The 116,217-nt window shown below is 39.1% G+C and overlaps 1 protein-coding gene and 1 pseudogene across 3 annotated transcripts; one reads left to right on the top strand and one right to left on the bottom strand.

Moving 5' to 3' along the window:
* Positions 1–26,114, bottom strand: part of LOC116640094 — a 164,091-nt pseudogene extending 137,977 nt beyond the window's left edge.
* Positions 26,115–32,779: 6,665 nt separating this feature from the next.
* Positions 32,780–107,061, top strand: IGF1 (insulin like growth factor 1). 3 transcript variants are annotated; one of them, XM_032416599.1, is made up of 4 exons: positions 32,780–33,653; positions 38,152–38,308; positions 87,013–87,194; positions 103,341–107,061. In XM_032416599.1, exons 1-4 carry the CDS (start codon positions 33,591–33,593, stop codon positions 103,398–103,400), a joined length of 462 nt encoding a protein of 153 aa, XP_032272490.1. In that variant the 5' UTR covers positions 32,780–33,590; the 3' UTR covers positions 103,401–107,061. The 3 variants fall into 3 exon arrangements, with proteins under 3 accessions (XP_032272490.1, XP_032272491.1, XP_032272492.1); XM_032416600.1 differs by lacking the exon at positions 32,780–33,653 and adding an exon at positions 35,403–35,458; XM_032416601.1 differs by lacking the exon at positions 32,780–33,653 and adding an exon at positions 37,412–37,487.
* Positions 107,062–116,217: the final 9,156 nt, after the last annotated feature.

Below are 116,217 nucleotides of genomic sequence, written 5' to 3'. Positions count from 1 at the left end.
AGACCAATATCCCTGATGAACATGGATGCAAAAATTCTCACCAAAATACTAGCCAATAGGATCCAACAGTACATTAAAAGGATTATTCACCACGACCAAGTGGGATTTATCCCTGGGCTGCAAGGTTGGTTCAACATCCGCAAATCAATCAACGTGATACAATACATTAACAAAAGAAAGAACAAGAATCATATGATCCTCTCAATAGATGCAGAAAAAGCATTTGACAAAGTACAGCATCCTTTCTTGATCAAAACTCTTCAGAGTATAGGGATAGAGGGTACATACCTCAATATCATAAAAGCCATCTATGAAAAACCTACAGCGAATATCATTCTCAATGGGGAAAAACTGAGAGCTTTCCCCCTAAGGTCAGGAACATGGCAGGGATGTCCACTATCACCACTGCTATTCAACATAGTATTGGAAGTCCTAGCCACAGCAATCAGACAACAAAAAGAAATAAAAGGCATCCAAATCAGCAAAGAAGAAGTCAAACTCTCACTCTTTGCAGATGATATGATACTTTATGTGGAAAACCCAAAAGACTCCACCCCAAAACTGCTAGAACTCATACAGGAATTCAGTAAAGTGGCAGGATATAAAATCAATGCACAGAAGTCAGTGGCATTCCTATACACCAACAACAAGACAGAAGAAAGAGAAATTAAGGAGTCAATCCCATTTACAATTGCACCCAAAACCATAAGATACCTAGGAATAAATCTAACCAAAGAGGCAAAGGATCTGTACTCAGAAAACTATAAAATACTCATGAAAGAAATTGAGGAAGACACAAAGAAATGGAAAAACGTTCCATGCTCATGGATTGGAAGAACAAGTATTGTGAAGATGTCAATGCTACCTAGAGCAATCTACACATTCAATGCAATCCCCATCAAAATACCATCCACTTTCTTCAAAGAAATGGAACAAATCATCCTAAAATTTGTATGGAACCAGAAAAGACCCCGAATAGCCAGAGGAATGTTGAAAAAGGAAAGCAAAGCTGGCGGCATCACAATTCCGGACTTCCAGCTCTATTACAAAGCTGTCATCATCAAGACAGTATGGTACTGGCACAAAAACAGACACATAGATCAATGGAACAAAAGAGAGAGCCCAGAAATGGACCCTCAACTCTATGGTCAACTCATCTTTGACAAAGCAGGAAAGAATGTCCAATGGAAAAAAGACAATCTCTTCAACAAATGGTGTTGGGAAAATTGGACAGCCACATGCAGAAGAATGAAACTGGACCATTTCCTTACACCACACACAAAAATAGACTCCAAATGGTTGAAAGACCTAAATGTGAGACAGGAGTCCATCAAAATCCGAAAGGAGAACACAGGCAGCAACCTCTGTGACCTCAACCGCAGCAACTTCTTCCTAGAAACATTGCCAAAGGCAAGGGAAGCAAGGGCAAAAATGAACTATTGGGACTTCATCAAGATAAAAAGCTTTTGCAAAGCAAAGGAAACAGTCAACAAAACCAAAAGACAACCGACAGAATGGGAGAAGATATTTGCAAATGACATATCAAATAAAAGGCTAGTATCCAAAATCTATAAAGAACTTATCAAACTCAACACCCAAAGAACAAAGAATCCAATCAAGAAATGGGCAGAAGACATGAACAGACATTTTTCCAAAGAAGACATCCAAATGGCCAACAGACACATGAAAAAGTGCTCAAGATCGCTCGGCATCAGGGAAATCCAAATCAAAACCTCAATGAGATACCACCTCACACCAGTCAGAATGGCTAAAATTAACAAGTCAGGAAATGACAGATGTTGGCAGGGATGCAGAGAAAGGGGAACCCTCCTACACTGTTGGTGGGAATGCAAGCTGGTGCAGCCACTCTGGAAAACAGTATGGAGGTTCCTCAAAAAGTTGAAAATAGAGCTACCATACGATCCAGCAATTGCACTACTGGGTATTTACCCCAAAGATACAAAAGTAAGGATCCGAAAGGGTACGTGCACCCCAATGTTTATAGCAGCAATGTCCACAATAGCCAAACTGTGGAAAGAGCCAAGATGTCCATCGACAGATGAATGGATAAAGAAGAGGTGGTATATATATACAATGGAATATTATGCAGCCATCAAAAGGAATGAGATCTTGCCATTTGCAATGACATGGATGGAACTGGAGGGTATTATGCTGAGCGAAATAAGTCAAACAGAGAAAGACATGTATCATATGACCTCACTGATATGAGGAATTCTTAATCTCAGGAAGCAAACTGAGGGTTGCTGGAGTGGGGGGTGGGGTGGGAGGGATGGGGTGACTGGGTGATAGACACTGGGGAGGGTATGTGCTCTGGTAAGCGCTGTGAATTGTGCAAGACTGTTGAATCTCAGATCTGTACCTCTGAAACAAATAATGCAATGTATGTTAAGGAAAAAAAAAAAAGAAGAAGATAGCAGGAGGGGAAGAATGAAGGGGGGGAAATCGGGGGAGAGACGAACCATGAGAGACGATGGACTCTGAAAAACAAACTGAGGGTTCTAGAGTGGAGAGGGGTGGGAGGATGGGTTAGCCTGGTGATGGGTATTGAGGAGGGCACGTTCTGCATGGAGCACTGGGTGCTATGCACAAACAATGAATCATGGAACACTACATCTAAAACTAATGATGTAATGTATGGGGATTAACATAACAATAAAAAAATTAAAAAAAAAATAACCTACACTATACTTTGAAAATGAAATAAGTTGATCCATATGACAAGTGCACTCACTATGAGAAAATTCCCTTCATTTCTTCTTTTTTCATAAGCACTTTATTTATTCTCAAATTTCCTTATGGCAGCCATAGCCTCTGGTTCCAATAGGTTTGTACAGGTTGAAGCAAACACTTATATTAAGTGGGATAAAATCTGGGGTAAGGTTCACAGACACCAGGTTAAGGATCCCTGAGGTATGTTTAGATGCTCTAATACTTAGTGTATGACTCTGACCCCAAATGATCAATGTTGCTGTTTGCTTTCCTGTTCTATTTTTGGATGTTTGATAAACACACTAATATCAAAGAGTAATATCAGAGTTTGGCTGTCACACTGGACTTTGCCACTGCCCAAAGCCCTTGGACAATGTGATCATTAGTCATGACTAATTGTTGGCAAAGCTGCAAGGAAGAGTCACTCTTCTATCCAGCTATGAGAAATATAAATTGAGGATACTTTTTGGAAGACAATTTGACAGTCTATATTAAAAACCCAGAAATGTATATAACTTGTATTCTAGAAATTCACCATTAAGAATATCTGGCGGGAAAATAATACATTAGATGTTTGTTTATAAAACCTTGGAGGGGAACTTCTCAATATCCAACCAGAAACCTAATTAAATCAAGTATAGCTTCCCATAAAATGGAATACAATGAGCCACTAGACTTTTCATGATGAAATGAGAAATTGTAATCTATTGCTAAGTGAATAAAGCTGATTATAAAACAGTACATTACATTGAACACTACATCAAAAACTGATGATGTATTATATGTTGGCTAATTGAACTTAATAAAATAAATAAATAAATAAAACAGTACAGTACAATGAGGTTTTTTGTTTTGTGTTTTGTTTGTTGTTTTTACCAAATACACCAAAAGTTTAATAGTAGTTACATCTGCATGAAGGGATTATTGGTGGCTTTTGTCATCCTCTATGATTTTCTATATTTTCTAAATTTTCTGCAATCTATATAAAGTACTTAAACTGATTTCAAAATTAGGAGGTGGGGTGAAAGATGCATCTTTTTGTTCTTAAGTAGTTGATTTAAAAACAACTCTTTATTTTTTAAAAAAATTTTTTATTGTTATGTTAATCACCATATATTACATCATTAGTTTTTGATGTAGTGTTCCATGATTCATTGTTTGTGTATAACACCCAGTGCTCCATGCAGAACATGCCCTCTTTAACACCCATCACCAGGCTAACCCATCCCCCCACCCCCTCCCCTCTAGAACCCTCAGTTTGTTTCTCAGAGTCCATATCTCTCATGGTTCATCTCCCCCTCCGATTTCCCCCACTTCATTCTTCCCCTCCTGCTATGTTCTTCTTCTTCTTCTTTTTTTTTTTTTAACATATATTTAAAAACAACTCTTTAAATAGCACTCCATCATAAGGGAACAGAGTAGAGAGCAGTGATTTCTGAGATGATGGGACACAAATAGCCATTGATGGTCATGCAAGATTTAAGGATCAACCTTGTTGATACTTTCCTGTTCTATATTGTTACATGTTTAAAGGATGTTATAAGTTTTCCAGGCTACATGTAAAAGATTGCCTTGCCCAGTTGCATTCCACTCCGTGAATAATACAATGGAATTTCAGTGCAGAAAGGAATCTTCAAAATCAATTCGTTTTGTTCCTTTTCTTAGATGAGGCATCTAAGCTGAGAGGAGCCAAGTGACTTGTCCTGGGCTGCAGAATTAGTTATATACTTATATATGACACAATGTAGAAAGTACATTGAGGTCCATATGATGAATGGGGAAAGATTATCACAGATTAGAAAGACCCATCACAAAACTATCCATCTGCAACAAGGTGGGTACAAAAACAGTAACAAGACAAGATGAAAACTGTGCTCGCCAACATTCCACTGGAGGAGAGCACAGTGTTTGTTTCAAGGAATGTTGTGATAAGCTTACTTGGACTGGAAGTTGAGGCCTTGGGGCCATGAAATGGTTTGGTGCCAAGGCTTCAAGAAGGGGGGCAGAACCCCCTTCTGCAAGAGGGGAGAATTGTATTTTTTCCTTTAAAAGGGAAGGATGAAGAAAGAGGAAAGAGAGAAATGTTGGTCATGAAATGTTGGTGAGTAGTTGGTTTTTTGAGAGGTCCATGAAATAGCTGTGTTCTGTACCCAAGTTGGGGCAACCAGTAGGTCCCAAATCATCCCAGTTTACCTAGGACTTTCCCAGTTTAGCGACCATAGTCCCGTGTCCCAGGAGCCCTCAGTCCTGGACAAACTAGGATAGTTAATCACTCCAGGGCAACATGAATATATATGGGAGTTGGAGACCTTATTTAACATCTAGTTTACAAAAATAACATTTTAAAAATCCAAAAGACTGTCAAATTGTGCAAAACACTGTCAAGTTTTGCAACAGGTTAAATGAGCAAAAGGGGAAAGAAAATGTATTTCCCACATCCAAAGAATGTATAATTTTTCAAAAGCCACTTCCCAGGATAATAGTAATGCTTTAAATTATTTATGAATGTGAGAATCTTAATTAGAAAGCTTCTGTCTTGTCAGTCTTGTGCATGATGAGCAAAGATTAAATTCCCACCCTCCCAATGGTGTAGCACACCAAACTTAGGTGATGCATGTAGAAATCACATCTCCTAAAAATAGAACAAAACTTCCATATGTAAAAAGGAGATGCAATTGTTGTACTATTTCAAAGTTCCAAGGTTTAAATGAGCTCATGAGTGTAGTGATGACTTAAAAAGTTGTTAGTTTCTTTGGCTTTTACTGCTTAGAGCTGTTGTTGGCATTTCTATTCCATTTTTAGATACTCTGCAAATGTGCTTAAGATTGAAGGCAGAAGAAAGCTGAATGTAAAAAGCTCCACATCACAATGCTGGGTCAGAAGCTGCTCCCCAGCCCATAGAAGCTGCCACATTTTCCCCTCCTAATTTTTCCCACTTTTCCTTTCCTACTCTAATTCTCCACAGCTCCAGAGTGAGGATTTGGGTGGCCATTACCCATGCTCTTCCTGCTTTAAAGGAGAACTTGCCTTAGGAAGAAAAGTCAGGCCAGGTGGGAAAAGATGTGCCTTCCTTCTGGTCACTGCATTAAAATCCCCCAGTGTTGGGCACAGGGGTCATAACTGCCTTCCCTTCTCATCATCTCTTTGTGGCCATAATGGAAGATGGAGTAAGGAGGAGGTGATGGAAAGATGGGAGTTGAACAAAAATACTGTCCACTGAACTCCTAAACAAGAGTTAGGAGGACCTTTTTCTAATGGGTAGAAAATAATGGTTCTCAACCCTGACTGAGCATCAGAATCACCAAAGAAATTTGTTAAAAATAGAGATGGCTCAGGATCCATTATAGATTTCCTCAATCTGTAGGTCGGCCATGGCCTGAATGTTTGTGTCTCCTCAGAATCCATACAATGAAATCCTAACACCGCAGGTGATAGTATTAGGAAGTGGGGCCTTTAGGAGGTGATTAGGTCATGAGGGCAGTGCTCTTGTGAATGGGATTAGTGCCCTTATAAAAGATGTCCCAGAGAGATCTCTTGCCTCTCTCACCATGTGAGGATACAATAAAAAGTCAGCAACCTGGAAAAGGTCCCTCACCCAACCATTCTGGGACCCTGATGTTGGACTTACAGCCTCCAGAGCTGTGAAGAATAAATTTTCATTGTTTAAAAGCCAGCTAGTCTGTTGTTATACCAACCCAAATGGAGTAAGACAAGTTTTATATTTTTAGCAGGCATGTGTATATTTAACCACTTCTTCAACTAATTCCAGTGTAAAGCCAGGGTTGAGAACTGTGAGTATGGCATATATGTGGTGCAGTGGGTCTCAGACTGGGGGTTCTGAGGCAAGTAGAATGAAAACTGCACTTTAAGAAAAGCAACGCCAGTGGTTAAGAGCACAGGTCCTGAAGTCAGGAAGACCTGGGTTGGAATTCCAGCTCTGTCCCTATGTGATCAAATTACTTAAGTTCTCACTTTCCTCGGGTATAAATTGGGAATGAAAATAAGACCTTCCTGTTGGATGAAAGGAGAAAATGTTTGTAAAATATTTAGAAACACATTAACAAGGTATACAGCAAATAACAAAAAAATGGTCATACTCTGCTTCTAACTAGTCACTCAGTCCTCTGTGAGTCTCAGCAACCTCATCCACAGAATACAGTGTGCTCAAGGCTCTCTCTATGGTGACTCTCAGTTCCCATTCTCTATGATTGAATAGGATGTAAAGTAGGCATTGGCAAACTTTTTCTCTAAAGGAACAAATTGTGAATATTTTAGTCTTTTCAGACCATATCATCTCTGTTGCAACTGCTAGACTCTGCCATTATAATGTGAAAGGAGCCATAGTTAATACATAAGTGAACAAGTGTGGCTGTGTTGTAATAAAAGTTTATCAATAAAAACAGGCAGTGAGCCAGATTTGACCCTGGGCTATAGTTTGCAGAACCCTGATATAAAGGACAAAAGGAGAAGGGAAGTTCTCGCCACTCTCCAGCAGTGTGTCTTCTCCCAGCTACTACACTGTTAGAATATATTGAGGCACAGAGAGGTTACATAACATGCCTGTAGTTGCTTATATTTTTTAAATATAGTCATAACAACATCTCCCATTACATATGTTATTCATACAATGAGACTTTGACATCCTGTCATCAAGAGGTGGAGTCAACATTTCCTACCTTTAAGTCTGGGCAAAATTATGACTATGGCATGATGGCACTATATGTCTTTTGAGACAAGTTCATAAAAAGTGATACAGCTTCCACCTGGTGCCCTGGTTCTCTGGTTGGGATACTTGCCTTTGTAACCTAGACACTGTGCTGTGAGGAAGCTAAGGTCTCCTTGTGATGAAACCCACATGGAGAGAAATTGTCAGCACCAAATTGTCAGTCCTGTGAATAAGCCATTTGGAAGTGAATCATCCAACAATAGATGGGCCACCCCAACTGGGAAGAGCAGAGATGAAATGCTCCTGCTGAGTGCTGTACAGGTTGAAGTTCATGAGTCAAGTAAATGATTGGTTTTACTCTAATCCATAGGTTTGAAATGGTATGTTATGGAGCAATAGACAGAGTTTGGTACTGAGAATAGAGGGGGAAAGTGAAATATATCACACTGGCTTTGGGATTGAACAGGACAGAAATCTAAAGTGTCTTGAAGAGAGTGTTAGTGACAGCCTAAAGGCCTCAAGAAGGTATCAAAAGGAAAAGTGAATTCAATGTTATCTTGAAGTTGGAGGAAAGGGTATCCATATAATGTAGTGGCAGAAAATTTGACAAGTGAGTCATGTAGGGTAATATGGCCAATAGGAAATGTACCTAATGAATTTAAGGACTTAGCTAAAGGGATCTCCAAGAATATTAGAAAAACTATCTATGATAAAATGTAAGAGAAGACAGATTAGCTAAAGAACAAACTTTTATATACAAATAAGCCAGGATTTGCAGGGTTTGAAAATAAAATTGTGTCTCATTCCTAGTCTCGCCAAGATTTTCAAATCTTTAAATGGCTTCAAGGCAAAGATGATTAAATACAGGATGTGACTATAAGTCCCTTTGTTAAGACTTCAGAAATATTTAAACTGATGCCTCAAAGACTTTGATAAAAGGACCTCTGAGAATATGAGAAGCATAGATCACCAATTTTCTCCATCAAGTAATAGGGCTTCCAAAATCTTAAAGGCAATGTCATTCAGTAGACTCACAGGAGGCCAAATATTAAAAGCCTGTCTCAAATAGGTTTGTTGGTATTACTTTTGTCTAATGGGTAAACATCAATATGATACATAGAAAACCCACAATGTTTTTAAGATTTTTCTGGTGAAAGCCCAACCAATTTGGGTTGAAAGGGACAGAAACTATACAAAATTAAAAGAGAAATTTGACTGAAATGTGGACTAAGAAAATTACTCAGCGGCAAATGTGGTCTACAGTTTATGGAAAATAGAGGATAATTCAGGAGAAGGAGCCAAGTGTCAGAAGAAAGAACCAAGAGCCATGGAGAACCATTCCCAGAGAATAAGATGAGCTCTACTCAAGGAACTAACACATGTGTCTGGCTGGATTCCAAAATTATTATGGCCCCAACAAACAGTTGTGTGTTTCTTATTTTCCCTCTCTCTGAAAGAAAATTTCTTTGTCTGTGAAGTTATTTAATGCCTGTCCCAAATTATATATTGGGTGTGAAGAGAGCAGATAACTTGCCTCTTTAGTCACAGGTCTTCAGAGCAGTATTCAAATGACTGTACCTGATGCCATAATGTGATGAGATTTGGGGATCTAGAGAAGGATATAAGTATATTTTGCATAAAGAACAAATGTTAATTATTATGACCAGAAAGTAGATTACAGAAGACTGTATTTTCTTTTTAAAAAAATGGTAAAACAATAGCTCCAATCTCACATGTTCTTCTTACAATGTAGCCTTGGCACTCTTCTATCAAAATGTCATGCTCTGTGACTTCTGAGGCTAGGTCATAAAAGGTGATACAGCTTTTTCCTAGTTATCTTAAAATGCTCGTCCTTGATATTCAGCCACCATGCTATAAGGAAGCCCAAGCTCTCTTGTGGAGAGGTCCCTGTTGAAATTGCCAGCCATGTAAGTGAGCCATCTTGAAAGTAGATCTTCCAACCTTAAATGTGCCACCCCAGCTGACACCATATAAAACAGAGATGAGTTGTCCCCACTGGACCTTACCCAAATTGCAGATTTATGCTCTAAATAAATGACTGTTGTTTTAAAGCTATTAAGTTTTGGGGTAGTTTGTCACATAGCAATAGATAACTAGAACACTTAGCAAATGGTAGAGCTCACATTTGAATATAGGCATTTTAATTCCAGATTCCACATTTGCAGTTTATACAGAGTGCTGAACTGCCCAGATCCCCCTGCAGGAAAGAAAGTCCTATTCATTCAAGTGCTGGGTGTGTTGCTCACCAACAGCTCTCAGTCCTCAGGCTTCCACAGTAATTGCGCTTGGCTGAAAAGAGACACCTTGCCTAATGTCATCATTCCCTCCAGGGGCAGCTTGCGTCCAACATCTGGTTCATGTAGAGATATGAAAGCTCAGCTTCCTTCCCCCCAGTCTGGGCCAGCTCTGAAGGGCTTCCCCAGCTTCAGAACTCTCTGGGGTCAGATAAGGCCTTGCTGCTGCCATGCCACAGTACATCCTCTCTCCCAGTCTGCTTCTTGCACTTCCTCCACAGGTGCAGATCCCGAGAAACCTCCACCAAAACTTCCTGCACACAAATCTACGTTTCAGAATCTTTTTCTTGGGGAACCCAGCCTGCAACACTATTCTTATCCATCATTAAAATAGAATGAGATGTTTACAAAGGACACAAGGCATTCAAGCACAGGCACTTGATGGGAATAGGGTAGAGGGAAGTTAGTCTATGTAAATAACTTTTATTGATTGCCTACTGCATGGGAATATAAAAATAAGAGACTGACTTTATCTAGAAAAGCTTACCATCTAATAAAGGATATAGACAAACAAACATGAAATTGTAATACAGTATAATAAGTACTATGAGAGAGAAGGATTCTAACGCATCCATGGGAACCCATAGGACAAGGAAATGTGTCTCTGTGCTTTGAAATACAAGAGAACATGAGCAGCATATAGGGATCCACAGGCACTGCTAAAAATACAAACGATGGGAACTGGTAAGTGATATAGCTAGAAAAAGCTTTCATGGTCTGGACCATGAAAGACTTCAGTACCCTGGTTAATGGAATGTATTTTACTTTATAGGAAAATAGGGTTCCACTGAAGGGCTTTAAGAAATGGATCATCAGAGTTATATCCATATTCTAGAAAGATCACTACGGCCACATTTTGGAAAATGATTTTAAAAATGGCAAGACTGGAAACAGGAAGAGCATTTAAGGTTTGTTGTAACAATGATCTGGATGTGATTATGACCTTTTTTATTCTTCAAAGGTGCCAACTAAGAAAAATGGGAATTCTGTACCTCTCCCCCAACTCCCTGCCAAAGATTAAACCATCTACTCTGGGCAGTCTATGCTAAATGTGGCTGCCTGTCTTGATTTAACTGAGCAACTAGCTGATTAATCCTCTCTTCCATGGAGAGGCTGAGAAGGCAGAAGAAATTATAGCAGCTCACCAGTTTCATTAGGGAAAAATAGTTCCTCTAGCCCCCAGTACCCCAGAGAAAGCACCAGTTCCTCAAAATGAAGATCTGTATTAGACACTTCTGTGACATGCCACTGCCCAAGCAAATGTTGAGACATTCTGGGCACCCCTAAGGAGTGGCTGCCCTGCCCCAGAGTGTCACGGCCACTCAGAGGACTTCCCTCAAGGATGAGAACATCTCTGCTGGCAATGTATTATCAAGAACATCTAGTCCAGCTTATGCCAGAACTTATTTGTTGTTTGTGTTTGTCTTAAAAACAGTTTTCAGCCACCATTTCTTTGGTTCACAGGAAAGCAGAGACCTATGAAACAGGCAACAGCAAAAGAAGTCTGGAGGAAGTTTTCATGATTGGCTGGGAATGGAGTAATCTCAGCATTAGGGCATCTAAGAGTTCCAAAAAATTGCTGGAATCCTTTGAGATTCAATTCCCTTGTGATTAGAAGGTGGGAACGGAAGTAGGGAGAAAAGTGTCTATTTTGTTTCATTAACTACAGTCTACACATACATGCACACACAGTACTCCAATTCACTTAACATTTTAATTTCTTAAAAAAGGTCCTATTTGAGCATATTAAAAAATTACACAGTACAACATATTAAAGTAAAAATATAAGTTTTTTCTCTTTCACTTTGTCTGCCTTTCTCTCATTCTCAATTTCCATGTCAGAGGAATTACTGTGTCCAATTTCTTCAATATCCTTCCAGTGATATTCCATGCATATATAAATATATATACATATATTCACATACATATATACACACATTTTTGCACATATGGTGGCATACTATTCAAACCATTATTAATCTTGCTTTTCTATATTAATAATAAATACTGATGATTTTTCCGTATCAATGTATCAATACAGATAGAGTCTTCTTATTTATTTAGCAGCCACATAAGATTCCAATATATGGTGGTGCAATAATTTGTTTAATCAGCCTCTTACACTGATAGACACTGAGACTGTGTCCAAAATGTTGCTACTATAAATAATTATGCAATGAATATCCTTGTATGTATACATGTATGTATTTGTGCAGATGTGAGTCTTTATCAAGTGCATAAATTTATAGAATTAGACTTACGGCATAGAAGGGTATAGGTGTTTAAAATTTTGCCCTGCATGCCCCCACCATACCCCTTCCTCAGTCACTGATGACTTCCTACTGCAAGCACCTGCACCTCTTTGTCTGAGGTTTTTCCCTGGCCATAAAAGTGTGCTTTGTGCACTCACAAGGTAGGCCAGAAAAATTGGGGACTGAGCATACCCAAGAGAAGTACTCAGTCAATGACAAATAAATGCCCCCACTTTCTTCACCCTTTGGCAGGGAACAACTCTATACAGAGGTCCCTAGTGGAACTGAGCCTCAGCTATCCACAGTGATAACTCTCTCATTAACATACCCTTTTATTGACTTCCTTCCTTTTCCTCTCCCTACCAGTGCTACATGGGATCACCTCCTAAGTAAACTACTTGCCCTCAAATCTTTGTCTCAGTGTTTGCTTCTGAGGAAACACAATTTAAAGGTTCCCTCCACAAAGGTTGTGATAATTTGCACTTCCACCAACAATGTCTGTTCCTCATCCCCACCTCAATTCCATCCCCACCCCAACTCACCATCAATTTTATTATTTATTCATTTATTCATTTGTTCATTCATTCAATAGATAATTTTGGGGCATATTCTATGTTTCAGGGACTTAGCTGACCCCTGGATACAATACAAAGCACTAGAAATCAGACATACCTCAATTACCTATATTCTTCCTCCTTTAAGTTGATACCTAAATTTCTTTTAAGAAAGGTAGGTCCAATATTATTCCATAGTCGGAGCAAAAGCATTGAAAATGCATAATCTTGACTAAAGAAACACACAAGTGAGGCATTCCAAAAATATGTTCTCAGCAGCAACAAGACAGATTACCAAATCCTCCCCAGGTTTGTGGAGGGTTGGGGTTGAAGAGACAGGAGATGTCAGACCCCTGAAGTAGGTCAAGGGGACCTGGGACAGAAGATATTCTTCAGTGATTTCACATGGTGATCTAGACTAGGGTCTGGTCCAGGACAAAAAGAAACTGTGTAATGAGCAATTCTGTCATACAGCTACAAATGTTCTGCTTTCATGATTTATGGACATGTTTTTGTTTTTCAGACTGCCTGTTTTCATAGTAAAAAGCTTTATTCCTGGAGTACTAATTAATGGAGGTATTATTGTTCTTAAAAGAACAAGAAGGAAAGTGACCCCTATCCTGGATAAATGCCGCAGTCTGCCTTCTCTGCTCCTAAACCAGGCTGCCAAGCTTTGCTGGGAAGAAGTCCCTCCATTCTATAATCATGGACTCCAATCACAGCTGGGCCCTGGATACTTTGAATATAACTTATACTTGTCCATGTTTAACTTTCCCCCATTTTTCTCAGCAGCTATTTCAAACTTTCTCCTTTTTCTTTAAACCCCTAATCTTCTACTTTTTGCCTTAATCCAAGCACATGAACCTTTTTCCTATTTTAAGGGGAAAAAATGGGCAATCCAAACATGGGCTTCTCCATCCACAAATTTCTCCACATCTGCACCAACTCCTGCTCTCTATTACTGAGAGGACTCAAGAACCTTACCTATTTCTCTGGTCCTCTCCAACTCATTACTCTAGGGCTCACCTCCTGTAGCTCTTGTATCTTCACCTTCTCAAGGCCTTACTACAGCCCTTTATTTTTAACAAATAAACATGCCCAGATCTTTCTCATTTTTAAATAAAAGGCACTTTTTCTGTCATTCCCTCTAACTGGCTCCCTCTCATTTCTTTGATAATTTGATGTCTTGAAATAATTGCCTATCCTCATTGTCTTTACTTCTTTGCCTCCCAATCATTCCTAACTCCCTGCATCTTCATCCATCCACCACAAACACACATACTGTTCTCCTTTTCCACATTTTCAATTCCAATAAACTTTTTTCAAAGCTCACCTTCTTCAAAATCTCTATAGCAGTGATTCTCAAAAGTGGTCCCCAGACCAGCAAAAAAAGCATCACCTGGGAACTCCTTTAGAGACTTAAATTATTGGACTCCACTCAAGACTTACTGAATTAGAACTGCTGGGGTGCAAATCAGAGTAGGAGATGAACCATGAGAGACTATGGGCTCTGAGAAACAAACTGAGGGTTTTAGAGGAGGGGGGGATAGGGGGATGGGTTAGCCCAGTGATGAGTATTAAGGAGGGCACCTATTGAATGGAGCACTGGGTGTTATACGCAAACAATGAATCATGGAACACTACATCAAAAACTAATGATATAATGAATGGTGACTAACATAACATAATAAAATAAAATAAAATAAAATAAAAGAACTGCTGGGGTGGGGCCCAGCAATCTGTGTTTTAGTAAGCCCTCTAGGTGACTCTGAGTTTAAGTTTAATACCTCTAACCTCTTCTCTTCCTTTACAAAATTCTTTCTTCACTTAGTTTCTATGAGCTAGATAGTGATGGTTCTTTTACATTTTAAGCTATTCTTTTTAGTCTCCTTTTTCCATTCATCCATAAATATGGTTTTTCCTGGTGCTCTATTATATCACTATCTGTCCTGCCCATGTGATGTCATCTATTTACAACACTTCAGTTACAACCTGTGTTAGTCACGACTCTTGGTTACAAATGGCAGAAAAGGCAATTCAACCTAAGTGATGTTGAGCTATGTTAAACAAAAGATAGAATTTATTGGTTCATGTAACATGTTTGTCTTTCCCCAGGATCTTAAATAATGTTATCAGGATTTGGCCTCATTCTCTTTGTCTTTTAGTTCTGCTTCCATCCGAGTTGGTTTGGTTTCCAGTTCAGGCCCCCTCTATGTGGTCTCTTGAAGCTCCAAAAGTACATGTTCTCAGTTCCAGAGCCAATTAGTTTATGTGCTCATCATGAATCAACCATTGTCTCCAACAAAGTAGAATATGATTACTTCCTTAAGCCTGAGTCATATCACTATTTCTGGAGGTAGGAGTGAGGTCAACAAACTGACCTTTATTTAACATACATAAAACACTTACTATGTACCCAGTACTGTTCTTGGTTCTAGAAATGCAACAGTGACCAACAGAGTCCAAGTCCCTAGGCTCATGGAGCTTATATTACAGAGGGATATATAGTCAGTAAACAAATAAAACAAACAGATAAATATAAGCATAGGAAGATAAAGGGGTAGAGAGTGATGAGACTGCTCAGGGGGACAGGGGTAACTTCCCAGAGACTATCAGGATGTTAATAGGTATAATGAATTCTAGGTGGGTAAAAACAATAGATACAATTCCCAGATCTATGTCTTTAACAATTATAACCAATTGCCTATTGACCCTGTCACTTAATAGGAAAATTAAAATGTCCCAAACTGAAATTAGCATATTCCTTACTTTTAACTTCCTACTTGGTTTTCTTTGAATGGATTTTTCTTTTTAAATGAATGATTTTTTTAAACTAATAAGGATCAGTATCTTCTCTTCAACCCCTCAAATAAATAGCAAAGGATATAGAACAGAAACCTCACAAACAGGAATGGAGAGAAGCTAAAAAGACTATTTTTGAGACGTCTTAGGTAGGAAACTTGGGGAGGTTGGCCAGAGTGCAAAGACATGAACAACCTATGAACAACAGAAATGAACAACTTCCTATGAACAATAACCTTCCTAAAAGTCCCTTCCAATCATCCAATGAAGTACTCTGGGTAAAATCTTAAATCTAGAATGACTTCATTTGTCCATTGTCTCTAGCTTCTACTTGATGGTTCCTGATATGAGTAAAGCTGATTATCTAATTTCCCAAGTCAAGTTTCACTCATCAAATCATGCCAATTCTGCCCCCTAAATGTTTCTGGAAAATATTCCCTGACCCACATTCCTGTGACCATTTTAGTCCATGGCTCATCATCTCTTTTCTCTCTCTCTCATTTGAATCATAACCAGTCTTCTTCTTGTAGTCTTATCCCCTCCCCCAACATTCCTCACATTATTTCTGGAAAGGTCGTGGATTTCCAAGCAGTACTGCACTGTAGGTTGACTTGGAGTTTCTGGTAAAAAAACAAAAAACAAAAACCTCAGCTGAGGTTGCTCAGCCTGATCGTTTTCTTCAGCAACATTCAGCTGCACCCACGTAGTCAACAGAGATTCAGAATTGGGATTTTGCCTGACAAGTATGATGGAAGGACTGATGGACAAGGTATATATGCACATGGGGATGTATTAAAGTGATGGGTCACAGAATCTAAACTGGGTAGAGAGGGAGGCAAGGGCATAAGGGAATAACAGGGAAATATGGTAGAATCAAAGGATTGGATATCCCAATGGGGTAAAGAATGGTTAGAGGATAAGTACTAAAAGAAATGAGCTGGAAAGATAGAAAATGGTGTGCAGGGAGTGGTATACTTAAAATGAGGATTTTGGAGATGAATATTTTTTTTCCTTTCCTGAAAACATGTTTATCTAGCATATTCTGAAAATAATGAAAAAATGGATTGAATTCAATTTAAAGTGGAAGCATGCTTCAGCAATGTAATTTTAAGTGATAATATTTGGTAACCTAAGTAAGTGTCAAGTGCCACAAATCCCCAAACAGAAATTTGAATCCTGAACCTTCAGATTAAAAGTCTGATGCCCTACCAACTAAGATATCCAAGATAGTGGTAATTGAAATAGCAATGTCTAGGGCATAGTGTGTGTGTGGAGAGGAGGTGATAGCTGAGATAGAGTGGAGAACAGATGACTGGATGCAAGGAGGTCAAGGAGTTCAAAGGCCACGTTGTCTGATGTACTGTTCGTCCTCAAGAATGGTGACAAGAGCAATGGCGGAAGGAAAAGCAATGATCCAGACAACAAATCTTCAATGCATAAAGGGGAATGACCAAGAAGACAATAGGTAATAGCAATAAGGTGGCAGAGAAGGTGGCATATTCTGGTAGCTTGTGCTCCCAAGGAGTTGGAAATGGAGTAGCTTTGGGAAGACAGAGCAAAAATCAGAAAGTAATCATAAGGAATAAAGAGGACACCTATCCATCATCCCCAGACCCTGTTGTTTATGAAATATAACATGAAAAAATAAAACAGTCTCAAGACTGGGAAAAATCGCTGTCCTCCGGAGAGACAGATGGGTTTCAGTTAGAGCAAAAAGGGGAAGCAAAAGAAGATGAAGAAATGGGGGATTTTGCTGATGACATATTATGAGTTCCAGAGAGCATAGCAGAAGAGTTTAGGGAAGGAATACAGAAGACTAAGGCGGATTAAGGAATGTGTAGAGGAGGATAAAGAGTATCTCACGATGAGATATGACCTGGAATGTAAACAGGGATCAAAAACATGATGGGGTTAGTCCATGTGGTCTTTTAGAGGGAAATTAGTAACCAGCTCTAACTGTAGTCTTTTTTTTGAGACTAGTCTCTGAAGCAGTTTTCAGTAGTGAGGTGGGAAGTGTTGGAAAGCAACATGGTCTTGCTAAAAAGCATCAGAAGCTCTGTTAGCCTTATAAGGAACCCCAAAGCAATTCCTATTAATCTCTGCATAAACTCTAACCTTTTCAGGGACTGTTTGTATTTTTAAGTGAGGCTGTTTTCCTTAAGTGTATGAAGGGAAGAGATTTGTGCCTCTACATCTTGCTCCCTCTGTCCCATTTTTATGTATGCTCCCCACTTCGCCTCAGCTATTAATATGGCAGAACAGAGATTACAACTGCTACTCTCCTATCATCAAATCATCAAAATAAAATAAACACTAATATTTAATGTAATGTTTTTCTAAATTAAAGCTAACAAATACGACAGAGAGATCAATATGACTATTTGTAGGTTGAAGAAATTTCAGAATCTGAAATTTTTTGGATAGCTATTAGGTTCATATTTAGATTTGGTGTCCACTGTGGATTAATGACAGGGATGGTACATTTTATGTAGGTGATATTTCCTAAGAGCTCTGCAATCTTTCATGTTAGCTAGCTTATTTATCAAGACTTACATAAATTTGGGCTCCTGGGTGGCTCAGTCAGTTAAGCAGCTGCCTTCAGCTCAGGTCATGATCCCAGAGTCCTGGGATCGAGCCCTGCATCAGGCTCACTGCTCAGCAGGGAGACTGCTTCTCCCTCTCCCACTCCCCCTGCTTGTGTTCCCTCTCTCGCTGTCTCACTCTGTCAAATAAATAAATAAAATCTTTTTTAAAAAAAGGACTTACATAAATTTGGGAATACCCAAATCAGTTTTAAAAAGGTCACCTTGACCTTGACCTTGACCCAACTTTTCTACTAAAGAGAGGCCATCAGGAAACTCTGTATACAGATAACAAAGTAAATTCCAAATTGGAAAACTTTATGTTAGTGGTTTGTACTAAATATATACAAACATTCTCATACTAACAACATCTATTCTACTAGCACTTTTTGTGTGCTCAATCTGTGAGGTAGGTATCCATATCCTAATTTTATAGATAACTAGCCCAAGGTCACACCAACAGTTAATAATGCTGCTGGGATTTAAGTCCCAGTCTGTTTCAACCTGGGATTGTAGATAGAAAAGCTCAGAGAGAATGAGTAACTTGTCCAAGGCCATAGAACTATTTGGCAATACATCTGGGATTTAAACCCAGGTCTTGTATCAACTTCTGTGACACTTATTTTGGGGGACTATAATTTACTTTTTCCAACATGATGCTTCTATGTCCCAACCTGGACCATCGTGAAGCTTGGCTTATCCACCCAAAAATCTATGTCTAAACTTCCTTTCTTTTTGTGTTACCTCTCTTTTCTGAGGCACACAAATCTAGAAGAAATCTTTTTCCCAAGCAAGTGCCCATCAGTGTGTCAAAGAGGTCATCCTTACCATTTGCCTCTTCTACAAAGTGCCACATGAGTGAATATATGTGGCAAAAATACACATTTCTTCCTTCTTGTTCTCTTGCCCAGTTGAGATCACTGTACCTCGTTATTCTGTACATATCCCTCATCAGATCTCCCTTTCTCCATTTCAGTAAGATATTAAATGAATAGGCAGCTGGACTTGAGGTGGTTTCCAACATCCTTTCCAATTCTAAAATGCCATGAATCTCTCAATCTGTACTTCTGATTCTTGTCTTGAAATATGGTACACTAAGCACTGATAGCAGATATGTGCTTTTGTTGCTACAACCCCTTCTTCCCCAACTCCAGCAAAAATATGCATAGTAATTATTTTAAGTGTTGGATTTGCATTTCTGTAGTTTCTTCTGTGATGTGATGTCAAGTAAGGTTTGATCATAAAGATGGAAGGTGGTCATGGTTTTCTGTATTTGCCATCCAAGTTTTTAAATACTAAGTAGTAAGATGAAAAGATGACATTGATTAGCCTCTCTTTGAGGCTGAGAATAGGTATGTATTTATTAAGTGGTTTATGTTCTTCATGTTGATGTCTACAGATTGGCTGTTTTAGAAATTGTCTTGGCAATTTATCAGTTGCAGCTTCTGATTTTTCATGAGTTTTCTCAAATAGCTATCCACCTACACCTAACACAATTTTGGTGCAGTTCTATGAGATAGATTAAATTATTTGCTGCCAATAAACTAAAATCATCATAGTTATAATTCAGTTATATAAGCAGCAGTATCTAATTCACCAATGTGTTCTAAATGTTTTGTGTTCTAAATGTTTATGAACTCCAAGAAATCATAGCTGCATGAAGAAACTGAGGCCTGTGGACATAACCCACTTGCTAGAATATTGGCTATGAAGTCACACTACAATACACAAGCCCTTATTTTTATTGTACCTACTTTTGAGAAGTGCTTTTTTCCTAAAGAAAATACTTCATTTCTATCCAGTTGGAATTGGACCTTTAGAATCTATCCAGTTGGAATCAGACCTTTAGAAATTCTTACCACTGATAAATTATGATTTCCCCTGTTCCACATAACTGTAACTATATAACTATATATAGTTATATGTGTGTGTGTGTGTGTGCGTGCGCGCGCGTGTGTGTGTGTGTGTGTATAGTTCAGTGGGGAAAAGTTCAAAAAAATAATGCTCGTGGTAAAAGGAGGGAGAGAAATGAGGTGGCAGCTGGATGGGAAGGTAGAATCAAGATGGGGGAAAGCCAGCATATTTATGTACAGGTGAGAATGATGCAGGATGGAGGGCTAATACAGGAGAATATAAGAGAGAGGGGAAGAATTTCTGGAGTGAGGTCCTTGAATAGGCAAGAAGGGATGCAAATGGTAGTTAGTGTCAACTAGAGCGTGGATATTTACACCTATTAATGGAAAAGAAAACAATACGTGTAGCAACAAAAAATGCGTGGATAGAAAAGTACTGTGGGAGGAGCTTATAGGAAGTCTCTTGTGAAGTTTCTATCTTTTTGATGAAACAGGAAGTAAGGTCTTCAACTAAGAGTGAGGATGGTGGCAGAGGTGGTAGAGAATTTGGGAGAGAAGAGAAAATGAGAACAGCCATCTATAAGAGGAGGTGAGTGAATAGAAAGGAAAATAAAGTATGATTGCTAACCAAGGTCAAGGGCCTATTCTCCCCTCTCTGCTCACCATAGCAATAAACACATACCAATAATCACATAATCTAGAAATTGTTCACATGCTCAGTTTAATACTTCATGATTATATCATCTCTAATTTTTTTTGTTTGGTGTCTCTTAAGCAAGATAGCAAGCTCCTCAAGGTCATCATAGATCATGTCTTGTATTTCTTTGTGAACCTATAGTGCCTACCAAAAGGAGCTGGACACATAGCAGAGGTTCCATGAATGCTCACTACATTCAATTAGAACCAGAACTGCTACCTCTCTAGAATCAGAAACTGACCTGGTGTGGCAGAGCTCACAAGTCCGATGCCAACACAGAAAGAGATGTGGTTCAGAATGGTTGATTTTGAGCTCCTTGGCCTTTGGGACTTGGGGATTTTGGCTGGGCATAATGGTTAGGAGGGCACCAACTAAGATGCAAATACTGGAGAGTTGTCTGCTCTGTGGAGACTTCAGACCACAGAGATGGCTTTGGAAGACTTACTGTGTTCAAGTAATGCAGGAATGCATGACAAAACCTTATTTGGCCCATGGCAAATACAGTAAAATCTTTATCTGTAGCATTTAGATGAGTTAACTGAGATTTATTCTTAATTTATTTTCTTGCTCATTTTTCAAGAAAATTTGAATATTTGTTTCCTAACTGTGCTTTCAATTTATAGAAACTACAATTTCAAATGAGGAGGACATTTGATTCAACTTATAGTACTAAGCTTATTCTGCCAGCGAAAAGGTTTAAGCAACTTGAGATTTTAGCTTTTATTATTGCTTCTTGACACCATGATTATGATAACAGGTGATTTCTATATGTTCAATTTTTTAAAGAACTACCTCTAGATTCTTATATTTCTTCTTATTTCAAATTTAAATTATCTACCGTCTCTTGAGTCCAACCTATTTCTACCTGCATTAAAAGAAAGTAACTTTGGGTTCATGTTGTTTAGTTAAAGCCCACAGTTAGTGCCCACAGCACACTTTCCCTTTGTGCTTCTAGGCGGCCTTTTTTCAAAGTAGGTCAGTGACACAATCAATTAAACCAGGTACTGGATAGAAGAGTACAGCTTGAAGAATATAGGTTGTATTTCCACTTCTTAGCATGTTGCCTATTATGATAAATGACTACTTTATGAATGAAGGAATAAATATACAAATAAGTGTCTAAATGCATACAAGAGGAGAAGGGCATGAACAAGTGATATAGGAGCTTACAGGTATGAGTCATCACTTATAGCTAGCGCAGGGGTGAGGAGGGCATGGAAGAAATGCCGGGAGGTTTAAGGAAGGATAGGTGGAAAATGTGCCAGAATTTTCAAGCTAAATGTGCTGGGGTTGAGGCAGGGGTGAAGATAATTTAGTAGGAGCTACAGGTACAAATGGGGCAAAGCATGTTTAGAGTATAGCAAGTAGTCTAACTTGGCCCAAGGGACAGATGAAGTTATGTAACAAGAGGTACATTTGTTTGCAAAGATCAATTCAGGCTGAACGGCAAAGGGCTTGGAAGTTGTATTAATTTCATAATAACTTAAAAAAAAAAGTTGGTGTGATTCAAAACATTACCCTCCAGGATAGAGAACATTGTGAAGCAGATATCTACAGTCTAAAAGTCTAAATACTTTTTAAGATGACTCTTTAGAGGTTGCTTAGAACTCCTCCTTTTGGAAGAGATTTTGAAATTTAAGCAACACAACAAATAGAAGCATCTTGCTCTGATCATGCAGGACATTGAAAGGTCTGATTTAACAAAGGTTGGTTATTCAGTGATACAGGCAAGGTGATCTACATCTGCATTTGCATTCCATGCCCCTAGACCTTTCCAGCAAAGGTTCTGTTTGACAGTGGAAATGAGCATGGCACCATGAGGCTAAACTGGAAAAATCTCAGATGGAAAGGTCCTTCAGTATCTCCTTTGCTTGCTCTTTCTTTTCTTTTTCTCTTTCCTCCCACTGCTTTTTACGTGTTTGTTTTGTTTTGCACACATACACTTACTTAACTGGAACTATGGGATTTAGCATTATAATTCCACACATATCATATTTCAAGTGTGTCTCTGTCTCAGTTACTAAAATCAGACTTCCTGGGCAAGGAGAAAGCCTCCATTTTGCTCCCAGCTGATGATTGGGACATAATGAACATCTGGAATGTATACTCGGCTTCTTTACATGATTACTGATAGACCCAATCCTGTTGTGTTCTTCCAAGACTATAAAAACGTGTTAACATGGTTACATCACACACTTCAGCTGGTTTGTATAAGGCATGATTTTGCCACATGATATTTACTTTAAAAAAGTAAATAATAGTCTCATTTTAAAGTGATGTTGTAACTCAGGGCACCCATGTCAGCCCTGCCCTGGCATTTCTAGCCCATTTTCTGGACTGAACCAAATTACTTGACACTGAGCTATGTAAGCATATTTTAGTATTACCTACTAACGAAGGCAGATAGTTTAGTAGTTATAGGAGAATGTTTTCCCCAATTTGGGGTAACTCTGGCTTCAGTGTGGGTGGCTGGAATGCCCCAACTGATGAGTTGCATCTTCTAGTCCTATGTTTCAGAAATGGCTCTCCTTCACAAAGAAAATCCCTCTTGTGTAGGATAACACAGCCCTGGGTTTGGCATGTTTGGGACATGGTTGCTGCTAAAATTTTTCAAAAGGACTCAATGAGGATCCTGTGGAATTGTTATTTATAAACTGCAAAAAATGAAAATTTATCACCCCTGGTACTAGATGCTGATGATTGCTATTGTCTGGTTGTTCCTGGCTACACTTAGCATCTGTTCTTAGTTCTTCTCTCCCACTGAAAAGATTCCCTTCATTTCCCATGAGCATTGGGTTTTATGTTTTGTCTATTTTGTGTTTGGGTCCTAAGAGTTGGTCAGGTTTGGATCACAAGAGTCCCTTGCCCACTGAGGCTGTCCTTGGGGGCAACACCTGGAAAATTGTCTTTGGTTTGGCAACTCGTGCTTTATCTGAAAAATTCACAAAAGTGAGTGGGTAGAAAAAGTTTAAATGTTGGAAAACTTGACCTAGATAGCCTCTTGGGAAAAACAGATGCCTTCACTTAGCAGCCCCAGCCTCTCTCCAAACCCTGCAAATACTACAAATGCCTCTGGATGTCTCTTGCTTTCCAAAGCAGTGGAGTGAGTTTAACAACCTTGGCACCTTGCAGAGAAGCTAGCCATTCCAGGATATGGGATTGCTACCTTGACGGGAACCCAAGCAGGGAAGGAGCCTGCCAGATGGATTGGCAGTGATCTAGCCCCAGCAAGATCCAAATTTGAAGTCACCATCTTCCTTGTGAAGAATCAGGAATGGAAAGCCAGAGAGCAGTTGATTAAAGGGAACTAGTTCAGCTAGTATTCATTAGCCAGGAAAAGAGCGGAAAGAAAGGGGGATGTTGAAACAGACACAAAGAATAACTGGGAGCAAAAGGTCAAAATACTAGTTAGTGAACATACAGTCTGGTCAAACCATCCTACCTTGAATTGAGAAAAGTCTGTAAGACTTTAGGAACTGTCCCTAATCCATCCTGAGCTCCATTTGGGAATTGCCAGACAGGTAAAGACATAGCTTTCTGAGAACCCTCAAGCTGCACTGGTTCTAAGGCAGGTTGAGAGGGATTTGCTATGTTTTCTATCCCAGGACAACCTGTAGATGTTTTCCTAACCTTAAGAAGTACAGAAACCAAAGACTGAGTTTGCCCAAAGACTGAGTTTCCCCTAATCTCTAAGAGTCTAAGAAGTTGAGCATAAATTACCCTTAAATAGGAAATGTTAAGGTGTTTATGTCTCATTGAAACAAAGTTTATATAAATCAGAGTAGGATTCAGTAGATAGATGCTTGACAGTGTGAGTTGCTTTACTACAGCTGCCCCATCTACATCCCAGAAAATCTATACTCTTTTCTTATTGCAATTGGAAGAGTATAAGTGGCTTCCTGTCTGAGGCAAGCTCTGCCTGAGTTTTTGCCTTGGAGTCTTACACCTTTTGCGTCTTGAGGGTAATTGTCTATTTAAGCGACTTTGGTTACTTGTTTTGCTTTATTAGAGGCACCATAGTATAGCGAAAAATCTGTAGGGACTTGTTTTTTTTTCTCTGTATTTCTGAGGCACCTTGCAGAGAAGCTAGCCATTCCAGGATATGGGATTGCTACCTTCCAGCTCAGGCTGGAAGTAAGCATAATCTTTCTTTGTTAGTTTCTCCTAAAATGCTCCAAACATGGCTATAACCAGACTCCACCCTAAGGGTTCTCTGAACTTTTCAGACTAGCTATTTTGGAAATTACTATTACAATTATTCTAAATTCATGTTTAGAATTAATTATCCCTTTATTGAGCAGCAATGAAAGTACAACATTTTACAATGGGGGATGTAGGGGTCATATAACAAAATACTGAAAAGGATCATCCAGCTACTAAAGACGTGTAAATCATGTAGTGTTGTATATTAGACCAGCCTGAATTTGAATCCTGGCTCTGTTGTTTACCAGCTATGCGACATTAGGCAAATCGTTAAATTCTCCTAGCTTAATTTTCTCTTTATTCATCCAACAAATATTTTAGAGAATCTGATTATGTTCCAAGAACTGCACCAGGCACTTTGAAATGAAAGTGGAAATAGAGTATTTCATTGAGGTATGTGAGAATTAAGTGAGACAATTAAAGTAATATGAAATAGGGGCACCTGGGTGGCTCAGTCAGTTAAGCGTCTGCCTTTGGCTCAGGTCATGATCCCAGGGTCCTGGGATCGAGCCCCGCATCGGGCTCCCTGCTCGGCGGGAAGCCTCCTTCTCCCTCTCCCACTCCCCCTGCTGTGTTCCCTCTCTCGCTGTGTCTCTCTCTGTCAAATAAATAAATAAAATCTTAAAAAAAAAGTAATATGAAATAAAGAATTGGATAGAATATATATTCAATAATGCTAGCGGTTATTATCATTATTAATTAACAAATATATCTTGAGAACCTATTTAAAAGCAAGCACTATGGTAGGGCTAGGGATATGCTGATGGACAACAGGTTATGAAGAAGCCATGATGGGCATTAGCAAGAGAGGAGGCTGCTGAAGAAAGGGGTGTTTTGAATGGGACGAGAGAGACTTAGATGTGGCCAAGGGACTCTGAGGAGGTGTGAAATACATGAATATGGCATTTGAGGAGGAAACCAGAATTGGCTAGATTGACATGAGGGAAGACTTTTAAGAAGCCCATGCAGTAATCCAGGAATTCATTAATCCAATCTAGAACAGTGCTGGGCAAATTGAGAGAAGGAGGCTGAACTTTTTTAGACATTACAAGGGAAGGTGGAAGAATGAAGGTGAGGTTTGATGAGCGAGTGCATATACATATCATGTAAGTAAGCCAAGACCAAGATGGTAATCATAGATGTCCAAAAGATTTGCAGAGGTAAACCGAGTTACTAGATACACATCCACTCAAACACACACATATATGTTACGTATTCAGTTAATACTAGAGACAGCACCTATCAATGATGTTTTCAATAATTTTTGAGACTTTTCCTGACTATAAAAGTAATACCTGCTGAATATAGAAAATAATAATAATTGGAAAATGCAGAAAAGTATTAAGAAGAAAGTTGAAATCACTTGTTGTCCAGGTACTGCAAGGGCCATCACTCCCCATAAAGCCAGGCATGGCGTAAGTCTCTGGAGGCAAAAGCATGTAGGAAACTTCTCTCTCCATTTTGCCAAAAGGCAAGACATCACCCTACCCAAATACCACCACAGGCCTGAAACTTCTCTCCAGTGATCTAAACATCTATTTTTAAAATAAGGGAATGAATACATTTCCTATTATCTAGAGAAACTAAGCACAGATGTTTACATGTGCATGTGTTTGAGGTATATGAGTGTGTGTATGTGTGTTATATGCACACTTGTTCCCCTTAGTGATAGGGAAAAAAACCCAGGTTTTTGGGGGGCGCCAATGAGTAACATCTTCATAAAATATAATGACATAGTCAAGGCAAGTGCCCTGTGACTTCCTTTTATCAATAATCAGGGAAGAGTGAGTATAGAAACCAAAGGTTTAAGAAAAAATGTATGGAAGGAAAACTCAGAATTGGGAAATATAATCCGCTAACTTGAGTTTTCTTTTCTGAAACTGGGAAAAGACTATTATTGTTGTTCAATTTTAGTGAGGGAGGACTAGTGATTGTACCTTTAGAGAACCAGTGGTGTGATGTTTAATATATATGTCAACTTGGCTAAGCCACAGTACCCAGATATTTGGTCACATTCTAGATGTTTCTGTGAAGGTAATTTTTAGAAGAGATTAACATTTAAATCAGTAGACTTTGAGTAAAAGCAGATTATCCTCCATAAAGTGGGTGGACCTCATCCAATTAGTTGAACACCTCCCTGGAAGAAGAGGGAATTTTACCAGCAGACCACCTTTGGATTCAAACTGCAACTCTTCCCTGAGTCTCCAGCCTGCTGGTCTATCTGCAGATTTTGGACTTGCTAAGCCTCCACATTCACATGTGCCAATTCCTTAAAATAAATTTAGATAGATAGATGATAGATAGATAGATGGATAGATAGATAGATACATGGATGATAGATAGATGATAGATGATAGATAGATATCGACCTTATTGGCTCTGTTTCCCTGGAGAACTCTGATCAATACAACTGTGTTTAAATATTTATTTTGAGTTCTGTAAGAAGCTGAGGACCGCACCACGTGTTGTGAAAACGAGCAAAGTGTGTTGTAGACATGTCTGAATGCCTGCAAGGTGTCCACAGCTGACTTTCACTCCAGGATCAGGGTTCTGTGCTTGGCAGAGGATAAGTTACAGTCTCCAAGGGTACATGCTTACCAAATGGATCATTACCAAGTGCTCCCCTAGAATCTGTATCTCCTCTTCAATTGATTACTCAAACTGCTATTTATGCAGGGAACCTTAACGGGAAGCAGTCTGAAATGTTCCTTAGCAGCCATCTTTAAGTAAAGAATTAAGGCTGGCAGCTCTGTTCCCTGCTCTCAAAGAACACAACAAAACTTCTCTAACTGACCCACATGAAGAGTGGGATGCTCTGATGAACCAGTTTTTCTTTTTTTAAGATTTTATTTATTCATTTGACACAGAAGAGAGACAGTGGGAGAGGGAACACAAGCAGGGGGAGCAGGAGAGGGAGAAGCAGGCTTCCCGCCGAGCAGGGAGCCCAATGCGGGGCTGGATCCCAGGACCCTGGGATCACGATGGGAGCCGTAGGCAGACACCTAACGACTGAGCCACCCAGGCGCCCCCTGAACCAGGTTTTCTAGCAAGTTTAGGGCTCACCAGAAACAAGACCTTTTTGCATTAACCTTTATTCTGCAAAATCTTTATTAAGTATAATTATTTCATTTTTCTATTAAAATTTACTTACCAAAGTAGAAACACAATTTAGTCTTTCAAAATGGAAGCTCTGGAAAGACCACTAGGTGAGCAAGAGATGCCTCAGTTCTTTTTACCTAGCACTGCTCTCAAATTGACCTATGTCCAGGTCTGTTGTTCCATATGTACCTTGAGGCATGATGCCATTCCCAGAGTTAATCACAGATTCAGCTACATACAAATCTTTTTATACAAGGGGATCATGAGAGAATTAGACTGTCTTCTAGCTAAGCGAGGGCTAACTGATGGGGAAAGGAGAAAACCAAAAGGTCTCCACAGTGCAGGAATCTGAGAGCATGGCTACAGGTCATCCCCCACATTGCCCCTACACTGGGAACCTCCTCATTCTGATACAACTTTGTCCATGCTGTTCCTTCTGCCCAGAACAGCCTTTACCGTTTTCTTGTCATCTTAGATGTGAACTCATACCTCAAGACCTAACTCAAATGCTACTCACTCCTCTAAACATTTTTCAACATCTTTAAGCTCTATGAAAGACTAGAATAAAAATGAGTGTGAGCTTAGAGGATATTTAAATTATCAAGAAACATAATTAATACATTTATATGGTGGTATTTTTTATACACAGGGTCTTTGTTCCCTGCTTTTTCATTGTGACTATGTACTTTTTCCCCCAACACATGGCATGTTCTACAGCAGTGATTCCCAAACACCAGATATTCAAATACCAATTACACCTTTTTTTGGTCATAACTGTTGGCCACCTGTAATAGTATTTACTTGTTTAAAATTTTTTTTCTTAATTGATTTTTTAAGAGTTAGATATTTGCTTCAAAAACAGCATCACTTGCCCTAAATAGAAGTTATCCTTAAAAATAAATACAATGAAAATAAAACAGTACTGTTAAATTCTGGATAAAACCACTGCATTCGAAGACTTTGGGCTTAAGGTCCATAGTTTTTGTTTTTTGGGTGTTTGTTGTTGTAATCAGACAGGAAGATCAGCAAGTTTTAGAGAAAACTGAAGACAGACTAGTACCAAACTGAGCTTTTCTCCCTTGTACACTCAGGGTAGAAAGAACTGACAATGAGACCACTTTCACCCTTGTGTGATTCTTTAATGCCCTTTTACCATCAGTGCAAAAGCCCACATTTTGAATGCTGATGAGCGCAGAGCATATAGGGAGACTGGATTCGAGATCCATTTGCAAGCGCCTAAATCTGTTTCAGTAAACAAGTCACTTTTCTATCTATCGATGCCCCGCCCTTCATTTTTCTTATTCACCCTCAGGAGAGTTTATGATAGTTTTCACGTGAAATAGTTTACTTTTATCATCACTTATTTTCCAGACTTTCATTAAATCAACAAAATGCTTTGAACCCATACCAGAAGCTCACCACTGAGACTGCAGCCCCGGGGAAGACATTCGTGCCCTCGCTGAGAGTTATCTTTCTTTCTCCCCTTAGCTCTTTCCTCCTTTTTAAAATTACAGCGAATCAAATACCCAGTTTATTTATTTCAAACAGATGAAAAAATTAAAGATCGGTGCCGCTTAAAGTATACTTGAATCCAGAGCTTTTCAAAACGCCCCACTCCTCCCAAACACACATTAACCATGAAGATTGCCGTGGCAGTTTCCCCGCAGGCCACTAGGCGGCGCGCACATTTTTCGATTCCGAAAGAAAGTGCCTGTGTGGGTACTACCCCTGAACTTTGGAATTGGTGTCTCCTTTCCCCATTTTCTATTCAACTTGGGGCAATTGTGGAGAGCCGTCAGGTTCTCTCACTCCACTGAGCCATCCTCGACCCATGTAGTGACTCCTTGTCTGCCATTACGAAGAATTCTGCTCCCCAAACGACAACAGTTTTGCTTCTGACTGTTTTCAGCATTTGCTCTTTTGACATTTTAGAAAAAATAAGATCCAAGTTTAATGTTGAAAAGAAAGCACTGATTTATTTAGTGAGAAGATTTCTTCTCCCTATTACTGTTTTCCCTAGCTGTGGGGAAAATGCTCCTCTAAGGATTTAAAGCAGCTCCTTTGAGCTAAAGAGCTTTCTAACAGAGCTCTTTCTGAGCAGATCTTTTGGAGCTGACATTGGTGCCCTTGTCAGCAGCATGTTGTATTTTTGAGGTCCAGCCTTTTTCTCTGAATTTTACATTCTGAATTAACAAGCCCTTGATTTCAAACACTGCAGAATACACTCCCAGACCAACTATCCCTACAAATCAGGATCCAAGACATATATCCAGGAGTTCCCCAAGTTCTTTGCCTGGTGGGTGGCCCTAGAACCTTAGACCTCACCATTTATCTGATCCCAAAGTCCCCTTCCCTCTAAATATCTACTCTGAGCTTTTCTTGGGAGTCAGCAAAGACATTAATGAAATAAATTGTAAATATGCCTTATTGCACATGGATATGATATTGCCTTTTGGATGAGCTCCTCCGAAGTTGACATGGGGAACTCTGGGAACAGGGCTTAAGCAAAAAAAGAGTGAAGACTGGGCCTTGCCCACCCCTTTCTGTGAATCTCAATCAGCCTGTTCTTTAAGGAGATGAGCAACTTTCTTTTTCTTTTTTTTTTAAGGGAGGTGTCAGAAGTCTTCTGAGGCTGCAGCTTTATGCAAATGCACTACTCAAGAAGAAGGCTTTAGGGGAGAGTTATTTATATCCCACAGGCATTACACATGCAAAAGGTGAAACTGTGAATCTCTGCATTTCCAGGAGTGGATGTTCTCATGATGAGCGCATCCTTGCAGTTAGCTGTTTTGGTGGCACACAATTCCCATACCTGTCAGATTGTTCTGGGCAGGAGACTACATAATGATCCAGTAATTTTAGATTGACCCTGTATGTTTCTCTCCCAGGGGGACTGCATGACCTGAACTTTTTCTGGGATTAGATTTACTACCACCTTCATCTATCTAGTAATAGATACATTTCATTTCTTTTTCTCCTAAACAGGTACAGCTCTCAGTTATTAAAAGGTAATGATGTGGCACATTTATTGCCCCTTTCCCTTTCAGATTGACCCCTGGAATTAACAAAGAAAATGGCCATGTCTCTAGGAATTATTGCCCTGCTCTGTCGCCGGCTTACCCTACCCAGAAATACAGACCATTCTCCACATCGAAGTCTACAGTAATCACTTCAGGAAATTGCTTTCCCTATTGGAAACTGAGAGCTCAAATCGGAATGTTTCCACAGCACAGCTGATGATAATTACGACTCACTGAAATTTCAGTTTTCTTTGATTGTGACATAAAAACTGGGACATAAATTAAAACCCAATTATCCTTTAAGGGTAATTGGGGTTATAAAACCAAGAGACTGTGAGTCAGTGTGTCGATATTGCAGAAGCACAGTGTCTGATGGAACAATATGTGTTCTGTATTCCAAACAGCCTTTGACACGAAGTGGTTGGGAATAAGGTGATCTGTGCACAGTGCACACCGAGAGTGTACATCAGACCAGGTGACAGCCTTGGAGAAATGGGCAGTGAGCTTCTAGGACATCTTGGAAAGATTAAAATATGCGAAAACTGTAATGGGAACATCCTGGCCTTCACCTGTGAAGGTGCCCAGTGGTGGAACAAGGCACTCAGCGCCAAGACTCCAGCCAACACCTGAGTGCACACTTGCAAAATGTGGTTCTTTCTACCTGGGCAATAGGTACAGTTCTTTGGTGTAACACAATCTATATCATTATAGTCCACGAAAGGATGGACTTTGTTTTTCACAAAGGGCATGATCCCACAAAGGCTGCAGAAAAGATTTTTGGTAAATCAAGTCATAAATTAACTGCACGAAGGGGAGCTCATTAAAGGAAGATTTGGATTATTCTTTAAGGACAGGAATTGCCCACATACCTGTGGCTCCCTACCAGGCCACTTCTTGATGATGCGTATGTGTATACTCTTCGGGTCAAATCTTATCCACCAAAACTTCCCAACCACGTACCCCAAGCCCTCTTGTGACACATCCCTCATTCTGGATATTCAAAAGAGTTTCACTTCCCTGTCTTTCTAGAGAATTTTTTATTCGCTTCCATTGTGCACCGTTCGTATTTTTAAAAGAGTACATACCCACCACATGACAGTGACATTTTCCTCTCTGGCTCTGCCACTCTGCCCTTTCAGTGCCTTGACTGTGATGCATGTGTTGGGCACATAGCAGACACTCACTAAATGATGCTGAACATAATGTACCATTGAAACAGCATAACTCCAGATTTTTAATTCTTCTTTTTGGAAGGTAAACGCCATAAGTTATTAACTACACAGAAGACTTGACCAAACCCAGCTCCCTTTCAAAACCAAGCAGGTTTTCCTTTGAGGGCACTCACCTCTGCAAACACTTTTCTGGCCGCAGGACAACATAAAGGTCCAGACTAGGGTATCCAGCAGACCTCTGTTTTTAATTGTTGCATCAGTCTCATCAAGTCCCCTGAGAATCACGAGAGAGAAATGCAAGGTCCAGGTTATTTCCACAACCCTGGGAAACCAAGCTTGGATAGACATCTAGGGAAAGTGTTATGTCTGATCTGGGCTTTTGCAACCTTATTTCATAATCCACTTTCTTATCTACATCTCGCAAAACCAAAGAGCAATTGGTACAAACTGTATTGACAAAAGATCAGAACTTGATTCTCAATGGCAAAGGCAAGTATACATTATAAATAGCAAAACAGCTGGCTTGGACCATGTTGCCGGCCACTCATCCAGTTGAGGGATTTAAATGACATCATAACCCTTGAGAGGGTATTGCTAGCCAGCTGGTGTTATTTAGAATACACAAAAATTGGAGAAAGAAAACACACACACACACACACACACACACAGGTTCAAGTTATGCAGAAAAACATGAACAATGGAAAAATAGTTTGCCCCTCAGGTGCCCTTCCCTGGGCGGGGAGGGGAGTTGGGGAGAGGTTGGTAATAGGAAGCCTAGTAGAGAAAGGAAGAAAAAGATTTTATTTTTTCAGTTGGCTTTATAGCTCAGCAAAGTCTTTGCCCTGTTGCGGGCAAAAAGCATGAGACGGTGTCCTAAAAGGAGCCAATTGCAATGCTGCCTGCCCCTTTTCTAGGTTCTAGGAAATGAGATCATTCCCCTTGCTTGGCAACTAGGACAAGGGGTCACCCCAGTGCTGTCTTCCAACCTACTTTATCCCAGTCATTTCAGGGTTAAAATTGTAGGATTTGCTCGAGATGTTTTTTTTTTTTTCTTCATTTCTGCTTTTTTATTTTTGCATTTGCTCTAGAATAGAAAAATGCTCGCCCATCCTCCATTGTATGTTCCTTTAATACCGGTAAGGTGTATTAGCAGATGTGTGTGTCTCCATGCCCAGCAGAAAGTTAATCAGAGGACAGATCCTTATTTTTTATGGCAGCATCAGTATATTAATGTCTGCTAACCCTGTCACTAACACACATTCTTTTAAGGGAAAAAAATGCTTCTGCGCTCTAGTTTTAAAATGCAAAGGTATGATGTTATTTGTCACCATGCCCAAAAAAGTCCTTACTCGATAACTTTGCCAGAAGAGGGAGAGAGAGAGAAGGCAAATGTTCCCCCAGCTGTTTCCTGTCTACAGTGTCTGTGTTTTGTAGATAAATGTGAGGATTTTCTCTAAATCCCTCTTCTGTTTGCTAAATCTCACTGTCACTGCTAAATTCAGAGCAGATAGAGCCTGCGCAATGGAATAAAGTCCTCAAAATTGAAATGTGACATTGCTCTCAACATCTCCCATCTCTCTGGATTTCTTTTTGCCTCATTATTCCTGCTAACCAATTCATTTCCAGACTTTGCACTTCAGAAGCAATGGGAAAAATCAGCAGTCTTCCAACCCAATTATTTAAGTGCTGCTTTTGTGATTTCTTGAAGGTAAATATTTCTTACTCTTTGAAGTCATTGGGGAATTTTCTTTAAATTGTGTACTGTTTGCTTCTGCCTAGAAATGTTATTCACTTTAGAATTTTCATTGTTTCAGAACTGGGAGTTATTTATAAATTGCTGAATATGCAATTCTGTGGGATCTGAAAAACTAGCTCCGGGAGATGGATGCCTTTGCACAGATATCTGTATGAGTAGAAACTATTGCAGGGTACTTATGCTAAATCCTCCACTTGTGCAGGGCTTCAGTGGTATCATTATAGAAGATTCCTTTAAATCCTGTCTATGGTTAAGGGCTATAGAGCATGGATATGAACTTTTAGATTTTTTTTTTTTTTGCAGGTGCAGATGTTTTATTTTTAAGACCATGTTTGTGTGTGTGCACGCGCGTGTGTGTGTGTGTGTGTGTAACTCGTCAGGACTTTTTATTACAAGGCATGCCACATACGAAGTTACCTTTTAGGTGATATTAAAGCTTTTAAATATGATCTTTGGAGCTAAGGTCCCAGAACTCTCTGCACTTATGCCCAGAGAGTCAAAGTTAGAGCGAAGTTTAATTTGCTCTTCTGAAAAAGAACTTGACAACTCTTGCTGACCCTGCATATTCGTATAATTTAAACAAATGCATACTGTATATATGGAAAGCGGAAACTTTCTAGCAACTGCATGTCCAAGTTTTCCCTTTGGAAGAGGACTTTCATGGGTGAAGTTTGGACTTGGGATTTCGTGCTGTAAAACTGATTTTATACTCGGTGTTGTAAAGTCTCTTTAGGTAAATTTGGCTGCCGCTGTTAATGCCAACTTCTCGTTTCCAATCACTGGCCCTAGTTCAAGTTTCCATTCTCAGCAAAATTATATCCTTCAAGACTTGTGTTTTTCCAATTTGCAAGCATTTTTAAGCCACTGTCACTGGCTCCTCAATGCAATTGCCTAAGAGCTCAATTCATAAAACTTCCCTGCCTCTTAGTACAGCATTCATTTGCTGCTCTCAAATACTCCACCACTAGGACTTTTCCTAGTCAAGTAAGTGGCTTAGGAGTTAAGCGTACATCTTTGTCAGGCACCTGATTCTGCTACCTTCCAGGTGCCAAGACTGGCTACCTTGCTTTTAAAAGAAATGAAGTCTCTCTATATACTATATAGAGAGCATATATAATATACTATGTGGTCTGACAGCTAAGGTTTTTGTCTTCCTACTTAGATGATCATAAAAGGGGTTGTTGAGTGTTATCTCTGCATTAATTACAAGTTTGGAAAACTTTCTCCAAATGAACTTTTCAGAAACAGAGCTAGCAAATGTTGTTACTTTTCCTTTTTACCTGGAGCAAGAAGTGGCTTGAGGGAGCTTCGTGGTCCTTCAAATGTAATTCAATAAGTAAAGGTGTCCTGCCTAGAGGCAGAACTCACAAGCTGACTGTACTCTGAGTCTCAAGATATTTGTAAGTGTTTGAGTCAGAGGGAAGGGGGTAAGGCAGAGGACTAGAGCTTGGGGTCCCTGTTCAGAGCAGCTACAATAGGCACACAATGGAAATTGGTGCCTTGATGGGGGTGGGGGGAAGATGGACTCAAATCCCAGCTGTGCAATTTGTTCATTGTTTGATGGACAAAAGGCAGTTTACCCAGGCTAATGGCATACCTGCCTGGGTGTCCAAATGTAACTAGATGCTTTCACAAACCCCACCCACAAAGCAGCACATGTTTTTAAGTCCTCAGTTTTCTATTCACATCAGCCTCATAATACCCACCCTGACCTGCTGTAAAAGATCTGGAACAAACAAAAAATGGTTACACCTACAGTGAGTATTTTCTTATGACTATTGCCCTCAAATTTTGCTGGGCATTTTCATTGTAGCCCAGACATCTGGAATCAATTGATATTCCATTTATTTAAGATAAAAAAGAAAGGTCTTTTAAATTTTGAATTTGTGAATGATTTTTGAGAAACAGTGCTCTGAATTCTTTTTCTTTCTTTTTTTCTCTTCTCTTTCTGGTTCTTCCTTTCTTTCTCTCTGTATCTTTCCTTTCTCTCTCTTTGTTTCTTTTGTGTTTGACAAAATAAAAGACCAAGAAAAGGACGGACATATGGGGCCACTTGTTTCAAACTTTTAACCCCTAAGCAAGTTTGTTATTGTTTTCTTTGGGGGGAACATAATGTGATAAAATTCTCTGGTTCTCTGTGGGTGTACCGGACTATTACCTGAACTAAGGGAAAATGCAGTGGAGGTTCTCTCTTGTCCTAGAACTGTAAGTGCTGATATTTATCTAACAACATAACTCAGCAAAAAAGAAAGAAAAGGAAAACGAAAAGCTATAAAAAAATAAATCTTATATTCTGAAATGCTAGTGATCTATATGTGAGAACTTATATGTGTTATGCCAGAAATAACTATTAAAAATATAGTTTTAACATCTCACAAAGTTCTCAATTCACTAAGGCTACCTCTTCCCATGGATTTTACAAGAACTGAAGAACTTCAAGCCATCTACAGTTGCAGGTGCTTCAGCATTACTATAAACTCAACAAAGAAGGGAGGGATGGAGAAATAAGATTGGTACAGTAGCATGCATTCTAGAACTGGCCCATTGCCAGAGTGTGGGGTATGTTCTGTAAGATCAATTCACAGTTCGCTCTTTTGAAAAAGGCAATGAAGTCCAGACAGGTTGGAACTGTTGAGATTTCCACTGGAAATACTGAAGGGGAAACCCCCCCCCCCAATTATTTTATGACTAAGAAAAATGTAGATTGGATGAGAACCTGTTTCCTGCAGTCCTGGTGGCTTTGGCTATGTGGAGGTGAAGGGTTTCCATGCAGAGGTCCTATTGAGAAAATGGAAGAAGTGTTCAGTTGAGCTTTCACCTTCTCTTCTATTTTATGTCCATTATTTATGATGATTTGCAAATAGAGGGCGCTTTTCATCTTAAACTGTTTTACAAGCATTAACTGAGTATTTACGTTTTGTTAACGAGAGGCAGGGGTTTAAGGTGTTTTTTTTCCCCCCAGTTGCTGAGCTGAAGGTCTGGCCACAAAAATGGAAATCTTAATTAAAATGATGGAGGAAAATCTGCCGCTGATGTAGAGAGCCATTAAGTTGAGAGTTTATGGAGGGCAAGGAAGGCAAATGACTGAGTCTGTTTCTCCAAAAGGGATGGAGTTGAATGGGTCTGCCACTACTGTGAGGTTCAGAAAAGCCTTTTTTTATAATGATCGCTTCCAGCATAACTCCATGACCCTTTTGAGAAGGTCCCTCGCTTACATCCTGCCAGTGACTCTTCCAAGGCCACTGAAAGTAAATACAGCTGAGAGAGGTAAAGCTACTCACCTTGGGAGGCTTCCTGGAAGAAACCACATCTTTGTGCCACAGTAGCAATATGGAAAAGTTAGTGATCACCTTAGCATTGTTTCTACTACTTTGAGAGAGGATAGAGCCCTGAGCCACAGAAATCCTGCTTTTGGCCAGGCTGCCATTTGTCTGTCACCGGGGGTGCCTCAGTATATTCTGCTATAAAATGGATACAGAGACACATAAGCCCCTCCAAGACATGAAGTCAGAATTCCTGTGGCAGAAAAAAAAAACAAAAAACAAAAACAAAAAACAAAAAGAAAACTTTTGCAGGTTTTGAGCCCAATGCCCTGTTCATGGAAGGCAATCTCTCCACACATGTTGATGTGATACTGTACTTGACACAGAGGACTTTAGAATACAGAAGATGTAGGGTCTACTTAGCATGAGCCAATTTCATTCCTAAATCCTATTTTTCCTGTTTCTGTTTTTTTTTTTTTTTTCACTTCCACTTGTGGTTGTGTTAACTGCTGATATTCCCCAGGTAAGAAGTTTCTCTGTCTCTCTGTCTTCCTCTCTGTCTCTGTTTCTCTCTTTCTCTCTCTCATTAAGTGAAAAAAAGCAAAAACAAAAACCCTGTAATGACATATAGTATTTTCACAAATCCGTTTTTATCCACAGTAAATTATCTTTAATCAGTAGCTGGGGAATGATGTTCTAGTTAACTTAATATTCTGGTCCATAATGAATGCATGGGCCATCTGTGGATGGCCAATCTTTGGAGAATTTAAATTAATAAAATGTATTTGGTCCCAAATCTGGACTCAGCATAGTTTAACCTTTGACAGTTCAAAAGGTTTACCAGGATCTCTGAGTGGTGTGGGATTCTACTGCAATAATAGCAGTTTTCATTTACATAGTAAATGTTTCTAGATATTTTATCTCATTGAATTGCAATAGGAATCTGCAAAGAAGGGGTTCAGTGAAGTCCACGGTGGCAAGGGGATTAAACACAGGTTGTTTGATGCCAAGAAGTGCTCAGGCCACAGCACCCTGAGGTCCGTCATGCACTCTGTTGCACTGCTGTGCAGGGTAGTTCTGACTAATGGCAGTAATGCAATGCTAGGAGTGAGGCACATTTGCCTCACCACCCCTGCCCTTGCAAGGACCAAGGAGGAAACATGACCATCCTTCTATTTTTCTGGCAGGTAAAGATGCACATTATGTCCTCCTCTCATCTCTTCTACCTGGCCCTGTGCTTGCTCACCTTCACCAGCTCCGCCACGGCTGGACCAGAGACGCTCTGTGGGGCTGAGCTGGTGGATGCTCTTCAGTTCGTGTGTGGAGACAGGGGTTTTTATTTCAGTAAGTAGCCCTCCCTCTCACTGCTCTGTGGATTTACAACCACAGGGAGTGTGTGAATAACTGAATGACTGCCCGTGGCTGGCAGCCTTCCTCAGCCTCTGAGATCCCTCACCTTAAAGTAAGCCTAGTGTTTCAGCGGGGCTGTGGCAAGTTTTACAGATTTAGGATGGAATTTTCCTCCTTAGCAGTTTGTCTTTTAACTACTTCCTGCTGAGCTTTCCCAAAATTATTGTGCTCTACCCTCGCTATTCCTTTCCTTTCAGTGAAAGGAAGGGACAGAATGAACCTGGGGAATTGAGGTTTTTGTTTTTGAGATCTGTTGGTGCCCATATAAACATATGGAAACATGGAGGCCTGTTTTAAGTGCTAGGTAATTTGGAGTAAAATAGTAAGGTGGACTGGGAAGAAGAATTAAGGGGGCACATCCCAGATGTCTCCGTGCAATGTGAAATCACCAGGGACAGAAGGTGAACTTTGCTCAAAGGCACATTTACAAAAACACAGGCACTCTCTAAATGCAAACTGAAATGCCATATTAATTTGTCCTCTATGAAAATTGACCTTGATGTTTTGTTATTGCCTTCCTTTGACTTAGCTTTTCTCTGGGACTCTCCAGTGATATCTCCATCTGGAAAAGGGTTTCTGACAAGTGTGGGGTTACTTATCCCATAAGTAGGTCTCAGGTGATTAAAAAGCTGACAGTCAATAAAAATAGACAGCCCAGTCAATGTTTGCAAATAATAAACACAAACATAAGTCAATGTTGCCTGGGGGAACTGAGCACTTAGAGAATCTACCTCAGAGACATCTATCTCATTGTATATTATAGGACAGTGAAAGATTTAAAGCCAATTGCTCATTCTATATAATTATTTGGAATTTTAGAGAGTTCCAGGAAACTGATGTTCAGGTCCTCAGTGAGCATGAATCATTCTTGGAGGTTCATTATCACTGGAGTGTAGACAGCTTACCTCAGTTGCCCACTAAGCTTTGAATAGCTCCTCTGATGACTCACACACTTAGGTCTCTCTCATCTTCTTCCCAGGGAAGGTGGTGTGTGCCTGTACGTGCGTGCATGTGTGCGTGTGTGTGCGTGTGTGTGTGCGTGTGAGAGAGAGAGAGAGAAAGAGAGAGTAGGGGAAGGGGCTTGAATATAGCAGTCTGGGATGAGTCAGAGAGATGGCAAGGGAGAGGCTGATGGGGGACTGATGATTTGTATTCACCATAGATTTGGCAACAAATAGTCTTTAAACAACTAGTGACAGAGAATGAGAAGTGCTTTTTACTACTTGAATGGGCAAACACCCCTCTCTGTTTCCAGCTAATGCTTTAATAGAATGAATTCATTTATTTTTCTGGATAAAGCAATTCTATCCAGGTCTCTGTTGTAGGGCAAATGAATAAGTTCATTGGGTGGGTACTTTTCAAATAGCAGACTTGTTTTACTTTTGAAATATACAGTGAAAGGCAAATGTGCTACATCAACATCACCCAATGATGGGTTGTCATTATTCTTTACTTTGCTGCTACTGATCCACATATAAAAAAATGAATAAGTAATTCTCACATATTATGCCCAAGAGGATTTTTTTTTTTTGCCTTGATAATCCATTTGTGCAATTTCCTTTGATCCAAGGATTAAGGTAATTGCCAAGCCCACAATTGTCTTCCGTTATGTGCCAGGATGAATTGCCTTGTTCAACTTGACGTGCTCCAGGATTTCCATGTACAGTACAAGGAAACTGGATCATTCTGTGCTTATGATGTTTGCATTAGATAATGAATATGGGAATGTAAATAATGATTTGGTCTCAAGTAACCATATAATACTGATACATGTGCACACAGACGGTTAAGAGTATTGGACAACTATGATGGAAACCAATTTCAAGGCACCAAAAAGGTTCTTTTATTGAAATCACCTAACCAGGATCTACCCTCTCAATGGGCTCCTTGATGCCAAAGACTATGTTTATTTACCACTGAATCCCAGTATCTAGCTCAATGCCTGGCTGATATAGAAAAGGCTCTATTTGATCATTGAACTGACAAGCTTGAATTAAATTGAACCCAATTGAATGGAATGGAATTACTTATTTGGGATCTCAGTCTTCAGAACCATAAAGAATTAGGCTTGTCAATTACTTTGGATAATTCATATATCTCCTATTTACCCAGCTATTGGATAAAATTGTTTTTCTTTTATTCAACTGAATATGACTGTGAGGCTGACTAGAGGCTGCATTTTGGTCATCATCCCTAAGCTACACTGATGGTCTGTTTTGTGTCTGAGCCAATTATTCTAACAGGCATTAACTGTTGTCAACAAATTGTATTGAGTTTCCTTTTTGTCCCTTGAGATTTAGTGTGTGTGGAGAAGTTAGCTCTAAGCATTTATGGGTCTTTGAGATACTTTTTTAGAGGAAAGCAGTCTTCCTCACCTCTATCCCCTGTCAGTTGACTCTTTTCATTGTTTTTACCCTTACTTTCAAAGTTTTATTGCAGCTGTGCCTTTTATTTAAAGCTGCTTCAAATCCACTTTGAAAGTACAGTTTTGTTGTTGTTTTCTTTTTTTAATAGTGGAAAGCAGTTTCTGATCTTCATTTGAAATTCGAACATCTAAAAGAAAATTGCATCCATATTTATCTTTTTTGTCAGGTCAGAATGTTTAACAAGGAGAGTTTTCTTAACCTATTAGACACAGAACAGTTCTGAATAAAAAAAAATAATGTTTACTTTGTATAGACTGACCCAGTGTGTGAATGAGCTCGTATTTCTCTATAAGCACAAGTTCTACTACAACACAGTGGAAGCAACCTTCTAGATTATCTGTTTTGTGAACAATTTTTCCAGCATAAGTGGAACAGTTCCTCTATAATTAATGCAGCTTCCCCAGACATTTTATAAAATGAAAGTTCCAGTGAAGAGCTAATTACTAATTCTTCCCTATGCATCATAGTAAGAGAAGGTATCAGCCAGTCTTGTGCTCTCACAGTCCTGTGAGGAAAATGGTGGCGTAATGAAGTGGCACATTGGGAAAGAGCTCGCTATTATCTTGCCAGATTGATGGAGCCCTCATAGAGAAGGGCTTGTTATAACCTCATTTTGCATGAAACATAGCAAGAGGAAAAGAGCTTCAAGTGAAAAAGAAGAAGTTAAGCTTGCCATAGATATAATTTTTTGACAGTCATGGTGATTAACCATTTTAACATGTACTTTAAGGGCTTGTGGAATTTCTCTCTTTGGAGATACTTAAAAATTTGAAAGACAACCAACCATCTTGGATGGTTTCAATTAAGAGCAACCAAAAGAAAGCAAGTTTCTGGGGTCCTTTTTAGTTTTAAGAGTCTATAAACAGTCCCTTAAATAAACTGTATATGCTTTACCTCAGCGGTCTGGGAAAAAGGAGAAGTAAATCAAATAGAAAAGAAAGTTGGATACCCTTTCAGCTATTCCAGATTTATAGCTTTTGTAAAACACACTTCCAATTCGTAGTTATTAAGAACAGGTCTGAATAAACTAAGCGCATTCTTCATGCGTTAAAACATACTGCTTTATGGAGTTTAAGCAAAACTTTGCAATGAATTTCACTGTTATTGATTGCAACAAACTTCCTAGATCTAGGTATTATTATTAACTCATGTTTCTTTCATTTGAAATATAGTGCTCAGAAAACTGCTCCCAGACCTGTCACTCATTAGCTGTATGCCTTTGGCAGGCATTTAAACTTCCTGGGTCAAAATGTCCTTGTCCATAAAACAAGGGGATTTTGTTAAAGTAAATGACTTCTTATAACTTTAACAGACTCATAGTCCAGGTTATAATGAACAAGGATTTGGTGCTATTCAAGAAAGGAGAACCTTAGATTTAAGTAGTGACCAAAGAACATTTAGTGTCCTTTAACTTCCCTAAAGAGTTTCTGTTTGCCCCCAAAGATAGAAGATTTCACCTATGTAAAGAAAGAGTAGCTAGCTTCTTTGTTTTGTTTTGTTTTGTTTTAATCTGGGTTTCAACCCCTCAGGAGTGGAATAGAAGCTCAGACATGACCAAATACACGAAAGTCATCTGGCCAAAGGAGCACATGCAAGCAGATTGCCATGTTTCTTTGTGAGGAAGGACCAGCTGACTGTTCTCATCTTTACATTTTCTCACTCTCTTGGATGTGAGAACAAGTGAGTAGGTCAGTTTTTAGTTGCCCTTTATTAAGTCAGATGGGACAAATAAGAATCTATAGGCTTCCAAACCTTGACCAACCGCCTTTTGCTAGCCTATTGATACTGCCTTTCCAATTAAAGAAGGGAGTGTATAGTTCAGGGCATTCAAAGATATACACCATTAGCATTGCTTTGAGTGGGGCTGGGTTTGAGCTGCACCATTTGTATTCCACGGCTTGGTACCCCTTAGACCGCCAGCCATGCATTTGTATGACAGCTGCTCAAAGTTAAGGGTACAGTCTCTGGCTGTGGAAAAGCTTTTCTCTTTGAAATTAATTGGCACATGTGGGGTTTTACCTTATGGCCCTGGGCTCATTAGTACCACTAAGCTAATAGGCCACAGATAGTCTTAAAGAAAAGTAATGTGTTTTTATATTGATGCTAAATGCTTGCATCCCAGAGGACCAGTCTATGCAAACAAAGGACCACTTAAAAAGTGATAGCTTCTGTGAAAAATTAGAAAATAATTTGCATTTTTCTGACATTTTAATATTCTTTAAGACCATCTCCCTGATGGAGAATTATAAGAAGCAGAAGAGTGAAGGGTTCAAGACCAAGAGCATGGTCTCTATTGCCAATAATTCAGAGTTTGAATTCTAGCTTACTTGGTAGGTGGCCTTGAGGAAATTACTTAACCTCTTTGTTCCCCAATTTCCTCATCTGTAAAATGGGGCCTACCTCATAAAACTGGTGTAAGGATTAAATGAGTTAATGTATTAGAACATATTAACTTAGAATACTGCCTGGCACATAGTAAGCACCATACATGTTAGCAATACTTATTTACTCTCTTGTGGGGTCAGTTGCAGAGTATATTGTAAAGGTTGAGGTATCTGAACAGCCCAATTAGTTATACACTCATTTTCTCTCCTTAAGGGTAGCTGATAAAACCTATTATTAGTAGTAATAGGTATATAACAATATCAGTAGCAATAAGAATTCTTGTATTTGACTAGTATATTTACTTGTTCAAAATCCACTTGCATCAGCTCTCTCACTTTGGTTTTACCCCATGGAAGGCAAGAATTATTGCTTCACTGGACAAATGAGAAACATGAGACACTGAGATTTTGTGACTTACCTCACTGGACAGATCTAGAACCAAAGTTAGGGTCTCTTGTCTCCATTTGGCCATTTACATTGTTTAGTGGCCCAAAATGTTATGGCATAGAGAGATGCTTCCAAAAATCCCAGCCCTCTTCTGAGAGAGAGTAACCCAGTTGATTCTGAACACTTCTTTGAAAGGAAGCATGAGGGAGATATTCATGTGATCACCCTACATTTTATCTTCCAGAAAAATTTAGGAAATACTAATTGAATATCTTCAGGGTGCACAAGAAAAGTCTTTGATTAGGGGCTGCTGTTGTTCAAGAGACTGGACCCCACTCAGATTGAACACTGCAGTTCACCTGTGAACACCAGGATATGCAGTATGATCCGGGGGAGATCTTCTTCTGGACAACTTCAAGTTTTCTTCCTTCTCTGCCAGCAAACTTCAAGTGCCTCATGTCTTACAGCTATTAGTTCTGTTGGTTTTTCTCAAAGACCAACTGAAGAAGGGCTGTTTATTTGGACCGGGAATTTTTCTCTGGGTGTTATGGGAGAGAAGCAGTAAAGGAGAGGGGATCACAAGGTGCCATAATCCAGATAAGGTGCCAGGCAGGAAGAGGCTTCTCCAGCTTGGCCATGGAAGGAGTTATGAGAGCAGCCAGCGGTTTGGATGTAAGGCTTCCACCTGTGCAGGTATCACTCAACCAGTTGTTTGACACTATTGGTTTTGGATGTCTCTTATCTTAAGTGGCTGGTAAGTTAGGCATTTTGGATCCAGAAGAGAGTTTTGGCATTCTTCAATTCCCTGGGCCACCATATACCTTTTCCAGACATCATGTACCATGCCAGCCCTCCTCAGGGCCTCTGTTAGGAGCCAACCTCATTCTTCTACCAGCCTTCCTTCCCATTTCACAGCCTATAACAAAGAATCAGACAATGAAAACAGGTACAAGATCTCTCTCAAGTAGATTTCTCATTGTTCTCAATAATGGGCTATAAAGCCTTTGCTGTTTTATGCAGCCAGATCTCTGACAACCATGGTGGCAAAAAATCGTTCTTGCACTGGGCTGCTGCCCTGGCAGAGTTCCATCCTACACCTCCCTGTGAAACATCAGCAAGCCCTTACATCACAAAGAATTACTTTTGATTGCCTGATAAGTTCAAATCCTCGGGCCTTATTAGCTGTTAGACTAAGAAGATGACAACACAGCATTTTGTTTGTCTTTATCTATATGCGAGATCATGTTTAAAACAGCAAAGAGCTGTTATTTGACGTGCAGTTCCTTAACTGCAGTAAGTTGTATGCCTATTTAATGCATTGTTTAGTCTCACATTGGCTAAAGCCACTTAAAGAAGCACTTGGCAAGCTCTGGCTTTTCATTCTTGGCATAGCTGCCCCTCTTACTTTTTCACTGAACCTTAAATACCAAGAAAAACCCTTCACTTACTTTGTATCTGGCATATTGCTTTATGCAATTGGCCAGAACTTTTGCACGTGGCCCTCTGCATTTGTCCTAAGGTAATTAATGGCTTTGCAATATTTGATCATCAGCAGCACGGACACAAAAAGAAATTGTGCAACCAGTAGAGACCACACAGTCTTTTAAATTAAAACCTTTTGCATTTAATGCTCAGGCATACTACAGGATAGGGTTTCCATGCAAAAAAAAAAAAAAAAAAAAAAAAGAAGTCATGCTGAAGCCCTTGGAAAGACACCCAAGAACCTGATTATTGATTAAGTATATATCTCTCTAATATCTCCTTCTTAAAAATACCTGACTATTCAAAGGAAGTAAAATTAAAGATTGCTATAAGTTTGGAAACCCTTGAAAAATAGTCAAACATCAAGAATGAAACTCATAGAGAGGTGATGTGTCCAAGGTCACACTGCTATTTAGTGGCAGAAATAGAAAAAGACACTGTTGATTCTCTTTTCTGATTCTAATATGGTGTTTGGCCTCTGGCAGCAATGAACCATGCCTATGTCAAAGTTACCTGGTAAATTAAAATGGCCTGGGAGAGGCCTCCAATCAAGCTCACCCAAGTGAATATAGATCTTGGTGGCTCTCTCATTCCAATAAACTCACCTGAAACTTAAGTTTAACACTTTCCCTTGCTATAGAAATTTGCACGGACTAAAGTAATTCCTTGCCTGTTTCTTATACATTAGACAAAAACTTCAGATGTGCTTTAAGCATTCCAAGTCCACTTAAGGTCATAATTTAGACTATTATTGTATATTATATTATTCTGACTCTTTGGTCACTCTCTCCAATGTCAACTTGGGTAGAGCTGCTTTGGAATGACTTAGCAAAGCTGTGCTCCTGGAAAATCTGAAACAGTCTGACGAGTTGTTGGATCAGCTTTTTTTCTGGAGATTTCTCTGACGGCCCCTGGCCAAAAGAAATTTACACCTGATTTTTTTGCAGACTTCCAAGCAAATACTCTATGAATCTCTTCAGATTTTCTTCTTTCATCTGTGGTCTTTATGAGGTATTAAAAGGCTATTGGAGGGGTCTTTTTAAACTTTGAAATCTGGTTAGTCATAGAGTCAATTCTGTGAATATTGCTGGGAAGATGGTACTACCTCTGTGCCATTTACCCTGGTGAAAGGGCTCTTTCATCAGAGGCAAGTGATTAAGAAAGTCTGCACTGAGCCAACCTACATGCAGCCAATAACTCCTGATTATCTATGAAACTGGGGAAAGGAGCACCAAGAGTTAGAATTCTGGATTAAACTGATTTGAGGACACTATAGATTTTGGCCTCCTTACTTCTCCTTCCTCACTGCCCCAGCCCCTGACCCTTTGTGAGACCAAGTGGCATGTTTTTAAATCCTACTTCATTCTCATACTCCCCACTAACCTCCCCCAGCAGTGTCATTGGCAACAGTTTCTCAACCTCAGCACTATTGACATTTTGGGCCATATAATTTTTTATTGGGGGAGGGGGCTCTTCTGTGCATTGTGAATGTTTAGCACCATACTAGGCTACTACCCCCTCTGGATGCCAGTATCCTTCCTCCGAGTCATGACAATCAAAAGCATCTCAACATTACCGATGCCCCCAGGGTGGGGGTGTGGAATCACCCCTAGTTGAGAACTACTGGACTAGAGGTCTCCAGAAGAGAAGCGACTAGAGGGATAGGAAAGCCATGAGTGAAAGAAACAGAGATACTAATTATCAGTCACTGGTTAATCAGGAGCCTATGTTCCATTGCCTAGACTAAGCAATGAGAAGATTCACTGTGGTTTTAAAAACTTTTTTCTGAAAATATAAAGCTCTTCCTATAGGCTATCTAGAAGGTATTTGTAGGTACCCCCTTTTGTGTTATAGCTATAGAACTCATTTATTTTAGTAACAACAGTAAAGGAAGGTAGAAATGGTGTAAAGCAAAACTTTGTGCTTAGAAATATGATTATGACCACTTGGAGCAAATGAAAAAGAAGCCCAGTATCTATGACCTCAATATTTATGGCCGTTTCCTTCTTAATCGTATAATAAATAGCTGTCAATGTCCCACAAGTGAAAAGGCCTGGCTCAGATATGGTGGTCACAATTTTTCTCTTGGCTTCTGTGTCTTTCCTATCTAAATATCATCAGAGGCATTTTATTGCCCAGAAACAACCCCAGCAGAAAACAGAAAGATCAATGAAGTATTACATTGGAAACCAGAAGTTCCACATTTGAGCCTCACCCAGTTCCCCTTCTTAATAACACTTCTCCCCCTTGGCGCAGTTAGTTAATATCCTTGGGTCTTACATTCTCCTCATTAGTAAAGTGGGAATTAAAATATTACACCTTGTTTTGAAGCTCAACTATAGAAGGCTTTGAAAACCTAAGGGGCCATCCAAATATGTTACTGTTAATTGATTGAGTTGAATGCTTTGCCTGTCTCTCTTATCATCACCACAAATTATTTCAGTGGTTTGACTTCAGTTATTAATGGCATTGACCCATTAGTTCAATTGTTCTTCAATAATTATAATTTAGAAAAGTTAATTTGGCAGTGTATCATCTCAACCTTATTAATTAGAAAGAAAAGTATATTGGTATCTTCTATTAACATATCACTTTGCATTTAGACGGCCCAAGAGTTAACTAATGGATTTTCAGAATGTTCACCCAGTATTACTGTTCATGTCCTCATTGCGGGAAGTAGCAAAAAGACAGGGCTTATCACTTTACCACACTAAGCTTGCTTAAAGAGTCTGTCTCCTCAAGGTGGTTAGGTAGTCACTGAGGTTTCACATGGAGGCAAAAGATTTCCATTCTCCCAAATCAGCTATTGGTGATTTCTGCTCAGCCTCAAAATGCAGTGTTCAGCAGAAGGAATGTACTCACTAATCAGAAAAGTATCTCTGCACTCTCAGGTTGCCCAGCGTAACTGCTTCCTTATCTCAGCCTGACTTAGGAGAATTGAATTTTTTTTGTTTGGACATGGCTTTGATGAAATCAAAATTGTGAGTTTTATCAACATATGGTCTAGTGACCATGTGGCATGTGGTTCTTCTATCCCAGATGCTTCACATCAAACAGCTCTCAGAGACACAATATTTGACTTAGCAAAGACACTTTTGAACCTCACAATCAAATACTGGTCACTCCTGCTATGAATTTTCATTCTATTTTGAGCTCTTCCAGAAGAATAAAGTTTTTTTTTTTTTATTAAAGATTTTATTTATTTATTTGAGAGAGAGAGAGAGAAAGAGCACAAGAGCGGGGAGCGGGAGAGGGAGAAGCAGACTTCCTGCTGAGCAGGTAGCCCGATGCGGGACTCGAATCCGGGACTCCAGGATCATGACCTGAGCCGAAGGCAGTCGCTTAACCAACTGAGCCACCCAGGCGCCCCAAGAAGAATAAAGTTTTAAGGTTGGGTTTTTTTTTCTGTCCTCCACAACATTCGGTGTTGGGCACTTAGTTAACCTGCTTGACTTGATGTTGACAGAGTCATCCCAATAGTTATTTCCTTCTACCAGTCCCCAGAATATACCTCCATAGCTTTCCATTTGCTACTGCCACCATTAAGGATCTGAGATTTAAGGTATAGAATAAAAAAGCCTATTTGAGATATCATTTCTTGGGACCCCTTCACTATTGCCCCAGTAAAAATTTCTCCTAGCTCAACAGTAAGCTAATTCTAGTCCACAGAGAATTTTTAAGGTCTACCAAAAGAGCCTTCACAAAGAGGTTCCATCTGTGGAAGTGGCTTTGTACACAGAACCTCCACTCAGTTCCTCTCTATTTCATCTGAGATATTCATACTAAAAGGAGGGATGGTAGTCAAGGGGAGGCTCATAACAAATGGTAGATCCCTGACAAATAAGCCCCCAAGGTAGGTATAACAGCTGGAGCATCAGCCCTCAGAGAATAAGTGATTTTTATGTCACAGCATAACTGAAGAATTGGAGATCTAGAAAGAATTGTATAGAGCAATCTGGTTCAGTGTACTCACTTCCCAGATGAAGGAAGCGAGATCCAGAAAATAACATAATAGGCATGAGGTCACAAAGCACACTGGTGGGAAAGCCAGAACTGCAATTCAGTCACCTCACTTAGTCTAGGGCTCTTCGCACAGGAGGACACTTTAAACTTAACCTTGATAAATTCACATAAAGGTAGCACTAGCAACTCAGAACTGCTATGTCAGTCACTTCTGGTGTAATGTATTAGAATAGTGTTTGAAAATCTGAGCCCTTAACCAGTCAGAAAACTTTTTTTTTTCCAACTTCTATCACCCATTGGATAACATCAAGTCTCTTTATTCCAAATCTGATCAACCTGACTGTAGGACTATGGATCTTCATAGATTGTAGTAGTTTGATGGATTAGAGGTTTAAAAGAAAATAGTAAAGAGCTAATTTCTTTTTAGAGATGCCTTTAATTTCAAGTCATGTCTGTTGGTTGCCTAGTTTATGCATTTTGTATTGCTTGTTAACTCAGAAGCCACCCAAAACAAAAGGTATTGTCGAGGCATTGTTTCTGTCTCTACACATTCCTGACTTGCTAGTCTTCCATGAAGGTCTTCCATGAAGAAGCTTAAATTTTCCTACGTATTTTGAGTTTTATGTTTCTTTCCATTAAAGTTTCCAGCCGTTCATAGACATATTTAGTTTGGCAGAAGGTAGTGGTGACTCATGGAATGAAGAAATTTGAAAGCAAAGCTACTGAAAATGGATCTAATTTCTTCTTGGGGTAATTTGGGAGCGAGCGATTGATAATTTGTCTAATTTTTCCTGGTTTCATCAGCTGCCATACTGCCAAATATTTGTTCCATATGGATGCTTTGTTATTACTGAAACATATAACAAATTTCAGCTGCAACTATATCTAATATGGTCAAAGGGTAAGACTATTGTTGGCTCATTTTCTCATTGTTTTTGGCTGGACACCCTCAATCAATGGTTATTGAGTGAAAAAACAGGATCATATTGAAACCATTTTCAGCATGTTCCTTCCTATGGATCCAACCATTTCACTGTGAGTTTGTCAAGCACAGCAAATGTTCCTTATTAAAGGGATGATTATGTTTTCAGCATAGACACGACTGCCAGTTAATTGCATTCACCTTATAATTCCGCTCTCTCAATTTGGTGTAGAGATGTTTTTGGCTTTCCAAAGATCCTTCTTTTCTGCTTATTCTTGCCTCCCACTATAGAACAGATATTTGGGGATAGATTCTGAGAAGATCAATGACATACTCATAAAATAAGCATCATTTCAGGCTTACCTTAAGATAGACAGTCTGTGGGCCCTGAGTCATTTGAATCATAAGACTTACAAAAGATATTAGTGCCACAAATCTGGCTGGCATTTCTGTAGATTACTAGTGCTTTGCATGCAATTATGGAAATCTCCCTTACCAGAGAAGCCAGACAAGGGTTCAGTAACATTGCATGAAAACACTATGCTGTGTAAGCTAAAGACACAGAAGGATTTATTTCTGGCTGGTTCTGAAGTAGGCACTGATCACTTATTGTCTTAAAGTCATCCATCAGGTAATTGATTTCAGTCAATATAAATGATTTCAATATCCGCCCCCAACAAAAAAACAATGACAATAATAAAGAACAGAGAAGTCTCTTAGAAGAAACCAGATGTTATTGAAGACCATGGAAAGTGGCAAGAAGTCTCTTGTTTATGATAGGAAAATCTGGTTTGATTAACAAATGTTCTAAGGGTCACACATGTCACATAGTAAAAATACAGTTTAATGTATGAAGACTAGAGCCTTGCTACTCAAAGCAACCTGATAGCTTGTTGGAAATGCAAAATCAAGGGCTCTACTCCAGACTAATTAAAACAAAATCTGCATTTTAAACCAGATACCCAGAGGATTCGTATGCACATAAGGATTTGAGGAGCCCGGTCTAGAGAATAACAGGTATATGTTGATTGGTGACTCATTTGTTAAGAAAGAAAACACAAGCTAGTCAGAGTTGAACTTCCACTGAAGATTTGAAAAGTGTTGTTGGGGCCAAACATGCTTGTGATCATTAACAATATATATGTTGATTCAACCATATCAAGTCCCCAATTCCTTCACATTGGTAGAACCTTTCCTCGGAGGAAGTATAGAACTTCTCCAAGGATAACCCCAAGGCCTGACCTTCTATGAACTGGAAATTGGAACTCCTAATTGCTGTGGCTGCAATTTCCAAACCCATCACTGGGGCCAGGAACTGAGATCCAGTCTTTAAGATCTTGCCAGCTTCTTTTTCAATAGTTATATTTTATAAGAACAGCCAAGCAAGAGTCCTTAAAAAAAATATTTCTAATTGCATTGAGTGGACAAATGTGTGTTTTACTCATATCAAATTGTTTCCTTTGTCATGCTTAGCCAGGTTCTAATATTATTTCTTATGACTCTGAGTTGATTAGTTCCATTAGGTTTGCTATTGGAATTTAAAAGAAATGGTTTTGAGCTAAGAGAATTGGGTTTCTGTCTTCTACTGGAAGATGAAGGGTAAACTTTAAAACTGCTTTTCAAATAGGCAGCTGGTTCCCCAGTTGAAAGCCTTCTCACTAGACCCTTTCTGGAATTCGGCAAGTTCCCCAGCCTGAACCCATTTATGAAAGTCCAGATTGCTAAAGGACGTGCTTGTTCAGAAAGACCTCATCCCACAGCAAGGCAGGTAAAAGTGAGAGAGGGCCAGTTTATAACTTCTTTTCTTTGAATGACACTAGAAAAAAGAGGGAGGGCTTTGAATGAGGGACTTTGAGTATCTTGGATTTACTCAGAGGTTTACCACTACATAACTTGGTAAATTTGGTGAATAGTCCCATGAGTTTCAAAACCTGTTTCCATTGGAACAATAATATTAGGTTGAACCATGACATTCCACTTCTGAAATGGGGTCACTATGATCTCTTTTCACAGTTCTCCAGAGGGAAAAAAATAAGCCATAGATACAGTTTTCACATTTTTTTCATATACATTTTCCTTAAACTTTAAGTATCTGTCACCTCTTGATTATATTCAATTCAATTGGTGGTATTTGACTTAGCTCACAATTATATATTTAATTTATTTAGACTTAATCCATAGCATTTTAATGCAACATCCCTAACTCCTTGGCAACCTACCCATTGAAAATATTGACAAGATACTCTCTAAGACCTTTTCCAAAACTAACATTTACTGTTGTTTCATGGAAATCTCTAAAATCCTTTAAGAAATCCAACTGGATATAGAGCTACTGTTGTTCCTTTATTAGAATTCTTCTTTCATTACTTTTATTCAGAGCTTTAGTAAAATGTAGAGAAGTAAAATTATGGCACTAACCTGTTTAATTATAGCATTGACTGGGCACCTGTTCTGTGCTAAGCACTACCCAAGAGAGGATGAAGCCATGCCTTCAAAGAGATTTCTCACTCGTATGTGAGGACCCATTAAATATCAGTCATGAACCCCAAGCTTGAATCAGATAGAAATATTCCTCCCCTATATTATTCCAACCTACACCATTCATTGAGTGTCCTCTGGTTAGCAAAACACTAATGATGAAGGGAATGAGTAAAGATATTAACTACCCTCATGGAGTTACTTTAGAGCAGATGTCACAAAATGGTGCCCTATTCCCCACCTGAATCTAGCCCACAAACATGTTTTGTTTGCACCAGCAAATATACTTTTTACATTTTGGAATTATAAAAAACAAGAGATTTTAAATAAAAAAAAAAACAAGGATTAACAGCTTCTCTTGATGAGTTAGGTGATCTAGCATTACTGGCCAGTATTCCTGAGTAGCAGCTTTGGCTAGAGTTTTATAGGTAGGATATATGCCCCTCCAGCTCACCACAGTGCCTGACAGGCTTGCTTTATTCATCTATATACCCATCATGCCTCAGCATACATGGACCTGTGCCACCCCTTCCCCAGATATGCAAGATCTCTTTGGATATTAACCATTCACCTTTCTTCTTTATTCAACACAACACTCATTTATTGCCTTTTCACTATCACCCATGCATTAGACTAGTCACTGCTGATTCCATAAAACTTTTCTTTAAGGTGTTTCATTGTTCTCCTCAAACATAGCAAGGGTATAGCTAAGGTAAAATTTAAAAGATGATCAAGTCTTCCTGGTGAAGGAAGAGCCCAAATCTGAAAAACTGAACGTTCAATTATTTAGAGATCATCAAAGGGATATTTCTTCAAGAGTAAGTGCAGCTTTTGGCCAGTGACTTTGTAAAGCAGGAAAGACCAAGTTCCCAGGCAATGCAATGGACAAGTTACGCAATCACTCCAAGTGTTTAGGACAATGGAGACCATCAAACCCAACTCTTTAGACAAAGTGAGTTGTAGCATTGTAGTTTGTTTTGCACCAAGATCCAGAACAGCTGTTACCAATTCACTGGAAGATTACACATGTGTCCTTCCTTCCATTCCCATCACTATTTAGGTCCTCCTCATCACTCACCAAAACTATTGCAACAGCCTCCTCAATGATCACTCTGTGTCCAATATTGCTTGACACCAGCCATCCCACCCATGAAATTAATCTTTCTAAAGCACAGTTCTAATCACTTTATTCCTTTTCTAAACAACTTCAGTAACCATCCATGGCTAAGTAAATTGAATCCAAACTCCACTATTTGACAGTAAGGCATTTTATATAAGACCTCTATCTAACTTTTCAACTGTATTTCCTAACATTTCCCTACAGCAAAGTTCACAAACTGGCAGTCCGTAAATTGTATCCAATTTTCGGAAGTATTTTGTTTGGCTAATGCAAAACTTTGAATTATCTGTCAATATAAATGACTCTTACTTCTACATTAGCACCAAAATCTTTGCCACTTTCTATTGCATTACTATGGCCCACTCACACCTTTACATGATTTGCTTGGCTCTTATAGGCATTTGAGTTTATAAATACTCCCTACATATTCCAACATCTAACCTAGATGATTTCCTACCATATATAAGATTTTCTTAGGCTTTTCTCCTGTTCTTCTTTCAAATGTCACCTCCTCTGAAAAACCTTCTACCAGATTTCAACTCTCTTTCCTCTAAATAACAATACTATTACTCTTACAACACTTATAACCTATTCTATATTGTGTTTTTTGGTGAGTGTTCATGCTTTATACCATCTGGTTGGCTATAAGCTCCTCAACGTTGAGGTCTGTCTTATTAATCTTCTGTAAAATCCCACATACTCCCTTGAACACAACATGGTCAATGTCTGCATGGAATTAATTAAGCTATCTATTTTTCTTTGCCTTCCAGGCCTAGATTAGTAGTGTGTGCCCATAAGAAGGTAGTAACTCATTTGAAATGCAGACATGGCTGAGTCAGAATGTCCCCATGGACTTTTAAGCATTTTCAAGTAGGGAGTGAGAAATGCTGTATCTAAAGGAAACTACTGAGGGAATTTAGGTAAACAGAACATGATCCTTTTTGTTGGAAGCTGGCTGTGATCTTCCGATTAAATCCCTATTGCATGTCTCACAAGGAGCATCAGCAAACCCATTAGTATGCTCAACTTTCTTAGAATTATAGGAGTCAGTCTATTCCTGGAGGGGGGTGGGGGGCTGAAACAGTGAGTTGAGCCAGTGCCAGGTAGAGCACAAACACCCTTGAAAAAAATGAAACAGAAAGAATTTTGCACACTGCATTCAAAGGTATCCATTTCCAGAGTTACTGAACACCCAGAAAGGCAGTCTCATTCCTGTTTGCCCTGGCAGAAGGAAGAGCCCATCAACAAGTTGCAAGGTTATGGAGTCAGAACTTAGTGGCTCCAGAAATGGATCCAACTTAACGGATTTTGATCAGAATGACAGGTGGTAAAATATGAACTAAAAGGAAGACAGTCACTCTTCTAAAATATAATTCAATTAAGTAATGTTTTATGGACTAATATGTATCCAGGATAGTGCTAAAAATTAAGAGAAAGTTAAAACAAGAATGCAAGTAGAGACAACTAATATATTAACAAGCACACACCATGTTCTCCAGATATAACATAAAAGCCTGCCTTAAGTTACCTTCAGTCTGGTTAGGAATGCAAACTTTACCCATGTGTAGGAATTATCATCAAGGTAAACTGACAGCATTAAAATAAATAATAAAATATAAAAATGACATTCTTTTTTTCTATTCCTCCTGGACATGGCAGATGTCAAAACATAAGTTTACTAAATTTCCAAATGAATACTGAGAATTTTCATTCTTCTCTCTATATATAGTCTTGTGAGGTTTTCCATTGATGCTTAAAAGGAAGGTGGAATTTGTTACCTTCATGTACCTTCTGTCTGCCTGGGTCCTTAACTAGGTAGAGGTATGGATGTGCTTTGTTGCTTGAGAGAGGCAAGAAATACTGGGTGAACAAGCTGCTTTGACTTTGAGTTGATGGGAAGTACATGAAAAAATCCCTCCCTTTGTGAAGTTGCCAGGCCAATCTTTCCAACTTAAGTTCAGTGATGTATCCAAATCCTACCTGGAGTCATGAGGTTCCCCTTCCACGAGATTCTCTATATTTCTCAGCCAGACAGGATCTGACGCAGAGAGCATGGGCATTATTGACTCCTTTTCTTTCAGCACAAGGATTCCTCAAAACAGATATTTTTCCAAATTAAACAGAAATCTAACTGTGGGTATCTGTGTATATTTGAATAATATTTTAGGTTAGGTATCAAAAGGGGCTCTGATTATGAGGTGAGGAGACCTGAACACCCTGAGGAGACTTGGCTTTGCTAGTTATAAGCCGAGTGCATTTAGGCAATTCTCTTGCTTGTAAACGGGGTACTGTCAGCTCTGTTCTGCCTCCAAAAGGGGGGTTTTATGAGTATCAGGCAAGATAATACCTCTGGAGTCATCACAAAATTTCTAGGGAATCAAGGCCAGCTACAGGTTTCTAGAGATAACTTGAATGAGGTGTTGTTTGAATTGATGGAGTGCTAGGCTAGAGTACATTCTAAAGTTGCAATTGGGTTAGCCAAGATGACATTCAGGCACCTTCCTCTAGAGGTTGGGACAGCCATTCCTTTTTGGGTCATGTATGCTTTTTGCTGGAATTACAAGGGCAAAAGTAGGAGTAGCTGTATTATTGGTCAGTGCTTCCCATATTCCACCATCCCATGAGTAGGGATAAGAGGTTAATTAAATATATCTCTCGGGCAACAGAAATGATCAAGGCTGTCCCTGGAACACAGTTGCTTCAAAAAGTAGGCTTTTGTTTCAGGGAAAATCTCCCACAGAGAAACATGGAACACCAAAGAGAACTATAAATAGGACTATCATTTATGTCAATTATAAATAGATTTGTTCCCTTTTGATTAGAAGATTAGTTCTAGCTGAAAGTCTGTAGTTGAACTGAAATGAGGGAAAAGCTCCTGACAAAATATTATTACATGCTAACAGTTAGATTTGATACCTTTTCCTCCCTGAGGTATTTTCTCTGATTTTCCCTAAATGAAGACATTTGTGTTTAGAATCCACTTTTAGTCTTTGAAGTACATTTATTCATACTTCATCACCTCCTCAGGATCTCTCCTTATCTTCTAAATTAGAATACACACACACACACACACACACACACACACACACACACACACCACTTTTTAAATTGAAAAATTGAATAAATTGAATATCAGTGTTAGGAATGCAAAAGAGGTAATATTCTCCTCAGAGGCTCCCAAGATGGTCACCATACACTATTACAAAAGTTTGCCTTTTCATGAAGGAGATTCTTTACCAAATTGCAGGTCCTTAGCAAACAAATATTAGCATAATGACTGAAGGGCCAAAGTTAAAGATCAGTAGAGGAAGGGTCGTATCCCACAGGCTGTTGCTACTGATCACTTGTCAGATATGCAGCCATTTTCCTTTCATTCCAGAGGGATGATTTCCATTCAATATCCAGATGGACCCCAACTCTTTGGGTCTGGTTATTCAACTCCTTGTCCTCTGCTCATGTTCATGACTCATCTCTTCCCAGGGCCAGAGAGAGAAGTGGCAGCTTCCCATCCAAGCTGTCTGCTAGGTTCATCCTGGGACGAGGGTTTGTGGATGGAGCAGCAGGGTGCTGCTGTACCAGGCATGATGGAATGCAATGGAATGCATGTTTCCTGCATGCTAGGATGAAGGGTTGGAAAACCTTACCTGAGTCTAACCTACCTTGCCTCTTGGAGACTCTTGATCTCAGCTATCCCAGACTCAGCATTAAGAAAGAGACTGTAGGTGAGAGTAATTGGGAGGAGAGGGCAGATTCAATGAGCAGGAACCTTTCTGGGAAATTCCTCCCCCACTTTAAATGCTCTATCCTGATTTCACTGCAGGATATTTGAAAATGAACTTAGCTTGTCAACTGGAAATTCACTGCCTGACCCAAGATTCAAGGGAGATTTCTGGAAAAACACTAATCAGGGATTTGGAAAGCCTGGGCCCCAACACATAAAGAAATATACTGAATATTTTTAAAGATATAAAATTCTTAGAACTGTTGGACAGTTTTCTGTGTGTGACCTCTCTCTTCCAAGTGGCATTGCTCAACAGCCCAGCTCTCATCAGAAGGCTGACATCATGCTGTTGTGCAACTCACAGCCATTGCAATGTCACTTTGCTAACTGCACTTGCTGTGTATTCAACTACTGAGAAGTGGAGCAGCTTTAGGTTTTGAGTCAGAAGTTCTGAGCAGGATCATTCCCGTGAAACCTGAGCCCTTGGTTCTTTTAAAAAGTCAAAATACATTTGGATCTTGCAAATCGAGAATGTCAGAGCCAATATTTTCTTCTTAATCAAAACCCAGGAATGCCACAGTGGGTGATAGGGGCCATGTCCTCCCATTTTCTCATTCCCTTCCCCCACACTCCCAGCCAAAATTCTCCAGGCTTGAAAGAACTGAATGGAAATGAAGTTCCGGGCCTTGCATGTTCAGTCCTGAACTTCTCTACTGAGCACTGCATTATGGTGGACTCTGACACAGTAGGATGTAAAAACATGAGACTGAGATCATCCATTTGTTCCCAGACAGATAGGTAAACAGAAAATAGGAAAGGCTTCTTCCCACTCAGCCTTGCATTCCCAATCAAGTATTTAGGATTCTGTTCAACAGCGCAATTCTCCCTCCAGTGTTGGCCATTGAACCTGCTGACTCTTCGATGGCGAATCTTCCATTCTCATCCCCTTGTATCACTCCTCTAACTCAATCTATGAAATGCTTTTCAAAATTGAGGAGATGAGACCCTTCTCCATTCTAAAATAGGCTGGTTCAGAATGTTCTTGGGAACTTCATGAAGAGCTCTCTCTGAGTCCTGTCTTATTCACAAAGCTGGCAATGGCCTTCAGGAGTAAGTAAAGTAAAACATAGCACATTCAAGAGACCAGGTTTCCCTTGTTCCTTTTGTGTGGCTGTCATCTTTCAGGGAAATCTAGAAATAGCAGAGAGATGAATCTGCCCTTCACTCCCCCTAGGGAAAAGGAAGGGAAAACCCTGACATTCCCCAGACCTCATGAATCACTCTAGAAGATCAGTAGTAGCTTTGGTTAATGGGAAGTTTCAAGAAAGGAAGCTTCCAAAAATTTGCCATGATGCTTGTGAAGTGAATAAGGATACTCACATTTGGCTAGAAGTTGCATCTGGTGTTTAAGAGAGGTTTTGAATAGATAGGATTTTGATAGATGGAGAAATTCTGGGCAGAGAAAACAACTTAGTGGAAAAGCCGTGAACAGCAAAGTATAGGGCATCTTTGCAAGTGCATAAGCCATCCAGCCAGTTGTTGGGGTAGTATGCTAATGGAGAATAGTGCAAAATAAGCCCAAAGAGATAGGTTAGAGAAACATTTGTATTGAAGAAGAATAATAACTAGCACTTTCTAAGCATTTATTATATCCATGGTACTATTCTAAGCACTAATATGTATTAATTCTTTAAATCCTCACAACAAAACTGTGAAGTGTATACTATCAGTATCCTCACTTTAAAGTGAGACTACTGAGGCACAGAGAAGGATATAATGCGTATAAAGGCACATAGCTTCTAAGTGGGACAAATGGGGCAAAACCATGGTTTTAACTCAGGCAGCTGACCCCAGCATCCATTGTACCTGGTAACCTTTCAGCATATTGCCCATAGCATGCCTTTATTCTTTGCTTTTTCTTCCATCCCCTCTTCCCTAGCTATGGAAATACTGGGTAACCTCTAAGGGCAAGCTCATATATTCCTTCCTTAGTGAGATCTCTTCCAACTCCATTGGTAAGAATTTATCTTTCCCTACTCCAAGTTCCGCTTTATTTGAATTTATAGTAATTTTTCCAATCTTACTTATATTAGAGTTAAGTATGTACTCATTTACAAACTTCTATAATCCAGACTTGTCTTCATATCCCCCTTCATATCCTCAGACCCTGGGATAGTGCTTTACATGTAGAAAGTGCTCAATTAACATAGCTGAATTGAATATCAGAGTCCACTGGTTGAAGCCTGGGGAAATGTCCCCTAATCCCACCATACCTCGTTTATATCATCTTTCCAAATTCAAAACAACAACAACAACAACAAAAGACTAAGAAATCTTGAGCCCTACAGGGAACTCCCCCACCCATCAAAAACCATTTGGAGAAGCATAATGTGGACAGGCCACAGACCAAGAACACCATTCCAGGGTTACCCTGCTTGGCTGCAAAAGAATGCTAACTCTAACAGTGCTTTTACAGGCTAAAAGGTGGCCACACATGGATGAAGTATCTCACCAAGGGCTGTGGGGTTCCAGGATTTCTGAGAAGACTCCCTTTATTCTAATAAAGTTCTCGGTTTCTCAACCCCCAAATCCCAACTCCCTGTGGGAGACTCAAAAACACCCAATTTAATTAAAACCTCTCTTTTTTCACATTGAAGTCACAAGTTTTCACAGGGTGCAACGTATTGCTAACCCAGCAATTTCCAGAGTAGACTCCTCAGGAAGACAGGTACTGTTTTCTTTTTACGGCCTATGTCCTTAAATTGCTTTGCTGCTTAGATATAACTGAGGGCCAGGTTGCTCAGAGAGATTCCAGCCCAATCTCTCCCTCTTTCACCCAGCTCTTTTCTGGCCTGGAAGATTTCTTTCTCCCATAGGTGAGGTTACCCAATAGGAAGAGAATGTCTTACCCTTTTAGAAAAGTATCCTTTTAATGTTTGTCATGAGTTACCTCCAAGTTCAGAGAGTCAGTAACAACAAGTAAGCACAGTGTGATGCCTTTGGAAGGATGTCAGACAAGCATGTGGAATGACCTACAATTATCTAATTGTCAAGGCCAACACTACACAAATTGAGATATGCAAAGTTGAGTGCTGAAATGTGATGGATGAGCGCACAGTTATTTACTGAGCATCTATTATATGCCAGGCTCTGAAGCAGGTGTTAGGGATTTAGTGCTGAACCAAACTGACAGGTTTCCTGACTTAGGTGCTTAGAGTTTAGCCAGAAATGTGCTAAGGTCCAGGGCTAAGGGTGAACAAGGAATGGTGAGACTCTTATGCCCTACATTTGTCTGGGGGGGAGAACTATACAATACATGCCCCAAGCTTTCTTTTCTTCCTAACCGTTGGAATATTTTTCTAATCAATCTCCCATCTTCTTCTTCTTACCCTCTCTTATTATTGTTGCCCTCTATAGCAGGCATTGTTGCATATCCACTGTTATAGGCATTGGTTTAGATGCCTTGTGGCAAGGAAGCCTCGATGTTAGGTTCAGTTTGGGCTCTTGCTCGTTCCTCGTCTTATCCCAGACAATCAAAGGAGGCAGCTTAAATTGTGTGACTAGTTTGCTTCTATCAGGAGTCAGACTCATTGTTCCCCTCTGTTTTTCTACACATACTGGGATATTCCATGTACACTAGAGTCTCTTGTCCTGGGAAAGCCCACAGTTCCTGAGGTGTTAAGTAAAGGAAACAATAAAATGTCCATGGGCCTATGTCTTGGCACCTTGATCTCAAGCTTCTAGAAGTGCCAGCTTCCTGGAAATTTATTACCTACTTTGTGTACACAAACAAAATAGAGAATGGTAGGAAACACTGGGCAGGTCTCAAATTACTTGTTTGATAAATATCCAAGTGCCTTGTGCAAGGAAGAGCATGGTCTCTGGTCCTTGATTGAATCTGTAAGGAAGTCACAGGTTTTGATACAACTTCTTTGATGAACTCAATCCCAATCTAGGAGCCAAGTGATTTACCTAGAATAGTTCTGGGAATAGATAAGCCAGACTTAATGTGGGGGATCATTGATCAAATCATATCAAGTTAGATATGAAACTGACTCACTTGATATATTAGAATGTATATTTTGACATTGTTTATTTTTCTCACCAGTAGACTTTTTGGTTTTCCAAAATCCTTTTCTTTGTTAGAATGGAAAGAATGAATCAAAATTAGATGCATAGATAGAAGGATAGAATACTGAAAAACAACATGTAGAACTTGAGAAAGTAAAATCAAGAATAGGAGAGAACTTGTTTAAGTGCACCAAATGAACTTGAAAGAAGAGCCAATGTGTCCTTTATCTGTATTCACCAACATAGAGTAAAAATCATAATCTCCAAATGAAATGGTTGAAAACCCTGGCCTTCAAATGGGAGGTGAAAAGAGATTGAGAAATCCAGAAAAGCAGTGTTTTATCAGGGCTAATTTAGTACTAGAGCTATTGGGAGTCCATTTGTCTCCAAGTAGAGCATTGCCTGGTGTCTGTGTTTCTGTTCATGCAGAAAGCTGCTGGGGCCATCAGAGCAAGAGAGACTTCACAAAGAAAATCAGAAAGCAGTGCCAAAAGGCAAATACGGTTCCTGTCACAGCCAAAATAGTTCACTTAGCTCTTTGTGTTGCTCTTTTACTCTGTAATGGAGCAATTTCTATGAGAGTTGTGTAAAAGTAAGGAGATTTTTAGCTTTGAGTGAATTGGGCAAGAAAAGCATGAAATTTAGTGAGGGAAAGAGTGATAGGGAAATAATATAAAAGCCCTGGAAAAGAGTGCTTCCTCTTTAGAAAATCTACTATGTGAAAATCCACACTTGTAAAACAAATACACTCTGGATGGATTTTCTCAGTTCAGAAAAATTTATCACTTTACTAAATGTTTTTTAAGTCTTCATCTTGTGCCTTCTCATTTAATGTGGTTGAACACTTCTTTTGCTTTCTCTCCCTCTCCCCTCTCTCTACCCTACATCTACTAGAGATGAAAAGGAGAACCCATGAGGTGTAGTCCCTCAGAGGTCTCTGTGCCTACCCATGTTTGTGCTTCATTTCTACCATAGTGACAAGACTTAGAAATATGACAAGACTTAGAAACCCTTGGTAGACCAGAGGATAAGAGTTTCTGTCAAGAATGGAGATTGGGGGGGGGGGGGGGGGGGAAGGCACCTGGGTGGCTCAGTCAGTTAAGCATCTGACTTTGTCTCAGGTCATGATCTCGGGGTCCTGGGATTGAGCCCCACATGGGGCTCCGTGCTCAGTGGGGAGTCTGCTTCTCCCTCTCCCTCTACCCCTCCTCCCCTGCTTGTGCTCAGGCTCTCTCTCTCTCTCACTCTCTCAAACAAATAAATAAAATCTTAAAAAAAGAAAAGAATAGAGATAGAGGGACTATTGAATTACAGGGTTGCAAAAAATCTTCGAACTCATAAAATCCCTCTGCTCTTCAACATCTTGACAGAAGGACTCTGCTGAAACCCCCCAACTTTACTGCCCCCCCATGGTCTGCAAGCAGAAAAACATAGCAATGGGGTGTTATACCAATCCATGAGATGGTCATCTCTTATGAATAGAGGTCACCCCTCAGTGATTCAGCAGGGTTCTTTCTCTGAACCTCCATTGTACCTTGTACCTGCTCAGACACCTAGCCTTATTCTGCTTTTTTATTACAGTATTTATGAGTTATCTCATCCCCTGCTGGGTCACAAACTCCTTGAAAGCAAGGGTTTTGCCTTACCCAACTATTTTCACATACCCCTAACACTTAGGATGGTGCATCTTAAAAATGGCAGGTAATAAAAAATTTTGTTTGTTTTTTAAAGTGACTTGTTTTTAAGTTGAATTCCATCTTAGTTCTATAGGAAGACTATCCAGATTAGAAATTATTTTGTCACCATAGATTTAAATTTCCTTAATATTCTCTTAATATTTAATCCATAGAAAGTATGTCTAACACATAGTAGACAATGAATAAGTTTGTTGAATGAATTTATGAGTGAAAAATCAATGAACAGCTGCTCATGGAGGGCACTCCCCTCTTCCCCTGTGAAGTTGAGGCAGCACTGGGAGAATGCTTTATTTATCTGACCCTCACTCTCCTGTTTCAGTCTAGTATTGCTGATAGAAAGGTGTCATCATCACCGTTAATCCAATACTGATGTAACCTGAACTTTTGCTCTGTGTAATCACAGATATGGGTGAATTTCTTAGAAAAGAACAACCCCTGAACTAAACTGTTAAGTAGACAAAGTATAAATTGGGCCTCTTCCATATTGTCAAGAGCAAAGGAGGCCCTAACTCTGCTCGGCCCCTTTCATCCTGATCCCCCACCCCCTGCAGCACCTAGTAAGCCCTGCCACAGAATTATAGGAACCTCAGGCTTGTCTATTTTATACCTCTTCCTACTTCATTCATGCACCCTGAGGGATCTGTTGCCTTCCTTCCCAGAAGTTCTGTATAAATATATCCTAATCCAATGAGACAAAGCCATAATGGGGTCATTTGAGGCATCAATAATAAGCCAGTGACCTTCAATAAACTTTGCTCTTTAAAGAAGTAGTTATCATTAAGATTCTGTGCAAGTAACAGTTCCAGGATTACACTGGCTTAACCAACATGGAAGTTTATTCCTCTCTCACATAACAAGTCCCAAGATACATAGTTCAGAGCTGCTGAACTATCAGCTGAACAGAGCAGCTCAGGTATCCAGGGTCCTTTTAATTTTCTGTTTCACCATGCTTATAGTGTGGCCCTCATCTACATGGCCCAAGATAGCTGCTAGAGCAACTTAGAACAACATTCCTGCCAGCAGGAAGATTTTTAAAAAGCAAAGGATACATGCTGGTTGTCTTTTTAGGAAGGATCCCAGAAGCTGTCTTGTGAAACTTTCGCTTATATTCCATTGTCTAGAATTTGAGCAAATGGTCACACATAGCTTCAAGGGAGGCTGGGAAATATAGTCAGCTGAAAATTAATGTTTCCATTATCATGGAAAGAGGGAGAATGGATATTGGGCAATGAGAAGGAATCCCTGCCAGAAGGACCATCCCAGAAATCTTTAAGTCATATCACTTAGGTGCTCACGTATGCACTGCAAAAATCAAAGGTTGATCTTGTGTCAGCCAGATCCAAATGCCAATTCTGGCAGCCTCACTTAATAAGCTGTGTGATCTCTGAACCTTTTCCCATGCTATCAAACATGGAAATAATACCTCCCACTTAGGTTCCTATAGGATGATGTAAGATGACTGGTGGTGCATAGCACAGTGCCTGGCACAGAGTAGATGATCAGCCAACATTTATTATTATCATTCTGCCCACATATGAGATTCAGATCTGCTCAGTTCCAGGCTTTAGACCAAGTTGGGCATGAAAACATTAACAAAGCTCCTGGTGGCCATGTTTCTTGAATAATTTCACATCCTAACCATTAGCCAGATGTGTTAGAGCAAATGAATTACTGCTCAAGAGAATGTTTTTATCCTTAGTTGTCCTTTCCTTTCTGTCTTTGTTGGATGGTGTCAAACAAGACAAAAGCAATTAATGAACTTCTCAGCACTGTAAGAGATGACAATTAGAATCAGCAACACTCAAAAAGGAGCCTAAAATGATGGAGGGGATAGTGGGCTTTTTAGAATACAAAGAGTATTCAATTCCACTTCACTCTATTTATCAGGTCAAGCAAACTACTGTGGAAAGTCACTCTGGAAAAGGGTGAAGAAATATATATACCACTTTGGCACTTCCCACTGTGCCATATCAAGTAAATGGGTTAAGAGGTATACTGGGCTTTATTTTTCACTGTTTCATATTAAGTTCCTCTTAGAAGATGCTCTAAGATGCACTAAGTTCCTCCCATTGTTTTCTATCTAGTCAGGAAGTTACTATTCTGATTGAAAAGTACTGAAGTAGAATGATTTGGTACTTGGGCAGACATGAATTTAAATCCTGGCTTGGCCACTTACTAGCTGTGTGATCTTGAGACATATTAATAGACTTTTCTAAGCCTTGGTGTTTTCAACTGTAAGATGAGGATAATAATGGCGTTCATCTTATAGGATTGTTGTAAGAATTAAATGAGATAGTATATGTATAAACCAAATATCCCCAGGTTTTCTGGTCTGCTTGGGTCATACTTTTATCCACTATCTACATAAAATGGCTTGTGACCTCTTTCCACATTCCATGGGAAGCCCATGCACTGCCCAAAAGCTCTGAATATTTGGGGCACTAGGCTTTTCCTTGGTTAGTTCACTCCACAGTTTGTTTCCCTACTATTTCCTACTCCTAGTTGTCACTCTTGATTCCTGAAACTGCCTTCTTCTGTCACCTGCCCCCTTTGTTCTAGGACATCAAAAGATGAATCAAGGGTGCGAAAAAACTAGGGGCAGGAGAGTCGTGAGTGCCTGGAATTTTGCAGAAGCCTTGAGAGCTATGATAAATAAGACTTGATGCAATATATTGCCTGCCTGGATAAAGGGGGAAAGGAATAGCAAGTAAACAAAGGTGACTGTAAAATTTTGAGTCTGGATAAGCAAGAGGATGATAGTGCAGACATGGACAAGTCCAGAGGAAGATTTTACTTTGGTTGACTTTAGTCAATGGCAAAGATGCTGACTTTGGTTTTAGAGATACTGAATCATAATGGTGCATTCAGAAGACAATTCCCAAGGCTCATTATTGGTGCTGGTCCAAAGCTCAGAGAGACAGCAGCCCAAAGAAATAGGTTTGGAAGTTTCTTGTACACATGATAGCCAAAGCATGATCCCCCTTATCCCAATATTTAAATTTTAAGTTATTTTTTTAAATAGGAAGGAAGAAATAAAATTGCCGTTTTGGGGTCTCAAAAGAACTGAGCATCATCCAATTATATCACAAATGGTCTCCTAAAAAACTCATTCCTTTAGACCAGCAACTGAGTTTTTATTCATTATTATTTTTCTAACTAAAATTTAGAATTACAGAATCAAAACATGCTACAGTTGGAATAAGCCCTAAAATGTTCCTGGTCCAAATGCCTCACTTACATATGGGGAAATTGATCTTCTAGAGAGTCGAGATGACCTATCCTTGTTCACTCATGCTGAATAGTGATGCCAGGTAACTATAATCTACTACTAGAATTTCTGTTCTTCCTTGCTCATTTTTTTCTGCTACAGTTTAGTTACCAAAGATATGTTTTTAGAGATTTACCTGATTAAAAATGTTCTTTCCAACTGAAGTACAAACACAAGTAGTGAAAAGATAGTGTAGAATAAGGAGCCAGAGGGTCTGGATTTTAGTTCCATACAGAAAGAACTGGCTATGTGACCTGGAGAGGGTCATTTAATCTTTCAAGATATCAGTTTTCTCACTTGAGTAGCAAGGAGATCGGTCTGAATTAGCTCTGAAATGCCTTGCAGCTCTGATGTTCCTTGATTCTTGGAAGTATCAATTGTCTCCAACTGGATCCACATTTTCTAATCCCACACAAGATGGAGAGCAGGCCCATTCCAGTATTTGGGAAGGCCCATCAGGACAAGAACTGGCCTCTTTCTGTGGGGGCTGGAGAAGGGAAGCAGCTGAAGCAACACTATCAGTTTCCTTCCCATTCAGAAGAGAACAATCGAGCTCCTCCCAGGGGAAGCCATTCGGATTTTGACAGTGCAGGGTCTGTCTTATGACGGGAATGGAGGATTACTGTAGAATGGGGGTGCTTAGTGGCTATGATTCTGAACACAAAATCAAAGATGGAAGGAAATCCAAGAGGTCCTTAGGTCCAGTCCCCTGTCTCTATCTAAGCCTTCCAAGGCAGATGGTTGTCATCCTACATTTAAAGATCTCCAGGGAAGCTTCCCACAGAGCCCTGGGTCAGCATGTTTCCCCCTTACAATCAAGAAATTCTTCCTGGTATTTAAGTGGAAACACTTTCTGTATAGCACTAGTCTGTTTACCTTTGTCTAGTCCTTAGTGGAGATGAGGAAGAATATTCTGTGTGATAATAACACTTCTTATACCTGGCAGTGGTAAGTAAGTCAACTATTAGCCTTTTTGGGGGACTAAATCTTAACTCCGTTTTCTACCCAGTTAATCTTTTTTCTTTTCTTTTTCTTTTCTTTTCTTTTTTTTTTTTTTTTTTAACTCCTAGCTGGATTCTTTCCAGCTTCTCCAAATGAGTCTTAAAATAGGAGGATGAAATCTGAGTTCCCACTCTAATTAAAACCTCAGCAATGCCAAGTTTTGTAGAAGGATTACTCTCTAGGCTTTCATTTCATAATTCTCGACATACGCCTGCCTCATATTACAATTTTGTTGTAGTACTTTCTCGCTGACTTGGGGCCCACAGCTATTTTGCTATAGTACTTGTCTCTGCCAGTTGGAGCCCATTTTTATCCATTTTAAACATCTTCCTGCTTTTAACGACCTCCCCCTTTCTACATTGTTAAAGGTCACTTTAAATTTTAATTCTACCTTCTAATATTTGAAGATCTTTTCCTGGCTTCGTGCAATCTGAAAAACATTCTAGTCTATTATTTCATTGAGGAAGGAGTCTCAATTTTCTCCGAATACCCACAAGCATGGTTTGAGCATGAAAAGCACAGCAGACCACCCTTCTCCAGTCATCTATTCAACAAACATCTTTTCAAGCACCAGTGATAGGCACTGGGGATATAGTGATGGATAAATCATAACTTCTTTATCCATCTAGTAACATATACATACAAGGTATACAAAATGTATTCATGAAGTACTTACTCTTTGCAAACCTGTGGTGGGTATAGAGGCTGTAACAGTGAACAGGACATATAAGGCTCTTGCCTTTATGGATCTCACATTCTAAGGGAAGTAGAGGAGGAGGGAGACAAAGTACAAGTCAACCAATAAATAAACAGTACTATGTCAAATCTTGATAAATGTTCTAAAAGAAACAATGGGATGATAAACATCATAGTGGTGGCTATCTTAGATGGGGTAGACAGGAGAGACCTCCCCAAGGAGGGGGCTCTGAAGACCTTACAGCCTAGCAGGGTTCTGCTATCCTGAACCAATCCTCTTTAGCAAACCAAACCTTCCTCATGGTCTCTTCTCTCAGACCCAGAACTAACTTTTGCTGGGATGTTAATGGCTGATAATGCACTGTTCCTTAGTAAATTATTTACATTTCCAAAGGACTCTTTCATGTTCTTTAATCAAAAGGAATGATAAATGAATTTCAGGATACAGGTGCCTTAGTTCCATAGGCAGTTAATAGACATTTGTGGAAAACAAGGATCCAGTGGTCCCTTAGGTGTGGAGAGAATGGACTTCAATACCATCACATAGATTTCTTCACTGCAGGGTTTCTTATAGCCTTGAATAGGTTGATGAACTTTAGGGCTCTCCCAAATGGGAAGTTTACAGCTGTTCCCTAAGCTTTTGGCATGGAATCTGTGAAAGAACATTCTGTGATGAATGCTGGGCTGAGGAGATGTCTTGGATCCTTTGGTGTCTTTTGACATTGGGTTTGGCATTGGGGATATGATCCCAAATCATAAGCACCCAGTATGTAGGCTAGCCTTGGATGTTTCTGAATGGTATGACAGAAACAAAATGAGCTTCTCCATGAGCCTGGGCCTGTACTTCTCTTGTTTCTGCAGATCATGGAGCATTTTGAGAGTCTTTTGAGTGTCTCAAATTTCCTCTTTCCAGGAAAATACGCAAACGTACATAATTACACATCATGCGGACGGTTCACAGGTCTCCTACAAAAACGCATGCATGGACTAGAAGATTTCTAAGGACCTGTTCAGTGTTAAAGTTCTGTTTCTGCTCTCAGATCATACAGACCTCTTGGTTCATATTTTTTATTAGCCTGTGGGTTTCTTGAGACTGGGTGTTCTACCTCTTCCCAAGCTTGGTCAGCCTTGGTGGAGTACTCAGTACACAAAGGATGCTAATAAGTATCTGTGAGCCTGTGGTTGCCTCCCCAGAGGGTCCTGTGGTGACTGCTGCCTGAGAAACAGCCAGGGAGAGTGGGGAGACCCCCCAACAAAGAAGTACCAACCAACCATGGGGATACCCAGTTGGCTTCCCAATTAGTGAATGAGATCATTTTCCCTCTGATCTTTTCCAGAAATAGATCTGTGAAGAAGGCGTGCACTGAAATGACCTAGCAAAGCAACGAGAAGGAAGTGACTAGAAAGGGAATTATTAAAAACCCAACTTCTTCTTTAAAAGGGAAATGGAAACAGGGACCTGGAGGAGGGTTATAACTGCCAAGCCAGCAGTGGCTCCTGCTTTCCTCCCCATGCTCCCAATATGGATTTCCTGCCTGCAGGGTACCGTTTGATTTAGGGCTATGGGAGCCTCACACACACTCTCACGAGAAGGGCTTGGAAAAGAAATAGAGCAGTGTTTGCCCTCTTCCTGCCACTTCTGTATGAAGGCAGTTAGATTAATTAACCCTGTTTCCTCAGCAGGATTGATCTTGACACTTGCTTGAGAAATTTTGATGATTATGTGTAGCCTGACTGACAAATAACAAATTATGATTTTTTCTTTTCTGCAAAACTGAATGTCCTCTGGTTTATGTAATCACCTTGATTCTATAGGCAATCATCAGTGACATACTTCCCTTTCACTCTCCTTTGCCATGAGTTTTGAATGATCCATGAAAGGATGTTTTGATGATGTGGTCCTGAAGGTGTGCCAAAACCCCACCCCACCTTTTTGGCTTCTCTGCTTTACCCTGGGTGGTTATAAAGGGTGAAGACATAGAAAAGGTAGATTTGGGTCTTTGGGAAGTCTGTCTTCTGAAGTAAGTTTTACAATTGAGCAGATTGGCTTGAATACCCACCTGACAATTTTGAAAGCCTAAAAATAAATTGAACCTGGTACTTAGAGAAGGTGGCTTTCAATATCAGAGGACGTCCCTGTGTTTCTAGCTTTCCATGTGGTCGGGGAATTTGTTAAGGCTCTAATTTCCTTCCCTGAGACCTGGCTTGTCTTCAGGTGCTAGCTGGAAGTCAGAATGACACAGACTGTGCAAATAAAAAATGCAAGGAAGGGTAAAAGGTCAACATGTGTTTTTCGTTTCAGTTTAGTTTCTTTCTTACTTTGGAGGGTTATGTGTTTTTTTTCCTTTTTGCAATAAAACTGGTCCTGCTACCAGACTAACATATGGATACCTTTATTAGGCAATTATCAAAAGAGATATCAGGCATTTCTGGAGTTTTTCAAGTGTAAGAGGTCTTTCCCAGAACTACTGTCCTCATTGGCCCTTTCCTTCTTGCTAGTGTTCTACTAAATCATATATTACATACACATGTTGGAAGTCTTCATCACACATAGGCATTGGCCTTGGCATTATCTGAGAACTAGCTGGAAATGCACATTCTCAGGCACCACCTCAGACCTACTGAAACAGAAACTCTGAGGGTGGGACCCACTGATGTTGTTTTAACCAAAGATACTGATGCAGGCTCAAGTTGGAGAAGCCTTGATGTGCATCATTGTGTAACTACCCACCTCCTGGTTCATTAATTATGTTGCACACTGGATGCTTCAGGAACCCCCACAGATTTATAAATCTGAAATCCATCCTTGCATGGAGGTTAGTGGAGACAAGTTGTGGATGGGGAAATTTTACCATTTGAAATCAAAGGAACTTCCAGATTCATAAGTCACTTGAACTCTCAGGCTCCTGGGGAGTAGGGGCAGGGGGACAGGGTGCAGGCAGGGACTGTGTCTCCTTTGTCCTCATCAGTATTCTAAACCCTGAGTCCAGGCAACATAATGGCCATTCATTGACTTTTTGCTGAATAATTATAACTAACATTTGGTAAATGTTTACTCATGCACTCATCAAATACCCTTTGAGGTGGGTACTATTTGTATCCCCTTTTGTGGATGAGAACTGAGATGTTAAGTACCTTACCCATGCCCACATAGTTAGAAATGGTGGGGCCAGCATCTGAATTCAGGCAAACAGGCTCTGGAGGTATAACTTCCCTGCACAGCCTCAAAACTAATCCATGAATAGTGATGCTAAGGATGGTGATGGGAGGTGATATTTCATGTTTGCTCTGTGCTGCTCACTGTTCCAAGCTCTCTTTGTGCCTTACCTCATTACAACCTGATAGAGGTACATACTATTATAGCCCCCTTATTAATATAATTTATTTTTATAAATGATCTCAAGGAGTAGAAAGTTATTTCAATGAAAATATTTATGGCTGCATTAGTTAAAATAAACAGAGACTAGTCCTGATGTTGGAATTACTCTTACCAAGGTAAAAATGTCTTCATATTGCACCTCCTTGTGTACTGTTTGTGCACTTGACTTACCAATCCAACTAATTAATAAGCATTTATGAAGTGCCTGATTAGTGCCCAGTGCTGTCCTTCTAGACACAGAAATATGAGACACAGTTTCTGCTCTTAAGATGCTTCAAATCAAGTTGGGAAAATGTGCCAGTCTTCATAAAACAGAAAATAAAGGCTAATAGGTAGGTAAGTGCTAGTTATGATGTATAAAGTAATCATTTTACACCTTCAGAGAGGTTGGTGGAAATGAAGTCCTCAGACAAGAATTTTCACAAGGGCCTGAAGGAGACTCCTATTTCTAGACTCAGACTTCAATTGTTCTGGGCAACTGTCATTGAACTGTTGAGTTCAGCATCCCTGCACACAGTCTCCTTCAAGCCTATCACAGTAATCAGGATTATAAAGGGAACTGTGACCTGTCCCTCCATTTTTGTCTGTTTTGTTCACTTATCCTCAGTACTGAGAGCAGTATCTAGAACATATTAGATGCTCCATAAACATCCGTGATTAAATGATAATAAGCAGGAGAAGAATAATGTGGGAGAAGGACAGATACAGTTTGCCAAATTTAGGGTTGGATGGGGAGGTCAATGGTCAGAGATATTACTCCCCAAAAGCAGATTGGGCAAGAGCCTGGTATTCCACAGAGAACCTTGGTTCAGAAGGAGAACAGGAACAGAGACTTTTGTTATTTACAATACAAATTCCCCTACTCCATACAGTAGGGTGTGGTGCTGTCTTGGCTCCTTGAGCTCCCACTCTCCCCACCCTAGAGAAGAAACCTCATAGATACTTGGTAATTTTGAATGTTGAGAACCAGAGTCTCTTGTCATCAATTTCATTTTCCCTGGTTTTATTTCTACTTAGCAAACCTTTGGATACCAAGCCCAAGTCTTGGTTACACCCCATATTTCCTTCAGAGAAAACTGTACTAGTAATTGAAAACAGAAATTGGTTATTTTATTCTAATTCATGGGATGCAGGTAAGATTCCTCTCTGTGCTCCACCTTGGTTGTGTCTTCTCTAATCCTGGGAAAATATCTGGATATAATTCTCTGTTTTAGTCCTTTGGTCTTTCCTTCTGGTCTTTATGCAAAGCCATGGTCTTTCATCAAAATTAGATTGTCTGACAATATCCTTTGAGCGTTAATAATTCCATTCCTTGGGATTTATTCTTTTTTTAAAAAGATTTTGTGTATTTATTTGTCAGAGAGAGAGAGGGCACAAGCAAGGGGAGCTGCAGGCAGAGGGAGAAGCAGGCTCCCCACTGAGTAAGGAGCCCAATGCGGGACTTGATCCCGGGACCCTGGGATCATGACCTGAGCCGAAAGCAGTCAGTCACTTAACTGACTGAGCCATCTAGGCGTCCCAACTGAGAATTTAATCCTATAAGTGATCTCAAAGAGTAGAAAGGTATGTGCACAAAAATAATGCTACATAAGTTAAAATAATGATAAAACTGGAAATAGCCTAAATGTCTAGTAACAGGAAAATGGTTAAAGAAATAAATGATGAAAAATCTACTCAAAATACTCTGCTGCTTTAAAATTATAATTATGAAGATTGTGTAGCAATATGGAAAATGCTAGCAATATAATGTTAAGCAAAGAAAACACAATACTGTATTATATTTAGGCTGTGACTGTAGCTATGTCAAAATAATGTATGCATCTGGATGAGAACTAGAAAAAAACTTTTAAGTGAAGATAATATTTGTTGAGATACCAAGATTATGGGTAAAATTTCTTTATTTCAATTTCTGCTAAAGTTGTTATAACTTTGGCAATTCAAAAGAACTGGAAACAAGATGGTCTGGCTGCTGCCCCTTCTGGAAATGGAAAGAATCACAGTGAGATGTGAGCATCCCATACCCAGCTGTACCCCAAACCGCAGGATTGCATAGACTTCTCTCTCAAGGGCAAAAGCCTTGCATGGCACTCCTTCTAACACTCTCTAGAATACCTAGTGTAAAACTGTCTACTGCATGCGTTCAAACCCTGGGGTTGGCTGACATAGATGACCTCACCCACATCCTTCATGGGTATTATCATTACATGCCTTTGAGAATCCCAGTAACAGTATCAACTTCAGAGTTTTTCCTCACCTGGGATTTCTCCTGTTTTCAAGGTGTTTTAAGTTGAAGGGAACTGGCTCTGCAACTTTCTAGCTGTATGATTTGGGTCAAGTTACTTAACCTTGCTAAGTGTCAATTTCCTCATATGTAAAATGGATATAGTAATAATGCCTACTCCATGTAGTACTGTAGGATGTAAATTAAAAAAAAAAAAACAGGAAAAGTAATATTTACTATAGTAGTTTAATAGAAAGCACTCAACAAAGGGAAGCTATTGGTAGTGTTTTTATTGCAAAGGCCCCCATTGTTCTAAATGTCAAAGAAATAAGTTTAAATATAAAATGAACAAAAGAATGAAATGCTGCCTTTCACTCTCAAGAGAAACTTGCATTTAATGGAAAATTTTGCAATCTCATTTGATTGTATCTTTGGGTCTTGTTATATAGTTCTTTCTCTTCCACTGGCTAATCATTATCCTCTGGGTTTGAGTCTTGTCAAATGTTCTTGCTGCGTGCAGGTACTGTCTGCACTATGGTGTTTAAAACATGTTAGGGAGTTTAACTAAGCATCCAACCAGATAGCATGGTTGAGCATAGTAACTCTGACATTTGAAGAAATGCATAATTTCAGGCCAGGTAGAAGGCTAAGAGAAAGAGACACTGCTGCTGATGCCGCAGATGACTAACCAGCTGCGGGAGATGAGAAGTCTGGGAAGCCAAGAGCCACAGCCAAGGACGAGAGAGGAATCTGGTTTGAAAAGAGAGTGTTAAGACATCAAAAGCCTGGAAAGAAAAGTCCAGGGTAATTTGTGGCCTGTTGAGTACCAGGAAAAAAGATGTGGCAAAAGAAGGCACAGATGTTGTGAAGAATGCAAGGAATGTATGACGATTCATAGTCTGACTGCGGGAAATGCCTGCCAAGGGCAGATCTCAGTGGACCCTGGGAGCACTGGTTCAGTGAGAAGATATGTAAAGACTAGGACTTCACAAGTGACCTTTACCAGAGTATCATCTTGAACCAGAAGCAAAGGAAGAGGAGGAAGAAGAGGAGAACAAGAAGTTGTTTGAGAAGAAAAATAAATGTTAGCAAGTCTTTAGAAGTAATTAAAATGTTTCTAGACCAACAGCCCCCTTTTTCCTATCATTCTTTTATTTAAGAAGTCATCATCAATGACTTGAACTCACAGTTCAAGTGGTTGAACTGTGAAATGAGGTTGTATGCAGCTCTCTCCACATTCTCTTATCAGAACCCATACTACTCAGTCAAAAAGCTTTACTTCTCTCCTCTCATCCCAAGTATATAGAAGTTGCTACAAGACCTTCAGGATCATTTCTTCTCATCAACCTGAAGGTTCTATATGTAGTTTTTATATAAATATGCATCTAGTTGACATAGTGAAGATTATGGAGACCATACCCATCAAGAGGTCAATGGATTTGATATTCTCCTTTCTCACCAGTGTGAGAGGCTTGGTGTGGGGTTACAGGGAAGAAGATACTTTCTGGAAAGCTGGGAAGAGAAAATGGAGGCTGCCCTGCTAAAAGACTATGCATCAAAAGAGATCTGTTAGCCCTCACTTGGGCCCTCACTTCATGCTGGAGTTAAGACAGAGCTAATTTGCCTAAGTATTAGCATAAGCAGTGCCACCATGCAACCTTCCCAAACCCAGATCTGAGCCAAAGAGAGCAGATAGAAGGCAAGTGTTAAGGGAAATAAAATGTCCCACAGGCAGTATCCTGCCCCGATATGACACATTAGTCCTCAGGTTGCTTGTTCCTAATGAGGCTAATTAATTCTCCAACCATGGATAGGTTTTGTGATAAACTGAAAAACAACTTCTGGGGCAACCGTCTCTAGTTCACAGAAAGTAAATTCATGGAAGTGAGCGACTGGCTAGGAGGCCAAGAGGCCACTGCTTCAGAGTGGGATCCCAGAACGGAGCAATGCAGTCATTCATAGCATGTTTGACTATGTGAGAAAAAATTAAAAGAAAGGAGTTTGGTTTCTCTTTTGTGATTTCCCAATATCACAAGATGAAAGTATTTTTCTTTGCTAAATTTAGTAAAATAAATAAGAGAATCAGAGATTTTTCTTAATTGAGAGTATTTGCTAAATAGCATTCATAAGTTTTGAAGAGGTAGGCATGCTATCAGCCTTAGATGAAATAAAATTAAGAACAGGATTATCATGGAGACAAGCCACAACTTAACCACACCTCTCCCTATCCTTATTCATAATTTACTTCTTCAATTCAGAAAAATAATATTTGGGGGAAGGAGATTGGGATGAGTGGGTGGTTAAAAGCTAACAGGCTTAGTAATTGCCAGATTACTAAGAAATCTCTTTAGTTGACCTTAAGTTTGCTATCACATCCAAAGATGGATGAAATTCTAAAATACAATAATTTGAGGAAATAACTTCAAGTCTCTTCGTCATGTTTAAGCAATCAAATATTAAGAGAAAAGGGAGAAAAATTATAGCAGCTTGCTTGAGGACTCCTTGTACAACGATTTTAAAATTTTAATAACCTTAACATTAGTTTATTTTACCAAAAAAGGGGGTGATGTTTGAAAAACCATGTTTATAATGGTCATCTTCTAATTTTGTTCTCTGGGCAGATGTTGGGTACCAATAGCAGAGATGATGACCTGTCTGGAAGCCCATTCACTTTATCAGAGATGAGACAGCATATGGTGGTAGCTGGAATTTTCCAGGGAAACTATGCATGTGTCCCCCTGGAAGGAACTGAATATCTCACAGAGGATTCATATACCATTCACAGACACCAAGGAAACTAGTGAAATAAAAAGTTGGCCACTCTGAGTGCTACGAAGTTTAGCATTCTGGCCAATATTAGCAACCCTCCCAAGGCTTGCCGCTTATTCATTTTTTGAAGGTGCAGCTTTGTAAAGAGTAATGGTAAAAGACTGTACCCACGATTTCACACTAATTTTCATTTCCAAGTGCCCACACAAGTGAAAGCCCATCCCTCACTTATTCCTCAAAGCCTTCAGGACCCTGATTTCCAGAATGTAGTTTGATTCTCTCTACTATTTCAACAGCTCCAAAAAATGACTTTTCTTACCCTCTTTCTAATTCACACCTGTATCCTCCTTGAACTGGTTTCTTCAATCCCCATAGATGGTCTTGCCCCCTCCTCTTACTCAAACCTGCCTCCATATTGGACATTCCTTATTTTCTTCCATCAAATCCAACGCTGATCTCTGCTTTCCTTAAATTCAGCCTATAAATCTTGTTTTCATCTAACATTAAACCTGACAAAGAGGAAACTCCTGGTTCTCTCATCAAACTTCTCTTCACTATATATTAACCTATTATTAGGGAGAAGTGCTGATATGCCATATGTATATTATTGATTAAAAAGTGGGTAGCATAGCCATCCAGATAATCCCTAGGGTCATATTGTTAGAAAGAGTGCTTGATTTTATCCAGTACTTTGGCTATCAACATGAGAAAACTGCACCTCAGAGAGTTTGGGTGACTTGTAAGTTTGCACAAAGGATCTGGGGCTAAAATCCAATGTTGTTTTCAATATAGCACATTGCCTTCTTTTTATTCCCTCTATGCATATGGCACTCTTGTAGGTGCTATTAGAAACACTTCCCAGAACCTTTCAATTCAGGAACAGCACTGTTGACACACCGGCATGAAAGGGACATCACACGCAACCCAACTGGCACTAAAGTGCACACCATGTGGTTATTTATATCATGTAACACCCTGGCCACCTTCTCCCTCCTTCCTCTTCCTTCTCTCCCTGTGTTCAATCTGTCGCTGACTCTGGCTGTTCCTTCTCCGCGGTAATGCCAAGGGCTGTCTCTGCTGCTGTGGAGGCTGCCTTCCAACACCTCACTCCCTGACGCAGGCCCAGTGCCTCTCCTTATGGGGCCTCCACCTCCCCGACACTCTCCCTTCAGACACGCCAGACTGCCCTGGCAGCTATCACCCCTTCACCTGCCATCCTGACCACGTCACACCCACCCCTGGGAAAATCTCCAGATGTACCCTGAGCAAAACACATAGGCCTGCGTGAGGAGACTGACAGGGAACAGGGCCCCTGAGAACGCAGAGCAGGTGCCAAGTTGTAAAGAAAAGAGAAATGATAGACTTTAGAGTGAAACTAAAAATAAAGAGAATGTGTTTTAATACCCTTTTGGCTGATTCATCTTTCTGTGGCACCAGAGAGAGGGGTGTTACCCTCTATTCACCAGTGTGCCTTATGTTTTGCCTACAAGGCCTCTCTTACCACATTTGAAAGAGTAAACGAACAATAACAATGCAAGTATAGGAGATAATGTTGGTAGCATGGCTACAATCTCCAGGTTGGAGCCAGACTCATCTTACAATTTCCGTCATAGTCTTTCTCAAAAAAAATGAGATAAGTAAAGTCCATATACGTAATTCCTCAACATCCCTTCGTATTCTTTCTCCTGTTGTCTGTTTTCATCTCATTCAGGCATGGGTCCAAGATGGAGTAGTGACTAAGGGGGCCTGGTGACACTGTATACTTGGTGACTGCTTATTCCCAAAGTGAGGTTGGCAGGAGAGGGAGCCCTAGTTTTCAGTCATTCCAGGGAGGGAACTAAACTCTAATTCCTAGCCTACTATGAAGTCTGCATAGCATCAACTTTTGTCCTAAAAATTCATCAGTGAGTAAAAACATCAGTGGCTGTCAATAGCAGGAGAGGAGAAGATATAGAGGAAGAAGAGAAAAGAAAGAGCTGAGGCATGCAGTGAAGAGAGAGGAGAAAAATACATATGCTGGTTGAAAGTGATTGGGAAACCATATGATAATTGACTTTCTCTGCTTGACTTATTTCACTTAGCATAATCTCCTCCAGTCCCATCCATATTGATGTAAAAATTGGGTAAATAAAGGGGGGGAAATCGGAGGGAGAGATGAACCATGAGAGACTATGGACTCTGAGAAACAAACTGAGGGTTTTAGAGGGGAGGGGGTTGGGGGGATGGGTTAGCCTGGTGATGGGTATTAAGAAGAGCATGTACTGCATGGAGCACTGGGTGTTATATGAAAACAATGAATCGTGGATCATTACATCAAAAATTAATGATGTATTGTATAGTGACTAACATAACATAATAAAATAAAATTTAAAAAAAAGAAAAGAAAGTGATTGGGAAACCACTTCTGACCATCTATTTTGCCAACACCCATCTCATGCCCTGCAACACTGTTTTGAAATAAGTGGATGGATGGGGATGGTAACACTGAATAACTATTGGGGAGAAATCAAAAGTAACAAGAGGTCAAGATAAGCCCATATGACTTTGCCTTGTTTGACTTGATAGGAGCAACCATTTTCAGAGTGTCTATTCTAGATTTAAACTATTTAGAACAATCTATACAACATATAGTTTGGGTATCCTTTCAAAGGAACAGTTATTCATTTATTTTAATGGCAAACAGTCCTCCTTTATCTAGAAAGGATCTTTTTCAACCAAACATTGGAAAGGATGCATTTTTAAGAGTAAGGGAAGAAGATGATACCTGCCCAGCTAGCTATGTTATCCAACTCAACTCCATAGTAATACTACTTAAAATAGCTAACATTTATTTAGACTTTATTGCATACCAGACATTGTGCAAAATACTTTACATACATTATCACTTAATCTTCCCATTAATCCTGGGAAGTACTCTTTTACATATGTCCATTTTATATAACCTCTGTGTTCTAGAATATTTGGTGCCTTGCCCAAGGTGAACAGTGAATAAGTGGCAGAATCCAGACCTGTCTGACTCCAAAACCTGTGCTTTCAGCGATTCCACATATTGCCTCCTTCATTGGTATGACTGATGTCACAGGCAGATCATACTCAAATCCTGTAATATGTTCTAAAGAACTGAAACTATATAACTAGAAAATGGTAGCTAACTTATATAGCAGGCCCAACTGAAGTCATTCAAACATAAAAATGACCTCTTGGCATTTGATTATCTTTTACCTTAGACGTTGATAAACCAAACCATTCCCTTAGGACAACATTTCTGTCCAGCAAAGCATTTCTCTTGCCAAAGTATAATTTTGTTGGCTACATCTATCTCCTCCAAGCCCTGGAATCAGACCTAAGCTAGTAAATTGTGCTGTCCTGGCAAGACGCTTGTCCTCCAGGGCATTGTATCAGGCTAAAGTAATAATACATCATGTTGCTTCCCACTCTGTTGGCCCATTTCTCCAGAGTCCTAAAACGGTAATGTTTCTGCTCTGAATCGCCAGTTTTCTTGTCCCTAGGCCTTGTGCTTTAGCTTCCCAGTCTTAGAGATAGAGGCGGACTAAATTGCACTATTTTTACACCTGCCCTTGAGTTGAGGCTTCCAAAAGAAAGGAGAGTTTAAAGAAAGGGGAAGCCCCGTAGATCTCTGCTTCATTCTTTTCAGACCCACAGATACACAAACATTGACTTGATTGGGTAACAAGAAGATTTTGGTCTTTGGGGGTTGTGGGGATTTAGTAGCTGAGAAAGAGTTGCTGAGTGGTGGAGGTGGGGGTGGGTCAATAGGGCCAAGATTCCTAGAAAAGATAACCTTGTCCAACTGAGAAGTAGTAGGACCAGCAAACACCAGCAGTTAAAAATTAACATAGGCCAAAATGAAATCAATGCCTAAATGTGATAGGTTTTCCAGAAAAGTTTGTGACATGTAGTTCATAGAAAAGTGGACATTTTCTCAGTGTTCACTTTTACAGATGTCAAAGGTCAATCCTACTTGGAAAAATCCTTCTGCAGAAAAGCACAAATGTATAGGGTCCACCAGCAACATATAAGGCAGGCAATAGGTATACATTTTAGAAAACCTTCTTCAAAAACAATCCTAATTTCAAAGTGTTTGACAGTAGCCTTGACACTGAATGTAAGTCACTTGACTCCCTGATACATGTGTAAGTGTGTGTATGTATGTTATTCTAAGTGCATAATGATGTGCCTAGTTTACAGAAGTGAAAGCCTCTTTCTATATCTTTACTAAGCATATGACAACATATATCTCAATAATTGTTTTCATTCAAGTGTGATTTCCATAGAATTTTTTAAAGGTAAAATATTGACTCATCAAAAGAATTTAGGCTAAATGAAAATCCTATGAATTCAGAAAATATCAACCATCAATGTATCACATTTTGTGTTTGGATAAATAGTCTTATCGCAATGTTCCTTATGTTAGGAATTCACTAAAGGAGCCTAGTTTTCCATATAAAGCCATAAAATGTGTAGGAAGGATTGAGAAGTGATTCTCACTTTTCCACCAATGAAAATAGCAATTAAAATGTTAAAATAGAGACAACTTCACGATTATTCATATTTTACCAAACTTTCCTAGAGTATACCATGCAAAATTATGTCAACTGAATGATTTTTTTTATTAAACAAGGTGGCCCATGGGGAAACGTTGCCCTAAGAAATTAATCATTCTGAGTTACTCTAAATTGTCAACATGTCTGGAGGTTTTGGATAAATAGTTGGTGTAAGAAACCTAATTTTCTGGCTTCTGTGGATTCTTACTGTAGTAGTTAATTTTGAGATCAATCCTCAGTTAATCAAAGTTAAATGGAAGTAGTTTCTTATTACTTAATAACCTCATTTGTGTTTTCCATCAAACACATAATTGCGAATTTTTTTAGAAATAGCCAACTTGAATTGTCTTACTTCTTTTTTTCTGCCTTCAAAATATGATTGAATTTAGAACCTACTCCTGTTAGCAATTTCTAGAGAATAGTTTTATTCCTCAGAACCCAAAGAGTAGCAAGTTGTGTCTTCAGAACTGGATATTTCCCTGTTTGCAAAATGTTTGCATTTTTCATTGTTTAAATACTGATTCTTCAAATCAATGTCTCTTCTTTCCACTGATAGGGTTAAAATAATTAAAGTAAAGCTTTCTCAATAAGAGGAGAATTTTCAAAGGGAATGAAAATTGAGTACAACATCCCAACTGCATTCCGAGAAGCCTGTAAGCAGAACACAAGCATACATAGCACCAGTAGAGGTAGTACCATTTCTACCAGTAATGAACGACTGGAGCTCTTTGTTCTGCAAGTGGTGACCCCAGTTTAATCTCAGCATTACACCTTCTCCTTCAGAGATGGAGGGAAGCAAGTTGCTTGCATCCATGACAAAATGTGAGACTCAGCTAACTGGTGTGGTTTTGATGATGCCACAATTCTGCCCAAAACCCTTGTAACTAGCAAGTTTGCCCTGAAGATTATTGAATTACTCCACTGACCATGCATTATTTAAAGGGAAGTGCTATTATTATAGAAGCCAGCTGCTTAACCATTGGAATTCTGTCTGTTGGCCAACTTTCAAGATACAGCAGTGCACTGTGACTGTGCATTATGTCTACTCCTAGTGGAGTCAAAGCCTAGGTTAAGTGGTGGCCAACTTGTCTGCTAAGCAATATTTGGTGTGTAAGCTTTAGAGCAAAACTGCCAACAAAATAAATAATAAATAAATATATATATATAAATTTTCAATGTCAAGACTCTATCAGCAAGAAAAATTCTGTGAAATTTTATACATGCCTATCTGTTCATGCTAATGGTTAAGTGAGTATATGGCCACTTCATAACACCAATACCACAGAACTCTGGGACTGTACCTACTTGTAGAAAGGACTATCCTTTTTCTATTCTATTTCTTTTGTGGTAGTCTCAAGTGAGGAAAAATATTTTAAGCCTCTTGGGGAACTCAAGTAATAAATAGAAAAAAAATATTTTCACTTTCTAAGTTAAAAAATATTTGAACCTATTTCTTGAAGACAATGTAAGTAGCTTCCAACCATACTGAATATTTGGCCTAGAAGTGTTTTCTCCTCCATTTCTTTACTTGTTACAGAATCTCTGAAATAGACAGGACCATGGCAGTCATACACTGTGTACAATACAGGAATATGCTTCTAAGATCTCTGGCAGGTGTTCATACAGCCTTTACTTAACTGTTTCTAGCAATGGGAAGTTCATTACCTTTAAAAGAAGTTTGTCCCATTTTTAACACTTTTGAGTACAAATTGTTAGTTTTTTCTTATATTAAGGCAATATTTGTTTCCCATTCACCTACCAATTCTGACACGGCCCACTGGAGCAGAATTACATAGTTCCTAATGAGGAATTTATAAAGGCAAGGATAGAACCATTCATTCCATCTCATTTAAAAATTAATCATAATGAAAACAGCTATAATTTACAGTCATTAAAAATCCCCATTTTTCTCAAAATTGATACTGGAGCAAATGATTTTACGGCCTTTCTAGTAAACTATATTGTTTCAGACTTGTAGTTTTAGCCCATAGCAACAAATGTCTTTATTTTAGTTCTAGAAAAAAAAAGTAACATGACTGTACTGGTGGTGGGAATGCAAGCTGGTGCAGCCACTATGGAAAACAGTATGGAGGTTCCTCAAAAAATTAAAAATAGATCATATAATCCAGCAATTCCATTTCTGGGTATTTATCTGAAGGAAATGAAACACTAATTTGAAAAGATATGTGTACCTCTATGTTCATTGCAACATTATTTATAATAGCCAAGATATGGAAGCAACCTAAGTGTCCATCAATAGATGAATGAACAAAAAAGATGTGGTATATAGTATATACAATGGAATATTACTCAACCATAAAAAAAAAACAATGAAATTTTGCCATTTGCAGCAACATGGATGGACCTAGAGGTATCATACTAAGTGAAATAAGTCAGATGGATAAAGACAGATACCATATGACTTAGCTTATATGTGGAATCCAAAAAACAACACAAAGGAACAAACAAAACAAAACAGAAACAGATTCATAGATATAAAAAACAATCTGGTGGTTGCCAGAGGGAAAGGGGTGGGGAATGGGCAAAATAAGGGAAGGGGATTAAAAGATATAAACTTCCAGTTATAAAATAAACGAAAAACAAGGATGCAATGTGCAACACAGGGACTAGTTAATAACATTGTAACAAATTTGTATGGTGACAGATGGTAGCTAGATTTATCATGGTGATCATTTCATAACGTATATAAATGTTGAATCACTATGTTGTGCACCTAAAACTAATATAATAGTGTATGTCAACTATACTTCAGTTTAAAAAAAAAAGAAGTAATACGAGGCATTTGAAGATAAAGGACAAAACTTTGACCCTCAACTGTGGCCTCTCAATTAGTAAGAAATGATTTTTTTGGTTACATATCTTGATGTAGAACCAGAAATCGAGCTTATAAGACACTTCAAAGGATGAATTAAACTTTAAAAGGCAATAAGTAAAAAATGAAGGTGGGGAAATTGGAGGGGGAGACGAACCACAAGAGACTATGGGCTCTGAGAAACAAACTGAGGGTTCTAGAGGGTTCTAGAGGGGAATGGGTTAGCCTGGTGATGGGTATTAAAGAAGGTACGTATTGAATGGAGCACTGGGTGTTATACGCAAACAATGAATCATGGAACACTACATCAAAAACTAATGATGTAATGTATGGTGATTAACATAACATAATAAAATTTAAAAAATAAAAATAAAAATAAAAGATATGGACAAAAGGTAAACTTTTTTATGGGACATTACAGAAAAGTCCTAAATTTCTGTTCCTAAATTCATTGATCTATGGACTGAAAAAACACAGCTATTTTATAGACTGAGCCATGTAAAACTCTGAGCTCATCTAAGAAAGGGGACAAAGCAGATGCCCAGTGTGTGTTATTATTTTTTTGCTGTGCTGATGATTACTTTCTATTTCATAAGAGGAAATAGACCTGTGTTGAGTTTCATGGCTATTGATAGTCGCCAAGAATGGAATATGCAATATATACAGTGTTTTCTGCCTTCCCAAGACTAAGGGTGGTGTCTTCCTACAGAATGAAGATTACATTAGAGATGCATGAAATGGAAATGCTAAAGAGGTCCTGGAGTTGCAAACCCTAACCTCTCCATCTTCAACCCATAAGCATGAATTTTGAAATTAGTTTTTTCTGAGTTAGCCAAGTTTGAAGGTTTTTGGAACCACCTTTACCACCCCACCTTTAAACATAAAATTATTATTCTATACTATACAACAAAAAAAATCCCAATTATGTCCCATTAAGAAATGTATAGTTTTGACAAAGAGCAACCATTACCTATGGTGAACAACAGGGATACCTCAAAGTAGGCCAAGCCACCTTCTCCTTCCCACCTCAAGAGAAAAACCAGTGTATCAGCTCCTCTTAACTGGCTGACCCCTTCAACCTCTTGAAATAACCACTTAGCAAAAAGTATGTAGAAGTCCTTTGTGGATTACAAAGAACCATGTAAACCCATTTGTGTCCTTCCTCTAATTTATAGTCCCAGGAAAAGATTATAAAAACAAAAAACAAAAAACATTGTTTACATTGCCCGGGGGACTGGCCGAGTCTCAGCTTGCCAGGGCCTGGCTGGCAAGCAGAACCAGAGAGTCTTCAGCTCTAGTGGCAATGGCGAGTGAAAGCACTACTGAGGCTTCAGTTGGGGCCAGCTGCCTGGTCCCTCCCAAACCCCTCAACCATGAGGTTGGGTTTGCCCCTAAGTAAGAAAGCAGAACCCACCCAAAGAGACCACAAACGAACCCTCACTGAGTTACTACCCCCAGCTGCCCTAAGAATGACAATAAACCTGCCTTACGGGGAGGAAGCATCCCCTGGCTCCTGTGCCAAACATCAGGAAAACATTTGGGTTTGTGGAGGATGCCATGAACGGTTGGCCCTTCAAGCAGCAAGGCAGCCAAACTAGTTTGGTAGCAGGCCATTACTATGGGTCTGATCTTCCCTAACTAGGGAGTTCAAAATATACATGGGGATTTTGACTTTCAAAATGCCATTCTGAAGAATGGTGCCATTATTACACAAACATAAGACTTTTTATTTAAAATATAACATTGTCTTCTGTGTTGGCAATAAAGATTGACTATATGCCAGATTGATTAGTTGGATTCTTCAGGATCCGTGGTTCATAAATTTTCCTCCAGGAAAGCTGGATATCAGTGCAGAAGACCAGGCTCCCCACCTCCCAAAGGAGGTAAGGGAGATGAGAGAAAGCCAAGATTCAGTACCCCCTGCCTTTGTCTGAGCCAGAGCAGTTTCACTTTTGTCTGCTTTATCTATTGGTATATAGGCAAGATTTGGTTTAACAGAAGTTCTACTTTAACAAAAAGCTTACAAGGAACTCAGGTACATTTTAAGTTCCTGAGTGGCAAGTTCACATAAGCTTGTTTTGTCCTCTCTTTTAATTCTAGAGCCAGGACAAGTGTGTCCAAAAAAAAACTAAACCAAAACCTATTTGCCAAGTAAAGAGGTCTAATTTGCAAATATCAAAAGAAATTTGATTCATGATGTGCCATCTGGGCAATTAGAATCACATGAAAGATGGACATTTAGTTCATTCTGTCTCAGTGTAGTAATTCTATAAGAAACAGAATTGATTGTTCCGGTCTCTCCAGGGTGATAGGAGAGGAAGCCCCATCACACTAGTACTGTTATCAATTCTAAATTCCAAGGCTTCTGGATGCACTTAATACTAAAGTTGTTTCTTCACAGACTATATAAGATCCTGGAAAAGGGTACTCAGAGAAAGTAAACCAACATTTATTTAGGATCTGCTCTCTATCAGGTGATGTTCTAAGCACGTTTCATACCTTATCTCATGTAATCCTCAAAGAATCCTTATAACAAAGATACTATCAAACCTACTTTACAAATGGATAAACTGGGCCCAGGAGGCTTAAATAACTTGTCCATAGTTACACAACAGGTCTCCTGGGCTCTCTGAGGCACTTGAACTCTGCAGGGAATAGATCTGAGTTTAAATCCTGATTCAACCCCTTACTGCATGAATGACTTGAAGCAAGTCATTCCCCACTCCGAGTCTCAGTTTCCACATCAGTAAAATGAGGAGCCCTTTCCAGACTTAAAACCCCTTTGATACTCAACCTGATGTTACAATGGAAGCAGTTAAGCAAAAGAGCAAACACTTGAGCCACCCTGCACATAAAAACTATGCAGATTTGCTAAAAAGATGAAGAAAATTAAAACATGCTCTTCTTTTAATTAATATTCTTAGCAGCCTCCAAACTAAGTGAATATATAAGGAAAGATTAGGTTTGTGCATAGACAAGATCCTTGACTACAGGTTTCTGAGAACTCGAGAATTAACACAAATAAAGTACATGGTGCATTGAGTTAGTGCTAAGGAGTTTGGGGCAGAGTCCAGAGACACACTGGAATCCAGAAGGATCTGTGAGGTCAGGAATTGTTGGGGAAGTTTCAGGAAGAGGTTGAGACATGTAGATTGGCCAGATGTGGGCAGAGGAGAGGCTTCAGGGGCTGGGTGGAACTGTGAAGATAGCCGATTCCCCTCTAAAGCCAGGCCACTCTGTTTGATTTGCACAGACAAGCCCACGGGGTATGGCTCCAGCAGTCGGAGGGCACCTCAGACAGGCATCGTGGACGAGTGCTGCTTCCGGAGCTGTGATTTGAGGAGGCTAGAGATGTACTGCGCACCCCTCAAGCCTGCCAAGTCTGCCCGCTCAGTCCGTGCCCAGCGCCACACCGACATGCCCAAGGCTCAGAAGGTAAGCCCGCTGGTGGGGAGGGATCCACCAGCCTCAAGATATTGAGGATAACTGCGGGTAGGCCAAACAAATTATGCCCCACAATCTCCCGGCTTACAGGTCAAAAAAAGCAGCATTCTCACCTCAGATGTCCATCCCTTTGGTCACTCCACATTGCAAATTCTTTCCACTGCTCTGGACTATCTGATACCAGAAGACAATGGAGAACAGTCACTAAACATAAGCTTTGGTATCAGACAAAACTGAAGTCCTAGCTTCACCAGTCACCGGCTGAGAGCCCTTGGCCAAATAACATAACCTATCCAAACCTTAGTTTCATCAGTAAAATTGGGATAATAATACCTTCTACATCAAGTCATTTTAAGAACTGATAAATACACATGCAATTCTTTTCACATCCTGCACAAAGTAACTGTTGGACAAGTGTTAACATCTTTCATAATTGTAATTAATAACAAAGCATGTAACTTTTCAAGTCCTGGTATTCTGCAAAGTTGCAAAGAAAAAAAATATGCTAAAATGGGAACTATTTGAAATTCACATTCAATGGCAAACTTAATTAAAGAAAAAACCCATTAAACATAGAAATTTCTGTTTGGCTCTAAGAATACCTAGAAATTTCTAGTGATCAAAATCTGTAGGTGCCTTTTTCTATGACTGGGACTTCAAACAAACCTTAGAGCTACTATCTATGCCATCAAAAGCACATAAATCATCTGATGCATATTAGTCACTTGATAAGTTTTGTTGAATGAGTGAATAAATGAGTGAACAAATGAGAAGTGATTAAATTTTAGTCCTGAAGTAGAAAGAATGAGAACTGAAAAATAGGGGATAGGTGAAGGAGAAAAAAGAAAGTGAGGAAGGGTGGGTAAGGAGAGTAAAGCCCAAGTAGGTCTCCTTGGGGACACTGTTTAAAAAAACAAAACCAAAAAACAAAAATAAAAAACTGTGGTTTTACTCTTTGGAGCCAAAACTAGCACTGTGCAGAAAGCATAAGAAGAGAAACCAAGAAGTTCACAGTGACACATGTGCTGCTTCCTGGTCCTACACTGCAGCTGAGCCTAGAGGAGGACCAGGGAGCTTAGTGGAGAGTGACCCCAGGGAGTCACCATGAATGATGGAAAGGGCTTGGGCATAATCTGGTGCACAGAGAACACAGTAGCCAGTGGGTAAGTCAGGGAGCAAGCATCACGGAAGTAACTTAGGCGAATGTGGTTGAGAAGTGTACTTGAGGGGACAAAGGCAAGTTAATTCTTTCTCTTCCCAGGTGACCCAGTGCCTCGCAATTTATAGCTGGGGAGGGGGTGGGGGTCAGAGATTAGTCCCAGAGTTCTAGAAGTTTGGGTCTTGTGACTGAGGCCTAGACATCCCTCTAGCACCAATGCTGTCTCCTGTACCACATGGAGCCCGGGCATTCTGGGCTAACTCAAAGGCTCTGTTTTCTGGGACACACCAAGGGAACCGCCTGTTCTCAATGCAATTATTTTTGTGATGTTTACAGTATCATCCCCCACCTACCACCAAGAAAATGAAGTCTCAGAGGAGAAGGAAAGGTGGGCCAAAGAAACGCCCAGGAGGGGAACAGAAGGTGGGGACGGAAGCAAGTCAGCAGATGAAAGGAAAGAAGAAAGAGCAGAGAAGGGAGACTGGAGCTAGAAACTGAATGCAGAGGCAAAAAAAAAAAGGAAACTGGAGGAGAGAAGGACTAAGCAGACAGAGGCAAGGACAATGAGAGAGAAGCAGACAGCAATAAAGAAAAGTGGGAAGTGCTATAGAGGAATGAAGAACAGTAGGCCTGGTGGAGCTAGATAATGCATGTGATGGAAGGAGAAGGAACCTGTTGTAGAATGTGGATAACAAACATGGAGAGAATGAAAAGAAAAATATAATGCCCAAAGAAGTCCAAAGAAAAACAGTGGCAAGAATGAAAAAAAGAACACAAATTATAAAAGAGGCAAATAAGACACTACGTTACCCCCCCCCCAAAAAAACACAATTAAATAAGAGTAAAAGAATTAAGATAAAAATCAAGGCTTTTATATGCATTTTAAAATTTTGTGTGAAGCTATTATAGAAGAATTGGCCATGTCAATATATGTCCAGAGTTAAATATTAGCCCAAAATTCTCAGCAAGACTGAATTGTGTCATAGAAGTTCCCAGATTTCCTTTCCTGCAGTATCATGGAGGCTAGGTTTCTTAGTCAAGTCCAGGTTCAGGCCAAAGGGCACTGAATATTTGCCTAAAGGCCTGTGAGGCCGGTGAGATAACCTACAAGAGGAGGTCACTGAACCTTTCCTTTTTTTTTTTTCTTTTTTTTTTTTTGCACTTTGGAATCAGATATAAAAGATGTATTAGTTGTATTGGTCTGCTTGGGCTGCCATAACAATGTACCACAGACTGGGTGGCTTAAGCAACAGATATTTTCACACATTTGTGGAAGCTTGAAGTTCAGATGAAGGTGTTGACCTTATTTTAACTCAATTACCTCGGTAAAAACCCTATCTCCAAATAGGACACATTTTAGGTACTGAGAGTCAGGACTTTAACATACGAATGGCCAAGGAGAGACACAATTCAGCCCATAACAGAAGACTTCTGATGTCTGATTACTGCCTTCTAATCCTATCTCTTGTAAAGCTCTGTGTATGTGTCTATCTCTGTCACACACACACACACACACACACGCACACGCACACGCACACACACAAATCAAGTTTTTCAGATATGAAATCCTGTGAGTTTCTGTTCCATGGAAACACTAGGACAAAAAGCCTCTGAAGTTGATTGGTTCAATCCCTTCATTTTAAAGAAAAGAATACTGAGATCCATAAAAGGGTAAAGGCATGCTTGAGTTCTAAGCTGCCCTCCTTCTGGCCAGCAGAGAAGAGCACATAATCAACATGGACTAAGAAAGAATTCTGAAAGGAAAAGATGGGGCAGAAATAGACGGCACATGAAATCTTCCATTAACTTAATAGTTTTCCACCAGAAGGAAGGGCGTGAATGAGAACAAGGGGCTGGATTTCCCTGAAGATAAAAAAAGCTAAGTAGAATCACAGAATTTAGGTCTTGTAAATCTTCTCCTTCAGCTTCTTTGATTTAATTAGTAGCCTTAGCGTCTTCATAGATATAAAACAAAAAGTCTCAAGATCATCCAAATTGTGAATTATAAGAGCTGAGAGAGGGTGTAGGAGAGAAATGGTCAGCCAAGCAAATGATGACACTTGGGGTAAGAAGATGACTAAACCAAGAAGTGAAGTATTTCATCCAAGTAACCTTCTTTGAAGATGTCATGGTATAAAGGAACCTCCTTTCCACCTGGTCCTTCATGCCCCTGCTGTTTCTACTTCAGGATCATCCTTCCTCTATGGTGCAGTGAAAGCCCAGGATATATAATAAATATAACATAACAAAACATATAAGGCCATGCCCAAGGCTCAATCCAGGAGGAAAAGGTCCAGTCAGAAACATGTCAAGCCCCAGATGGGAGCTAAACCACTTCTGCTGTGGTTACAAAAGCCTGGCCTATCTGAATAGACAAGGGTAGGCTGGTGCCTAAGCCCATCTAGCCAGCCACCTTATTCAGGAGATGCTGAGTTCTTCCACTAAGACATCCATGCTTTGAGACCAGCCTCAGGCATAAGCCAATGTTAATTGTGACCACCACCTGAGAGTAGCCTGCAAATACAGATGGTTCTTCAAGTTCCACAGAAGAATTAGTAATTCATGTCCTATGGAAAGGTTCCTTAGAGAGTTATCTCTTCCCTATTTATTGTTGACGGTGTAAATGTCAATTATGACTCAAGGCTTTGGATAAACTATAATAATACTCTATGATAAGCTTCATTCCAAAGAAGTGAGGCAAAGACTTTAAAAGAAAAAAAAAGGAATGGAACTTTCTAGTTAAAGAATGCTTAACTCTCACACTGTGGATTAAAATACACTTCTTTTTGGAATGGGTTTTATCAACTCTAAAGCAGTCATCTTGAATGCCTACATATGATTTCTGAACAATATGAACTAAGTAAATAGGAAGAACCTATTATTGTCTTTCCATCTCCTCCTTTCTAGCGTCAATACACAAGCACCTAGTGATACATGGCATATAATGCCAGATGGATGGGTGGGTGGATGGATGGATAGATGGATGAAATAGATGGACAAATAAGTGAGACAGGCAGCTGAATAGTGGTAGAGACAGACAGACCATAAAAATAAGTAGCATAGCTGAGATGAAATGATTCCTCTCATCCTTGCATAGGACAATGAGGCAAGAGTAAGAAAAAGGAGGGCAAAGGAGTTGCACTGACACAAGCCTTGCATTGCATGTTTAGAACTTCCTTCTAGAGCTTAAACTGAAATCATTCAAGGACCCACTGCTAAAGGTGGGAACTGGCTGAGTAGTACTTTATAGTGAATGTTATATACCTATTTCTCTCCTCAGTGCTTTCTTGAAGTGGGCAGAGTATTAATCATCATTTAAAATTCTGTTTCTACCATATCTTGGTGCCAATTGATGACTGTGTGTAAAACTAATGGGAAGATGGAAGGAATCATGATCCTGAAATCAAATTGTCGAAAAATATTTTTATTGAGCACCTACAATGTGCCAACCTCTGTACTAGGCATGAAGGAAAATTATAAAGATTGAAGGGGCAGTAAAACATAGCAGTTAAGAATACAGACTCTAGAGTCATGCTGCCTGGGTTCAAATCCTGACTCTCACTTACTGGTTGTGTGGCCTTGGGCAAATCATGTCATTTACCTGTGCCTTGGTTTTCTCATCTGTCAAACAAGGGTACAATTGAATCTACCTCCTATGGTTGTGAAGATTTATTGAGATAATATCTATATAAATGTGTATGTGAGCATGTGTGTACAAATACATATTATATTGCTTAAAATGGTTCCTGGCACATAGTAATCACTATTAGAGTTTTAGTTAATATTATTTTATCTAGTTCTGAAAATTAGAGCCATCTGAAAAAGTAATAGATCTCTTTAAATGGAAGCAAGTCTTGTATCACTAAAACCTTCAGGGCCAAGCTTACCAGCACTTTTTGGTGAGGTGGTAGCTGGGTTTCAGGCAGATGTTAATTGCCAATGTTAATTGTGACCACCACCTGAGAGTAGCCTGCAAATACAGATGGTTCGTCAAGTTCCACAGAAGAATTAATAATTCATGTCCTATGGAAAGGTTCCTTAGAGAATTATCTCTTCCCTATTTATTGTTGACGGTGTAAATGTCAATTATGACTCAAGGCTTTGGATAAACTATAATAATACTCTATGATAAGCTTCATTCAAAAGAAGTGAGGCAAAGACTCAGTGACCTAAGGAACTCAGTGACCTAAGAGCCCTTCCAGCCCAAAGAACCCCAGTTCTATGAATAATTCCAACTTAAGTGGAAGCTCGGCTCTCCCATGGAACCGTTAACTTTTATTTCAAGGTCACAGAATGAACTTTCAGAAAACCACCATTTTTCTCAACCAGTTAAAATCAAATGTAATATGTGTTTTCATTTCTTGGTGCCTGAGGAAAATTTAATTGTAGCATGAACTCCAGCTCTTACTAGTTTTAAGTAAAATTGCCAAAATAAATAGAAATGTGGGATATTTCCGGGCTCACACAGCTTCCGGGACATTTCAGTTTCTAGGGCTGCCGATCCAGTGCCTTTCACAAGCATTTGATCTTCTTTCAAACATCTCTTGAAAACAAACAAAACCTCATACAGCTTCGAATGTGCGTGCTGTTAGGATGTAAGGGTGGAAAAAAGGCAAAAAAAGAAGTCCTCCAAGAGCCCCTCCTCCCTCCCTTCACCCCTTGACCACCTCCCACCAAACACCAACAGGAAATTATGTTTTCTTAAGTAATACATTTTGCAATTTCTCAAGTCCATTAGCATCTATGTGGGAAAGATGAGGTCTATTCTCTTTACTTGTCTATGTGAAGGGAATAAGGCTTTTTCACTATTTAATAGGTAGCAGGGAGCTGACTTTTAATCCAAGGGCAAAGTTGATAGTTTGAAGTTAAAGTGGATGGCTTTGGTAGCAATAAGAAGATAAATTGTTTTAGACAAACCAGAATGCTCTTTTATGAGGTTAGGGATTTGGGGTGACTTGTTTTCCAAAATTATAGGTAAATATAATTTCTTGGCTTTTCTTTCAGTGAAGAATTCCTCAGGTTATATGCTCATCAAAATGATTAAAAGTCCAGCTACTAATTGCTATAAAAATCAGTGACAGTGATCTATTGACCTAAGCAAGACAAGCCCACATTTAAAGAAGGAGCAGGTGAGGTTAGCAAATGTTCTTCAGTGGCCACTAAACTTCCAAGTCAAAATCAGCTTTTCCATCCTCAGGGTGCTAACTGAAATCGGAGCACTTTTCCCTGATGTCCACATGTTTGGGGTTCATCTTTGATGGGACTCTTTAATGCCTTTAGTGCTACCTCACTTTTATCCAGCAATCAAAAGAGATTATTTAGAAATACTGACTTATGTTTAAACTCAAAAAGAGAGAAAAAGAAATAGAGAATGGCAGGGAAATTATGCGAGATGTGGACAATGGACCTGTGAGTCCGTATCTGGTACTTCTAGCGAGCAGCCAGGAAAGTTCTCACCATATACTATAAGCTCAATTACAGATCTGATGGGCTACTGTTAGATAAGTAACAAGAGCTAGAAAACATTTTGGAAAATTCCTATCTTTATTTTATTAGCTAATGTTCAGGAAACGAACTCTTTTGAAAAGTGGAAGTTTGGGGGCGCCTGGGTGGCTCAGTCGGTTAAGCGTCTGCCTTCAGCTCGGGTCAGGGTCCCAGGGTCCTGGGATCAAGCCCCGCATCAGGCTCTCCGCTCAGCGGGAAGCCTGCCTCTCTCTCTCCCTCTCCCACTCCCCTTGCTTGTGTTCCTACTCTCGCTGTCTGTCAAATAAATAAATAAAATCTTAAAAAAAAAAAAGAAAAGTGGAAGTTTGATAGAAATAAGAATGCATCCAACTAATTTTAATTCTAAAGGTTCTTGCTGGTAATTTACAATCTGTAATTAACTACAGAAAATAGTTTTGAGGAGAAACGGATTCTTTTCTCTACTTTCTGTGTGTGTGTGTGTGTGTGTGTGTGTGTGTGTTTACATAGTTTTGTGTTCTAGCATTGTTGCAACCACTAGGGATTTGGGGTGAATCACTTTCCAAAATTATAGGTAAATACAGTTTCTTGGCTTTTCTTTCAGTGAAGGCAAATTCTTATGTGAAAACTAATCATCATTCAGGAGAAATCACATTATTCCTTTGTCTTCTCAAAGGCCCAGGTTTAGTGCTAAATTAAATATTATTCAGGAAATAAAGGGAACATTATTGAAGAGGGAGAAAGAAGTTGGTTTTCTTTCTATTATATCTTCTAAGGATCCATGGATTTCAACTACTTCCAATCTGATCTACAGAGAGAAAGAATGGCTCTGTATATCAGAAAACAGAAACTTTCACATAGAACCAATTTGCAACTTTAGAAACTTTCAGGTCTAATTCTTGACCCAGCACAATCATAGTTCAGTTCATCCAGCCTGTCTTCATTCCAGCATCCCCTGCTCTTACTTCTATTAGAGATTGGGGTTATTGGCAAAAACTATCCAATGCCTTTTCCACCACTTTCCCCTTCCATAACTGTAAACATCTAACTTCCTCAGTTCACTCTGGCGTATATACACTTTTGTTCCCATTGGATCATACAAAGGTACATACATTTATTTGAGTAGGTGTGTATTACTGTCACTCTGGAAAGAAGGAGGCAATAGTTTATACCATCCTCTCTGGCTTCTCTAACTAGTAGGGTGAGAATTTCTATAGGAAGGTGGGATGTTAAGAGCAAGACCTATGAAAGACTGAGCATGATGGCAGTTCTTCTGTCTGGTAAAATAACCCCAAAGTTCCCACTGAGAGACCAAGAGATTATACATCAAACCCAAAACTGACCAAGTAGCCCAGTCTTCTAAGATGGGATTCTTATGCCAAATGTTTTTATAAAATTCTGTGTAAAATATATAAATGTTTATATGGGGCTTTCTGTCTGGCCAGCTCCAGGAGGTCAAGTAATCAAAGACCAATCATACCTGCCATCTGTGAAAATACGATGTGCTCTTTTCACAGCTATAAATAACAATTATGGCAAGACAAAAATTCCAAATGATTAGATACAAGACCATGGCAGGTTGAGGGTTGGGTAAGGATTCCTAATCAGTTGACTGTTGTAGACTTGGGAATATGCAATATTTATGTCATGGTGTGTGGGTGGCATGCTTGAATAATTCCATGAGGCATTGCAGGACTAGAAAATAAGGACAGTATAAATGAATCAATAAATACATAGCATTATTACTGTTACTTTGTCAATATCGGTTGACTTAGGCCACTGTTGGATGCTCTGGTTTGTCTTTCTGTAAATAATGACATTTATTTCCTTCCTCAAATGAATATTAGGACAGAGGTAGAAGTGATTTTGGCACAATGAAGCAATTCTGATTTCTAAAAACCGTATACACGCATGAATTGTTCTTGCGCCATTTTCTGTCTTGGAAAAGCTCTGCTGGCACCATGAGTGTTTACTTTTATAAGCTGAAAGGCTCCCATCAACCTCAAACAGATGCAAATCACTTTAACTTGTCATAGTGTTATTTTGTTCATCCTAAAAGTTCAGACAAGCCTTCCAAACTTCCAAAATTTCTCTCAATTCAGCGAGGAGGAAAATTTAGAACACAGTATTTGAGTGTTCTGCCCAGATGTGTCACACATACAAAGAATGAGTGGAGGAGGGCAACACCCTTTCCTACCGATCCTGTGAACTCATCACTATGGCGTTAAAATGACACCAAAAGCTCTGGGCCACACATCTCCTCAGAACATGGCAATATAAATCACTTCATATACTACTTTAAGTACTCCAGCATAAGTTGTATGTCAGATGTATGGCATTTTGGAGGCTTGAGAAAAAAAATAATCAAATCCAGTTTTTAGGTAAAAATGTGCTGAATCTTTAGCCCATATCAGTGAAATTGTTAGAATGTGGTGTTTCACTTTTTAAAATACCACAACATTTGAACCTTTCAGCAATTCCAAAGTCAACTCCCTCTGGGAAAGATAGTATGCTTAAACTTTTTTTTTTTATTTAAAAATGTAACACAAACAGCTAACTAAACAAGCTGCCCATAAAATCAACAGTGTAAGCAGTCTGAACCCTGAAGTGTTTTACAACATCCTTCAAGACTATTAAAGGCAATGTAAATACCTCTTTCCAACAAGGGAAAATACCCTTCAGCACTTTTTTTCCTTTTCTTTTTTTTTCCCAGGCTTTTAAACAATTTTGGTAGTGATTTCTTACATCACAGACAGAAATATTTGAAATAGAGTCAGGTGGTATCCTTTGAAGAGTAAGAAAGTTGCTAAATCTGGATAATCCATGAATAATTATGGGACAAATATAAATTCCCTAAATCCCTAGGGATTCCTAGGGATGCACCAGTCTCTAGAAAAAAAGAGGTGTACATCTGGTATCCCAGCATTCCAGGAAGCTCTAAGCACTCAGTAAGTAGATTCCCTTTCTCCCGCTAGGGAAAGGCAACACCCTCCTATGGGATGTGCTTTGACAACAGTAACTATAAAAAGGGCAGTGGGCAGTAAGAATAGCTGGTATTTATTAAACACACGCCCAGTGGTAAGGATTATAGTGAATTATTTCAGTTCATCTTCACCATTAGATTATAAGCTAAATACTAAAATTATCCCCATTGTACAGATTTAAAAAGTTGGGCTGAGTATGGCTATATGTCTTGCCAAGGTCTTGCTCTAACAAGTGGCCAGACCAGAATCTAAACTCAAGAGGGACTCCAGTGTATTAACCATGCACTGCACTCTCTTTTCTGCATTTTTCGTTGATACTTCTTGTACCACAACCCACCAATTGTAAGTTCCAAAACAGGAAGGGGCTCTGTGCTATTTGTCCCCATAGAGAGCACAGCGGGAAGTAGGAAGCTATGCAAGGGTTGCTATTTAAACTCTATACTACTACTTCTATAGAAAAATTAAAACAATTTAGCAAGCTTTTCCTGATTTGCTATGCTTGTTCGAAGCACTGTGCATCTGGGGAGGATACAGAGGTGAAGGAAACATGTTACCTGTCCTCAAGGAGCTTACTTTTCAGTGGGGAAACAAACACAGACATATTTACTCTACAGTACATCAATGCTCTAACAAAGATAGAGGCAGAGTGGACTCTGATAGCGCTGAAGCCTGAGCAGACTGACGTTGCTAATAAATGAGTTCACAAAATGGATCAAAATCAAGGGCCCTTGAAACAGTAGGCTCTCTCACACACAACTATGCCAGGTAAATGTGTAGGGGTGATCACCTGCACTCATAACAACATTATGAGGTGGGTGCTCTTACCCAACCCTTTCTTTTTACAGAAGAAGAGAGGAGAGAACAATGTAGTGATTCTCAAGGTCCCTTAATTCCTGTGTGGGGAGGTGGGATCCAAACCAGGTGTGTAAGCCCAGGTCTTTGGGGAAACAGATGAGACTGGGTTAAATGAGCAGGATTTTATTAGGGGAAATATCTGTGTGAAATGGGGCGGGGGGGGGGGAATCGGGAAGCCTGGGCAAGCCATCAGAACACAATGCAAGTCTGACCCCAAGTGAAGGAGAAGGGCCCGCGGAGAGAATGTTGGGTGGAAATGTCTTGGACTGCTGTACAGTCTAAGGAAACGTTCAGAAAAGCCACTGAGGAGTCCTTGAATCAAAAGTTTGCCAATAAGGGAATCTTGTGTTTCCCAGGAATGGGTCTACCTTGTATCCCCACCATACTCAGTCTTATCTTTGGGGAAGGTGTCAGCTCTGGGCCATTCACCATTGCCAGAGAAAAGGGTCATATTGGAAAAAATGGCCATTCCCACCATAACCACAGAAAAGGTAGGATGAGGTAATTTCCAGGAAAAAAGGAAGAGGCTGAGCAGACTGACATTATGTCTAATCTATATACCTTTTACCTTGTTAAAGAGGCAACCATCCCACCAGGAGCACAAGTCTCTTGAAATGTGCACCTTTGTCCTTTGGTTTTAAAAAGTCACATCCCAAAGCACTGAGTAGACCGCATGACACTTACTCTCTTGGCTCCCAGAGATGAAAGGCTGACCCAACTCTCCTGGAATTTGAACTTGTGATTCCCTGAAGTAAAGAGATATCAAAGTTGATACTGAAACATCTAAATCATCCTCCACAATTTCATGTGTCTCCAGGCCAAACCAGCAAAATAGCTAGAGCACATCCTTTTCTACAGGTAAAGAGCTGATATCTGGGCGATCTTTTCAATTACCTGCTCCTCTGTTTCCCCCCTATTTTGCCCTTTTTAGAAGGTCAATGCTGAGTTAGGACTTTATGCTATACAATAGGCTGCTGTCTACCGCCATACCACCCTGAATGCGTCCGATCTCGTCTGATATACAATAGGCTGCTAATATTCCATGCTGGACATTATTTTCCCAGCATTTCTTATAGGGTGCCAGGCTTTTCTTAGACTTTATGTCATACAATACTTACTTGTTTGGAGTAGTTGAGATGGAAACATAGTCTATTGAAAACATCACTGCTTCCTCTCTGAAATTTAAAGAGACTATTATCATCCTTCTTTTAGATACTGTTTCTCAGGCAAAATCTCATAAAGATAGGTGGGGCAAAAAGAAGGGCTTATGATATCCACAGGGTTAGCTTTTGATAAATGAATACTGTGCTACTAAATTCCTATCAATAATAATATAAATGGGGCCCAGCTCACTCTTGTGGTAAGGGACGGTACCCCTCCACAGTTTAGAGTCTTGCCTTACCCTCTAAACAAGCATATACCACCATCTGGGATCATGGGCAGCTTATAATATTGTCAATTATTATTATTGGAAAGATATTTGGATCTTGAAGCATGCAAAAATGTTTTATCTTTTGGGGAAGTAATATGGTAGAATGGCTAACTGGTGAGCTCCAGAATCAGAGGAAACTGGTTGTTTTGCTTTTCTAAGCTTCAGATTCCTTAAAGGTAAAATGAACAAGACATATTATCCACCCCAAGAGAACTAGGAAAATTAAATAAGAAAAATATGTGCAATTAACATATATAATGTAGTGCCCAGCCCTGAGCGAGAGAAGTATCTTATTAAAATAATAAATTGTCTAATTAGTCCTAGGTCTATCAGTTTGTTTTTATGTGACCTCAAGCAAGTCACCAAATCTTAGCAAGCCTTGGGTTATAAATAAGACTGATGCAAATAATATCACCTTACTGGAGATTACCATGTAAACTATAAAGTGTCTGCAAATGTTAATCAAGGTTATTGTTACTGCCATTGTTATTAGCTCTCAGTGATCTTTTCAATCAAAAAGTTTGTGGATTGCTTTCCTCTGTAAAGCCAGGAGCTAGGATAAGAGCCAAGAGACAATGGGAGAATGTGAATGTCATGTAATACTTCAGGGCATTTTCCAGCTTCCTAAATATCTGTGTATGGTACACAATGTGTTCTAATATATATCACAAATTAAGATGTTCTGAAACTTATTCCCTGATGAGTTGGTTAACATTTCCTTCGAAGTGATAAATTTCCTCAACCAACCTGAGTGAGCTAAAGGGCCAACATTTTTTTTTTTTAAATAATCTTACCTTCCCTGGTGTCAATAGGAAACAATATTTACTCACTACTGTTTTCCTTTCAAAAATCTGTCTAGTTGCATACTAGAAACAGTGTCAGCTGGTTTGTTTGTCTTGGACAAGCTGTTGAAGTGAAAAGTTTTTGCTTGGCTGAATGTGGGACAGTTTCATAACCCTTCAAGAAGTGCATTGAAGGTGGGTGCCAGTTCCGGCTGCTTCTAACATGCCTCCACTTGCTGCCCATTGTCAAGGGTGGCCAATGTAATTAAATTAAGACAATAAGCAAAGCAACAGATGCGACTGAGACCAAATCCCTGAGTGCTTTTGTTTTGTCACTGTCATTGTCTGCAACAAAGAAGTCACATGTGAGAGCCTGGGAAGGGAGCCAAATGCAAACCAGACAACATCCCAGCTGGTTTTGAATGGCCTCCACCTTACGCGTGTGTGCATGGGAACCATGCTACTTGGAGCAGTGTCTGCTCTACTCAAGTTAGTTTCTGCCCGTGGCTTTGCTGCAAGGCTGAAACAGAAGAAATAGGCCAGAGGATCCCTGTGCTCAGATTGACAGTTTACACCTCTGCTTTGAGAGAAAAGAAGAAGAATCTCTCTGTTGGGGAAAAGGATAAGATCCATATGGTTGACCAATCTAACCTCAATCCTTTTTGTTACAGCCTTCATGAATTTGAAGAGGGACAGACATATAGAAGATACCTGAATTTTTTCTTCTGTAAATCTGGGATTAATTTGGCTTGAGAGAAAGACTGGAGATTAAACACCTCATCTTTTAATTTGTTACTATTTCATTCTTGAGCATTTTTCCTAGTGTGCTCATTATCCAGATTCTTAAAATCTTTTTCTAAGCTGTTATGCCTCTTAAAGAGAAAACAAGGCAAACTCAAATTAGCATATTTTTAGATCTGTTATTTAATTTGATTAGTAGTTTGGTAGAGAAGTGGTATCCTTAATAATGGCCATGTGGGGGTTTTGATGAGCCACATACCATCTGCAGGGTTCATTGCATACTAAACAGAAATGTTTCAAGGAGTTTGGGACAATAGTGATCCAACTCTGTAGCCCCATTTGTTTTTCTTCCATTTTTCAGGAGAACTCCTTTAAGAATGCAGATTGGTGGGGGGTGGGAGGGATGGGGTGGCTGGATGATAGACATTAGGGAGGGTATGTGCTATAGTGAGCGCTGTGAATTGTGTAAGACTGTTGAATCACAGACCTGTACCTCTGAAACAAATAATACATTATATGTTAAAAAAAAAAAAAAAAGAAGATAGTAGGAAGGGTAAAATGAAGGGGGGAAATCGGAGGGGGAGACGAACCATGAGAGACTATGGACTCTGAGAAACAAACTGAGGGTTCTAGAGGGGAGAAGGGTGGGGAGATGGGTTAACCTGGTGATGGGTATTAAAGAGGGCACGTATTGAATGGAGCACTGGGTGTTATACACAAACAGTGAATCATGGAACACTACATCAAAAACTAATGATGTAATGTATGGTGATTAACATAATATAATAAAATTTTTTTAAAAATGCATCTGAAAAAAAAAGAAAAAAAAGAATGCAGAATAACATGTAAGATTAGGAATATAAATTTACTGGTAGCTTAACAGTGGCTATTTTTATATCAACAAATGCATGTTAAATGGACTTGGTAAAGTTGTATGGTATCTGGGGGAAAAGTGCCAGTATTTTAAACAGATGCATTTCAAGCTATCCTATACAAATGCCAAACTTCTTCCCATGAGTTTTCAATGGCCACTGAGCTAGTTATTTTAATAAACATATTTACACAATGAAACTATCTTCCTTCTATTTAGTCAGTACAGGATATTGACCATCAACGTACAAAGTGCTAACTAGCTTTTTTGAAGGACTTGATAACTCTAACATTTCAGGTAGAGCTGAAAAATATGTGTAAGAAAAATTACCAAATCCCTATGGGCCTTAGCCAATAGGTATTATTTCCAGGGATTGTAGTCGATTCTGTCCCAGCTTCTCACACCCTGCAGGTCTCAGGTCTGAACAGTTTCCAAAGTCCTTTACAATGACCTATAAGTTCCTAAGAATGATTGGGTTGAGAGGTCATTATTTTAGCCAGAAGGAAGAATTTGGAGATTCCAGACACCTTTAGTGAGAACTCTTGTTTTTGGTCATGATGAAAACATGTTCTGGGAAAAAGGGATATTGTGGATTCTTGAACTTTATTCTGTACCAATAATGATTCATTATGTCCTCCTCTAAGGGCCTCCTGGTTAGAGGTGAAACCAAGAGAAAAAGCTCCTTATGTTTATGCATGCAGATGCCATTTCCTCCTGGATTTAATCCATATCTTCTTATTTGTATAAACTTTGCTATTTAAATATATTCAAGGATAAAATAATAACTATAGGAAAAGTATAATGACTTGATTCTGCACATTATTAGAGGGCCCAGTATAGTCTTTTAATTCATTCTATAGCTATTTATTGAGCAACTGCAATATTCCAGGCATTGTTTTAGAGAAAGGGATATAACAGTGAATAGACAGAGGGGTCTCTACTATATAGGGCTTCTATTCTAAGCAAAACTCAATATTCCTTGGATAACAGCATTGCTTGCTAATAAGTGAATGGTAGCACCAAAGCAAGGAATGCAGGGTTTTTATTGCAGGAATAGTTTCCAATAAAGATGAAATAATAATAATAAGTAAATAATGATAACTAATACTTATGTAGTGCTTCCCATGTGCCAGGCCTATTATAAGTCTTTTTAGGTACTAATTCTTTAATTCTTAATCCTACAAGGTAGGAACTATTATTATGCTAGTTTATAGATGAAATTGAGACACAAGAGATTGCCACTTGCACAAGTTCACATAACTAAAACTGAAAGAGTCAAGATTTGAACCCAGCTCAGTATGTCTGTGATTTTACAGATTCTAAGTCAATTATAAAACTTCCCAATCTTCTACTTCTAAAACTCTCCCTTTCTCCATAGGAGAAAAAGAAAAAAAATGAAAAATGTCTTTTTACAAAAATTAAACCAAAACAAAATGCAATAAAACTACAGAGGATGATCCCAGAATGTGTTCCTTTTTTTTTTTTCCCCCTCTTAGTAGGAAAAGATGCCACAGGCCAGAATTCTGGATTTTTCAGTCTCCTTCTGGTCAACGAATCCACGATAGTGGCAGATGAATAGAAACACATTTCTGTGTGACTATAAAGCAATCTGTAGTCCCCATGACACCAGGGGCACATAAAAGTAGCCTGAGTAAAGTTTGACTAAACTAAAAACTAAAGGCCTATCTACTTACATATGTCTTTCTTAGAAAAGAAACAGGCTCAAGCTGTCCGTGAGATTGACTGATAAAGCATCAAATATGAAAGGTTGAGACCCAGTGTTAGAAATAGATGAGTAGGGTACATAAAACTTCATCAAATTAATGTCACTTTTTCTCCCTTATTTTTAGGAAGTACATTTGAAGAACGCAAGTAGAGGGAGTGCAGGAAACAAGAACTACAGAATGTAGGAAGACATTCCTGAATTGTGAAGAATGACATGCCACCGGCAGGATCATTTGCTCTGTAGGAGTTACCTGATAAACATCAGAAGACTTACCAAAAAAAATAAGTTTGATAACATTTCAAAAGATGGGCATTCCCCCCAATGAAATACGCAAGTAAACATTCCAACATTGTCTTTAGGAGTGATTGTTAAAAGCTTTGCACCTTGCAAAAATGGTCCTGGAGTTGGTAGATTGCTGTTGATCCTTTATCAATAATGTTCTATAGAGAAAAATATATATATAAATATATCTTAGTCCCTGCTTCTCAAGAGCCACAAATGCATGGGCGTTGTATAGATCCAGTTGCACTAAATTTGTTTCTGAGTCTTGGCTGCTGGAGCCATTCATTCAGCAGTCTTGTCTAAGTGGTTTATTCTTTTTTTTTTTTTTTAATTTGCACTTCTTTCTACGCAACACAGGCCATTTGTTTTACAGTGTCTGATAATCTTGTTTGTCTATATTCACCCTCCCCCCACTTCATCTTTATATTTGCCAAATTTGGCCTCCTCAAGAGCAGCAACAAGCAGTCAAGTAGCACACCCAAAAGATTTTAACCCAAAAGATTCCATCTGTGGCATTTGTACCAAATATAAGTTGGATCCATTTATTTTAGACACAAAGCTTTATTTTTCCACATCTTGCTAAAAAAAATTTTGAGGCCAATCATTTTTAGGCATATGTTTTAAGCATAGAAAGTCTCAAACTCTCAACAGTTCCTTCAAATGATGAGTTAATGTGCAACCTGATTAGTAACTTCTCTCTTTTTATTTTTTCCATATAGAGCACTATGTAAATTTAGCATATCAAGAATACAGGATATATCACAAACAGTATGTAAAACTCTGTTTTTTAGTACAATGGTGCTATTTTGTAGTTTGTTATATGAAAGAGTCTGGCCAAAACGGTAAAAGGTGAAAGCAAAACAGAAGAAGCCTGGAGCCAAAGATGATATGAAGGAGAAGGGTCCTAAAAATCCATCCATTTGGGAAAGAAGGCAAAATTCCCCCAATGATCCCTTCCAAGAAAAACTTAAGACACAAAGTCCGCTAATGCAAATTTGATTGGGGAGTCCAGAGAGGAGTGGAAAAAGCAGAAGGCTAGGAATTTAACAGTCCTGGCTTCTATTTCTCACTGAAGAAATAAACATTTGCCGACTCTGTCACGGACTCACCACTGTGTGACTTTGGGCAAGTCACTTCACCTCTCTGTGCCTCAGTTTCCTCATCTACAAAATGGGGGCAAAACGCCATCTACCTACCTCACAGGGGTGGTATGAAGATTACAAAGATAAAGCTCCAGATTTTATCCTGGGTTGCTATAAGGGCACAAGGTCAGAGCCCTTCAGCTGCTGGGATGCAAGGAATTGTAGAAACAACCCATTCACGTCATAGCTAGGAAACTGATCAGCTGAATGTTCCTGACGTGCTAATTCTTGTCAATGTAGCTATCCCACAAACTATTCAACTATCTAGTTGTTAAAAGCTGCCAGCTCCATCTCTTTTAAAACCCTTTCAAAATAAGTAAGAAATACCTGATTTACAATCAGATCTGAATTCTGCATTTGGATTTATGAATACAAAGTGCAAAGAGAGAAAGGAAAAGAAAAAAAGAAAAAAAAAAGACTTCCACCAGTGAAAGAGGGACTACTCCATCTGTTAGCATTCATTGACTCCTCCAGGCAGTTACTAGTAATCTAGTAATACTTTTTGTAAAATTATAAATGATACTCTATTCATTTTGAACAATATAGTTATTCCTTCTCTTTGGGTAACCTAAAAAAATGGCCCAGGATTTCAAATATTGAAATAATATCTTATTCTAAAAAATCACAAAATCACTTTCTTTAATAAATTTTGCTCTTATCCTTAGCTATATTTACATATACATATACATTTTTTAAATTTTTGTTAAAATATGCTTGACTAGAGTTGCTAGTTGAGAGGCAAAATTTTCCTTTAGAACTAGAAATTTTCTTTTATGTCTGCTGACAAGAGTGACCCCTGGCCCTCTGCGGATGCATCTTATCCATTCAACTGAAAATTGATATCAAGAAAATCCAACAGTGAAGATAGGCCCATGGTGACCTAGAAAATGTTTCCCATCTACATTTTAAGATTTTCTTATTAGAACAATGAATCATCCATCATTCAGATCTTTTTATCTGCCTTCAAACTTTTTGGTGAAAAGCCACCAGGCTTGATTACTTCATGCAAAGTGTATTTCTTTGTTCTTGGAAATTGTGCATGGAAAACCAGAATAGCATCTTTAGTTTCCATCCCACTGTTTCACCTCAAGGTTCAGAAATCAGAAAACGTCTAAGACTTCCTGGATCTTCAAACATATGCAAAAAGAAGCCCTATATAGTGGGTACCCTTGCTCAGCCAATAAGTGCTTAAACCCTCAGACCCTCAGCATTACTTGAATTGAGCACCTCTGTCATACTGAGCAATGTTGTGATCACTATAGACAAATGTAAAAGAAACTAGAAGTCATTTTTGCCCTTTATCTGTTTTTCAGAGAGATGTGTTCTGTGGATTTAGATGCTGGACCTATCTTCCCAAAATGGCCCTTCTGGTTTTTATTTCTTTTTCTTCATGTATATCTTTTAAAATTGCTATCTCCCAGCAACACTTTACATGCAATCTTCTGCAGACCTATGGGTTTCCAGGCACAGTTGGATATGGTAATTCTAAGAGTATCTATGACTTATTTGATTCACTTAATAATTCTATTCACAGCCAAAACTACCCTAGTGAGGAAAGCTTAAATATGCAAAGCTATATTATCTTTCTTCATTTTTTCTGACACATAATCCTCTCCAACTGTATCATAAATCAATGAACTAAAAATTAACTAATTATACTAACTCACTATCTTATTTTTAAATGAAATAAAACTGGAAGACAAATCAATGTAAAACCTCAAAAATCAGTTGATCTACATACTACAGCAGAATGACCCAGGATCAATAGAAAGGAGCACCTAAAATTTCACATCTCAAAACTTTTATAAGCTTTGCTTTGGATTTTTCAAATGAGGCAATTTCAAAATGTTTATGAAAAAGCTGTAAATATCGGTAAGAATAAGCTTTCAGCTTACAAGCTTAGCTTTAATTTAACTGACAATACTGAATACCTAGATCAAATTTCAGTTCCCAGTTCCCCAAATAACATTACAGTATCTTTTGAACACCTTAAGATGAGGAAGATCCACTGAAAAAGTTAATGTATCCTTCCATCAGAATCCACTCTTCTAGAAATAAAGAAAAACTTGCAACACCCACCCCCCGACAGGCACGCGCACGTGCACACACAAACACTCAATCTAAGAGTCCAATGGAATACTGAGAAGAAATCACTTCCTTGAAAAAACTTATTGGGGGGGAAAAAAAAAGGCCAAGCCTCCCTTGAGAATCCATCCCCTCCTTGGAATGTCAATGTTTGTGTAGATGACACCATCTCATGCACTGTGGCTCCAGGGTTTCTGTTACTAGTTTATGCACTTGGGAGACTGCTTAAATGGACGATGTAGCACATTTTGCTTTCCCATTTATTGTTTGGCCGGCTATGCCAATGTGGTGCTATTGTTTCTTTAAGAAAGTACTTGACTAAAAAAAAAAAAAAAAGGAAAAAAAAAGAAAGCATAGACATATTTTTTTAAAGTATGAAAACAACAATTCTATAGATAGATGGCTTAATAAAATAGCATGAGGTCTAGTCGCCACCACCTTTCAACTTTTTATCACAAGTAGCGTACTGTTCACCAAATTGTGAGTTTGGGGGTGTAGGGACAGAAGATGGAATTTTTGTAAAGTTAGAAGGCTCTGTTATTCTGCTGGCTCTCAAACTCAGCAAAATTAGCAATATGTTATCCAATCCAAACACCTCGATCAAGAGCATAGAGTATACACGGGGAAAAAAAGGGCCTTACACACAAATGGCAGAACAAAACATGATGAAGTTACTTAAATTGATTTTTGTGCTCTCTGCTCTAAAACAGATATTCAGCAAGTGGAGAAAATAAAAACAAAGAGAAAAAATGCATAGATTAAATCTGCTAAAAATAGCTTCTGCCACATCCCCCTTAAGTCATTCTTTGGCATTTACTGATTTATAGAAGATACTCTCCCTTCATCTAAACATCTCAAAGAGCAGTAGCTCTCATAAAAAGCAATCACTGATCTCATTAGGAAGTGTTGGAAAGTATTTCCTTATGAGATGGGGGTTATCTACTGATAAGGAAAGAGAAGAATTTATGAGAAATCGTTGAAAGAGATGGCTAACAATCTGTGAAGATTTGTTTTTGTTTTCGTTTTTGGGTTTTGTTTTGTTTTGTTTTTTACTTTATACAGTCTTTATGAATATCTTAATGTTCAAAAATGACTTGGTTCTTTCTTCTTTTTTTATATTGGAATGAGGGATGATAAGTTAAACCCACATAGACTCTTTAAAACTATAGGCTAGATAGAAGTGTATGTTTGACTTGTTGAAGCTATAATCAGACTATTTAAAATGGTTTTGCTATTTTTAATCTTAAAAGAGTGTACTAATTTATTAGAGACAGTTCCTGTTCGGCTCTCTTCATAAGAAAGAGCATTCCCACTCAAATCACCTGGGCTTTCCCATCAATGTTTTCAAAAGATAAATCTGATTTATCCGTCATTATGGCATCATTTATTTAAAAAAATTTTAATAGAAGAATTGTAATTCTTTATGCCCCTCTCTTGCAATGATCATGAAGTTCAGAATATGAGGGAGCAAAAACAAGAAGAAAATTTTGTTGATTTTTTGTTTTTGGTTTGTTTAAATGCTAGTGTTTAATCCTATAGTACATATTTGCTTATTGCTATTTTAATATTCTAAAAGACTTTCCTGTTAGGTGTTAGAAACTGATACATAGATATCTTTTTTGTGTGATTTCTATTTAAAAAAAAAGGAGATGAGAGGACTGTCTGAAGCTTTAAAGTGCATATGGTACAGGATAAAGATACCAATTGAAATAACCAAGTCCTATCTAGAACAATACTTTTTTGGGGGAAACCTCTCATAGATAAGACAGAGGCCCAGGGAATTTTTGAAACTGTCTCTATTCCTCCCAGTCCTTATTCATTTAGTATTTGCCTCAAATTTTTGTAGAGGGGTGACCAAGCTGAAACCCTTTAGGGACCTCTTTAAAAAACATATATTCCACATGTTCCCTCTTAATTTATGATTACACCTTGATCTTAAACATGGTCCCTCTTTCTCCCCATTCTTCAGCTGTCATTGATAGGGTCTTTGAAGGAAAAAAAAATGTTAATTTTAAAAGGGGAACACAAAAGTCCAAATGTAACTGACCAATTGAAATGTGAGTTAAGATGGAGATAGTTTCTCCTACTTTATCCCTGCTGAATCATCTGATACCTTCAGAATGACCTTTTGCAAGCCTTAGAATCTGCCTTTTATTTAATTGCCCAGACCTACTGCATCCTAAAAGTAAACATTATTCATTTTCTTTTGCCCAAAATGCACTGATGTAAAAGTTGGAAAAATAAAAACAAAACTCAAAAATCCCTTCGAAGTCACCCACTGGCCCCATTTACCTACCCAGAGCAAAGTCACTTCTGTTAATCCCTTAATCTGATTTTGTTTGGATATTTATCTTGTACCTGCTGCTAAACACACTGCAGGAGGGACTCTGAAACCTCAAACTGTCTACTCACATCTCTTATCTGTGTCTGTGTATCATTAAAATGTCTATTCAAAATATTAAAAACTTTCAAACACCATGCAGCTTGTATTCAGTTTACATAAAGGCCCCAAATACCATGTCAGATCTCTTGTTACTAAGAGAGTTAATGAACTATGAGAACTGGGATTACATCATGTGTTTTGCTTCATATGGTTTTATCACACTTACAGGCCAAGTGTGATAAGTACACTTACAGACACTGAATTTTTCCCTGCTACTTTGAAACCGGAAAATAATGATTGGTCATTCGTTATATCTATCTTATTTCAAAAGCATATTTTTTATTAAATTAACTCTGATTGTATTTGAAATCATTATTCATTTATGGCAGAGAAATATCGATCCTAATGACTTCTAAAACTGTAACTAACTGAATCATTATCTTACATTTACTGTTAAGTAAGCATATTTGGAAAAATGTATGGCTAGAGCGTCATAATAAAATGATATATCTTTCTTTAGTAATTACATTAAAATTAATCATGTTTGATTAATTAGTTCTTTTGGACAATGTTGGTGTAATGTGTCATTCCTTAAGAATTCTATTGTTATGTAGCATTTTTATTAATGAAGGTCACTGCAACAAATTAACAAGAAAACTTACCCAGAAAAATAAAACTAATCATACACCAGAATGGAGATATCTTATAGAATTTACAGATTATATTTAAAAATAAATGTTTGAAAGAGCTTGTACAAACTATGTAAGAGATGTATGAATTGTATGATATATGCATTAACAATAAAGCAGGTGTAATTAACTAACCCCACTCACTGTAACCCAACGGTGAGTTATAATCCATGACACAAAGGGTCTGGGAAAAGATTTTCTATCAAATAGGGCACATAATATACAAGTAGCATTCAATATTTACCCATATTGTGAGATTTCATAAGAATGTGGTCTCTCAGCATTGAGTTTTTATTTCAATAAATCTTTCTAAATCTTTACTGAATATCAAACTCACAGCAGCATTTGTAGAAGCACAAGGTGGAAAGATTAATAATTTCCCTCTTGTTGTTTGAAAGTATCTCATTCTATTTTCCTTTTCTTAAAACTTCCATGAACTATTTGGAAAGTTACCTAAATATAAAAAAGACTCAGGAGACTTGTACTTGATTTTAAGGAACTACTAGCTATACCAGTTTATTATTTTCCCACGTGCAGCTCACCGTGACTCCCGTCACTCCCTGAGTCCCCACAGCTCTCCTTAACCCTATCCTCCAGACCTCCTTGTCCTATTTGTGCTCAGCATCTTGCTGCCTATGGCCATGAGCTTCTAACTGCATTGCTTCTCTCCCTAGACAATACTTTTCTCCCTTTATTCATGCTAGGCTAAGCTGGGCACAGCCTTTCAGTAAAGGTTTTGGGGATGATGAAGTGGGAGGCAATAAAGCAGGCGGCAGAAATTGGCTGCTAATGTCAAACATCACTGTTAACTAAAATCCATTAAGGAAAGTCTGGCTGCTCATGTGTCTCTTGTCATTTTAGTAAGACTCCTTCCTCCATTCAACAAACTCTCCCTAGAATTACTTCCTATCCAACACTTCATCCTCTCCCTTAGAAAGAACTTGCAAAGTTGGAGTGGGAGGGAGCACCTGGGTGGCTCAGGCAGTTAAGCATCTGACTCTTGGTTTCAGCTCAGGGCATGATCTCAGGGTTGTAAGATTGAGCCCACGTTGGGCTTCATGCTGGGCATGGAGCCTGCTTAAGATTCTCTTTCCTTCTCCCTTTGCTCCTTCCCCCCCAAAAAACAAATAAAATAAAAATACTATTCATATTTGCTGAGCATTTACTAGGGGTCAGTCACTATGCCAAGTGGTTTACCTCTATTATCTCATTAGTCTTTACAAAAATTCTATGAGTCAGGCACTATTATGAACCCTATTTTACAGGTGAGAAAATGGAGACTCAAAGACATTATGTAACTTACTTAAGGTCACAGACAGGCAGGATGGGCTTGAATCTGGGTCTGAGGACATCAAAACCTGTGTTTTTAGTACTTTGCCATTCATGCCCCAATCCAGACACAAGGACAGTTCCATATGGTGACAGATCTATTCCTATTAAAATTTGGTTTTACATGCTACAGGCAGAAATATAGCTAATTGCACCTTTGAGTGATAAACTATTTATGAATATTATATTATCAAGATAAATAAGCATTTTTGCTCAACAACTAATGTATCTAACTGGGCTTTCAACCTTACCTCCAGCCATTTCTCTGCTCATTCACACTGCAATGTCAATTCTTGATAGACCTTTACATGGTGTATATAATATCTGATGTTAAACCAATCTCAGGATTCCTCAGTGAGGAGGTGTGACTTGGGTCCTTATACAGTCCAGAAATAAGCCATTTCCACATAAGTAAAACTAGAAGCTGATGATGAAGAACCTTGCCAAGAGCTTTGGCAACAATACGCCTGTTGTTCTCTTCACAGTTTGTCAAAGCCAGTGTGGTATCAAGGTTGAATCAGGGCTTCCACAGACAAAACTGTGGATTCGGGGAGTGAGTTTCATGAGACCCATGTTCTTATATCTCTGCCCTTCGAAAAGGGCCTTAGTTATCCCACTCTCAGGAGTTCCAAAGGGTATAATGCTAGCCCTAGATGGCATTTTGGAAATGTGTAGGGACATTTGGGGTTGTCATTCATGATGATTGAGGAAGGCATTATTGGCATTTAATTGGGCAGGGGGTTAGGGCTTCAGACATTTCATGTGGATGACAAACCTATTTGTAATCACCTAAGCCTAGGCTATAACTCTAATCTACTTACAAACTCAAAGTATTTTTGCATGATTTTAATACAAACTGAATTTTCCAGGAATGCAATTACCATGTAAATTAAGAGGAAGGTGGTACTTTATTTCATTTGGAACTTTACCAAGTGTTGTCCGCTATTTTAGAAAAAAACATCATTGATAACAATGCTAATTGTGCTGTTTGAATCTCTCCATTCTCTGAGCGGATCAGTCAGCTTGCAGCTGTAACATTCATGATTCTCCACATTAAGTGTAAACATCTGACCACTTCATTACCTGTTCTAATGGAGTTGTGCCTGAGCCTTTCTATCTTGTAATGCATGTTATCTTATTATAAACTATTTTCATTTTAGTTCTCCTTTATATTATGGTTCAGGCATCATTTTTATTTTTATTGAAATTGTGTATGTCAGCATTATCTATAAATTTCTCTTTGGGACACCAGAGGGTATATCATAAAATATTTGTTACATAAAGGGGAGCTTTGGGTTTGCTAGAAATGAACCACTGGGCTATACATACCAATTACAATCCTCTCTGGGTCATAATGGCAGGTGGATGTCAGAGCCTTTGCCCTCTTCTCGATGAGGCATCTTTAAAGTGTAAAGCTGAGCTGAAAGTTGGTGTCTTCCTCACCTGTTTATGGATAGAGATTAAATCTCTTTGGGATCCAATAAAGGATAATGGCTATGGTTAATATAACATCTGGTTTCTAAATGTTCTTTCCTTCATCCTGTGATGGGATGAGATGATTTTCAAAAGAATAAAGCAATCAGTAAAAACAGAAACAGATGTAAATTGGATTTGAGACAATTGCAACAGTACATCAGAAGTAAAATTCAACCTTGGATTTCAAGCAAGATATGAAATGTGGCCTAGAAAGGAGGTTTCTCTCTCTCTCTCTCTTTAAAGATTTTATTTATTTATTTGATAGAGAGAGAAAGAGAGCAGGGGGAGGTGCAAACGGAGAGGGAGAGAGAGAATCTCAAGCAGACTCCACACTGAGCAAGGAACCTGAGGCAGGGCTCAACCTCACGATCCTGAGATCACAACATGAGCTGAAACTAAGAGTCAGACACTTAACCAACTGAGCCACCCAGGAGCCCCAGGAGGTTTCTCTTTTTAATGGCTACTACCAAGAAAGTTAAAACTGGAGTACCTGTCCTATAATTTCCTAACTTTACTTTGTTTATTTAACTCAATGGCTCCTACTTAGCCCTCAACCTCCTCCAGGGGAAACACTAGTAACAATCTCTCTCTCCAAATGGAAATTGGAGAGTAGGGGGTGGGGAGGTCCTCGTCTCTATTCATGACAAGTCTCTATATAAAGTGCGGTCGCTGAATCCATCATTCTACTCCACAAATATGGAACTGTCCTTCGCAACTCCAAATTTCTGAGAGAGGGAGAGAGAGTGAGGAGAAAGTGACTGTTCCTCTAAAGAGGAGAGGAGACACAATGACAGAGGCAGAAATGATAGCCATGGTTGGCCTCTGTCACCTTATTTGGCCCAGAACATCTAATTCAGCCACCCTTATAGAACCTAAAATACTCAAAGGCAGGGTTACCCCAAGACCAAAATTCTCCCCTTATTTCTTTTGCCTCTCTCTGCTTTAAAGGTCATTTGGAAATGGAAACATGCCCATCCTCCTCCTATAGCCAAATAAATTCTCTTACACTGTTAATATTGAAAAGTTCCTTCTAGTATCTCTAGACCTCACTGCCATAGTAAAAGGTACACTGAAATAATTTAATACATATTTAGGCTATAATATACTGGTTGTTTATCTGTTTGCTCTCTTATCCATTTCCCAACATTCCCTTCATTGACTCTGTTTCACAAGGAACATTTCCCAGTCCCTACGTTCTCTGGTTTCTGAGTAGGTTTGCCTAATAATAAGAGGCACTAACGAAAGAAGCAGGGCAGGAGGAGGAAAGAAGCCAGGGTATTTCCCCCCGTTTTCTCTCTCTGTTTCAAGTAGCATCTTTGGCAGCAATGGCAGTTCCTCGCTCCATGGACCCTGCCCCCACCCCGAATAGCACCCTGTCCCTGGAGGGAATCTAGACCCATCCAGGTAATTTTTCTCAGATGGGAACACCACCTCCTCTCTGGGTCTCTCTAGTCCTAGGGATGGTAGTGACTTCCTGATATTGATCTCTGGGTTGACTCCTCTCTCTAATTTGGCTACTCATTTCTTCCATCACCTGTTTTAAATACCCTCTGTTTACAATACCTAGAATGGTTTCTGCTTCCTTCAATGGACCTAGATACCCAAAGGAATAACACAGTGGTAAGAAGCATGAGCACTGAAATCAGGCAGACATGGGTTGTGTTGTGATTCTGACACTTCTAGTTGGATGTTTTGGACAAATTAAAACAATGTCTGTGAGACTGTTTCCTCTTTTGTAAAGTGATAATAATAATAATAATAAATATAATCTACCTCATATTATTTGAGGGTTAAACATTATCATGCAAGTCCCTAAACTTCTAGATTTCTCAAAATAGTGAAATTTCCAAAACTAAAAGTATAAATTGACTTAAGGTGGAAAAATATATTTGGCTAAAATAAGGATTTTTTTTTAAAGAAACATCGATCATTATGTCATTACAAGGGAATTTATTTAAATAACATGGATATAATCTCAGAGTAAAGGGAAGTTTCTTAAGTTTACTACATTAACCTTTAGGGAAACTCATCACTTTGTATTAATTTGTTCTTTTCATCTTTCAGTTTCTCTATGGTTAGATTAAAACACTGGCGCAGTCCTGCATTGGTCTGCTCATCAGCTCTTGTGTGGTGTGGTTCCTAATGTTTGTAGAGTTACCTTCAGTATCACTACTGCCCTTGTTATTATTACTTATGAGAGAATTAATTAAAGATCTAAGATATCCAAGGTAGAACCTCTCCATTGGCTTGTCACACTCTTTTTTAAATATTAATTAATTAATTAATTAACTAATTTTGAGAGAAAGAGCAGGGGGAGGGGCAGACAGAGAGGGAGAGAGAGAATCTCAGGCAGGCTCCACACTGAGCACAGAGTCTGACAGGGGAGTAGGGGTGGGGCTTAATCTCACAACCCTGAGATCATGACCAGTGCTGAAATCAAGAGTCGGATGCTTAACTGACTGAGCCACCCAAGTACCCCTTGTCATACTCTTTTCTGTGTACATTCTGGTTCATAGCCTCAACTTTTCTGACACTGACCAAGTGATCAGTGTCACTTTTTTCCCTAATTTGATTCTGACTTAGCAAAATCAAGTGAAAAGTACTGTTTGAACCTAAAATTCCTTGCACTACAAAGGCAAATGTAAAATCTCAAATCTAGCATTTTCTTGCTATGTCACTGATCCTTTCTCTTTATTCACCCCAGCCCAGCCCAGCCATCAGGGCTACAAACTTTCCATATAATGATTTTTAACTACTTATATGGTATTTTCAGGCTGTCCCTCTATAGTACCAAAATAATTACTCTTGTCACTATAATCAATTCAAGAAAACAATGTAATTAAGTCCCTTGTGTGTCATTATGTACAACCTAAACTCCACTAATTTTTTAACCACTTTTCCTGGATTCATCAGCATATACCTTTAGTTATTCTACATTTTACTTTTAGTCATATTTGTTCCACACCATATTCTTCTAAGTCATCACTGTAATTCTTGGCAGTCTATTAAATAATATTTGATGGTCTGGTCTTTTACTCCTCAGCCTTTCAAATTTTCCATAATGTCAAATAGAAATATCCCTGACGTGGCAAACACAGAGTCCCTGAAAGAAAATTGAACCTATTTTCAAGTCCTTCTTAAGCTGCGAGGATTTACTTTGAATCTTTCAATATGTGTGTAACATTATTCCAAATCCTCTTTGGGGTTGCTCCTGCAGGACCCAGGGATGTATCAGTCAACTGGAAAAGCAATTTGAGAACCTCTAGGATTGATTTTTGAAAATGCAGTATCCACAGAAACAGACTTCAGATGCTATCCCAGCAAATCCTGGCAACTCTGCTTATGTAGAAAAAGCCTCCTGTGGGTTTTTCCAAAGGTTGTTCTATGGACATTGTCACTCGTTTAAACATAGCACATTCTATGCTGTATCCATGTATGACCATTTCGCAAGAATTCTGAGTGTAGACTTGTATTTCCCAGTAAGAGTATGCAGCAAGCTAGAGCAGCCTGATAAGATAAGGAAAATCTGTCAGTGAAAGGTTTGCTAAGAGAGTCTTTTGGGCACATTCATGCTCTCCAGAATTTATTTGTACAATATTAGTAAGCCAATTCCCA

The sequence above is a fragment of the Phoca vitulina genome, unplaced genomic scaffold, assembly GCF_004348235.1.
Source record: "Phoca vitulina isolate PV1807 unplaced genomic scaffold, GSC_HSeal_1.0 scaffold19, whole genome shotgun sequence".
Taxonomy (NCBI): Eukaryota; Metazoa; Chordata; class Mammalia; order Carnivora; family Phocidae; genus Phoca; species Phoca vitulina.
This window is presented reverse-complemented; position numbering and strand designations above follow the sequence as displayed.

Coding starts and splice junctions, on each gene's coding strand:
- IGF1 (XM_032416599.1), top strand. CDS start 33,591: ATGGGAAAAATCAGCAGTCTTCCAACCCAATTATTTAAGTGCTGCTTT. Junction 33,654..38,151: donor GCTTTTGTGATTTCTTGAAG/GTAAATATTTCT, acceptor TTTTTCTGGCAG/GTAAAGATGCACATTATGTC. Junction 38,309..87,012: donor AGACAGGGGTTTTTATTTCA/GTAAGTAGCCCT, acceptor TGATTTGCACAG/ACAAGCCCACGGGGTATGGC.